The sequence below is a fragment of the Bufo bufo genome, chromosome 1, assembly GCF_905171765.1.
Source record: "Bufo bufo chromosome 1, aBufBuf1.1, whole genome shotgun sequence".
Taxonomy (NCBI): domain Eukaryota; kingdom Metazoa; phylum Chordata; class Amphibia; order Anura; family Bufonidae; genus Bufo; species Bufo bufo.
In genome coordinates, this window is record NC_053389.1 from 36,971,187 (window position 1) to 37,115,365 (window position 144,179).

The 144,179-nt window shown below is 44.4% G+C and overlaps 2 protein-coding genes across 3 annotated transcripts; both read right to left on the reverse strand.

Moving 5' to 3' along the window:
• Nucleotides 1–13,874: 13,874 nt before the first annotated feature.
• Nucleotides 13,875–43,846, reverse strand: LOC120993445. The gene is made up of 12 exons (XM_040421953.1): nt 43,790–43,846; nt 29,172–29,227; nt 27,943–27,996; nt 27,254–27,462; nt 26,507–26,560; nt 26,051–26,104; nt 25,322–25,561; nt 23,866–23,910; nt 22,007–22,264; nt 20,648–20,728; nt 20,323–20,402; nt 13,875–16,834 (listed from the first exon to the last, which is right to left on the reverse strand). Exons 2-12 carry the CDS (start codon nt 29,210–29,212, stop codon nt 16,832–16,834), a joined length of 1,119 nt encoding a protein of 372 aa, XP_040277887.1. The 5' UTR covers nt 29,213–29,227; nt 43,790–43,846; the 3' UTR covers nt 13,875–16,831.
• Nucleotides 43,847–65,568: 21,722 nt separating this feature from the next.
• LOC120993454 lies at nt 65,569–93,415 on the reverse strand. Of its 2 annotated transcripts, XM_040421961.1 has the most exons (8): nt 93,108–93,414; nt 88,404–88,454; nt 80,615–81,902; nt 78,746–79,031; nt 77,973–78,077; nt 67,818–68,105; nt 67,313–67,493; nt 65,569–66,315 (listed from the first exon to the last, which is right to left on the reverse strand). In XM_040421961.1, the coding sequence occupies exons 4-8, from the start codon at nt 78,828–78,830 to the stop codon at nt 66,090–66,092; spliced, it is 885 nt and encodes a 294-aa protein (XP_040277895.1). In that variant the 5' UTR covers nt 78,831–79,031; nt 80,615–81,902; nt 88,404–88,454; nt 93,108–93,414; the 3' UTR covers nt 65,569–66,089. The 2 variants fall into 2 exon arrangements, 1 of the variants encoding a protein (XP_040277895.1); XR_005777267.1 differs by lacking the exons at nt 65,569–66,315; nt 67,313–67,493; nt 67,818–68,105 and having other exon boundaries at nt 93,108–93,415.
• Between the last annotated feature and the right edge of the window lie 50,764 nt (nt 93,416–144,179).

Here is a 144,179-nt window from a genome sequence, read left to right on the forward strand (position 1 = left end):
TTTGCGGACGCCTAGCTGTCTTGTGTGAATAAGACACAAAATTCTGGTTAAGAAATGTTTTTGTTCTGCTGTACTGCGTCCGCTCACTCTGCCTACCAGAGCGAATCCCCCATTTTGACCCCCCTAATATTTTGTAGTTATGTCTAGAGAGCTGTCATATCTTGCAGGACGATTTGTGTGGGGGGGTTTACACCATTTTTGTATGTTTCTGACTTTTCGATCACTTTTTATTCAATTTTTGTTCGGAGATTGAAGCAATGAAATTGAATTGGCCATTTTGATTTTTTTTTCCCGTTACACCATTGGGTTAATTTTAATAGCCTGTAATGTTTATTTTTTTATTGTTTATTAATTTTTATTATAATTTGGGGGAAAGGTGGGTGATTAAAACATTTTTGGGATATATTTTAAAACTTTTTTTTTTACTTTTCTTAGGCCCCTAAGTGGCCCCAAACAAGCAATCATTAGATTGCAATTTGTGAAAGGTTATGGAATTGTATCTATCTCTATGTTCAATGATCGGTATATTACAATTCAGTGCTGCCACCCATAGATTAAGGTGTAGATATTGCAGCGTGACAGACAGGTACGGATAGGAATTATGGTCTCTACCTCTTTCTGAAGATTATTCCAGTAAAATCTATGGCAGGCAAATAGTACTCTTGTAAAATTGGCTGTAGTGTTCCCTGCTGGAAACATAGTTTTGAAGGCATGTCTGGCCAGGATGAGTCCAAGGGTGAACAGTGTCCCTCACTGCAGTAAAGTCTTAACAGCTTTTAGTAGCAGGTTACCTTACTGACTCTAATGCTCGGCCACGCAGGTTCTATGTTCTCTAGTACTCTCCTTTGTCTTTCTCATTCTCTCCTTTTGTAGATCTTGCAAGGATTGGTGAGTCTCTGCAGCTTTTTGGGCCAAAGAACAGGAAACACAAGTCACAGCTTCTTGTCTATTTGAAATTCTCCATATCATAGACTAGAACTAGCGGTGGAACCAGTCCACACCCGACCTCCTACAAGGAGGCTGAGCTAAGATTGTCAACTCTGGCTGTGCCATCCATACATGGTTACATATACTGGATGCAATACATAGCATGATATAACATTACATGAAAGAATTTACAGATACTCCCTTGCTCTGGGGTACTGCACATGCACCTTGCACTCTGTGGCAGTGTCCATCAGCTTGGCTCTCACAACTAACCTTCATTGACAATCCATGAACTGTGGTGGAGGGAAGTAGGAACTGGGGCGCCCTTTTAAAAGGACCCACGGCTTTTCTACAAGATGTCCATACAGTAGAAACGGGACCTCCTCCTTCAATACTGTCAAAATATGGCAATGTATAGAAGTGCCAGCAAGGTGAACAATAAATGTGGGGCATACAATATAAGAATCGCCCCCTAACAAGCTATGATGACTTACCTTCAAGGTAAATTGTGCCCTCTTTAAAAGAAGAGGGAGTCGCGCAGTATTCAGTATTCTGCATGGTATACATGTTCTCAGTTGCCTCCTTCAAGGGGTTATCCAAGACTATGAAAAGATCCAGTGTCAGGGGGAGCAACCAATGGCAGGCGGAGACAGGGACGCTATGGAGGCTGGTCCCCGTCCCCGCCTGCCATTGGCTGCTCCCCCCCCCACAAGATATTTTTATCCGCGCATGGGGAGAAGCAGCAGCGGCAGTGCGGGAACCACGAGCAGCGCGGGGAGCAAGGTAAGTAAATTTATTGTGAGGGGCCAGGGCATATGGGGGGAATTTAGTAGTCTTGGATAACCCCTTTAATACTTTAAATATCTCCTGCTTTTAATAATTAGCTCTTTGGAGACAAAAGTCATATTTTCCTAGTCTTAGGCTACTTTCACACTAGCGTCTTTACTGGATCCAACAGGGTTCAGGAAAAACGCTTCCGTTAAATACAACCATCTGCATCTGTTATGAACGGATCCGGTTATATTATCTTTAACATAGTCAAGACGGATCCGTCATGAACTCTACTGAAAGTCAATGGAGGGCGGATCCGTTTTCTATTGTGGCAGATTGTGGCAGAGAAAAAGGATCCATCCCCATTGACTTGCATTAGGGACGGATCTTGTTCCGCATCACAAGACGGAAAGCAAACTACAACATGTTGCAGTTTGCTCTCCGGTCTGAGAACGCAACAAAATGGAACTGAATGGATTTTTGAGCATTCTATTCTGTACAGTTCAGTTTTGTCCCCATTGACAATGAATGGGGACAAAACTGAAGCTTTTTTTCCTGTATTGAGCCCCTATGACAGATTTCAATACCGTAAAACTAAAACCCTAGTGTGAAAGTAGCCTTAGTGATGACTTACCTTCGAGGGGAACTTTGCCCTCTTTAAAAGAAGTAGGTGTCCCACAGTACTCAGGAAGGTATACATGTTCTCAGTTGCCTCCTTAATACCATAAATATCTCCTGCTTTTAATTATTAGCTCTTTGGAGTCAAGGGTGTAACTAAAGACTAAATTTTGCGTATGTATGTCGAAAATTGTTTTACTGCCTGAATATACGCTTTAAAGGAAATTTTATTTATCATATATTAAAATCGTGGCGAGCTTGCCACATGTAGGATTTATCAGGCTAAGCCTGGATGAGTGGCCCACTCCACAATTGTATGGGTACAGCCACTCACAACAGGCTTGTAAGACGTGCAGAGCTGGAATATCAGTATGGTCTGTTCAAGATATCTCTTCTGATAATTCACAGATGCACTCCCATATATTCACTAGTGGTGCTTGGATTCCCAAGGATGTGTCAAGGGTACCAGCAACAAAGTTTGCAGCTTCAATGGTCAGCTGCAACAATGTTTCCATGTAGTGGATATGGGTAGATAGAAGAAAGGATAGGTGAACTGTGGGTGAGAGCCGTTATGTACGAGCTCTACTTACAACCCAGCTGATAAGCATCCCTGTTATCCGATCACTATCTAATAGAGAACCGTCTCTGCAAATATAAGCGTCTGCTCGACGCGTTTCTATGTCACTCTATGTGTGGTGACATTTCTTCAGGAGCAGAAATAACAGCGGCATGTATTTAGATTATTATAGTCATGGACAATCCAAACTCTGCACACTGATGGAGAACGCTGCACGCTGCTATTTGCGCGCGTGCAGCTTCAAGAGATACAGCCTCCGGCGATATGTTAGCAGCCGTCTCGCGGCCGCTCAGCTGCCGATCTCATATTGAAGTCGCCACTCCCACTGGGCGGAGCTTCATCGGCAGGCGGTGACGTCACCCAGGAGGGGTAAGACGTTCTGTTTATCCGCTCTGCCTGATTTACTGTGCTAACCGCTGTTGTGGGTATTCTTTTAATGGGCAGAAAATTGCCTACCATCGTAGGGGGACACTGTGGGTTGGTAACCTTATCACAGGTGATACTTAGGACAGTAGTTGCCAACATATATGAACTTATACTTGTAAGTCCCATCTGGCAGTTAATGCGTGTGATATGCAGCAGGGCTTACACATACAGAGCGCAGAGATGGGATCCCAGCTGTTGTAGGGTATCCCATATATCTCGCTCTTTGTATCATACAATGATTGATGCATGGGTGGATATAAATCCCCATGTCTTATACATACAATAAGCCCCCTGTATACACATCCAGAGCTGAACACTGCTCATGGGATTTTCTGGGGTAGCTTATATATCTCATTTATGTATGATATGATGATTGGTTATTTGTATGTGTTATTCATGACACATTGTATATGTGGATAGAATACACTTCAAATAAAGCAAGTGTATGATATATGATCATTAAGACCAAAAGGTTTCACTGTACGTAGTGTGAAGGTCCATTGGGCCTCTTTTTTGAGTAATAGATTGTCAATATCTCCACCTCTTGGGGATGCTCTGACATGTTCTATACCCTGAAAAGAGATGCACTGTTGTACCCCTGGGTGGCATTCCGCAACGTGCTGGGCAATGGGTGTGTCATCTTCATTTGTGATATTTAACAGATGTTCCCCAATGCGCCTCCTGAACTCCCTCTTTGTCTTGCCTACATACTGTTTAAGGCAGATACATGTGGCCACATATACCACTCCTACTGTTTTACAGTTGATGAATGATCTGATAGTGAACTCACGTCCCGTGGTTGTGCATTTGACCACATTGCCCCTTTTGATGGTTTTGCAGGCAATGCATTTCCCACATTTGAAAGTGCCGGGTGGTCTATTCGGGAGCCATGTAGTTTGTACTGAGGGGCTGTATAGGCTATGCACCAGTTGGTCTCGTAGGTTACTACCTCTTCTGTAAGTGATTAATGGCGCATCACTTATGAGGTGTCCGACTACTGGGTCAGATTTGAGGATACTCCAGTTTTCTTTGAGGATGTTTCTTATCTCCTTGTTGGCTAGATCATAGGTGCCTATAATTCTTATTTTCTTATCTGTGGCTCTTGTTCTGGGGACCAGGAGGTCGTCTCTATTGCTAGCTGAGGCATGTTGATATGCCTTAGCGAGACAGGGGCCAGGATATCCTCTCTCCCTGAACCGTTGTTGTAGATCAGAGGATGCTCTCTTAAAATCAATCCATTCCGAGCAGTTCCGACGGGCCCTCAAGTATTGTCCCTTGGGTATCCCAGATTTTAGATTAGTGGGGTGTGCACTCTCCCATCTGAGTAGAGTGTTAGTAGATGTCGGTTTTCGAAACATTTTTGTATTGATCTTTCTAGATTTATCAATGCTAATGCATAGGTCCAGGAATGTTAGTTGCATATTGTTTATCTCGCTTGTGAAAAAAAGTCCCAGATCATTTAGGTTGAGTTCCTTAACGAAATTGTTGAAGGCCGTGCTAGTACCATTCCACAGAATGAACACGTCATCTATGTATCTTAGCCATAGGACAATAGATGACGTCCATTGTTCCATTGTTTCACTGAAGACGTATTCCCTCTCCCACCAGCCCAGGTAGAGGTTGGCATAAGTCGGGGCACATGGACTTCCCATGGCCACTCCCCTGAGCTGGTGGTAGAATTTGCGGTCAAAGGTGAATACGTTATGGTTCAAGATGAACTCAAGTAGCTCGATCACAAAGCCGTTATGGTTGGTCAGATGTGATCCTCTTTCAGTGAGGAAAGCACCTACTGCCTGGCAGCCCCTGTCATGGGGTATGGAGCTGTATAGTGCCTCTACATCGAGGCTCGCCAGTAGGGTGCCTGGGTCACAGTAGATGTCATTCAGGCGTCTCAGGACATCCATAGAGTCTCTAACATATGATGGAAGATTTGACACAAAGGTTCTCAGTACCTCATCTACATATAGGCTGATTTTTTCAGTTAAGCTATTAATGCCAGACACAATAGGTCTGCCCTTTAGCGGGCTCAGCCCCTTGTGGACCTTAGGCAAGCTGTAGAAAGCTGCTGTCACCGGATGTTCTGGTAACAAGAAGGCAAATTCGTTCTTGTCTATGAGGTGTTTCTGCATGCCTTTATTGAGGACGCCTCTGAGTTCATTTTTGAAAACTTCCATAGGGTTATGCTCTAAACGCCTGTAGCAGGATTTATCATCAAGGATCCGGGTGCACATTTCCACATATTTACAATCATCTAGAACCACCACATTGCCCCCTTTGTCCGAGGGCTTGATCACTATGGTGGTGTCCTTTTTTAGAGTATCTAGTGCATTTTTTTCTTCTATTGTCACATTGGATGTATGAGATCTGTGCACATTGAGTGTTCTTAATTTTTCTGTGGTTATGGTAAGGAATGCATCTAGAGGGGAATACTCATTTATGGGTGGAGGCTTCCGCGAGGGTAGGCGAAGGTTAGTGAATGGGCCCTCACCAATACCTCTTTCACCCTCCTCAAAAAGGCCTGCTAGGAATCTTACATCCTGTAGTTCTTCAGGATCAATGCCTAACTTATGGCATTGTACTTTGTCGTTGGTGAGGAAGAATTTTCGCCATTTCAGCTTGCGTATAAATAAATTCAGGTCCTTCACCCAGTTGAAGGGATTGTAGTGGCAGTCAGGGATAAAAGATAGGCCTTTACAGAGAACGTCCATTTCCACGTCAGATAAATGGCGTTTGGAGATGTTAATAACTTGTAATTTATCGGTGTCTTTCAGTTCTGATTGCCCCTTCTGTTCCTCAGTGGATACTCTGAGGTCATTGGCATCGATCCTAAAAAACCCCCTCTGTTTCCCCTATCACTGCCACCACGGCCACGGCTACGATTTCTATATCCACCTCTTTTTCTCCCTCTATTACCTGAGTTATTTTTAGATTGGCTGTCAGATTCAAAATCACAGTCAGAGGACGACTGTTCAGCTTCACTGTCACTTACAGTTTTTTTATCTGTTTTAATGAAGTCAAATATTTTTCCTTCTTTGAAGTCCTTGGTGTCCCTTATGAATTGGAAGTGTTTCTTTTCTTTCAGGAACCCAGTGAATCTTTCAACAGATTGCTGAAGTACCAGTTCTCGTTTTTCAAAGTCTGTAACAGCAGCCAATTTCTTTGCTGACTCAATACATTCCTGAAGTTCAGATGTATTTTTGGTTAATAGCTCCTTTTCTTCTTCTAGAAGTAATTTCATAAGTCTCAGAGATGACTCAATGGACTCTTTCTCCCATTTCTTCATGAATGATTCTGATCTAATTCTCCCATTCGGTAGAATCGGGTTTCTCAACCCCCGTGGGACTATTTTATTTTTTAGATAGGTCTCTAGGGTTTGGACCTCCCACCATGAGCGCACCTGATTTTTGTAGACTCTAGTGAGATTTTTGAACACAGAGTTGACACTTAGTGTTTTGGATTGTGCTGGCAATTCTTTGTCCGAGAACACCTCTTTAGGGTTTCCCAGCCATTTTTCAGTATTAAAGTCCCCCGATAGGAAGCCTGCCATATTACGTTGGAAGTACTCGTATAGGGTGTAACTAAAGACTAAATTTTGCGTATGTATGTCGAAAATCTGTTAAATATCACAAATGAAGATGACACACCCATTGCCCAGCACGTTGCGGAATGCCACCCAGGGGTACAACAGTGCATCTCTTTTCAGGGTATAGAACATGTCAGAGCATCCCCAAGAGGTGGAGATATTGACAATCTATTACTCAAAAAAGAGGCCCAATGGACCTTCACACTACGTACAGTGAAACCTTTTGGTCTTAATGATCATATATCATACACTTGCTTTAATTGAAGTGTATTCTATCCACATATACAATGTGTCATAAATAACACATACAAATAACCAATCATCATATCATACATAAATGAGATATATAAGCTACCCCAGAAAATCCCATGAGCAGTGTTCAGCTCTGGATGTGTATACAGGGGGCTTATTGTATGTATAAGACATGGGGATTTATATCCACCCATGCATCAATCATTGTATGATACAAAGAGCGAGATATATGGGATACCCTACAACAGCTGGGATCCCATCTCTGCGCTCTGTATGTGTAAGCCCTGCTGCATATCACACGCATTAACTGCCAGATGGGACTTACAAGTATAAGTTCATATATGTTGGCAACTACTGTCCTAAGTATCACCTGTGATAAGGTTACCAACCCACAGTGTCCCCCTACGATGGTAGGCAATTTTCTGCCCATTAAAAGAATACCCACAACAGCGGTTAGCACAGTAAATCAGGCAGAGCGGATAAACAGAACGTCTTACCCCTCCTGGGTGACGTCACCGCCTGCCGATGAAGCTCCGCCCAGTGGGAGTGGCGACTTCAATATGAGATCGGCAGCTGAGCGGCCGCGAGACGGCTGCTAACATATCGCCGGAGGCTGTATCTCTTGAAGCTGCACGCGCGCAAATAGCAGCGTGCAGCGTTCTCCATCAGTGTGCAGAGTTTGGATTGTCCATGACTATAATAATCTAAATACATGCCGCTGTTATTTCTGCTCCTGAAGAAATGTCACCACACATAGAGTGACATAGAAACGCGTCGAGCAGACGCTTATATTTGCAGAGACGGTTCTCTATTAGATAGTGATCGGATAACAGGGATGCTTATCAGCTGGGTTGTAAGTAGAGCTCGTACATAACGACTCTCACCCACAGTTCACCTATCCTTTCTTCTATCTACCCATATCCACTACATGGAAACATTGTTGCAGCTGACCATTGAAGCTGCAAACTTTGTTGCTGGTACCCTTGACACATCCTTGGGAATCCAAGCACCACTAGTGAATATATGGGAGTGCATCTGTGAATTATCAGAAGAGATATCTTGAACAGACCATACTGATATTCCAGCTCTGCACGTCTTACAAGCCTGTTGTGAGTGGCTGTACCCATACAATTGTGGAGTGGGCCACTCATCCAGGCTTAGCCTGATAAATCCTACATGTGGCAAGCTCGCCACGATTTTAATATATGATAAATAAAATTTCCTTTAAAGCGTATATTCAGGCAGTAAAACAACACTCTTTGGAGTCAAGTCACATTTTCCTAGTTTTAGTGGCCTGACATGCATCCGATCTGTGCTCTGTGACACCAAATAGCCTCACATGACTTCATTTATCCAATTTCCTTCAGCACAATAGTTTTTTCAAGTCTGCCGGATGACTACCCAAGGTGGGTATAGCAGTGTAGACCATTTTGAAACCTACTCCTGGTTCAGATTGTGCAATCTAGAGAAAAAATATGAGGACAATTATAATATGGCCACCATGCCAGTCATTGCAAGGCAAGTCGTTGTGGATCAGAAGATGGCCACTAATTGACCTTATGAGCCAAAACTGTTGGGTATATAGTTTTCCTTGTAACATTTGGCAAGCAATCAAGCTTCAGGTCTCATTTCCTTAACAGAATAACCTCAACTGCAATATTGCAGCTCTGAAGGATCAGAGAGCAGCACAGGACAATAGACTAGACATAGTCTATGTGTATATGGCCCTGTGGGTATCACTCACACTCCGGCCCTGACCACTAGACTCCCATTCTGGGATTGCAGGATTGTCTTGAGGTTGTGACTCGGGTTGGTTTTGGAGGTGTGCCTAAGATGATAATGTAACACCCCAGAGTGTTGTTTCCACTCTTGCACCCTGCTACTGTCTTTAATAGGCTAACACAGTGTCATCTTATGTATTTTGTTGCAGGTCCTCCACACCGTGTATTCCTAATATCTTTATGCAACTGTTATGTTCATGTAATATGCCTGGTTTACCAGAAGGTGGCAGCAAACACGGCAGAGCTATCATAGATAGAATGGAACTTACCATTCCATTCTAACCCCCCTCTGGAGAGAAGTGAGCTAGTCCTACTTCCTTTAGGAAGGGTGGGGACCAGTTAGTTCCAGTTTAATTTACCCCTTGCAAGAAGAAGGGTGTGCAGGGGCACGTCTCTGCTGGACATGCCCACGCCAGCCAGAAGACCTTAAGCTCCGCTGGCCAGGGAGGCTGAAGCATAGAAGCCTCAGGAGCCAGGAGATTAGTTCCTCGGCTGAAGATAAGTCCGACTAATGTGTGAAGTGCAGCATAAAGAAGAAGCCAAGTTACTAAGTCAGCTTGTCAGTACAGCAGAGTGAGAGAAGGATATAGCAGAGTCTCCCCCCATGCTTATTCTAGTAGTATCTATGGCAGTTAATAGTACTCTTGTAATGGTGGCTGTAGGGTCCACTGTGGGAAACAGGGTTTTGAAGACATGTCTGACCAGGATGTGTCCAAGGGTGAGCAGTGTCCCTCACTGCAGTAAAGTCTTAGCAGATTTTGGCAGGAGGTTACCTTATTGACACCAATGCTCGGCAATGCAGATTCTCAGTTCTATAGTAGGGATGAGCGAACCTTAACTGGAATGTTTGGTTTCATACCGAACATCGTGGACTCCGGGCACCTGAACCGAAACACGGACTATGCCGTGGAAGTCCGTGCTCAGATGTTAAATAAAGCTTGTTGACATACTGCAGCCAATCAACAAGCTTTTAAGCTGCAGGCACTTGGAAGCTATCAGTCCATTCAGACGTCTGTAATTGTTTTGCGGTCCACAAATTGCAGACCTGCAAACCACGGATACCGTCCGTGTGCGTTCCACATATATGGTGCCATATAGTGAGAATTATCACTTTCTGTGCTCCAGGAAACAACATGGCAGCCATAATGTACAGATATCACAGATTATGCAGCCAACATGGCCTCTAGAATACAGTGTCACAATATGAGGAGCATCACATGGAACATACATGTGCCAGTCACATGGCCTCCAGAATACAGTGATGTCAAAGTAATGCTGTGTTCCGATCCTTCATTGTGACATCATCATTTTGAAGGTGTTTATGCCCAGCTCAGGCTGATATCGTTGCCATTTTGAGTTGACGCGTCTGCTGACACTTTCATTGGCTCTGATACATTTTCGGATTCTCGGATCTACATTTTCTGATTTTCGATCAGCTTTCAGTCCTCAGGCACTTTACCACCTGTGCTTGGACTCCTTTTTTATTTGGGGGCTTCTTATTGTCCCATTTGCGTCCACCTCTTACTAGTTGACAGTGGACAATGAGTCACCTACTAAATCAAGGTAAGGTTCTACAAAGTGGGATGCGTTTCCATGAGGTGAATCTAATAACTGGGGGTTTCATCGTCTTGCACTTTGCCGCTTGTCGATGACAGTAATGGGACCTACAGCAGAAAATCACATTTAGGAACAGTTTTGGGTTTAGTTGAAGGTTTCTTTCTTTAACTCTTAGTAACTACTGCATCAATGGTTTTCTTTTAGACGATTACCTTATTCCTCTGAGATTAAGGTCTCGGACTATAGAAAGAGGAAGACGGTACCAAAGAGGGCAGAATGAAGAAGCCCGAGTGCCTCTCCAGGGAAGAAGAGGACGACGCCGACGCCAAGATCCTCCACGGCGTGGCAGAGTGGTGGAAACCAGGCAGCGGAGTCGATCGCCGTTATCGCGATTACCGGCTGGACCCCCCGGACCATCAGGAGTGGCCATTGCCGGGCCAAGCAGCAGGCCTACGGTTGGTGTAGCCTCCCAGACCACAACCAATCTATTGGAAGGGAGAGCTTCTGTTCCTGTGCCAGCTGCTCCTGAGCCTGGCCCTAGTCAGCCAGTGCCACAGCACCAACCACCACCACAAACAAGGGTGCCGAGCAGGGTACGCAGAATAGCAGACCTCCAGTCTCGCCCCTTTATCCAGGACGATGATATAACATCTTGTACCATCTGCATGGAGGAATTTACCATCAGAGAGCCAGTAACACCGCTTCCCTGCTCCCATCTATACCATCGTGACTGCATATCCCTTTGGCTCAGTTGCAACCCGAGATGCCCCTTATGTAGAAGCCATTGCTTCAGATAAAACAACAAGGATAACATCAAGTAGATTGGATTGCGGCCCAGGTAGGAGGTCCATACGTACAACACATTTATAGTAGTCATTAAATCAGTCTTTCTAGTAATTATTTCATGTTTTGCTTCACTTTTAACCCACTGAAGATTTATTTCTATATTTGTCTCCCTTCAGTTTACCACCACTGACCTGACACCATCAAGGAAGACCCTGCTCCCCGTTCCATCTACAACCTATGGTAAGAACACCTCTCTAGCATCTTCATCTGTCTCTGATGTTTTCTCACTCACTTTACTGATTATTGATGTGTTTCATATGTTGTATTTTAAATTCAGGGTCCAAGACTAGAACCATCTAAGGAGCCGCCAAAAATGTCCTGTTACCATCAGCAGGACATTCTCCACCAGAATAGACATCTGCAGTGCCTGCTCATGAGGCTGACCCTCCAGTGCTGCCGTCCATTTTCCATTTATATGTCTTCTTGGCCAAGATGGCAGTATCACTGGATTTACCATCGTTCCAGACTATCTGACCAATATTCTTCAGAGCAAATAAAACATTTCTGCTTTTACTTCATCCTTTCACTGACTAATAGTTTATATTTTATAGTTTAGTCACGGAAAACTGTATTCAAAATGTATTGTTAACCCGTTATTGACCACCGATATGCTATTTTAAGGCTGTCATTAATGGCCTTTATGCTAGGATGCTAGGCCACCACTTTTTTAGGCGGGCTAGAATCAGCATGGCGGCAGCAATTGAGGGTTTAAATGTTCTTGATGAATGTTATCTATCTTATCATAAGCCATCTTTAACCCCTTCCTGACATGGCAATTTTCCATTTTTGCGTTTCCACTTTTTACTTCCTGCTTTCCTAGAGCCATGACTTTTTAGTTTCTATGTTCACACAGCTGTATGAAGGCTTGTTTGTTGAAGGACCAGTTGTACTTTCTTATTCCACCATGTAATATTGCATAAAATGTAGCAGGAATCTGGAAACAAAAAGCAATTTCGCTACAGTTTTTGTTTTTTTACAGTGTTCGCTATGTTGTAAAACTGATCTTTTACCTTCTTTCTCTGCGTCAGTACGATTATAGCAATAAAACATTTGTATAGTTTTTCTTGTGTAAACACGGCAACTCCTCCTTCAATACTGTCAAAATATGGCAATGTATAGAAGTGCCAGCAAGGTCAAAAATAAATGTGGGGCATACAATATAAGAATCGCCCCCTAACAAGCTATGATGACTTACCTTCGAGGTAAATTGTGCCCTCTTTAAAAGAAGAGGGTGTCCCGCAGTATTCAGTATTCTGCATGGTATACATGTTCTCAGTTGCCTCCTTCAAGGGGTTTTCCAAGACTATTAAATGTCCCCCATATGCCCGGGCCCCTCACATTGAATATACTTACCTCACTCCCTGCCCTGCTCCTGGTTCCCCCACTGCCGCTGATGAAAACATCCAGTGTCGGGGGGAGCAACGTATGGCAGGCGGAGACAGGGGTGCTAGGGAGGCTGGTCCCCGTCCCTGCCTGCCATTGGCTGCTCCCCTCCGACACCGGATGTTTTCATCCGCGCACGGGGAGAAGCAGCAGCGCAGTGCGGGAACCAGGAGCAGCGCAGGGAGCAGAGAGCGAGGTAAGTAAATTCATTGTAAGGGGCCCGGGCATATGGGGGGAATTTATTAGTCTTGGATAACCTCTTTAATACTTTAAATATCTCCTGCTTTTAATAATTAGCTCTTTGGAGACAAAAGTCATATATTCCTAGCCTTAGTGATGACTTACCTTTGAGGGGAACTATGCCCTCTTTAAAAGAAGTAGGTGTCCCACAGTACTCAGGAAGGTATACATGTTCTCAGTTGCCTTCTTAATACCATAAATATCTCCTGCTTTTAATTATTAGCTCTTTGGAGTCAAGTCACATTTTCCTAGTCTTAATGGCCTGACATGCATCCGATCTGTGCTCTGTGACACCAAATAGCCTCACATGACTTCATTTCTCCAATTTCCTTCAGCACAATAGTTCTTTCAAGCCTGCCGGATGACTACCCAAGGTGGGTCTAGTAGTGTAGACCATTTTGAAACCTACTCCTGGTTCAGATTGTGCAATTTTGAAAAGAAACTGGAGAAAAATTATGAGGACAATCATATTATGGCCGCCATGCAAGTCATTGCAAGGCAAGTCGTTGTGGATCAGAAGATGGCCACCAATGGACCTTATGAGCCCAAACTGTTGGGTATGTAGTTTTCCTTGTAACCTTTGGCAAGCAATCAAGCTTCAGGCCTCATTTCCTAAACAGAATAACCTCAACTGCAATGTTGCAGCTCTGAAGGATCAGACAGCAGCTAAGGACAATAGACTAGACCTAGTCTACGTGTATATGGGCCTGTGGGTATCACACTCCGGCCCTGACCACTAGACTCCTAGTCTGAGATTGCAAGATTGTCTTGAGATTGTGACTCGGGTTGATTTTGGAGGTGTCTGTGCCTAAGATGATAAAGGGTGGGGTTAGTTTGGGGTATGAATCTGTGGCACATACTTCTAGGCGTCCATGACGGAGGACGGAAATAAAATCACACATAGCAGACATTATCATATAGAAATCCAATTTTAATCAACATTTTGATATATACTAAATCATCATACATATAAAATGCTAACTTTTATCAGATAAATTAAAGCTCAGCTTGCTGTCAGTGAACGGAAGCAATGTTTAAAATCAAAAGCTAAAAAGTCCATTGTGCCTCACAAGGCTGCAGTTTGTTACAATGTTTTCTTATTGTCTTTTATTCATTTTCAAATTCTATTGTAAGACAAAACACACTATATTATACATGATTACTTAATAAGCTTTCCCCATCCACACCCCAACCTGATTCCCCAGATGGCAGAAGAAGAGAAAATAGAATAAAAAGAATGTCTAATGTTGTATCTTCATTATTGCAAAACTTTGAACCCATTTTTTTTTATTTAAATAATCAATTTGGTTGGATTGAACTTGGATTGGTTGGAAGGTGTTGTCCTATAAAAAATCTACTGGACATTTCAAACCAACACCTGGATATGAATACTTTTGTATGAACATATTAAAAATGTATTTCATAAAATGTATCTGTTTGGCCCTACCTACTGTTACTTATTTTCCTTATTTCTCCGTTCACCTCAGTAACATCACTGAGGTGGACACACATGCTCAGTTCTGTCCTCCAACTACCACCATCAGGATCTCTAGATCCATGTGAGGCACAGGGCTACTTCTAGCTTTGTTAGAAAGAGAATCCCATGTATCTTTATGATGTCTTGATTTTGTTTTCTAACATTGCTTATGGGTAACCCCTTTAAGATTACTACCACCTCTATAAAAGCTGGGTTTAACTTAAGCCCTTGGTTAGAACTTGTCAATCTTAACTGTAAATGCTGGAAAAAATATTTTTTTAATTATTTAACTGGTCAAAGAACTTGAATTGTTTCTCAGCATAACATCTTCAAACCTAGTTTTTCCCACTTATCGAATCCCATCATCTTAGAACACTCTCCCGGTAATTGATTCCTCCTAACTGCAAAATCTTTCTGACCTGAGCATATTTATGAACACCTGACACATTTTATGGATCATTTGTATTGGCGGAAAAGAACTCCTTTTCTCTTCCCTAGATTCCAACAAATGTAATATACAGTATTTTGATCAATGCTTGTTGTCCCAAGGGGCCGAAGAGGTCCATCCAACTAATCTGAGATACCACAACATAAGAAAATGTAAATGGAACTGTCCAATCACCCTGATTGTTACTTTCTTGTAGATTGACTAGATTGACCTGCCAAATTAGATCTCTAATGAGATCTTAATGACTTAAATACAGATTTATTAAAACGACGAGAGAACTTAAATACACATACAATTAGTGCAGCAGCCAAAACATGTTAATCAGAGCCAGGCTATCTGCCAGTGTACAACTGGCCTTATACCAGGTTCTACACGTGTCTCTGAATGTATTCATAAAACATGTGCCAGAATTAAAAGATTTGTTAATATTTACAGGACCACATGTGGCTTTCCACAAACCACATGAAAAAGCTTAACTAAAACCTCAGAGTTGTCTAATTCTGTCTTTTTATGGTGTAAGCCTAACCTAGTTTCATGGAATCTGCCAATAATGTAGTGTCTACTTGAATGTCCTAAATTGATCTTGTCAGGGGTAGCCAGAATCAGACACTTTGTTTCCCCCAAGATGAGCAGAGGTACGGGTAGTTTGTCACTTCTGATACCACTTGCTCCATAGATATATCGCTCCTTTTTGGCCAAACTGAGAGTGTTAACTGATAATAAGTAAAGTCCAGCTCATGCAGTTTTTATTGGGCCCTTGAAGAGAGGGGGCCTTTTCCTGGCTGGTCTCATTCCCTTTACTATTGTGTGGCCAGAACATCCTCTCTCCAGGAAAAGGTGCAGAGATAACCCAAGGTTTATCAAGAGAGCATGAGCTGCTAAACATATACCAGGACCATCTGCCCTGGGTGACAGCGTATGGCCTCCTAAGACCAAGCCCATCTTTTCTATTAGGCCCCTCTGTGCTTATGTTGGGATCACACATTTGTATCTCTTTTTACTCTGTAATCTTTTTTGCTTTGCAACTGCTGTATGACATTGAGTACTGTTGCCTAGCTTGATTGTAACCAGAATACCCAAGTCCTTCTTTTATTCTTTAATTTCCAACTTTATTCAAACAACTTCCTTCATTTCTGTCGGCAACTATACAACTTGACTTATTCCTACATCTTTTACCCCTGTTTTTGGAGATTTGTACATATGGAAGACAGCAATTTCATTATTCCTACAGTTTAAAAGAAAGAACCTAAAACCAGTTTTTCAGCTTACAGAGGCAGTGTCTTCTGCAGCAGAGTGAATATCTCTTTAACCCCTTCCAGACATGGTGACTTTACATTTTTGTGGTTCCCAAAGCCATAACTATTTTATTTTTCCATTCACCTTAGGAGGGCTTGTTTTTTTGCAGGAAAAGTTGTTCTCTCTAATGCCACCATTTAATAATAGATAGGATGTTATGGGAAGCTGAAGGAAATTCCAAGTAGGGTGAAATGGGGGAAAAAAATTATGGAACGCCTTTCCCAATCTCAGCCAGGGGAAGACGTTCCTGCCCCGAAATTGCATGATTCAGTTTTTTTTTTACCTTTACCTTGAGCAGCTAAATGTCCACGAATGGCTTTACCGCCAATTGCAGACATTAGCTCTGGGTGTCGGCAGCTATGGCGCTCACTCCACTCCAGAGTGGGCGCCATCTTAAAAAACCTGACATCTGCTATAGATGTATGGCAGATGTCAGGAAGGGGTTAAATAGGGGACCTACAATACAGTAGAATAGTTTGCAAAATCTAAACAAGGAGACAAGAGTTAAAAAAAAATATAGGTTTTAAACAAAATATAAGATTTGCATAGGGACAATTTAGTACAGTAAGGACATTGTAGAGCTGACCAAAGCCAAAATGTGGATCTGGTGAAGATCCCTTCAAAATATGTTGAGAATCCTCCACATGGGTCACTACAAAATAAAAACATAAATAAAAATTAGTTTTTGTTCTTTAGTACAAGATGCAGCATGCAATATTCAGGAGGACTTACCATTTATGTTCATAAGTCGGCCATTTTGGAGACTCTACAACATGATGGTAACATTGGAGTCTTCTTACATTTTACAAATATTTGGAAATAATTGATTCGGATGATTCAACGAAGTTCGTTTCTTAATGGTTCCTTTTTTTATGGCCCATTATTTTCTGTCTCTACTTTTATGGTATCCTGCTAATTTGTGATTCTGACGGTATTGGTACTCCTCCACCTACAGATGTAGCAGGGTTAACACACAAACTCTTAACTCAAATTTCTTAACTCATCGTGTTATCTTAAAACAAAAGCCATTGAAAAGCAATTGTGTGTTAACTATACTACATCTGTACCCTATTTTATACTCTGACTTTACTGTCTAGTCTTATACAGACCTGAATGCGGTATTCAAACACCTGAACATTTTCCCTCTTTAGACTGAAAACTGGAATACTGTTTAGCGCCTATCCACCTTGCCAGTAATACCCAAAGTTACTCCTTTTGAAGTCCAGCATACCCCAAAGGTCCAAGAACAAATCGATCTCTCTGACTCCCAGTATATAATGTTTAACTCCGTATTAGCAGGGTTTTATGAGGGATCGGTACTGTCAAAGTGATCTGATCAGTTTCTATTACTGGACCAGGGCGGGTAGCTGGATATCAGATATTTTAATTTTTCTTAAGCATTTAGGCTGGGTTCACACTTGAGCGTTTTACAGCGCGTTCAAACGCGCTGTAAAACGCTCAACACATGAAAACCAATGCTTCCCTATGGCCCTGGTTCTCACTTGAGCGTTTTACAGCGTGTTTGAACGCGCTGAAAAACGCCCTACGCTCAAACAAGTTCTTGAGCTTCTTTGGGGCGTTTTGACGCGCGTTTGTGGCCATAGGACACTGCAGTCAATCACACAAACGCGCGTCAAACGCGCGTTTACTATTGCAAAAAACGCGCATAAAAACGCGCGACAAAAACGCGCGTTAAACGCGCATATCAAATACGCTCAGGTCTGAACCCAGCCTTAATACTGTGCCACATGAAAGGATAGTACATAAAATGAGAATGGTTTGCCTGGAGAAAATGAATATAAGTAACTGAGGGTGGTTATTATCAGTACATACTCTGATCACCATTACCAGTTGGGGTCCCACAGGGTCACTATTATAGAGGTCACAGTTGTCAGTGGGTTATTACAAGGGGAATTATTGGAGGGGGTCACCTAGCATTGGACTGGCCCACCAGAATACCAGAGGATCCTCCAGTAGGCCCAAGCGCTTACAATATTGGACCCCTCATACAACAAGGCCCTTAAGGTCCTATTTGTCACAGAGGTTGGGCCCACAATCATTTCCTCTGGTGGACCCAAGGGACTTCAGTCCAATGCTGGGGTCACTATTACTAGCAGAGTACCAAAGCGGTCAGTAAAATAGGGGCCATCATTAGCAGTGGGGCACATCAGGGGTGAATATTAAGCCTTATTCTCTTTAATATATTTATAATATGGGTGCACAATACAATCATTACTGATGATACTAAACTTTGTAAAGTAATTAACAAAAAAAAAAATGGTATATACTATATATATATATATATATATAAAACCAAATAACGGAACAGCACCTCCAGAGACAATCGCAGGTGCAAGCTACCAGGCAATAATACAGCAAAATAAAGTAGCAGCACACTACTAAATACACTACTAAATCAAAAATATGTCGGGCCCATCTACCAGACGACAAGGTAGCTTCTTATCAGATGGGACCTAATCTAACACGTTATTTGGTTATATGTATATTATAGAGGACTAGGCATCCTCTTTGGAACTTAGCACTCCCTGCCCATCCCCCACCCCTTGGTGCTTTCAATCAGAGTAACAATGGAGCTGGACACTCCGTGTTAGAGTAGGTCCCATCTGATAAGAAGCTACCTTGTCGTCTGGTAGATGGGCCCGACATATTTTTGATCAATAATATGCGCTAAGAGCTTCTTTACTGCTTATTAGTAAGTATTGGCGTCATGTATTTGACCCTGTTCACACATTCACCTGTTCACTCAGTCTTAGTGCATTTAGCAGTGTGCTGCTACTTTATTTTGTTTGATATATATATATATATATATATATATATATATATATTTATAGCTACAGAGGGATCTGGATAGATTGGAGGCTTGGGCAGATAAGTGGCAGATGAGGCTTAACACTGACAAATGTAAGGTTATGCACATGGGAAGGAATAATGCAAGTCACCCGTACATACTAAATGGTAAAACACTCGGTAGCACTGACATGGACCTAGGAATTTTAGTGAACAGCAAACTAAGCTGTAAAAACCAGTGTCAGGCAGCTGCTGCCAATGCCAATAAGATAATGGGTTGCATCAAAAGGGGCATAGATGCCCGTGATGAGAACATAGTCCTACCACTTTACAAATCGCTAGTCAGACCACACATGGAGTACTGTGTACAGTTCTGGGCTCCTGTGAACAAGGCAGACATAGCAGAGCTGGAGAGGGTTCAGAGGAGGGCAACTAAAGTAATAACTGGAATGGGACAATTACAGTACCCTGAAAGATTATCAACATTAGGGTTATTCACTTTAGAAAAAAGACGACTGAGGGGAGATCTAATAACTATGTATAAATATATCAGGGGTCAGTACAGAGATCTCTCCCATCATCTATTTATCCTCTGCGGCATGCTCAACCTGCGGCACTCCAGCTGTTGCATAATTTCAGCCTACATAAGGGCATGGTGGGAGTTGTAGTTTTAGAAAAGCTGGAGGGCCGCAGGTTGAGCATCCCTGGTCTAGAGGAAAGAAGGTTTCTACACAAACATAGAAGAGGATTCTTTACAGTAAGAGCAGTGAGACTATGGAACTCTCTGCCTGAGGAGGTGGTGATGGTGAGTTAACTAAAAGAGTTCAAGAGGGGCCTGGATGTATTTCTAGAGTGTAATAATATTACAGGCTATAGCTACTAGAGAGGGGTCGTTGATCAAGGAAGTTATTCTGATTGCCTGATTGGAGTCGGGAAGGAATTATTTTTTCTAAGATGAGTAAAATTGTCTTCCAAGTCATGAAGGTATTTACAGAACAAGAGACTGAACTGGATGGATGTCCTTTTTTGTGTATTATGTTACTACTTGCAGTCACTTTTCTGTATAAAATCCACATATGCAAAGCAACAAATTCCTGGTGCACATCTAATGATATTCCTGTTCTCGCTCATTCTTCATGGTGCTGATCTTGGTCTTATTATCCTATTCGGCCATGACACTGAACCATGTATGGGCTCCTAACAGAAGGAGGGCTAACGTGTGAGCTGTTACTGCAGGGACTGATCCCTACAGACTTTACAATGACTTCTATTAAGTTCCAGAAGTTCAGTCAGAATGCATCTGATTAGTAGCAGAAAAGAAGTATTACTTACCAAAAATCCCAAAATGGCAGGAAGAGCCATTATACATATTACAAGTAGACCCCCGTCTATTCGTGATATTCCTTCACTACCTGAAAAGAGATTTTGATGTTAGTACATACATTCAATTAAATGGACAAATTCTAAACATGTGTATAAATCAAGCATCTGGCAGCCACTTATCTGCATCTTTGGTTGACCATGAATTTTTATGGGTGGCTGTACACTTTGGTATTTCATTGATGGAACAACAATGTGAAATGATCAGTAAAATGGAGAACGCTGCTGTGCCAAGTCTGTAAACCCATCAAGCTATCCCATCTAGTTATGTCCTTACCTTCACTTTTTTCTGCAGAAGCCTTAGCATCGGACCGGTCACTTTGTCTTTCCCTCACACCAGTCTTGTTTTTTTTACACTCTGCAATGACAAAATAATTCTTATTCCAGATTTGGAACATATTCTTGAGACTTCTTGGCAGCAGGGGCATTAATGATTCCTAGAAACTCTCTAGACCCTGAGGACTCTAGACCCCTCGGCATTCTCACCTCTGCTAAGTTGGTATTGCCAAACTCTAGTGCCTTCATGCCGCCCTGGGCTTTATATGTTATCCTACCCCATGGACCTGGACCTGAGCAATATCCTCTTAGGGTCTTGTATTGTGCAAGGCATTCTGCTGTTCTTATGGATATGATATTAAAATGGCTTATTTTTAACCATGGGTTTTGCCTGCCCTGACCTCTGCCTTGTTACCAAACTGAAAGTACTCAACCTTCATGGAGCTCTGCATGTCATTGACTGCTGACCCTACATTACGCCTGATTATGACTTCTGCCTGCTGACGTGGTAATGTGTCTTGGGGTCATCGGATCAGTTTCAGGTCAGTTGTGGCTAAAGGTTGGGACCTGGGGCTTCCTTGCAGTCCAGATCTATGTTCAGGGATTAAAGGGTGAACACCAGGAAATGCCTTACATTCTGCTCAAAGGTTTAGCTGTAAATCAAATCCATTGCAACCAAGAGGCTCCACTCAATCTCCAGTAAGGTCTATGGCACATTGGATGAAATCCAAATTTTTGTACTGAAAGAGGAGAGTTATCTTTCAATTCTTTCTTTTTATTGATTTACAGGATAGCCGTCTAGATGGTTGGCACCCTTCCTTATGGAGGAGAGCTTTTTTGTAAATAATCCTTAGGTTGCGTTGCCTGAGTCTCACTACTTTTTGCTGGATCCTCACAGTGAGGCCATTGGACCAATGGGGCTTTTGTCTGGTTAATTGGTACAAGGATCTTGGATGGATATTGCAGAGGACTTTTCTCTGGGGTTTGTCACGTCCCTACAACCTCTTCTGGCAGTGCCCACTTGCTCAGGGCTTGTTAGATGCCATATAACATGAACTGCACTCAGGAATAGCCTTTTGTACCACTTGGTTATTGACTGTGTCCTGAAACTGGGAACTGTTAGGGCAATCCAGGAGGCCTGGTGCTCTAACAACTGTTTTATAATGACTAGCCAGGAATCACCACATCATGGGAGGGAAGAGTATTACTGTCCTGAACTGAGTATTAGCGCCCTTCTCTTTTTGGCTTCCCCCTGTGTCTGTTACGTAATAAATCTATGGGGCCATGAATTTCTCTCCCTGATGCATATTGAAGGACACCATTGTTATATGACCCTATATGATCTATGTCTACCTCATACCTTTAGAATTCAGTTCCACATAGTCAGTTATGCCTTGTCCTTTCCCATGCTCAACAAACAATTGTCTGTTTTCTTCATCCCCGTTTTTTCTGCAGGAAATTTCGAGCAATGACTTGTTCTCGAAGCAAGCAGAGCAGCTCTTCAGTATGCCCACTCTCTGTGGGCAAAATATAGCTTCATGTTCCTGAAAAGTTTTGATCTGGTCATATTGTTTAATAACGATTGGAAAATCTGTTACTGGAACACTGCCACAGATCTCTGTGAGGAGAAAAGAAGAAGAGCGGAGGCTAAAATTATATATATACAGTACAGACCAAAAGTTTGGACACACCTTCTCATTCAAAGAGTTTTCTTTATTTTCATGACTGTGAAATCATCAAAACTATGAATTAACACATGTGGAATTATATACATAACAAACAAGTGTGAAACAACTGAAAATATGTCATATTCTAGGTTCTTCAAAGTAGCCACCTTTTGCTTTAATTACTGCTTTGCACACTCTTGGCATTGTCTTGATGAGCTTCAAGAGGTAGTCTCCTGAAATGGTCTTCCAACAGTCTTGAAGGAGTTCCCAGAGATGCTTAGCACTTGTTGGCCCTTTTGCCTTCACTCTGCAGTCCAGCTCACCCCAAACCATCTCGATTGGGTTCAGGTCCGGTGACTGTGGAGGCCAGGTCATCTGGCGCAGCACCCCATCACTCTCCTTCATGGTCAAATAGCCCTTACTTTCAAAGTTTTCCCAATTTTTCGGCTGACTGACTGACCTTCATTTCTTAAAGGAATGATGGCCACTCGTTTTTCTTTACTTAGCTGCTTTTTTCTTGCCATAATACAAATTCTAACAGTCTATTCAGTAGGACTATCAGCTGTGTATCCACCTGGCTTCTCCTCAACGCCACTGATGGTCCCAACCCCATTTATAAGGCAAGAAATCTCACTTATTAAACCTGACAGGGCACACCTGTGAAGTGAAAACCATTTCAGGGGACTACCTCTTGAAGCTCATCAAGAGAATGCCAAGAGTGTGCAAAGCAGTAATCAAAGCAAAAGGTGGCTACTTTGAAGAACCTAGAATATGACATATTTTTAGTTGTTTCACACTTGTTTGTTATGTATATAATTCCACATGTGTTAATTCATAGTTTTGATGCCTTCAGTGTGAATCTACAATTTCATAGTCATGAAAATAAAGAAAACTCTTTGAATGAGAAGGTGTGTCCAAACTTTTGGTCTGTACTGTATATATATATATATATATATATATATAAAACATTTATGTTGTTATTCAAACATTCTCATAGCATTCTAATTATGAGGCAGACCTAAAATAGGTATTCTGGCCCTAGACAGTTGTGACATATACATAGCTATTTTCCTCTAGATTTCCATGGTGAAAATACCACTTAGCCTAAAGTCTTATCTATCTTTGCATATGAATATGAAGATGAATCTATTGACCACTGTTATCTGAAAAGTTGACCTCTGGAGAAGCCAATTATAGAGTTCTTCTATGAGGAGAGTGAAAAGAAGAACAGAAAAATCCCTACCACTATGTTTGTGTCTTCAGTACTGATCTAAAGATTTTGCATTATTATGTGTAAATTATATTGGTGTTGAATAGAGACAGATGTTTTGGCGTACTCGGCAGGATGTAGATTAAAGCAACCATTCTCCCTGTGTTTGCAGCAGAATATAATATATGGATATTTTATTGATAGATACTAGATAAATGGATATTATATAGATAGATTATTAGATAGATAGATAGATAGATAGATAGATAGATAGATAGATAGATAGATAGATAGATAGATATTAGGTTATGCAGCTATTTAGAAACATCAGACCCTCCTTACCGTCATCAACATCTTCATTTTTATCCTCCACGGATGTTTTACTTACTGGTCAATAGATGAAATATAAAATATTGCATTAGATAAGAAGCATCAAGCCCCATAAACAGTTCTAGAGCAGGGTGAATAGTGAAAATAAGTGTGCGCTTACGTTCACAATTGTAAAGGGATGTTCCATGTGCAATGTTACAGCAACTCACTAGGACATGCCATCACATAATGATCAGTTTGGGTCTGACCTCTGACACCCTGGGCAGTCCTGATAATGAAGAAACCAAGGTCATTCCAACAGTTCTCCAGCACATTGGTACTCTGAGCACCCACTGGGCAGGGAATTGCAAGACAACTCCATTCAACCTCTGGAGATTGTGCAACTTGTGGTGATGGAATGTCCTAGTGATAGGATCACGTAGGGTACAACCACATGTTCAGGATTCTGCATGCAGTTTTGGAAACTAAAATCAGGAGTGGATCTTAAAAAGATAGAACCTATACAGGATAAATACAAAGTCTCTCTGAATTTACTTCTGGTTTTGGCTTCTAAAACTGCATCCAAAAACCTAACCATGTGGCCATACCCTTTCTATGGTAGGCTTTACTTTTAGAAAAACAAGATGGGTCTTGTTCAAAAACAGCCCCACAGATGTCCACAGTTTGGGTGTGGCATTGCAGCTTACCCCAATCACTTCAATGGCACCAAACTGTAATATCAGAACACCTATGAACACATGACCCATGGACCACACTCATGGGTTTCTAATTCTGCACAACTTGTGTTTGAGCAGTTTCTAGAAGAAAGCAGCCATGGTATTGTAATCTTGGATAGTGATGGACGAACATCGTCCGGGATGGTTAGCGAACGTTCGCGAACCGCAAGTTCGCGGCGGGCCCCATTCACTTTAATGGCAGGTGAACCTGAAAAACTTTCAGCTCATATTTGCAGCCAGCAAACACTTACTAGAAGTACACAAATAGTCCCACAACATGGCGGAGAGGGGAGGCCGCCATGTACTGACAGAGCGCTAACTGGTCCTGGTGGTCAGGGATGAGGACTGTGTTTCCCAAGGATCATTTTCTACTGGGAAATACAGGGCACAGTATAATACACTAGAATCTATATAATATAAAGATATTAGCCCCCAACGATCAGATACTGATACTGATACTGATACCCCAAAGGATAGGTCATCGGTGTAAAACTCCCTGAAAACCCCCTTTAAGGAATCTCACAGTGGAGACAATGAATCATCACTAAAGTATATTCTGAAGCTTGGTGGTAACCAGAATGACCACCATTGCAGACAACAGGGGTTGTCAACCAAATTTCCTAGGTTTAGACCTAGACAAACTAGTTGCCATGTTGACTGACACCTGATTTTTTACAAATTTCACACAATGTACTTAATGGTTCTCTTACAGTATTTTACTTTCCATCATACCCACAAAATGAAAGTTTTACCTTTACAAATAATTGGGACGAGGGGGCCATCCAAATTTCCTTTTCCATATTTGACCTGAATATCCATAGCATTGGTGCAATTAATTTCCAGAGATGAACCTCTAAAACCAGCCAAGCAGGACCCAAATATAAAAACTCTTTCTGGACAGAATGTGGGCTCTTCAAAGGAAAAGTTCTGATCATTATTGCTGAGGGTTACCGGAAAATCTAATACTCGAACAGAATTTGCACACTGGAATCCTGATAGAGGGAATATGAACAGAAATAAAATAGTGATTTACTAAATTAGAACAATTAGAACAACCAGTTTGATAAAAGCCTAAAAAAAAACTATCTCGGTCAGTGCGTTTAGAGAGAAGGGAAGAGTAGGGGAGAGAAGTTGTTTGTGGAGGAGGAGCTGCTAGGAGAGAAGATGTTGCTGAGATTGTAGTCATACTTGTGGTATGAGTCCAATCTAATGCTTGAGAGATATAGTGGTTGAAATGAACCTGTACAAGTTCAAATCTTGAAGTACATATGAAAGGTGTCTTAAAATAAAGGGATGTTATTTAGTATATCACCTATAGAGCATGTATAGATTGACAGTACCCAAGACAAGCAAAGCGAAGAGGAATAGCCACCCAAATATGTTCTATTGGAGAATACCTAGATAGTGGATCTAGCAAAGTCATTGTAAAGATGACCACACTAGAACATCAGGTAGTATTCTACTTGCACACATACACCTACCAGAGTGAACCAGATGGCACTGGCAAAACAAGCAGAGGGCAATAAGGGGAAGGCCTGTAAATAAAGGATACTCTTTAGTAACCATGGCTGTAACCGATTAGGTCTTCATCAAGAACTGAGGTCACTCATTAAACACTCTAGCCACTGCACATATCAATGCATAGTAAAATCCTCCACCTTAACACTACCGATGGCTACTGAAGACAGAAGCTTATTGGCCTGGCTATAATGGTCAGCAGTAATGTGCCCAGGTGTTAGATGACAAAGAGGGGGGGGGGGGGGGGGTGACATGAAGTCATTCTGTCTTGACCAGGGCATTTAACTACAGGACTAGGACACTGAATGAAATAGTTTCCTTGGGTGACGAAAAACCTAGCTACAAATTTAGGTAAGCAATAAAAAAAATGGGAGCATATAGAACTTGGATCAAAAAGCAGAATTTTTCAGATGACTTACAATTTCCAGTAAATGTTTTAGGCAACTTCAGGCGGTATTTTCCAGACAAAATACCTAAAGTAAAGAAATATCAATTAGATGAACAAGCAAAATTCTGTGTAAGAAGAGAGGTAGTGGTAAAAGACTCATACATGCATATGATTTACAGTGTTGGGGTACCTTTTGAATGGGGTATCAGGAAGCGATCCATAGCTCATGCCATAAGTTCGCCAAATACAGGGTCTAACTGTCCAAGAGGCAAAAAAAGGGCAATTGTCTCAGAGCTCCAACTGTTTAGTTGTCTCCATTGTCCCAATTTTAACATAGGAGGGATCCACAGGCATCTAGATTCAGGGGTTCCTATAACTACAAAGGAACAAATCCAATGAACTGCACCTCTATCACCCAAAACCCTCTCCTGGCCCATATTTAACTCTAATAGGGACATACTGTTGAGCAGATAGAGAGGAGGACAACTTTGAAGTGATGGAGGAGAATGTGGGGTAAATTCAGCCATAGATAAGTTGGACATCATATGCCATTTGTTATTATTTGGCGCTATATGATGCTATAGAGATGGGCACTGGATTCTAGAATTGTGGTATATGGTGGTTGATGGGTTGGGGGCTGGAGGCTTTACATGGGCATCCATAGACATTTATGAATAAAGGTGTTAACCCTCTCAAGAATGTCTTCAACGTCCTCCAAGTTTTATCTACATTGACTTCTACACATTTTTTTAACATTAATTTGGCATCATAAACTTGCCAGGTTTAGTACGTCGCCCCTTGATGACTACCACTGCCTTTATCTTCTTTCTTTTACGTTTCCTCTGCCTTTTCTTCTTCTCCATTTTTTGAGCCGGTAGAGGAATGGGTGATTCTGTGGCAGTTTCTGGAGTTGGAGACTTCTCTTCCGAATCCTGGTCAATCTTGCAAGGTTGATGGAACTTTTTGCTTGTTTTGTCTATGGAAAATCTGAAGAAAAAAAACACATTCCAAACAGATTTATTGTTGTCTACATTATGTTTTTGGAAGAGGTCACCACCCCCTTATTGGATTTCATCAGTGTGAACGATTAAGCCAAGTATTTAATACTGACCCCCGATGCTACTCACTAGTAGTGATGATCCAATCTGTATATGTTCCATTAATTCTACGCCTCGTTTTTTTCTCCTGCACATGTATTGTCTTAGTCCCAGTTTCTTATGTTATGTTTCAACCAAGATCAAGATGATATGATACTCACAGCTCACCTAGGTTCAGTCAACAACTTACTTTCTCATAGAAACTTCTTTTTGATGGATGGGTCCCTAGATAATAAACTGATTCTGGGGAATCCCTGTGATCAACTGAAGTTAGGCAACCTAGCAGCATGTGTTCAAGGTGTAGACAGCCCTTAGAACATTATAGTGGACTTCATATGTTTAGGTAGTCTCTGACTTTTCTCTCACTTACCCCTCCTCCTCGATAGGTGTGCCATAGGCAATCAAATTGCTGTCTACAGGAGTTCTGTTGAGAAAAATTAATAGATGTAAGTACTGTATACAGATGTGTCCTTCCTTACAGTTTCTGTTGGCTTGAGAGCTTCTCAAGACGAATGGCTTGAATTCTCCAGCTTGAAAAATACAACTTTAGCATTACTCTGTTTTAGAGTAGCAGAAAATTTTTCTGGACATCTAATTTCTGGATATCTTGGACCAAGAGGAAAAGTAATGAATGACACATCTGTATGTACATGGTGGCATGGCTCCATATACAGCAATAGCCATTGTGACAATACCCTGAACCCCACCTACCATCACCCTCAAAGTAGAATATCAAAGTGGTTTCCGACCCTCGAAGCTGTTTTTCTTCTGCCCTCGAAAGTGCTTAGCTTCAAGATAAAAAAGTCACTTACCTGTTCACCAGTGCTCCATTATAGCACTGAAGGTCCTCTCTTTGTTGCTTCTGGTGACCTAAAGACCAGAAGTGTAGCATCCCATCCATCATCACCTCTGCAGCCATTCACTGACGTGAAGTGTATTTAAGAGACACAAAACCTCTGAGGCCAGTGAATAGACGCAGCAGTGCACATGATGACATCAGGGTGTAAACCTCTAGTCCACAGGGGACCAGAAGCATTGGAGATTGGACCCTCGGCGCTGGAATAGAGCATCGGTGAACAGATAAGTGGCTTTGTTTCTTTATGCTAAGCACATTGGGGAGCACATGTTAAACTGCTTTGTTGGTTGGACAACCACTTTTAAAAGGATATTACCAATTGGAACATTTATGGCAAATTGATAGAATATATCATAAGTCTCCCATAGGTGCAGGACAGGTCCCACTTCTGGAGAATGGAGCCCTGAAGCGAATGGAGAGGAAACTGCCACTGTCCATTCGCTTCTATGCACTTCAAAAATTAGCCGAGCCCCTGGGATCTGCTTCTATGTAAAAAATAGGGCCTTAAGTGAATGCACAGTAAGGTGCACATGTGTGGTGTGGTGGTAGCCTGTTTTTAAGATAGGAGCGCGTGCCAGAGGTGGACATTTATGGAACAACCCCTTTTAATGAGCAGCATGTGTGGGTGAAGGTGGGGGAAAGGTGTTATATGAAATTTTTATATGATTTCTATGTACATTCCAGTCCCATAGTGATCTCCACGGTCCACGAGTAGTTTTTCTTGCACCTTTATGATCACTTACGTTTTCTCGTGGGCAGGAGAATCATCTGGGATCACTGCCATGTCTACAGGATAACTCTAGAGATAAACAGAGAAATAAAAATATATAAATACCAAATCTATCAGAATCTAAGGCCTAGAACTGCCCAATCACCTACGTCCCTCACCTACCACCTGCCATGGGCTGCAGTAGAGTGCACTGCATCAAGCAGGGGGTCGGCGTATTGATGCCCTATGCTTAGGACAGGCCATTAAAGGGGTTGTCCAGGAGTAGAATATTGATGTCCCAGTAGAATAGGGCTGAACACTGTATGGAACTGTTAGTGGCGTAAGTAGAGAAGTAAGGGCCCCATAGCAAGGATCAAACCAGGCCCCCCACACAGGACAGAAGTGTTTCCGCCTAAATCCCTTTAGTTGACCCTTGGGCCATTTTTTCCACCGCCTCATTTGCTAAAAGTTGTTCCTTTAGAGGGTAGAGTCCTGACCAAGTTTTAACCCCCAGTTGAAGAGGGGATTATCCCTCTAGCCCTGGGCCCCATAGCAGTCGCATGGTCTGCCGCTATGGTAGTTACGAGTCCGACCAATCCTACCTCTGCACAACACAACTGATCGTCTCAGACACATGAAGGCAAGAAGTTCTACAAATTAACTCTCGACATACCTGTTAATTAAAAAAACATTCCAGGTGACTACCTCATGAAGCTAAAGGGGTTTGTCTCCTCTGAGACATTGGTGGTGAATTGATAGAAAATGCTACCAATGTTCAAAAGGTGAGGGTCCTGCCCCTGGGACCCACAGCTATCTCCAGAACAGGACCCCTGAAGTGAGAGGAGAGCAGCCAGGCCGCCCTCCATTCATTTCTATGGGACTGCCGAAAATAGCTCTCAGCTACCACCAGCATTCCCATAGAAGTTGATGGACCAGTGGCCGTGCTTGCGCAGCGTGCTCTTTATTCATTACTATGAGACTACTGAATATAGCCGAGCGCACTCACTCCAGGTATTTTCTGAACTACCATCAAAATTAACTGAGAGCAAGCTGTGCATGCGCGGTGCACTTTCCTTCACTTTCGGGGGCCGTTCTGGAAATAGGTGGGGATTCCAGAGGTGGGACTAGTGATGTGTCATCGAAATCCCAGATGTGCCAAGCCCTTTAATTAAGTGTTCTTGCATGGCAAGACCACTTACTGTTATCTCACCTATATATTCTTATTATTATAGCCAAATTTACCACCCTAACTCCTCCCACAAATTGACATAGACAGTAATATACCGAAACGTGCTGATTGTTCCTGATTGGTGTGCTATTTCTTTGTGGAACGTTTCGCCGAATTGTTTACGAAATATCGGCGTTTTTGTGATGAAATTGGTCCCATGGGAATGAATGACGGAATGTTCGAAACTAGAATGGGAGCTGAAAAATCAGGACATGATTTCTAAACTGCCACCACTCCCTTATTTCCAAGCCCATCTACACAAATCTTATATCAAAACGTTCAGCTATCCCTGCTGCCACTAAAATGTCCACTGCTAAGCCATAGTCCCGATAGTTTTAACAATATGACCATTTGTTTGTAACTCATGCTGCCCATTGACATTCATTGAAACTCCACTCTAGCCACTCCACTCAAATTTTGAAGGGCAATTTCTAAACTGCGACTGTGCCTTCATTTTTTATATTTCAGAGACATACTATGCATTAAAATGTAGGTCTGGGTCTTGTGATTCTCACAATATAAAGCTCTTCAGTGTAGGATTTATAATTTTTTTAACTACGACCGTTTGAAGAAGGCAACCGCCAGTGAAGTGAGCAAGTTAGAGCAATTTGTTTTTAACCGCTCTTCTCTGCCCTTGCTGTAGAGTGAGTTGCCATAGGAACCCAGGTGTGTGAGCAGCCAGCAGAGTGACAAAAGCTAGAGTGTGAGCTGAAAAATCAGGACATGATTTCTAAACTGCCACCACTCCCTCATTTTCAAGCCCATCTACACAAATTGGCTGCTAATGTTTTTATAAAAGTATGTTTTAATGTAACTGTGAAGCACTTTGGGCAACAACATTGCAATTAAATGTGCTATATAAATAAATAAAAAGTTGAAATGCATTTCTCACTCTATCAAGCTTGCCATGTGCACTTTTTAAATTTGATCAATCAATTGGTTAGTGTAATGTTTACTATCTTTACTCACTCCAAACACTCTACACAGTTACTCTGCCCACTCCATAAAGTTACTCTGCCCAGTCCAACCTTTTTTTTTTTAACCAAACTTTATTAAATTTCCAACAATAACAATTATATAAAGCATATCACTATTAACATTTTTTTTTATACCCCCCCCCAAATCCCGCACCCTTCACCACCACTCCTCTGTCCCAAGACCGAGGGGTAGTGGTGGAGGGTGGAAGAGCGGAGGAAGCTCTATGAATTCCAGTCTCCCCAGATTCCAATCCATCTTTTCTCAGTATTTCTCTGCTTATACAAAATAGATTCATATCTCTTAGTAATATTCACCAGATTTAACCATGTATTCACAGTGGGACTGTTTCGCGAAAACCAAGAACGTGCTATCAAAAGTCTTGCCAAAAACATTATCTTAAATAAAAGTTTTTTTTTATATTGCTGACAGCTCACCTTGGCAAGCTCACCCAATACCCAACATTCAGCAGAAAAAGGGATCCGCACCTTCAATTTTCCCTCAATATATTTATGAATAGCCCCCCAGTATTGTTTCTACTCTACACAGGACCAGAACATATGCAAATAATCCACTTCAGGAACAACGCACCTAGGACAGTTGGAATCATTCCTAATCCCACATCTACTAAGCCAAAGAGGTGTGACATAAAGTCTATGTAAAATATTAAACTGTACCAAAACGTGATTAAAATTATGTGAGACCAATTTTAAATTAAAAGTTACATTCTCCTGGTCATTCAGATGGATCATTGGACATTCATTTTGCCAAGTCCTCTGGCCAGAGGAAGAGACACCTCCAAATTGTGCTATAAGTAAATTTTTATAAAGTTGGGAAATCTTCATCTTCTGATCCAGGTTCCCTATCCACTTATTAAATTGTATTGAAGTGTGTATTTAAAGCCAAATTTTTTTTTTTGAACTCAAAAGTGCCGATCTTAGCTGTAAATACCGAAACCATAATAATTTCTGTGCTTTTTCTCTCTGTGATAAATCTGTAAATGAAATAATATCTCCATTACTTACTACCTGTGTCAAATATAAAATATTACTTTTTTGCCAATATTGATCCTTAGCTAATTCATCTAAAGTTTGTAAGTGCTGATTATACCTCAAATGAGTGCATCCCAGTGAACCTTTCACTCCACACCATAGTCTAATAGAGTACCATGACTTCATAAAGAGATTTCTGGCAGATCTAAATTCCCTATCTGGGTTGATCAATTGATCAGACTCCAATAGAGTGAAAAAATGATCATATGGAGATCTATTCACTAAATCCCTACAAAGTGGGCTATCATTCCATTCACGGAGAAAACAAAACTGTGCAGCTAAGAAATAGCCCCTGAAACAGGGGAGATTAACTCCTCCCCTCTCCAAAGGCTTATACCAATGCTCTAACTTAAGTCTTACATGTTTCCTCCCCCAAAGTAAATCGTTAATAATCCTTTAGATTACTTTGAAGAACCTATCCGGAATCCAAACTGGAGAATTCCTAAAGAGATAGAGTAACTGATGGAGAATCACCATCTTAACTAGAGATATTCTATCAGGTAGGCGAAGCCACGTTGTTATTTTTGACCTTAACTTATTTATCAATGGCGTCAAGTTAAGCGGAATAAAATCTTCCACCCTAGGGGAGACTGTAATACCAAGATACTCAAAGGATTCAGTGATTTTCAGGGTGTTCAAAGGGCTCTCATTGGGGAATGTAAATTTATCTAAGGGCATAGTTGTAGTATCTAGTGGCATAAGCGTGGTTTTATCCCAATTTACATCCAGAACTCCAAAAGAGTTTATCGTTTGCATGATAGTTAACAAAGTAGATTTTGTCTGTTGGACATAAAATAAAATATCATCTGCATATAAAGAAATGCAATCTTCCGTTCCCAATACTCCAAACCCTAGAATCCTAGGATCTTGTCTGACCCTGGCAGCCAGGGGTTCAATATAGATATCAAATAGAAGAGGAGAAAGTGGACATCCCTGGCGAGTGCCTCTAGTCATAGGGAAACTTCTTGTAAGATGACCATTTATATTGAGTCTTGCGGTAGGGGATCTATAATAGGTTTAACCATATTAATAAACCTAGGGCCAAAGCCCATCCTATGAAGCACTCTCCATAGAAATCCCTACTCAACTGTATCAAAAGCCTTAGATGCATCTATAGACAAAATAGATCGTGAAGACCCTCCAGACGTCTGTATATTAGAAAAAAGGCGATGTAAATTATAATGAGTCCCCTTATTAGGAATAAAGCCGTTTTGGTCTGGATGTATAATTGATGTCATATCACTAGATAGCCTCATAGCTAAAATTTTAGAATAGAGTTTAACATCTGTATTAAGGAGAGAAATAGGTCTATAAGATCCCAACTCATTAGGGTCTTCACCCTTCTTTAATATTACTGTTATGACGGCCTCTGTCATTGTTTCTGGGAGGACCCCCTCCTTTATTGAATCAGAGAGTGTTTTCCACAGATGGGGAAAAACAACCTCCCCGTATTTACGATAAAACTCATACGGGGGTTCATCCAATCCGGGGGAAGAATTACCTGAACAGGCCTTCATTGCATCCTCTATCTCTTGGGGACACAAGTCCATCTCCAAAAGTTATTTTTGCCCATCTGTAAGAACCGGAAGGGAGATAGAGTCCAAGTATGAGTCAATCGCAGCCTCTGAGAGGACACTCTCTGATTCATATAGTTCACAGAAATACTTTATAAATACTTCTATTATTCCTTCCTGATCTTCCACAATAGTACCATCAGGCATGCAGATACTACGGATCTCTTTCTCTGAATCCTGGCTTGCTATTACCCTAGCCAGCATCTTCCCAGGGCGACCTGCCTCTGAGAAATATTTTTGCCCTCTGAAGAATAGCCTCTGTTGGGCTTTATCCAGAAGAAAGTCAGAAAAAGCCTGGCTTGTCCTCTGCATAATCTCTCTACCTTCCTCTGTTTTTCCCTTGGCGTATCTAGCCATTCCTACAGCGGCTGCTTCCTCTAATTCTTTCTCCTTCATAGCATAGTGTTTGCTCAAATTTGCAATTGTACTGATAAAAATCCCTCTCATAAATGTTTTAAACACATCCCAGATATATTGAGATTTAGCTGAGGCATAATTCCTATCCCAAAAGGAAGTAATCTCATTTTCTATCTGATTATGATTATCAATTATTAATAGCCAATGGGGATTCAATCTAAATGGGGGTTTCACTCTAGACTCATTCCCAACCATACATAGCTCTATTAAGAAGGGAACATGATCTGAAACGTATCTGGCCTCGTATTTCATCAGTTTAACACAATTTAAATAACCTTTATTTATCAAGGTCAGATCAATTCTAGACATAGAGCTTCCAGATTTACTAACACAGGAGAAAGCTCTTTTTTCTTTAAATAGATATTCCCAAACATCCACGAGGCCCACCTCTTGGCAAAAACGAGCAGGGAGCACCCATTCCCTCCAGTAGAGGCCCTATCTACCTCTGGATTAATCACACAATTGAAATCCCCATTGACTATCACCAAGCAATCAGGCCACTGATCCACAAAGGCCATCAAACAATTCAGTACCTGCCTAGAAAACGGAGGGGGAATATAGATAAAAGCCAAGATACATAGCTTTCCATCAAGCCTACCATGAAGAAAAACATATCTCCCCTGTTTATCCATAGAGGATGCCAAACATAGAAAATTAATCTGTTTGTGAATCAATACAGTAACTCCTCTGGAATCGGTAGTATATGTAGAATTATAAACCTGTGTAGCCCACCTCCCCCCAAGTCGGGGGATCATCTCCTGTGAAAATCAGTTTCAACCAAACAAATAATAGCTGGCAGATGTATCCTTATCAAATCTAATACCGCCTGTCTTTTTACCTTCTCCCCAAGACCTCGAACATTCCATGTAAGTATTCTTATAATCATTAATTAATCCTAAAGTGCCCAGGTACCACTCTCATCAAGCCTCACTCCATTCCCCACCTCAACGTTGGACGCATCGCAGCCCACCCTTTCCTTTAATCCCCCACACCCTCGCCCTCCCCCCACCCAAACACTCCATATCCCCCTTGATCTGTAGATTGAAAAAACAGACCTCTTAACTAAGACCATCCCTCCCCTACTCCCCCATCCGGAATTCCATCAACCAAAAAAGAAAAAAAAAACAGAACAAGAAAGCACAAAGTATCAAGGGAAAAAAAAGCATATTTTAAACATTATTCATATCTAACCAATCGGTGGCCATATCTGGAGTGTCAAAAAAAGAGTACTGTTTCATTAAATACAACCCTTAACTTAGCTGGATACAAAAAAGAGTACTTAATGTCCTTGCCCTGAAGACGTTTTTTAACATCTAAAAAAGTACGTCTTTTATCTTGAACTTCTTTTGAAAAATCGGGAAAAAAATAAAGTTTACACCCATTATAAAAAATCAGAGGTGCATTCCGTGCGCGCCTCAGGATCATATCTCTATCACAAGCAGCTAACATCTTAATGATTACAGTCTTTGGCGGCCTCCCCGGAATCAATTTGCCCCCAGGGATTCGATGAAACAGTGCTGAAAAATGTTCCTTCCCAAAATTTTCAAAGATTATAGATTGTATCGTTCCTGCTAGATTTTTTTCATCAGGGGTTTCTATTAAGCCAATAATTCGTACATTACATCTTCTTGACCTATCCTCTAGGTCCACCGTTTTTTTTCCAGATAGTTATAGTCCTTTTTTACTGTACTATTCTCAGCCTTTAATACTTTTATTTCTTGCTCCAGATTGTTCACTGTGTTTTTCACTAGTTCCTTAATTCTGCCGTAAATCTTTATCAGATCGCCCTTTATAGTAAGTACGTCTGACTGGACTGACCCCAATTGAACAGCAATATCTTGTATCGCTTTTCCATTATTTTTAACAATCGATAAAATCTCTTCTAGTGGAGGGGAATTTTCCCCTTGCGTCTCCTCATCTCCATTATGAGGATCCCCCTCAGATGGTTCTTTCGCCCTAGATTCAGAAATGTTTTTTCTTATATTAATATCGTGCCTCCCTTTGTGTCCAGACCTGGTACTTAAATTGGGTGATCTCAAAAATTGGTCAATTTTAGCAGATTCTATTGGTTTCTGTCCTGCTTTGAGCAAAGTCAAATCCGTTGATCGTCTATTCTGTTTGGGGGCCATCTTATAGAGTCCTTTTTTTTTTTTTTTTTTTCCTCCTCTTTTCCTTCCTCCTCTTTTTCGATCAGATTATCCCCCTTTTTTTTTCACACTCCCAATCAGAAACGGTAAGGGGTTAATGGGTAGTTAGCAGAGAATAGGGGATGAGGATTAATTCTGGGGTTAGGTGAGGGAGCAAAAAAGGAAAAGAGCACCGACAACAAGGAGCAAAAAAGGGAAAATAAAACGTCCAAACAAGGGGGGAGGACAAGGATGGATCTCACCAGACCAGGATCTTCACGTTCTGGCTCCACAGCTTAAGTCCAAACCATCAATGCAGGGCAGCCATAGAAGTAGAGCCTCGAGACCACAAGAAGAAACACCCAGGGGGACAGGAAACCAGGAATCCAGACAGGGTCTGGGAGACAGCTGGACAACACAGCAGCAGGGAGACAACCGGACGACAGACAGCCAGGGATCAAGCCAGCCCAGTCAGGCCGGTCAACACATAGCAGGAGACACCACAGGAAACAAAACGGGGGAACAGCACCCTGGACCGAGCGTTCAGTCCCCAAAGCGGATATGGGAACCTCTATCCCCGATGTATCCCTGATGTAGCTCGGCATCTAGTAAAGGGGTCAGCGCTACTTCAAAACCGCGATCCAGCAGAAAATTCAGTGCGGTACATGATTCCGAGATGCGCCGGCGTTGAGGGAGGAGGGAGAGCGCAATGTTACCACTCACGTCATCACGTCCTCCACACCTGGATGCCAGTCCAACCTTTCCATGGTTACTCCAGCCACTCCAACCACACAACAGTTACTTAAGCCACTCCACTCCAGTTGTACCCTGCTTTCACACCTGAGCGTTTCTCAAACGTTTTTGTCGCGCGTTTTTATGCGCGTTTTTTGCAATAGTAAACGCGCGTTTGACGCGCGTTTGTGTGATTGACTGCAGTGTCCTATGGCCACAAACGCGCGTCAAAACGCCCCAAAGAAGCTCAAGAACTTGATTATGCGTCGGGCGTTTTACAGCGCGATCGTACGCGCTGTAAAACGCCCAGGTGAGAACCATTCCCATAGGGAAGCTTTGAATTTCATGTGTTGAGCGTTTTACAGCGCGTTTGAACGCGCTGTAAACCGCTCAGGTGTGAACTTAGGGTTAGACTACTGGTGGAGGCAAGAACACTTCACACAATTTCCCCAGAATTTGTAGTTTTTCTAGTTCCATATGTGTTCCTTCTTAGTTTTACTTCTAACCAGATAGATAATAGATAAATCTCATGCACACTTTGCTTTTTTCATAGGTGCGGAAGGTGTGGATTTTAAAATCCCCACCATGTTAATTGTTTGCACGGGCATCTGCACCAAAAAATGCACCACAACATAAAGATGCATAAAAACACACACCAAACCATAATAAATGTGGATTTAGGTGCATTTTTTGTGTTGTTTTAATGCAGATTTTATGTAGGTATACATATGGGTGGTTATTTAGTTAAAGGGGTTCTGCCGTTCTTTTTTTACTGGATACATCATTCACCACCGATCAGCTGTTTGAGAAGGCAACAGCGCTCCAGGAACACTGTGGACTTCTTGCTGTTTACCGCAGGCCCAGTGACGTCACGACTAGTATCACTGGCCTGGGCGCGGCTAAACTCCATTTAAGTGAATGAAGTGCCGCTGCCTTCTCAAATAGCTGATTGCAGGGGTCCCGGTGTCGGACCCCTGCCGATCAGATGCTGATGATCTATCCAAAGGGTAGATCATCAATAAAAAAGAACGGCAGAACCCCTTTACTTTAGGCTAATGAGGGTTATAGGTTGTAGTAACGCTTTTCATCCAGCAGTATGCAGCATTGCACCTTAGTATTTCATGACTCCTAGTCCCTTGCACCCAGGATCACATTTATGGTAAATAATTCATTCTTGCACACATCATCCTATAAATTTTGATTTTCATTAATGTATATATGTATTCACTTGGGCTATTGCACTCCATCCGTTATTATGCTCCGTGTTATATAAAGACACGTGGAGCATGCTCAGTCCTGTCTTCAGGATATGGAAATGTCAGGTTTAGGTCAGTTAGTAGATGGTGGAAACACAACAAGCTCAGAAAGATTCACTCCCTCATTTATCAAAATCTAGCTTGTGCTAAACTGGTCTTGATGGGCCCTGCGTTGCCGGAGGAGGAATCTAATTTGTGATTGTCATAAAATAAATGCCTCCTCCAGACTGAAATCTCGTAGCTGGTGTAGACTTTAGTCATCGTTTACAGTGGTTTCTGGCATAAAAGATTATAAATGGGCCGGGACCATCCACCAATGCATGGACCTTACCATGCCCCCTTTCCGGAAACTGGCAAGAGTGGAGTAAAAATGCCAGATTTAGTGGCAATGGTGTTTAAAAAGATGTAAATCTGGGCTTCGCAGCTTTGTTACGCCAATAACCAGGCATAGGGAGATGGTAAATTCGCTCCCAATGTCTCCAGTAGAGAGAGGCCATGGTGTTAAAGGAGACCTGTCAGGAGCTTCATATTGTCCAAGCCAGTGGCGGATCCACAGCCTGGTCTCGGGAGGGGCACTTCCAGATTGTTTTGTGGCGGCGGACAGAAAATAATGTGGTGCTTATAGAACAGACTATTTTATTTAACCTATCGTACAGCTCTAACACATATACCGTAATCTAATAGACTGTCTGAAGTACTGGTACGGTCTTCTATAAAGATGGCGGTGCGCCCTTGTGGATACAGAGTCCCTGGTAATAGTCTTTGACCACACGGGGCATGTTTTCATTGGGGCCCTCAGATCTGATCAGTTACACACACTGGTCTTCTGCAGGTCTTCCTGGGGGTCGGGCGGCTCAGGGCCAGTCTGATCACACTCTGCACTGAGGAGACAGATCGCAGCCCTCCCCCCGCACTGCGGAGACAACACAGGACCCCCACACCGCAGAGACAACACAGGACCCCCACACCTTACCGCAGAGACAACACAGGACCCCCACACCTTACCGCAGAGACAACACAGGACCCCCACACCTTACCGCAGAGACAACACAGGACCCCCACACCTTACCGCAGAGACAACACAGGACCCCCACACCTTACCGCAGAGACAACACAGGACCCCCACACCTTACCGCAGAGACAACACAGGACCCCCACACCTTACCGCAGACTCACACACACGCAGGCTCCCGAGGCACAAAGAGAGAGACAGGCAGCGATGTCCCTGTCAGGCTGTCAGTGACAGTGTGAGCAGAAGAAATGCTCTGTGTATAACTAAGGAGTATCAGGGTACATTATACAGGGGTAATATAACTAAGGAGTATCAGGGTATATTATGCAGGGGTAATATAACTGAGGAGGGCTATCAGGGTTCATTAAACAGGGGTAATATAAGTTTTATTACCACTATATAATGTCCTATGATAGCCCTCCTCAGTTATATTACCCCTGTATAATGTATAAACAAAAAAAAAAAAATCACTGAAAAAACTAAGATAAAAACATCCTGCACGGTATGATAAATAAATGTGCGGATGTCCCTGGCCATATTTATGAAGAAAAATCACAGAAATAAGTTAATAATGCACTTAATAAAATAGATGCAAGCATTAAAGTTGTGTTCAAAATAATAGCAGTCAGACATCACTAACCTGATCAATCACTGTTTTTGGTAGAAATGATATTTCTACCTGGCAAATAATTTACTAGCAGGTGTAGTAGAGTAATAGAAATCCATCAGACCAAACAGTCATCACATGCATGCTGCTGATTCTCTGTAATCCAATCACTTATTGAAAGGGGCATGTTCAAAATAATAGCAGTGTGGAGTTCAATGAGTGAGGTCATTAATTCTTTGAAAAACAGGTGGCAATTATTTCCCTTTATTTAAGGAAGGCAGCAAATGTAAGGAAGGCAGCAAATGTTGTACATGCTGGTTACAATGCATTTCTCTCTGAAATTCTGAGGAAAATGGTTCGTTCCAGACATTGTTCAGAAGAACAGCGTACCTTGATTAAAAAGTTGATTGGAGAGGGGAAAACATATAAAGAAGTGCAGAAAATGAGAGGCTGCTCAGCTAAAATGATTGCAAATCCTTTAAAATGGCAACCAAAACCAGAAAGACGTGGAAGAAAGCAGAAAAACTACCATTCGAATGGATAGAAGAATAGCCAAAATGGCAAGGATCAGCTCCAGGAAGATCAAAGAAGGTCTAAAGTTACCTGTGAGAACTGTTACAATTAGAAGACGACTATGTGAAGCCAAGCTATCTGCAAGAAGCCCCCGCAAAGTCCCACTGAAGAGGTTACAATTTGCCAAAGAGCACATTGACGGCCTAAAGAGAAATGGCGCAGCATTTTGTGGACTGAACTAAGTAAGATTGTTTTTTTTGGGTCTAGTGGCCGGAGACAGTTTGTCAGACGACCCCCAAACACTGAATTCCATCCACAGTGCACTGTGAAGACAGTGAAGCATGGTGGCGCAAGCATCATGATATGGGGATGATTCTCATACTAAGGTGTTGGGCCTATTTATCGCATACCAGGGATCAGTCTGAATCCATCAGAATACTTGAAGAGGTCATGCTGCCTTATGCTGAAGAGGAAATGCCCTTGAAATGGGTGTTCCAACAAGACAACGACCCCAAACACACCAGTAGACGTGCAACATCTTGGCTCCAGACCAACAAGATGGACGTTATGGAGTGGCCAGCCCAATCCCCGGATCTTAACCCAATAGAAAACTTGTGGGGTGACATCAAAAATGCAGTTTCTCAGGCAAAACCAAGAAATAGAGAAGAACTGTGGAATGTAGTCCAATCATCCTGAGCTGGAATACCTGTTCACATGGGCCAGAAGGTGGTCGACTCCGAGCAACACAGATGTACAGCAGTTCTCAGAAACAGCGGTTATACAACTAAATATTAGTGACGTGATTCAAAGGAAAGCAAAATCTTCAAACATTTTTCAGTTTATATAGTGAATGTTTGAGTTTGTAAAGAAGAATACAAACACTGCTAATTTTTTCAATATTCACTTTTCTTAAATTTCTTTAGAGGAACAACACAAATTTGATATATTTTTCTTCACGTTTTCTTCATGTTTTGATTTGGAATAGAATGTGTAGTGTTCCCAATGCATTTGTGTGTATGGAAATAGAAGCTATTAGAAGGATTTTGAGCTTTATTCACTTTTTTAAACACACTGCTATTATTTTGAACACAACTGTATATATGGACAAAGTCCTCACTCTGATGTGATAAAATCTGAGACACTTAGCCAATACATTTTGATCAAAACACATCTGTGCCCGCCTACCAAACGCCAAGGTGGTCTCAGGTCAGGCGGGTCCTACGCTAAACCTACCTAAGCCATTGGGCTTCTATGTTCAGAAGCGCAGACCAGAGTGAGGACTTTGTCCATCTATAATGCTTGCATCTAGATGATTAGGTGGTACATATAGGTGTGCCTACTCCTCCTCCCATTGATGCACATGGAGGTGACTAGGAGCAGCACTACCATATGTGCGGTGTCTGCGCTCCTGAACATAGAAGCCCAATGGCTTAGGTAGGTTTAGCGTAGGACCGGCCTGACCTGAGACCACCTTGGAGCTTGGTAGGCGGGCACAGATGTGTTTTGAACAAGATATATTGGCTAAGTGTCTCAGATTTTATCATATCAGAGTGAGGACTTTGTCCATATATAATGCTTGCATCTACTTTACTAAGTGCATTATTACCTTATTTCTGTGATTTATCTTCACTGTATAATGTACTCTGATACCCCTCAGTTATATAACTGAGGGGTATCTGACAGGGTACATTATATACAGGGGGTAATATAACTGAGGAGAGGTAGCAGGGTAGGGTACATACTTTATATGCGTTATATACTGTGTATATAGATATATATATAGTATATATATATGTATATAACTTAATTATACAGAGGTAGAGACGGGTCTCAGCCAGGACAGTGTTCTTGTATCCTGTAAGGGAGCAGCTGGGCACGAACACTATCACGCCACCGCCGCCCTCACCTCACTAGCAGGCGCGCGGGCTGGGCACGCAGTAGCTTCAGGCTCTTCCTTCCAACTTTGCTGCCCAGGTGGGACCACTCCCTCTCCTGGCTGCGTGCGCCTGCATGCAAGGCTTTGCCTCCGTCCCCCTATGTGAACTTAGCCGCCGCCCACCGGCAGCCCGCAGGACAGGTATTGTAATTACAGTGCGGCAATTGCCCCATTTCCCCCCCCCCCCCTCGCCAATGGTCCAAGCCAAAGTTCTTCATCAGCACAACTTGCAGCCACTAGCAGCTTTAAGGACTTATAAACATGAAAGCCTAGTACTTGAAAAAATGTATACACTAGCGGGCTGAGGTGGCTTCCCCCTCAAGTCACTCCAAAAATGCCTGGAGAAGTCATCCTGTCCATTTGCTTAGGCCACTCTCTCCATTGCCTCTTTCTTGCACATTTTTATGGCATTTCCTCTGTCTTTCAGGTCCACTAAGCTGCTGTGGCCCCTAGCACAGCCTATCCTGGCACTTTCTCTTTGGTGCTCTGAAGCAGTACCTTCATACGTGACCAGGTCAGCTCTTCACATACGGGTGACGCCTAGCAACCACTTGGCACCATAACACGCTTGCACTTTGTCTCCTTGAGCAGCAGAGAGTGGTGTCCCATACCTCAAGTAAAGCTAAAGATCTTTGATAAGGAGGAGAGGAGGTCCTTCCCCTCGGTAATGGCGCCTGAGGTCTATCTTTAATCATCGCCATTTTGAGATGGAACAGGAGGGCAATCAAAACACAGCCAAAACCGAGGAAACTACCGTGTGATAGCTAACATAATGTACAGCAAATATAGCAACAGCTCTGCGGGGAACAGTCAGATATATGTAATAAAATGGTCCTGGAACTGGTGGCCTTGTCTAGAAACCCAACATCCAACATAGGAAACATGACATAGAAACAGAGTCAAAGGCTATAAAACAACACATAGGGTGCAACGGTCCCACCCTGGGGGAGAAAGGAACTCCACCATCTTACAGTCAGACAACTACAATTTTACTTTTGAGTCAAAGGTGCAAGATTGTCTACCATGGCCTGGGTGTGAAGGCAACCTCCACCACAAAACATCAATACAACAAGCCCATACAACTATGCGCCATTTCACCACTGACAACACCTTTAAGCTCTTTAACACAAAAGTGACTTTTATGTTCGTATTAAATTTCTGCAGAAGTCAGAATCATCCTTGTCTTACAGATTAATCGAGATGTCAGGTGAGTCGTTGACTTACCCCCAGGAGCCGACTTCTACGACCTCCACTGTCACCGTCTCCTCTGCACAATGTGGTTTTCCCCTTTCTTATACATATTTTTCTTCCTGGTTCTTGTCACGCCTGTTTTTAAAGAAACAGTAGCCATATAAAAGAGATTTCAAGCTATTTTTACCGTAATTAAATCAAACATGTTTCTGATCCTGTCTTCAGGCAATCATTGAAATTTTCACACACAAAAGTCATTTTCAGGGCGCGTTAAGTAGTTGGAGGAACATGTTGCCACTGTATGAATGATTACATACATTACACAGAGTAATCAGGCAATAATCAGGTTTGAGCTGTGACAGTATATTTATTAGATTATATGGACCATGAGACTTGCCTAGTAGACCTCCAATGTAGGCAAACCCTTACATGCATCTCAAATTTGCTTCTCAATTATTTTCCGGAGGTCCAGTCCCATCATAGCTAACTTGTTCAGGAACTCGTTGTCACGAACCGTAGTGGAGATAATGTGAATCCCCTGGATAGCTACGGACTTGACATTAGGCTAAACCGAGAAGCGGAGTCTAAAGGATTGTGAATTCTTCACGCTAGAAGCACCGTGAGGAGGTATGCACTTACTTACAGGGAATCCTCAAGTTGCTACCAGTAGACCGATTTTCGAAAGCAATAGCTGAAGTTTACCGGGACTGAAGACATTGATCTGTTGCACCAAGACAACAAGTTGGAGCACGTGGCAAGCAATAGACATGGTCAGAAAAAATTCAGGTCAGAATCGGGTCATACAGAACACTTTTGTACAGTACATGACCTTAAAAGGACCTTATTGTTCAGGTCAATAGAAATGGGTAAGGGTCCCTTATAACATCCAGGGACAAGGGTGTAGCTATAGTGGAAGCAGAGGAAGAGGCTGCCATAGGGCCCAAACTCAGAAGGGGCCCGCTCTTGAGGAAGTCCCCTCAACAGTATTATACAATGACATTATATACAGTGACACTGTAGGAAATGGACGAAGCAGCTGCCAGGCCTTGTTTGAGAGAGCGATCTTCACTTTGCATAGGAGGAGAGGATTGCAAAAAAGTTGCTGTGGGGGCCCCATTCAAAAATTTGCTGTGGGGCCCAGTCATTTCTAGCTACGCCACTTATACAGTGTATACGTGTAGAATATGGATGGATTGGCTGCCTGGTCTGGTGCCAGGATGTGATCTTGATTTGCCAGAGAAGTGAGGGCTGCATTTAAAAATTTGCTGTGGTACCCAGTCAGTTCTGGTTTCGTCACTGCCCAGTGCAGTCAGTAACTAGGAAAAGACGCTGACATTTTCTAGTTCTGCCATTTTAAGGAGCACACATGCTTAGCCTAGCAGTGAAGACAACAGACTGAGGAGAGCAGTGGGGGATGGAAGGGTGAGGTTAGCATCCTTGATGGGAGTGCTGGGCAGAGGCAAAAAGTGAGTGTGGTTATACGTGGGTCTCCTTACAAAGGACCCTTTATGTTTGGTGGTAGATTAAGAAAGATGAGGACTGGAATAAGGAGTCAAATCAGTCCTCTGTTTAGATCACTGCATATTTTGTGGAAAGTTGGGTCAGTCAAATTGCATAGAGTGTGGTGATATTATTACCATAACTCATATATTTGTTATCTACCTCTAGAACCAAAAAAGTTCTGCTGCCCCTCAGACAATGGTTCACCAGAGACAAGATCCACAGTAGAAAAGCGTCAACATCTCCTTAGTACATTTGTGTTTGGTCTAGATCACTGAGATATTTGAATGCTGATTATGATCAGGTTGATGTCCTCATCAATGGCTCCTCATCTGCAGATTCAAGCCCAAATTTGAGAAGAAAAAAAAACATATTCCAAAGTCTACAGTGAATGAAATAGTGGGACAAGGTTTCACATTAACTAATCAGGAAAAATCAGTCAGATTATCTAATGGGCAATTCCACTTTTCCACCATTTACTATGTACTGACCTGTCTTTTTGCACTTGGCTGACCCAATGCCATGGAAGTCGCTGATACTCCCAAAAAGTTTCAGACATCAATGAGAGGGTTAGGATGTTTCACGTTCTTTCTAGGAATCAGTGAGGCACAAAGGTCCATGACCACGCTACTGGAATACCCCATTAGGCCTCTGCCTACTTGCAGATTGTCCAATAACCTTGTTATAAAACAAGTTGCCACCATACTAGTTTATAATCAAGGTTGTGGTCCTGGAGTCAGTTGCACTGACCTCAAATCCAGCTTCACAATAAAAACCTTACATGATGGTGGTGAAAACATTTGAAATGCCTGATTGTTTTTACTACAGTAAATGTATTTATAATTATTACACACAAGCCTTTTATGAAAGCACCAGAGCTGGAGAGTTGAAAAATAGAGGCGTCAAAGTTGGGTATTTTACTTACCGACTCCTCAAACCTGCTTGTAACAAGACTGGGCAAACGTAGTAAATATTAATTTATGTTATAGACGTGGAAATGGAGAAAGGGTTTTCTGTGGATTGTCACTTTAATAGTTGGATTTATGGGTTGACTGGTTCTATAGGAAGACTGGTGAAGCGGTGGTATGGTCCACAATCAAATAATGCCTAAAAGAATGTCTTAGTCCCCAAAAAACTATAAAGTTCAGAATTGACAGTGGTGATTTTAACAGACAGTCAGGAGCCCTGGGCAGTACAAAAAGAAAAAACCCTCACCATTTTTCAACAGTAATTCCAAAGTATGAAATACAGGAACATCTGCACTTTTTAATTTTAACATCCTATTTCATGCATCAATACTATTGAGGTTGTTGTATCCCTTGCACTTAATTGTGTTCTCCTTTATACCTGATATCTAGAGCAAAACAAAGGCCTACTGTAGAGGATCAACCACAAATATCAAATGTCAAGAATGTACTGTAGAGGTGGACGTGGTCCATATAGGATGGTCCCAATACTATAGTCTTCATTAACTTGCCATACCACGTACTGAATAGTAGGATTATCCTAACACCACTGAAGTCAATAGAGCAAAACCACCACTTTTATCTTAAACCTTGAACTGTAAAATCATAACTGGGAGCATATCATAATGAGAAAGTGAAAAAAATTCTATTTTCATTCACACGTGGCGCCAAGTTCTCATATGTAGAGGGCGATACCGAAATATAAAACCAAATGTTCTCACTGTACAACTGAGAGATGGAAAAGAAATCTGAATCGGTCATGGTACAGTAGGTTGACTTACCACATGTGAGAAGATTGTATAAAGACTGCGAAATCTCAGTGGCAATAAGACTGCTCGACACCAGTAAAGTCACACTTCTAGGATCTCACATTTCTGTATGAAAATGACAATGAGCGAGACACTAAACTCTCAGTTTCACTGACTGTAGAGTTCTTGACGATATATGTATTACAGAGGCAAGTCCATGTGGCGGCTATTGGATCGTTGAGAGGAGAGAAAAGGCCTTGTTGGCCCCATCGCCTTTGCTTATGAGTGGTGAACCTGTTCAGGACAACCCTCTAGAGGAAGTATGTTGCTAGGCAGTTGACCTGATGGTCACTGAAAGGGTTGGCCAGAACCATGGTCCACCAAGGGGAGCAATTTTGACTTTTGCTACAGTGCCTTCACATTGCTGTATACTGTTGCAAAAAGCCAACACGTTCCCTGCCCCCATGATCACTACTTGGAGTTACATATCTGTAGGCCCTCTAGGAACATTTACCTACACGAGTTTAAGGACTTTCTTTTCTGCCTATTTGACTTTTGGGTCTGAGGTCTTCAGGGTTGGTGCTGTAACAGGTACACATGACTATAAAGGTAGACAATTGTACAGCCTGGTTGGCCATAGGCTTGTAGGATGACATTAAGTGGCTTGACGTTCCTCAAGTTACTAAGGATTCTCATGAGCCTGTCGGAAACAAACCTTTCCATGTCGAGATGTCAAAACTGTAATAAATCAGATTTACTGAGAGAAATATGGTTAGAGATTTTAAACATGAGTATAATTCCGTAATTTTTAATATTAAAGGGAGTTTCTGAGTGTTAAATACTGAAGATCCTCAAGATAGGTATTCTGTGGGGGTCTGACTCCCGGCGATTAGCTGCTTGAGAAGGCACTGGCACTCTAGTGAACATTGCAGCTTCCTTGCAGCTTACTGAGCACAGCGCCATCCATTGTGTAGTGGTTGTGCTTGGTATTGCAGCTCAGCTCCATTCACTTGAAAGGGTCTAAGCTGCGCCTAAGCCACGTGAACTTGACAGCACTGTTCTAGGAAGTGTCCACGGTGCTCACAGAGTGCCTCTGTCTCTTCAAACAGCTAATTAGCGGGGATGCCCGGAGTTGGACGTCCATCATTTGGATACTGATGACCTATTCCGAGGATAGGTCAGGTATTAATCACATAGACAACCCCTTTAACGCAGTGTGTACATACTGTATGTTCATGCACATGGTGGTAAGTGTATGTGTGTATACAGTATATGCATCTGTATGGAGCAGAATAGGCTACAGTGTTGAAAGGGGTTAACAGGAGCAAGCCATGTTGGATTTTCCTTTCGGTACTCCATTAATGTGGTGAGGGCTTCCGTTGATGAGAAAGAGCCATGTTGCTTTGCAGATGGACGAGCGGTTGGAGCTAGATACAGATGTAGCATTGGTTAACTTGACACTCAGGGCACATTAAACTGTTGCAGCAGATGTTATCTTGACTTTCAATGGCTCTTGTTGTGTTAAGTGTCAATTTAAAGTTTGCTACAATTGGGTATTTAATGTGTTACTTATCAAATGAAAAAGTGCTACAGCTGTAGACATTGTTCTGATGATCAGTGGGGGGTCTTAGGGGTCTGAACCCCACAGATCTTCAGCATAGTACATCAATGTCAACACTCTAGAAGTGTGGCGCAACAGCCGTAACCCCGTCCAATAGCGACCAATGGGAAATGAAAGGTTAGCCCACAAATTCGTCAGGCCATCAGCTGCTGTGAGTCGGTGGGGGCTATGACCGCCATATCGTAACCCAGTCTAAAAGTACCTGTACGTGTGCCAGTTGACATTAAGGTTTTTATGAGGTTTGGTTGAGGTTTTTGAGGCTAACACTAGGAGTGGATTAAAAAAAAAAAGAGAGAAGAAGTAAAAGCAGTCTTCAAAATGAATATCAGTTAGGTGGGGGTCTTACCACCCGGCACCTGCACTGATGAGACGTTTCAGGTATACAGTGGACAGAACTTTCTGCTTCCAGCTCTGTCCACAGTATAGTTTCCGGCATGGGCAGCTGATCATAGGGATGTTGGGTGTCGGCAGGGGTGCACCACCAATGAGGCCAGGTGAGGTGATCGCCTCAGGCAGTACCAGGTATGGGCAAGAGAGGGGGGCAGCGGAAGGGCCATGGGTTGAAGGGAAGGGGTTAGGTTAAGAAATTGGCATTGGGGAAGGAGGGGCGCCGTTTCAGTTTTCACCTCAGGCAGCAGAAAGGTTAGGTGCACCCCTGGGAGTCGGACCCCTACAGATCTGATATTGATGAAATTATCTGAGGATAGGCTATCAATATCTCAATACTGGAAAACCCCTATAAAATGGCTTATCTGCAAGTTACTTATGTCTGGTTTAGGGCATCGTTGCTGTGCGGCCGTAGCTTAGATTGACAACGTGTGCTTAATTAGAGTAATAGGGTGTGATTGCTTGTGCAAGCAGGTTACGACAATTATGTCTGCCATTAACCAGTGCCCTAAGGCTGCTGACACACGTTCAGGCTTCCTGATGTAGCTGTTGAAGCCAAATCCAGGAGTGGATCATAACAGGAATGAAAGTATTAAGGGCAGATGTATCTTCACCACTCCTGGTTTTAGCTTCCAAAACTGAACGTCATGTTTTGGATGTGGTAAAAAAAAAAACAACGCATAAAAACATATGTGGTTTTTGCAACAATATACCTGCAATTATGGTGCTTTTTATTCCAGCAAAGGGTAAAAAGCAATTCCTGCACCGCAAAACTGAATTACCATATTTTTCGTTCTATAAGACGCACCTAGGTTTTAGAGGAGGAAAATCTGGGGGGAAAAATGACGTCAGACTGCAGATCAGACCCCCTAATCTTTTTTAGACCCCCCATTCTGCGTCAGACGTTATTGGGTAGCAGATTCCTGTTTAAACAGCACAATCTGCTGTCCAGAAGTAATGATTGAGATGAGATGACGGCCCAGGGATGTGGTGGCCTTCACCAGATGAATGAACTTCCCAGGAGCGCTCCTTCCAGATGATTGCCCTGATCATTGGCCCTTGTAAATAGGCCTTTAGGCTGGCGGGGTTGACACTGAGCTGCAGTCTGGAGTAGCTCAGGATGTAAATCTTCAGGACTGATGATGCCCTATACTGCCCCTTTAACCCAACATCCACCCCCCTTAATTCCCACATCAACCCCCCCCCCCCTCCACAATACCTATTATTTATTTTGCTTTGGCAATGCTAAATCTTTTACTTGGACGTGCCAACAAAGCGTATTTGAATTTAATGTGTAAATAATTACGGTGATAAACCTAATTGCCTGTGTCAACAAGTGCAGATCAGGAGATGATAGGGCACTCGGAGAGTCAATGGTGCGGTAAATCCAGCACCTGAACTATGATCCTGGAGCACAATCCACACGTTGTATGGGCCCTCAGCCAGTGGAGGGCCTTCTGTTGTAGTAGATCTGCGCCGGGTCAAGGGGCCTTTTATGAACAGGCCGATGCAAACTGTGGTGGCGAGATGTACCGTGGACAAGCAGAGGACGTACGTCTGCTATTAAAGAGGTTTTTACACTACTACTTTTTAGAAAGATCCCTTGACAATAAGTTGATTGCAAAATGTCCCCCTCTGACCCCCACAATCATCTGTGATCTGTACAGTAAGTGTTTAATTTCCCTGCAGCGCCACCACAGGGGAAATGAAGCATTGCACAGCGTCCGTCCACGTCAGTGGGTTGTCTGTGCAGTGCGGGTCAGGAGGACAGGTCCTCCAGAGCGAGAGACGTGCATTGGTCAAGAGATGGGGATCCTAAATAGAGGACTCCCCCCTATATGAACCCCCAGACTTACCTAATAGGGTGTACAAAAGGGGGTTTGTACACCCTATCCTATTAATATGCCGAACACTCACACAGGAGATGCCAGTTCTAAATCCAATCCTCCTGCAACATATAGAGACCTCCTGTCACCGCCATCTTGGATCTTTGGAAAATAAATAAAAATTGTGATGTGTGGAGACCACCTTAAAGGAATTTTCCAAAACACAACCATTCCCTACAAAAAAAAACAAAAAAAAAATCTTAAGCAGCTAAAGATAATAAAAACTATGATTTAGGGCTCAAGCACACAAATGTTTTTTTTTCCCCATGTCCGTACCCTTTTTTGTGGCCCCATTCACTTCAATCGGGCTGCAAAAAAACGGAAATGACTTCATGTGCATTCCTTATATCCGTATGTCTGTTCCTCCCAAAAAATAGAACATGTCCTATTGTTCCGCGCATTAACGACAAGGATAGGACTGTTCTATTAGGGGCCGGCAGTTCCGTTCCGCAAAATGTGGAATGCATGAGGCCGGTATCCGTGTTTTGCGGACCCGCAATCTGCAGACCGCAAAACATCCGACGGTCTTGTGCATGAGTCCATACCAGGGGCGTAGCTATAGGGGGTCCGAGGTAGGTGAAGTTACACCTCTGGCTGAAGGGAAGGGGTTAGGTCAAGAATTTAAGGGGGGCACAGGCTGAACTCTTGCACCAGGGCCCATGAGCCTTTATCTACGCCCCTGGTCCTTACCAATACATTCCCACGGAGATCGTGTCCTCATCTCTGCTGTTGATAAAGGGCTGATGACATGTGTCTCCTGATGATGTCACATTCAGCATCATGTGACTGCATGCATATGACGTCATTTCACCATTATCGTTATCATCCTGATGGGGGTTATAGTAGTAAGCTACTCATAATTTGTAGCTGTTATGAAAAAAAAAAACTCTTAGGATAAACCCTTTCATCATCTTGGGCCTCTACTTTCCATGGAGGTAAGTGCTTAAAGGGGTTCTGCCAAGATTAACGTAAAAATACCTCCCATGGGTCCAGAGATCTCGCCATGGCGGGAGTTGAAGATTTAGGGCTCTTGCGCACAAACGTGCTGTGTTTTGAGGTCCGCAAATTGCGGAACGGAACGGGCGGCACATTATAGGAATCCGCAAAACGGAGAAGGACATGACCTATAATTTTTGCAGGGCCACGGAACGGAGCAACGGATGCGGACACCGTGCGCGTGAATGCGCGTTCAACCAGCTCAGTGAGACGGACAAAAAAAGAAGAAAAAGAGCAAACAGCAGGTGGCGCTGTACAGATAGAACTTATGGCTATGCTAAGTTTTTAATGACCTGCAATTACAAAAGTCTTCAGATCTGCCGAGATCCACAATTGAACGGTTTCCGTCTAAAGTAATCCAAAATCCACCTTCTACAGTTGCAGAAAATACTCCTTCTAGCTTTTACAGTACTGTCTTCTGCAGTATCAGGTAGTCCGACATCCACTTCCTGCCTCCTCAGAGGCTCAATCCACTGCTCTATCCATCCCCCATGCTGATGTGTATGAGCGCAAATTCATTGGGAGAGCCGATTACATTAAAGGGGTTCTTCATAAAGCTGATGGTCGGGGGTGCGGGTAGTTATGCCCCTGCCGATCTGATAATGATGGTCTATATCCTGAGGATAAGCAGAGAATCCCTTTAAGTAGAGGGCAAAGTGATCAAAAACTGCATTAAAGTCACCAGTAAGAAAAATAAATCAGACTGCAATGCACTGCTAAACAGGTTCTAAAGAATTAGAAAAACATGGTGGCTTTCCTCCAGAAACAGCGCCACCCCTCTCCATGGGTTGTATCTGGTATTGCAGCTCAGTTCCATTGCAATGAATGCGGCTGACCTGTAATACCGCACACAACCTGTAAACAGGTGTGGCGCCGATTGCAGAAAAAAGTCGGACTTCCACTTTTTTTCAACGTCCAGCAGATCTTATCTGCTGCATTTCTGCCTCAGTTTTGCTCCACCGACCTTTAGAAGGCTACTATACGCTGTATACGGCTAGTAAAGGAAGGATATTGATACAATGTCAGATTAATGACCCTGATTTTCGGCGGCTCATGATATCTACTCATATCAACCTGTGGTCGGATGTTGCAGAGCTTTCTGATTGCATCATGCGGTTTGTAAAAGGCATTTTTATCTGACTACGGCCTTCATATATCCGACTGGACTGGTTGCATAGCAACAGCATGGCTGAGGCCTGGGTGACACAGCACTTCCTGTGTGATGGACTGTACCACACAGAGGAGGGGGTGAAGAAAGTCTGATTACAGTCACAGCCGAGGATTAGACCGCTCCTGTCACTCCGTTCTAATGAAGGAGATGACAGTCCGGCCTCCCAGCCTGTCTACTATGGTTTATTTAGGAGGATACGGAGGGAAGGAGGATTCGGCTGCCCTCCTAGCAGAGATGGTATGGCCCCCCTAACGTCCCAGGGTAGAGCTGTGGTTAGAATGTATGGCCTCCCAGGAGAATCCAGCCCTGCCACCCAAACCATCCTCAGAAATCATGATTTGATGTGTATTGTAAAATAAAAAATGCGAAAATCATATTTTTTCCACGTATAAAGACCGTTTTTTTCATACAGTTCACCTCATACGCTGAGCGCTGTAAAAAAAAAAAATATAAAAACATGGTAAAATAAAAATAGTGGTCAAAAAAGTCAGATCTACCCCGAAATGGCGCAGCTCCGGGGATAAAAAAGTAAACACCGTTATGGGTCTTTGAATGCAACGACACAAAAACTAAGCGCAAAAGAAGAAACACCTAAAGCAAACAATATAAATCTGATGTCTTCGTAATCGCACCGACCCCAAGAATAAAGTTATAGATGTACCCAAAATGGTGTCATTTAAAAATACAACTCATGCCACAAAAAACAAGCCACTGAGGGACATTTATTAAGGTCTATACGCCACAGTGGCACATTTTGGCGCGCGGCACGTGAGCACCATATTGTATGACATTTTGAGCTTCTCAGCACTTTTCAGAAGTGCAGATAAAAGGGGGGGTTAGAGGAAGGGCTGTGGCTTCGCATCAGCCGACGCATTTAAGGTCCATTCACACGTCCGCAAAATGGGTCCGCATCTGTTAGCGGAACAGGTGCGGACCCATTCATTTTTATTGGGGCCGGAATGTGCTGTCCGCATCCGCATTTGCGGGTCCGCACTTCAGTTTCGCAAAAAAATAGAACATGTCCTATTCCTGTCCGCAGTTGCAGAGAGTGCCGGCGATGTGCGGTCCGCAAAACACATATGGACATTGTTTTCTCGTCACATTGTACTTTACTTAGGTGGTAAAATGTTACCGATAAAATATGCGTATCTTTATTAAAAAACTTGAAAATCTATGAAAATTTGTAAAAATTGCCATATTTTCCTATTTTCAACTGCAATTTTTCACATACATACATAAATACTATTTAATATTTTTTTTTAGAAATATATTTCCACATCTTTATTTTGGCCGCACTTACAAAAAACTTTAACTTTTTTTTATTTATTTAGGAGACTTACCATTTTAACATTAATTAAAAATTTTTACGGTACATATTTTTTCCTGCAAGAAGACAGGTTTGCCGAGCCTAATAAGTGTCAGAATAATAGAACTCCCCCAAAAGTGACCCCATATTGAAAACTAGGAACCTTAACGTATTCATGTAGGGGTGTAATGAGTTTTTGGACCCCCTAGATCTTTTAAGAAATTAAGGAGAAAAAAATTTAATTGTAATTTTTTTTTACACAAAAATGTACCGTAAATTTAAAGACAGTTTTTTTTTTCTACAAAAGCACATGGAAATGAAGAAGTACACCCCGAAATGCATCACCCCATTTCTCCTGTCTTCAGAAATACCCCCATTGTGGCCCTAATCTTATGTCTTGACACACGGCAGGGCCCAAACATAAAGGAGCACCCAGTGGCTTTCAGAACACAAAATTTGCTTGAAAATGTTTTAGGCCCCATTGCACACTTGTAATGGCGTTGAGCTGCCAAACCAATAGAAACCCCTCATAAATGACCCCATTTTGAAAACTAGACCCCCTAAGGTATTCATCTAGGGGTGTAGTGAGCTTTAAGACCCCCTAGTTTTTTGCAGAAATTAATGCTAAGTAGGTGGAATTTCGTTTTTTTTCATTTTATACACAAAAATGTCAGATTTGTTTCTACAGAGCACATGAAAATGAAGAAGTACACCCCAAAATGTATCACGCCTTTTCTCCTGTCTTCTGAAACACCCCCATTGTGGCCCTAATCTTATGTCTTGACAAACAGCAGGGCCCAAACATAAAGGGGCACCCAGTGGTTTTCAGATAGTAAACTGAAAATGTTTTAGGCCCCGTTGCACACTTGTAATAGCGTTGAGCTGCGAAATGATAGAAAACCCCCATAAATGACCCTATTTTAAAAACTAGATCCCTTAAAGCAGCATCTAGTGGTGTAGTCAGCATGCCAAGCGCAAAATTATTATAGGATGAAATAATGAGTTTATATGGTTTTATTCAAATTGTTAATAACATTTTCACAGGAAATTGGAGAAAAACGATATTTAGATTGGTAGGCCTCATGCACACAACCGTTGTTTCATTCTGTGTCCGTTGTTCCATTTTTTTTTATTTTCTGCGGACCCATTGACTTTCAATGGGTCAGTTGAAAACTCGGCTAATGCACCGTTTGTCATCCGTGTCCGTGATCCGTGGTTCCAGTCTGTCAAAAAAATATAACCTGTCCTATTTTTTTCACGGAAAACGGTTCGCGGACCCATTCAAGTCAATGGGACCGTGAAAAAACGCGGAGGCACACAAGATTGTCATCCGCGTCTGCGCGGCCGCGTCCTATCATTTGCATGGCAAACTTGACTTAGACTTTTTTTTTACTTTCCTTCATGTCTGGAGATCCTCCAAAAATAAAGGAAGACACACGGAAACAAAAACGGATCACGGAACAACGGAACCCCATTCTGCGGAACGGAACACAACAACGGTCGTGTGCATGAGGCCTAACCCTGTTACTGTCTTAGAAATCTGCCACATTCTTATCTTTGTGGCGCATCCAGATGAGATGCGAAGCTGTGCACTTACAAGGGAGGCAGGTTTCTAAAAAGGCATAGGCCTGTACATGTGACTACGTCTCGCCAAACTGAAAAAAAAGGAAAAAAAACGGAACTGTAGTGAAAGGCGACAAGTCCAAGAAAACGGAGCAAAATGTCTCCAACTATGTTGCAAATTCCAGTTTGTTCACAAGATACCAGAAGACGGCTAGGGCTGTAATGACAAGCTGGCCTTCACGGACAGTGACTGGTCGGACAACGTCTCTTTAGCCCCATCAATCCCTACAGGAGAGAGGAACGTGCTAAGTGACGCGGTGAACCATAACAGGCCCCTGCCCGGGAAGGTGGAAGCCGCTGTGCACACAATCAGCCCGTCACCTACAGAATATAGAAAAGGACAGTGTCCAGGACCGTCTGTAGGAACAGTAATGGATCACTAATTCCTAAAATGATGTCAGGATTTCCCATAGTGTCTAAGCCCTTAGTGAACTGGTGAGGGACAACTCAATTATTAGAGATCCTCCAAATAAAAAAATATCATGATGCAGTAATGTGAACGGAACGAACAGTGTTGTGCGGCAGGACATTGTCATAAAAAGTGAAATTAGGAAAATTAAGGCAACAAATCAGAAAATTTAAAATTTGTTCCAATCCCAGAAGGATCCCTCCCTGGAAAGCCCACAAGCTAAACCGAAAATGAGAATAAATTGACTTCCTGAAAAGACCCTTTTTGGTATTAAATAAAATGTATAATTAGCAACTGTATGGTTTGTCTCATAACAGGGGTGACTGCAGAGGCCAGGTTGTGATGGGCAAATGGGGCAGTAAAATCGGGTGTCCCTCCTCCTTCCGTGTTTGCATACGGGGTAAAATAGTTGACTTCCACATTAGTTTGGGGAGTGGATAAAAATTGCGGTACTTGGGGGGGGGATGAAGTGGCAGAAACCCACGTAGCAGAAGGGACGGGACCGCTGGGTGGAGAATGAGAGGAGGTGGCGACTGCTACCACCATGGGGCTATGGGGTCTGGGGATGGAAGCGTCACCGCTATCCGAAGATGTTTCCGCCTCTGAAGCGGTGTCAGATTCAGAGCGGTCAGAGCAGAACAACTCATATGCCTGCTCCGCACTGAACAAGCTCTGAGACGTTTTTTTTAAAATAAAAAGCTCAGAAAGAAATTAAAATAACTGACGTCCCTAATAGACTAGTGACGGACGCCTAATGACGGACACCCACTGACAGACGGACACAGGGTCCCTAATGAAAATAATTGACCGTCACTTATAGACGACTAATAATGGACACCCACTGACCGCCAGTTACGGACGGACAGTTTATAATTAGATATTTTTCTTTTCACAGTATCGCACAAATCGCAGAGCCAGGACAGAAGTCTGATCTCTCTCCTCTACACTGAGGGCAGAGAGGGGCACGGCCCATGTAGACAGTGATGAGCAGCAGGGGCAATATTCGAATTCGCAATATTTTGCGAATATTTGGGTGAATATTCGTCATATATTCGCAAATTCGTGATCTCGTCATTATATTCTTGATTGCAAAAATCGGCAATCGGAAAATTTGCAATACGAAAATTCGCAATCAACACTACTCCTAACGTCAAAGATATTGCAGTCTTCTCCTTGGCCCACAAGCAAGAAGCAGTGAGGGATTATATGGGTACTGATGAAAAAAATCTAGAATATTTCGCGATTACGAAGATATAGCACTACATTCTAGATATTCGCAAATTCTCGAAGTGCCAATATTTGAGATAAAAATTTGGCATTAGAATATTTGCGATCGACACTATTAGTAAATATAATGGATGCGAGCTCCATGATAGGTTTATTGTGAGAGAAGGATTTATGATTTTATGAATATATAATGAGAGTATTCTGTAGTACACATTTCTGTCCACTAGATGGCTGCAAACCATATGTATGAGAAGGTCAATGAGGGAGGGGGAAAGAGGGGATTACATTACAGTCTTCAAATACACCTATAGACTCAGTGAAACCACTCCTATCAGGATAAGGAGCCAATAGTCTCTTCTTAAGGAACACCCCTTTTGTGATGTCATGTCTGCTATTTAAGTGAATGTACTGTGAATAAAAGGGCTCTCTGGCCTGCTCTTCTACCATGCTCAGGGAAGATGAGAAGATGCTTTCATGAAACCACCTAGCGTGTCTGGTCTCATTATAAATCTGTATGGCATGCACATACTTATTCTTCTAATTGATTTGGCACCACACAAAGAAGAAGGAGAAGCGCATGAATTGCGCTAACATTATGATCAGGGACCATTATTATTGGTCCTTGATGGTTACTGTGCTGAAGGCAGATCTTCAGCACAGTAACCAGTGCACATGTCTGCGCCATTTATTTATTATTAATGGTGAGGGGCTCCTGGCCTTTATTAAATTCATTGGGGGCCATATTGCCCTGATCGGGGTGCTGCGGGACCTGATCGGGGCCTAATTATTAGGCCTCTTTCACACAAGCGTGTCCGGATAAGGTCTGGATGCGTTGCGGCAAACCCGTGCAAGTAGGTACCCAATTGCAGTAAGGTTTATCACACGGGTGATGTGTTTTGCACGCACGTGATAAAAAACTGAATGTGGTACCCAGACCCGAACTTCTTCACAGAAGTTCGGGCTTGGGATCGGTGTTCTGTAAATAGTATTATTTTCCCTTATAACATGGTTATAAGGGAAAATAATAGCATTCTGAATACAGAATACATAGTACAATAGGGCTGGAGGGGTTAAAAAAAAATAAAAAAATATTTTAACTCACCTTAATCCACTTGTTCGCGCAGCCCGGCATCTCCTTCTGTCTTCTTCTTTGAGAAATAGGACCTTTGATGACTTCACTGCGCTCATCACATGGTCCATCACATGATCTTTTACCGTCGTGAAGGATCATGTGACAGACCATGTGATGAGCGTAGTGACGTCATCAAAGGTCCTATTCCTCAAAGAAGAAGACAGAAGAGATGCCGGCTGCGCGAACAAGTGGATTAAGGTGAGTTTAATTATTTTTATTTATTTTTTAACCCCTCCAGCCCTATTTTACTATGCATTCTGTATTCAGAATGCTATTATTTTCCCTTATAACCATGTTAGAAGGGGAAATAATACAATCTACAGAACACCTAATCCAAGCTTGAACTTCTGTGAAGAAGTTCGGGTTTGGGTACCAAACATGCCAATTTTTCTCACGCGCGTGCAAAACGCATTGCACCCGCGCGAAAACCTGACTGCAACCGTGCGTAAAAATTGCACCGCATCCGTACTTGCTTGCGGATGCTTGCGATTTTTTTAGCGCAGCCCCATTCACTTCTATGGGGTCTGCGTTGCGTGAAAAACGCACAATATAGAACATGCTGCGATTTTGACGTAACGCAAAAGTGATGCGTGAAAATCACCACTCATGTGAACAGCCCCATAGAAATGAATGGGTCCGGATTCGGTGCGGGTGCAATGCGTCCACCTCACGCATCGCACCCAAGCGGAAATCTCGCCCGTGTGAAAGGGGCCTTACTCTCTCTCTCATCTCCTGAGGAGAGCGAACCTAGTGCAGGGGCGGCGGTGGCCGGCTTAATAGTGTGTGCATGCACTGCCACCATCTTTATTGAGGGCAGGGGAGGGGGGAAAGCTGGGGAACCCAATCGCTGCATCGGAAACTTTACTGCCGGCATTTTCGGCGATCACGTGATGAGAGACATCTTGTCACGGTCTCTGATCGCTGCCTCGAGCCGTCAGCACGGAGCTCCAGCGCATGATTTTAGCGCTAATAAAAAAGGCGGCGCCTCTCCAGCCCAATTGCTCCTTACTAAACTATCTGTACGGTTTCTACCTGTATATTAGACCAGAACTTCATTATTTTGTGCCATTTGGACCTTAAAATATCTATAATCTGATGATTTATGTTCTAATATTTAAATGGATATTGAAGCGCAAGAAAATAAATCTTGTCCCGGGGGCTCCACGTGCTGTAAACCATGAAGGAACTGATACCTAACCGATCACCGGCTGCTGCGGTTGTGACGGAGTCAGTAATTATGCTTTGGGCGGAGTTAGAGGCGTGGCCTAGTGTGAAAAATACCGCCATGATGCGCGCCAGCATATATTGTCCCTCATTGCGATTTTTAAAAGTTGAGAAGTATGCAAGACCTTCAGACGCTTTATTTATGTTTTTTACTTGTTGGGTGTATTAGTTTATATCAAAGGAGTGAGTGCAAGAACCCCGAATCCTCTCCTCCCGCAGAGCCAGGATACCCAGAAGGGTTAATATACACTCCGCATCAACACAAAGCTACGGTGCAGCTCCTGGGCTGTATCTGACAACCGGCACTAGACCAGCGCCTCCTCCAGTGGCGACCACCAGCATGCAGGATTTATTATTTTTTATTTATTTTAGTTTTTTCCACACACAACCCCCTCGCCTCCCGAATGCATATTTTTGGCGGGAGCGGACGCACAACTGTCTGTCCACTAGGGGGGAGCAGTGAGCAGGCAGTGACACGTCTGAGCTGACTGGTGGAGAAGCAGTCAGCAGGAGGCACCGCTGAGGAAGGAGTAATGTCTGTGGTGTAGGGGGCGACGCTCTGTTCACTCCTCTGACGCCATGGCAGCCAGGAGTTGATTTGTGTGGGGTGGCGGCCCGCATTACATGTCGCCCTTCTGTGCCTGGTGTGGAAAGTGCCGGAGGGTCAGACGGGGATGTGGGGAGCTTTCTGTCTGAGGTAAATACAGCGGAGCGCACACCGGCTCCTCAGCACTGAGGGGTCTTCCTGTGGAGGCAACACCGCAGGTCACTAACGGGTTAACGCCCCTCCCCCTCCCTGTAACTTATGCACCTGCTACAGCTTGTTACTGCATGTCTGTAGTCGGGACAAATAAGGGTGCTGGCACACAGTGCAGAGCGTGCAGCGCGGGAGGGAGAGTCTGCAGAGCGTGCAGCATGGGAGAGAGAGTCTGCAGCTAGTGCAGCATGGGAGGGAGAGTCTGCAGCTAGTGCAGCATGGGAGGGAGAGTCTGCAGAGCGTGCAGCATGGGAGAGTCTGCAGAGCGTGCAGCATGGGAGAGAGAGTCTGCAGCTAGTGCAGCATGGGAGGGAGAGTCTGCAGCTAGTGCAGCATGGGAGGGAGAGTCTGCAGAGCGTGCAGCATGGGAGGGAGAGTCTGCAGAGCCGTGCAGCATGGGAGGGAGGAGTCTGCAGCTAGTGCAGCATGGGAGGGAGAGTCTGCAGAGAGTGCAGCATGGGAGGGAGAGTCTGCAGAGCGATGTGTCTACATTGAGGACCAGGTGCGCTTCCTCCCACCATGCAGCAGCCGCCTGTCACATTGGGAGTCTATAATGGCCTCCTCCGCCGTCTCCTGGCTTCACCAGCAATAAGGTATATAATTCTCTCTATGTGGATTTCCTCTATCTAGTAGTTGTATTGTATGTGGTGAGCAAGTTTAGAAGTGCAACCGTGTAAGTGCAACTATATCTCCCTTCCTGAGAGAGCCGAATCGGAGTGAGGAGGCCTAGAGGCCAGTGATGGCGAGCCTTTAGAGGCAGAGTGCACAAACTAACCATACATCCACATATTTATTGCAAAGTGCCAACACGGCAATCTACCCCTGAATACTACAGTCCAGTACAGTATATCTTCCATGTACATTTAGTTTATTATAGCCTGACTACATTTCAGTGCGCTTCCTGTGGCGTTTATAGCATCCCCTGCGCTGATGGATGGCAGGAAAAGTCTAAGACATATTGTACACCATAGACTTTTAACCAGGGTTCAGGTGCCCAAAGAGAGGGCCATAGGTTTGCCACCACTGCTTCAGGCCATACATGATCCTCTGGAATTCTGGGAAAAACGGGATGCAAATGAGCTCTTAACAAGCTCCGCCTCTAGTGCCACTAGATGTAAGGCAGCTCTCCTATATGTGTGGCCTATAAGACTCTTCACACCGCTTAGGTGCACTCCATGAGGAAATATAGTATCCTCCCTGTGTCCTCACCTAGGCCTCTCACCCATGTGAGCCCCTACGTGTCTGCGTTATTCACAGCGTGTCATATAGTTGTTCGATCATTTGTTCGGCAGATTCACAGAAATGGACATCGCAACGATGAGGATAAATTGATACTTTGTATTATATCCAGTGCAGGTTCTGCAGGGGCGGGGCATGTCGCATAGATTCAGCGAGCGCCAATACAATGTCAGGCCCCGCCCCTGCCCAAGATCAGCGCTTAGAACTTCTGTAAATACGTCTGCAAATAAATCAAATGCCATTTAATCCGGCATCTAATAGTCCAGAACCTTCATCAATGTGAGACTAGAGCGTTAAGGAGCAGGTTCTTACATGATGTACAGGTTTTATACTTTTCTACGACTGTCCAACAATTTATTAGATTTTATCATTTATTAGTTTCCAATAACAACAAAAAAATGATTATAATCGGATTACATTATTTATTTCCCAGGCAGATATATCTCTGACCTATTCCACAGCGATGTACACAGATTGTAATCACTCCCATTAGTCCCTGAGCCCCGGTCACATCACAGTGTAATCTCTACACACACAGTCGGGGCCCGTGGTCAGATTAGAATCTAAATAAAATTAAATAAAATTTAAATGTGTGTAATTTCTTTTCTCAGAAAGTCGCCGTTCCACATGACTTCTTAGGCTCTGTTCACACTGCTGTCTGGAGATTCCGTCACACATGAAGAATAGAATAGAGCTGCATGAAAACGTACCATAGAGGACAGAGTTTTTGAATCCCGTCTACCCCGTCAATGGGATCCTTCAGGTGCGTTGGTGTCATACTAGATATCCGCCATTGTTCTGCTCCTAAGGCTACTTTTCACACCTCGCGTTTGGTGCGGATCAGTCATGGATCTGCACAGACGGATCCGTTCAGATAATACAACTGTCTGCATCCATCTGTTTGTATTATCTTTACATAGCCAAGACGGATCCGTCATGAACTCCATTGATCCATGATCCGTTTGGCTCAGTTTCGTCAGACGGAGACCAAAACGCAGCAGGCAGTATTTTGGTGTCCGTCTCCGAAGCGGAATGGAGACGGAACGGAGGCGGAACTGATGCATTCTGAGCGAATCCTTTTCCATTCAGAATGCATTAGGGCAAAACTGACCCGTTTTGGACCGCTTGTGGGAGCCCTGAAAGGATCTCAGAAACGGAAAACGCCAGTGTGAAAGTAGCCTAACGTGGATTGCCAGAAGTGTGAACAGAACCTGTAGCTGGCAGTAGTCTGAGAAATATCTGCCTGACTCCAGTGACTGCTAGATTGTCCACAGACCCCCATCAATGAATCCGGGGTCTCTTCTTCCCTTCGTGGCTCCTGTATACAGCAGTATGGCAGCACACACAGTATAGACTTTCTATGACTTTGTGAAGCTTCCATATGTTTCTAGAGGTTTCAGTAAGGCTACGTTCACACTTGCGTTGTTGTTTTCCGCTTGCAGCTGTTTTGTGTCCGGTCATAAAAACGGATCCGTCAGTGAAAACAATGTATGGGTCCATTCACACGTCTGTAGAATGGGTCCATATCAATTCTCTATGGGGACTGAATGGATGCGGAGAGCACACTATGTGCTCTCCGCATTTCCCCGATCTTTCCGGTCCACAGCTCCGGAAAAAATAGAGCACGTCCTATCTTGTCCGCAAATGTGGACGAGAATAGGCATTTCTATGGGGGTGCCGGCCGGGTGTATTGCAGATCCGCAACTCACTACAGACGTGTGAATGGACCTTAGTCAATGGTGACTGATCCGTTTTCTTAGGAGCCTATTGAATTTTAATGTATTTAGTGACGGATCCGTTTTTTTCAATTTTGATTTTCCACAAACCAACCCTAACAGAACGGATGCATCCTGATGTGCAAAATTAAAAACTGATCCGTTTAATTCCGGTATCCTCTGCCGGATCTCAATATACCGGAATTAACAACAACGCAAGTGTGAAAGTAGCCTTACATGAGTTTACCATATTTCTCATGGATCCCGTGAGAACAATCCTTTATGTGCATCCATATAGAACCCTAAGACTGGAGGAGGTAGAGATGGGCCCACAGCCGTCTACAGCTACCGCATTGTGCGTCAGTGCAGCACAGATCCGTGATACAGCCATGTGCAAGAGTAAGAATTACAGGACGATTGTGCAACAGGATCGGGTCAGACACGACAGAATGAAACCGGGCCTTCACTAGAGATGAGCAAATTGGACCGGACCAGAATCGCAAGTTCTGTGATCGCCCTGTAAAGTTGTGTATGACACACTTTTTTTTTCCCAAAAGTCCGCTTACATTTTTGTTTCGAATGCACTGGATCATTTTGAGATCACTTTGGGCAAAGTAAAGCTGGCCATACACATTTGATAAGTGTCAGAAATGTTGGGAAAGGTGGATGGGAGGACAATCTGATGTTTGAGGTCTGATCCATGTCTAACACGGGGGGAATAAGCAGGTTATCCAACCTCTCCCTGTGTGATGTTCACGGTCAGCCGAATGTGAGTGGTTATGTACTGTAAGTGCTCGGAGAGGTAGGTATCATCCAACAGCTTGATGTGTATCGCCGGCTCATCTTCCCCAGACAACCCCTGTTCATATTCCCTGGACCATATTATTAGCCAGATTGGGCCCCAAATCCGTTTTCGCCAGGTCCACTTGTCATTTATTAGACTACTTTCACACTTGCGTTCGGGGTTCCGCTTGTGAGTTCCGTTTGAAGGCTCTCACAAGCGGAACCCCGAACGATCCGTACTGCCCCAATGCATTCTGAGTGGATGCGGATCTGCTCAGAATGCATCAGTTTGGCACCGTTTGGCTTCCGTTCCGCTCAGCAGGCGGACACCCGAACGCAGCTTGCCTCGTTTGGGTGTCCGCCTGGCCGTGCGGAGCCAAACGGATCCGTCCTGAATTACAATGCAAGTCAATGGGGACGGATCCGTTTGACGTTGACACAATATGGTGCAATTGCAAACGGATCCGTCCCCCATTGACTTTCAATGTAAAGTCAGGAGTCCTTATTAATATACCATCAGATCGGAGTTTTCTCCAATCCGATGGTATATTTTAACTTGAAGCGTCCCCATCACCATGGGAACGCCTCTATGTTAGAATATACCATCGGATTTGAGTTAGATCGTGAAAGTCAGATCCGACAGTATATTGGCCACCAATGAGTTAAATACAGGGGAGGGAGGGGGCCGCACTGGCCACCAATGAGTTAAATACAGGGGAGGGAGGGGGGGTCTGCCCCCTCCTGCCTGGCAACACCTGATCTCTTACAGGGGGCTATGATACGCACAATTAACCCCTCAGGTGCGGCACCTGAGGGGTTAATTGTGCGGATCACCGCCCCCTGTAAGAGATCGGGTGCTGCCAGGCAGCAGGGGGCAGTCATGTACACAGTTATTTTAGTATATTCTAACTTGAAGCGTCCCCATCACCATGGGAACGCCTCTGTGTTAGAATATACTGTCGGATCTGAGTTTTCACGAAGTGAAAAATCAGATCTGAAAAAAAACAGTTATGCAGAAGGATCCGTTCTGAACGGATGCAAGCGTTTGCATTATAGGAGCGGATCCGTCTGTGCAGACACCAGACGGATCCGCTCCTAACGCAGGTGTGAAAGTAGCCTTAGTTGGATGAATCACTCAGCTGGACGCAAGTACCAACTCATTTCTGCATTTACTGGGAGGGATTGTGGATGGACCCAAGAGACCGCCGAATGTCAGAAGCTCTAGAGAACAGGGGTTGTCCGGTTGGAATTAATTTTCCCTTTGTTTTAATTTCGTGTTTAGGGGCAATACAAAAAGTTAGTTAATGCTATATGATCTGCTAAAATACTGTGTACTATAGTAGGTTCCTCTTGGGAACGTAACTGGTGCTAATGTTACTAATCAATACATAGTTACGCAAGGTGGAAAAGAAGCAAAATGGCCAATGCCGAATGGTCGATGGCCAGAGACCAGTCCAAAGACTTCATGGGGGTTTTCTCATCTTCACATGGCATCATTGGGCATCCCTTGACACCAAAGTTCACAAGAACTTCACCCAACACAGCTCTGCTTACTAAAAGAAGATGGGCGCTTGCCTCAATAAAACATGATTAATTCAAGATGGTAATAGAGAAAGGAGTTATAGAATTCATCGAGGAGAAGACTACACAGAGTCTTCAGCTTGGGTTGTGGTATCTGTTTCCAGCAGCCCGACAGATAAGCTTTCTGATTTACTTTCCCCATTTTGAAGGCCTCCATTGGTGGTCCCATTTGTAGAATTCTTCAGAAGTAAAGGTATGACATTTGGGTTGGATTCCAGGTTAGCACCAGTTTGAGGGACATTGTTGGTATGACGTCTTCCACAACGACATACAACTTCATTGACCCAGCTGTGAAAGTAATGAAAAAGTTTATAAGGTCAAATGGTTCCAAGTTAGAAACATAACATGAAACAGTGCCCCAGTGACTCTGGTCCTGACTGTGATGTACTATATCATATACAGTGTCCCATGCTCATCCCCGTTGGGTTACCCCCTTATCTTATACATCTTGGATAGAGGAACACCATCACGCTGCGCCAGGGAATAATGCATTGGTGTACTGCGTACAGCGGTCCCTCACATTACAATATTAATTGCTTCCAGGACGACCGTTGTATGTTGAAACCATTGTAACTTGAATAATGTGTTCCAAAGCCCCAAAATGTCATCCAAGATGAGAGGAAATGAAGATTTAAGAAAAATAAGCAGATAACTAAGGCTACTTTTACATCTGCGTTTTTGCTGGATCCGTCAAAAACGCTTCCGTAATTATAATACAACCGTCTGCATCCGTTATCTCCAAAATGCCCATGACGGATCCGCTCAGCGGTGTATGGAGTGCACATTTTATGAATGGGCAGCAGCAGCGCGCATTGCTGCTGCTGCCCGTGCTCCTCGGACGATTACTTTCTCTTGGCATAGCACATGAGTACCCTGTTACCCTGTACTATGCCAGGATTAGCGGAGCGGAGCGGGCTCCTGCTTCTGCCGGCTCCGCTAAGAGAACTGCATGTCAACACGTGGCTTAGCGGATCAGGCAGGAGCAGGAGCTCGCTCCGCTCAGCTAATCCTGGCATAGTGCAGGGTAACAGGGCACTCATGTGCTATGCCAGGAGTAAGTAATTGTCCGAGGAGCTGCAATGTGCGCCCCTGCCCCATTCATAAAATGTACTCCGCCGAGCTGTCACAGTGAAGGGTGCACTTTAGGGATGTAAAAGTGGCATAAAAATAGAAAATGGAATAATAAAGTCTATTACAAATAGTTTATTAGGGACATCGTATTAAAAATTGTAACAAAGGTTTAGTTACTCTTTAAAGGTCATGAAATGTAAATTGAACACGTTACCTCCTAAATTTTTGGCAGAGTCCGTACAGTAATGATAGTGTAATAAGAAGAAGAAGAAGAGGAACTCCAACGCCTGCTGTAATCTTCGCGATGTCTTCAGCAGACCGCTCCTGTGCAGAGCCGTCAGCAGGTTTTGTGTATTCAGTGATTTTCTCCAGCACTGATTTTTCACTCAGCGTTTCTGGAAAAAAACAAAAAAACTAGAATTTTATCTCGTGATAACAGTGAGCACAAATTACAGTAAATTTACAAGAGACTTGAGAAGTCACGTCCCCGGTGACGGGTCATTCTCCCCCCCAAAGGATCAGCGCATACATAGATTGCAGTACTGTGTGTATATGGCAGTACTATGTGCTCTCATTCAGAAAATACTATTTGGATATTGCATACTGTATTATTGAAGCACTGGTATGTGGTCTGCATACGGCAGTATTATATGGGCACCATTTCCTTTCAGGAAAGTCTTGGGCAGATTTTGACTGTTCCCACTAAAAAAACTTCTAACCTCCACGAGCTGCTGAAAGACCCTCTCCATTCCGGGTATGTCCGCACTCCATTCTCCAGTCCTCTTTAGTCGGGTCCTCCACCAGTATTTCTCCATACGTTTTATTATTCGCAAAGAACAAGAATCCTGACTGAGAACAGTTCTGGAAGGATGGGACTGCCTGGATGGTGAAGGAACAGCCCTCTGATCTGCGGTCTTTCATGTCTTTTATGGTCACGAATTGATCGATCAGGGATCCGTTCTTCATTTGGAACCAGAACTGCCGCCAAAGTTTCTGCCTTCGGGAATCTGCAGAAAAACATGGATGGACAATAAATGAGTTTGCTACAATGTATCAGTGTAGGTAAATACAGCAGCCTGGAGTCCACATCACCGTTTAGCTTTAGGTAATTCTTATCCGTCAGAAGAGAGAGAAATAAAAACAGATCCTGTTGCATCAGTTGTCATCCGTTTGAGCCATTTCTGTTTTTTAGACGGAGGGGGGGTGGATCTCAGACAGAAATGGCTCAAACGGTTGACAACTGATGCAACAGGATCCGTTTTTTATTTTTTTGCAGGATCCAGTTATTTTTTTCTCGCTCTTCTTCTGACCAGAAGAACGGAAAACTAAACGGTGATATGAACTCAGCCTTAGGCCTCATGCACACGACCGTTGTGGCGGCTCGGATGCGACCCATTCATTTCAATGGAGCCGCAAAAGATGCGGACAGCACACGGAGTGTGGCTCCATTCCGCGGCCCCGGAAAAAAAAAAATAACATGTCCTATTCTTGTCCGCGATTTGCGGACAAGAATAGGCATTTATATTGCCGGCGCCCGTTCCATTCCGCAAATTGCAAAAAACGGCACTGTCGTGTGCATGAGGCCTTATTCCTGGGCAGAGATATAAAAGCCTACGGACATCTTCAACATGAAAAGGATTGTCACATCTGTTAGTGGTCACAGAGTTCCAGGAGTTGCTCTAAGATTCATTCTGCAATCTTTGCTCCTTCATTCATTTGAAGAGGCCATGATATGCAGCTTAGGCTACTTTCACATCTGCGTTTTTGCTGGATCCTTCATGGATCAGCAAAAACGCTTCCGTCACGATAATACAACCGCCTGCATCCAGTTGTATTATTTCTAAAATAGCCAAGGCTATTTTCTTTTGAGTCAGAGAAACGGATCCGTCTCCATTGACTTACATTGTGAGTCATGACGTATCCGTCTTTCTCCGCACCACATTGTTGACAGAAAAAAAACACTGCTTGCAGAGGTTTTCTGTCCATCATGGGATACTGGTAGTCAGTCAACCAAAATCCTGACTGACTACCAGTATGACCAGACCCCAAAGGTAGGTGAGTTCATACACAGGAATACCTAGAGTCCTATCAAGCCCTATAGGACCCTGGTACTAATGGCAGGGAAGAGACTATCTGTTCCTCCAAAAGGAAGGACGAACAGGAGTCTACTTCAGGCCTAAGGCTCCATCACATGTCCGCAATTCCGTTCCACAAAATTGCGGACCCATCCATTTCTATGGGGCTGCACAATGTGCAGCCTGGATCCGGAAATGCGGACCCGCACTTCCGGGTCCGCAGTTCCGATTCCGAAAAAAATAGAACATGTCCTATTCTTGTCTGCAATTGCGGACAAGAATAGGCATTTTCTATTAAGTGCCGGCAATGTTATGTGCAAAATGTTCCACCCCTGAGAGCGCACATATCAGAGCTGAGTGCAGGATATTGGGGTCACCACATAGCAGAGCTGAGTGCAGGATATTGGGGTCACCGCATAGCAGAGCTGAGTGCAGGATATTGGGGTCACCGCAGAGCTGATTACGGGATATGGGGGTCACCCACAGTCACATGGCAAGAGGCTGGTATACACAGGCCTCTACAACTCCCAGTGACGAAGATGCTTTTATCACACAAAGTCTCCCCTCAAAGTTCTGCACAGCCCCCAATATAATGATGCAAAGTCTCCCCCCCCAAACATCTGCATAGCTCTCCAATATAATGATACAAAGTCGTAGCCCCCCTCCCCAGTACTGTACTCAGGGGGGCGGACATACCGCCTGTGCAGCCGGTTGCACAGGGGACCACTGTGCTAGGGGGCCCGTGAGAGGATCCTGGGCAGGGAGAGATGATCTCTATATTTTTCTGTATCGCCGTTCTCAGGACAGCGATACAGATGGATGCTGCAGCGGGGCAGGGGAGAGGTGTTTCCCTTACCCATTCCTCTGATAGACTGCAGGCACTAGGCTTGCAGCCTATCAGAGGCCAGTGCAGGCAGCACGATGACATCATCGCGCCGCCTGAGCCGTACAGCGCGGGACACAGGCCGGAAGAGGCCTTCACTGAGAGTGTCATCGAGGTAAGTATGTGAGTACATTTTTTTACACTATGCTGTTGCCCAGAATGGGGAAGGGGGGAGAGGAGCACTATGGAGGCATCTTCTAGTGGGCATTATACTGACACACATGGGAGAGGAGCACTATGGAGGCATCTTCTAGTGGGCATTATACTGACACACATGGGAGAGGAGCACTATGGAGGCATCTACTAGTGGGCATTATACTGGCACAATGGGGGAGAGGAGCACTATGGAGGCATCTAATAGGGGGCATTATTTACTAGCACAATGGGGGAGAGGAGCACTATGGAGGCATCTAATAGGGGGCATTATTTACTAGCACACATGGGAGGGAGGAGCACTATGGGGGCATTTACTGGGAGCCCTATATATTAGAATACTGTCACACATGGAGGGCACTATGAAGAAGTGGGGGAGAGGAGCACTATGGGGGCATCTGCTGGGGGGCATTATATAGGGGCATTTTATACTGGCACAAACTATATGTACAATATGGGGGTGAGGATGAGTACTATAGTGGCATTTTATACTGGCATACATTATATGGGCACTATGGGAAAGGAGGGAGAGGAACATTATCGGGGCACTCTATAGGGGCATTTTATACTGGCCCATTATGTCAGGCACCATGGAACGGGGAGGAGCACTATATAGGAGTATTTTATACTGGTGCAAAATTATGGGGCACTATGGGGACATTAGCTCAACTAGGGTCACAGAGTTTTTTTTGGGGGGCATACAGTAGGGGGCATTGGCACACATTATGAGGGCACCATAGGGACACTGGCTCTACTAGGGGCACTAAGAGGAGTTTAATTTTTTACTGCCACACAACGGATTTTTTTGTATCATTTTTGGGGGACATTATGTTTATTAGTGTCGGGCAATATTTGCTGGGCGCAGTTATTTTTTAGGGCACTGTGTGCCAATAATTATTGAAGGGACACTATCTGGTACTAGTATTTTCAGAGGGTTTATCTGTTTCTGCAGTATAGTATTGGGGAGCACAGCAGGCACAGGATGGGGTGTTCAGAAGGCTGAAGGGAGGTTGGAAAAGTAGGAAACTAAGATGTCTGTCAAACTCTGCAGAGAGAAGAAACGGCTGAAAGGAATCATCATGGCGGTCTGGTCTGAAAGGAGAAGATGAGGAAAGAGAACATCTACATCACAGGAGACATCACTGGCTGTACAAGGCAGGTGTCTCTGTATTAGGCTACTTTCACATCTGCGTTAGTGATTCTGGCAGGCTGTTCCAGCAGAGAATTCACTGGATCCGGCACTGCTGTTTGCAGACAGAATGCCCGCCGGCCCCACTGACTATAATGGGGTACGGCAGAGATCCGGCCACAATCTGGGAAAAATGCAGAGAATCAGTGGGACTGCATGCTGTGGTTTGTGTCCAGACGGATCGTAGTGCCGCGGGTGTGAAAGTAGCCTTACCTTGTATGCTTTGTATTAATTTTTATATTAGGAGGGAATAGGTTGAGAATTTGGCATGGGGGGGTAGAAGGGCCTAGGCACATTCTTTGCACAGGGGCCCTCTGCTGTCTGTGTCCTCCCCTGACTGTACTATAAGAAAATTTAGACTAGAATCACAGGTGCATGTATAATGGTGTGCAGCCATTTTTTATCAACCATGTTTGCTTGATGGATATGTATCTGTGATTCTGAAGGTTCTAGTCTAAATTTTCTTGTAGTATATATTGAGGGTAGCGGCCTCTTTTAGGCTAGGTCTACATGACGACATTTGTCGCGTGACAGATAGGGCACAACTACACTGTAACATTTGTCGCGCAACAAATGTCGTCGTGTAGACCTAGCCTTAGACTGAACAACACCCATCTACCTGGGGCTTCTGATCAGAGTACTAATGTACCTGGTTCCTACACTACCCTGAATAATGTAGGCGTAGGTAAGTCCGAAAGAGGCTGTATATTAGTGTTAGGGACCCATCTGCGGAAGCCACCTTGACGCTTGGTAGATGGGCCCGACTTGTTAAAGAACTTCCATTAACTTATTTATAGTAGGTATAATAATACCACTTTGATTTAGAATGATCCTTATTTCTTAGCTCTAGTGTTTGCATGTGTAATGGTGTGCAGCCACTCCCCCAGGACTGCACAGCCACCCAATTTAATGCAAAGTTTCCCCCCTTCCAAGTACTTAACAGCTCTTCTATGTGGTGACCCCAATATCCCGCACTCAGCTCTGCTATGTGGTGACCCCAATATCCCGCACTCAGCTCTGCTATGTGGTGACCCCAATATCCCGCACTCAGCTCTGCTATGTGGTGACCCCAATATCCTGCACTCAGCTCTGATATGTGCGCACTCAGGGGTAGGGAGATCTGATGGAACATTTTGTACTTGAAAATCTACCTACCCCCGAGTGTGCACGTGCGGTGTACGGTTTTGCGCATGCAAAAATGGTCAAAAATCTGGCAACTAAAATATTATGTTGATAAGTGCAAGATAATGCCCCTGGGGCGTAAAAACCCAAGAGCAGAATATAAAATCAGTGATACAGTCCTAACCTCAGTATCTGAGGAAAGGGATTTAGGGGTCATTATTTCAGAAGACTTAAAGGTAGGCAAACAATGTCATAGAGCAGCAGGAAATGCTAGCAGAATGCTTGGGTGTATAGGGAGAGGCATTACTAGTAGAAAGAGGGAGATGCTAATGCCGCTCTACAGATCACTAGTGAGACCTCATCTGGAGTATTGTGCTCAGTACTGGAGACCATATCTCCAGAAGGATATTGATACTTTGGAGAGAGTTCAGAGAAGAGCTACTAAACTGGTACATGGATTGCAGGATAAAACTTACCAGGAAAGATTAAAGGACCTTAACTTGTATAGCTTGGAAGAAAGACGAGACAGAGGGGATATGATAGAAACTGCTAAATACATAAAGGGAATCAACAAGGTAAAAGAGGAGAGAATATTTAAAAGAAGAAAAACTGCTACAAGAGGACATAGTTTTTTAATTAGAGGGGCAAAGGTTTAAAAGTAATATCAGGAAGTATTACTTTACTGAGAGAGTAGTGGATGCATGGAATAGCCTTCCTGCAGAAGTGGTAGCTGCAAATACAGTGAAGGGGTTTAAGCATGCATGGGATAGGCATAAGGCCATCCTTCATATAAGATAGGGCCAGGGGCTATCCATGGTACTCAGTATATTGGGCAGACTAGATGGGCCAAATGGTTCTTATCTGCCGACATATTCTATGTTTCTAAATGAAGTAGGTGCTTCTCCCGCGGCCGTGCAATTATTTTTACGAATCCAGACACACATACACCCTCCTCCAGCTGATTCCTGTGTGTCCGCATCACTTTCGGGTATAGCATCCTGCCGGGTATAGGAATCTGGCAGAACACCGGAAAGGGAAAGCACAAGTGTGAAAGTGGCAGTACATCCTGCTCCTAGCTTCAGACTATTCTTACGTGGTCATATCACTCCCATTAATAAATGCAAGTTAACGCTAAAACCATCCAGTATAAGGTCTCTTTCACACGAGCGGATGCCATGCGTGGAATCCGCTGCGTGAAGGAGAGCCAAGCCGCGCTCCGGACAGCAGAGACACGGAGCATTAACATGATTGACCTTTTTACTACAAAATCACAGTGAGATAAAGTTGTCACCATGATTTTGTAGCAAAAAAGTCACAGAGATTGATAATGCTCCGTGTCTCTGCTGTCCGCAACAGAGCTTTGCACTCCCTCGCGCAGCGGATTACACGCATGGCATCCGCTCGTGTGAAAGAGTCCTAAGGCTCACATCGGGTCCCAAAGGTGGGACCTGCACCTCTCAGACAATGGGGGCATATCCTATCGATATGACCCCACTGTATGTGATGGGAATACCCCTTTAATTAGAAGTATATGGTGGTATCATTTGGGGACTTAAGTTGCAGTACTGTGTGGGAACTGTACGGCCATAAAATGTGGTCTCTTATTTGGATAATGCAGATTATTTAAGCACTCTATGTTGGTATGTGGGCTGCCTACATCAGTATTATATGGGCTGCGGACATTGCACTAAATGGTGGTGCACATAAATAATTGCCGTTTATAGGAAGTACATCTAGATAAGTAGAAGTATTTTCTATAAAAGCAGCCCTACGGTGTCATCTCCTGACAAACAATCAGAGCACTTTTCAATTCTGTTAGGGAAATTATAGCTGGATTCTTACAGAATGCTATAAGGCCTTAAAAGGCCAGTTCTCTGGAAATTAACAAAATGAAAATGCTTAAAGAGGACCTTTCACTAGAATAAAAAATCTAAACTAAGTATACAGACATGTAGAGCGGTGCCCAGGGATCTCCCTGCACTTACTGTTATCCCCGGGCGCCGCTCCGTTCTCCCGGTTATAGCCTCCGGTATCTTCATAGTTATGCCCCACCCAGGGGAACCTGCCGGCGTCTCCTTCTCCCAGGCTGTAGCGTTGGCCAATCACAGCGCTCAGCTCATAGCCTGATAGAAAAAAAAGCCTCTCAGGCTATGAGCTGAGCACTGCAATTGGCCAGCGCTACAACATGGGAGAATGAGACGCCGGCAGGTTCCCCTGGGTGGAGCCTAACTATGAAGATACCGGAGGCTATAACCAGGAGAACGAGCGGCGCCCTGGGGGATAACAGTAAGTGCAGGGAGATCCCTGGGCGCCGCTCTCCATGTCTGTAATATTAGTTAAGATTTTTTATTCTAGCGAAAGGTCCTCTTTAAATTATTACTTTATTATAAATATATTCCCAAATACCTTTCATCAGTTATACATGCTCTTTTGTCTGGGGAGCAATCAGTGGGAGAAATAAAATGTCCGCTGTCCTAATTGGTGCACACCGAACCTGTCCTAATCACAAAGGAGGACAAGTTACTTCACAAACACTGACCTAAAAAAGCTGCTCCATCCTCCTCTCTCTCTACTTGTCAGGGATTAATGATCCTGAATACAGCTGATAAGATCTTCATCTGAACCTCTGTGGGAATGGAGCTCATGAGAAGACATGAAGTATACAAGAGCTGCTGCTCATCAGCCTCACCTCCTCTCTGCACTTCATGTCTCCTTATGATTTTCATTCCCAAAGATATAATCTGTATTCAGGATCATAATCCCTGACAAGTAGAGCAGAGAGGAGGATGGAGCGTTTTTTTTTTAGCACAGTGTTGTGAAGTAACTTGTCCTCCTTTGTGATTAGGACAGGTTCTATGTGTACTAATAGGACGGGGCGGGCCATTTTACCTCCCTTGAAGATTGCTCCCCAGAAATAATGAGCCATTATAACTAATGAAAGGTATTTGGGAATAGAGATGGCCTTGCGGTTCACCCGCGGTCGTTTCGCGGCAAACTTTGCGGTTCGAGATTCGCTGAACATGCAAACATATGGAGAAATTTGCGTCCGCCATATTCTTTACATTGTGAAGAACTTTGACCCATGACACATCCATCAGGTGGTACAGGACAGACAATTGAGACGTTTCAGCACATGGACATACCCCCTACCTTATAAATAGACCTGATCTGGCCGCCATTTTACATTCAGTGTTTTGCCAGTGTAGGGAGAGGTTTGCTGTGTGGAGCAGGGACAGGCTGTTAGGGACACCAAACGCTAGCTAATAGGGCCACAAAAGTCCTTTTAAGGACTAGTATAGGTGTGCTATCGATAGTGTGATACACAGAGGGGTGCGATATACTTCTACTTTTATAACAAGTCAAAAACACATAGATCTATATAGTGATCACCTGGAAGTCTATGACCTAGGGGCTAGGGCTTACTAGGGCCATTTTTATATAGGGTAAGGTTCTGGACGGGGTCGCTCTTATCAGGGCGTGTGGTCTGTGGTTAGGCTATCAGGGCCAGAATAGCACCCCCTGTAGGGCAATATCAGGGACAGTTCTTTGCCCACCCTGTCCTTCAATACCACATCATCATCTAGCTCAGGGATAGATGGTTTTTGCTTTCCCTCCGGGATTCATGGATGTGCACTGGAAACCCCCGATCGTGGTAGGACATATGGTTTCTGATTTGGTTGCCGCCGAGCACTTGTTATTGCCGACCACATCTATGCTTTTTGGTTAACTTTAATAATTTAATTTATTTTTCATTTTGAGGAATATCTTTTCCATTCACACGTCCGCAAAATGAGTCCGCATCTGTTCCACACTTTTGCGGAACGGGTGCAGACCCATTCATTTTCAATGTGGCCGGAATGTGTTGTCCGCCTTTGCGGATCCACATCTGCATTTGCGGATCCGCACTTCCGCATCTGTGCTTCCGTTTCCGAAAAAAAATGCAAATGCAATTGCAGAAAAGATTAGGCATTTTCTATTATAGTGCCGGCGATGTGCGGTCCACAAATTGCGGAATGCACATTGCCAGTGTCCGTGTTTTGTGGATCTGCAAAACACTTACGGACGTGTGAATGGACCCTCATAGTAACTTTATTAAAGGTTAGTTTTATCTTTATGTATATTCTAATGGATTGCCTTCCTTCTACAATGTTATAATATACTTTCTATGTTAGACAGTATATTATAGTGCATTTGTATTGTGCGGCAGTTGTGTGCGGTTCTGCTGCGATACTGCAGGTATATAGAGGGGCAAGCGTTATTGGAACAAATAATTTCTACTGGTGTGATATACCTGTCGCCCCCCCAAAAAACTGATTGTAGCAGGGTGTTATATACCAATATACTTTCTTTATAGTGCATTTCGGTACTGTATAGTGCATTTGCGCGTACGTGAAAATTGAATTGCTGATATTTCGCATTGAAAAAAAATAATAAATGGAGATCGCAAATTCGAATAATACATCTGGTATGTCACTGTCCATGTTGTGGGACTATTTGTGCACTTCTAGTAATTATTTCTTGGCTGCAAATATGAGCTGAAGGTTTTTCAGGTTCGCCTGCCATTAAAATGAATGGGACCCGCCGTGAACTTGCGGTTCGCGAACATTTGATCGTGTTCGCAAACCTTTCCGGCAGATGTTCGTCCATCACTATTTGGGAATATTTTTATAGTAAAGTAATATTAAGTATTTTCTGTCATTTTATTTTCTTAATTCCTGGAGAGCCCCTTTAAAGCGAACCTGTCACCAGGATTTTGCGCATAGAGCTGGGGACATGGGCTGCTAGATGGCCGCTAGCTCAGTACCCAGGTCCCACAGCTCTCTGCGCTTTTATTGTGTTAAAAAAACGTTTTGAGTGATATGCAAATTACCTGATATGAGTCCTGTAGCCGGAGATGAGTCAAGCGTCAAGGAGCCCAGCACCGCCCCACGTCCTCCTCACAGAGCTGGAGCGCCGAAATCTCGCGATGCGCGAGCTAGCGCATGCGCAGTGTCGGCATCATGTTCATTCCCTGTGCTGGCATCAGCACAGGGAACGAACTACGCATGCGCTAGCTCGCGCATCGCGAGATTTCGGCGCTCCAGCTCTGTGACGTCAGCCGGCAAGGAGGAGATTCGGAGGACGCGGGGCGGTGCTGGGCTCCTTGACGCTTGACTCATCTCCGCTACAGGACTCATATCAATTAATTTGCATATCACTCAAAACGGTTTTTTTTAACACACTAAAAGCGCGGAGAGCTGTGGAACCTGGGTACTGCAGATGAGCTAGCGGCCATCTAGCAGCCCATGTCCTCAGCTCTGTGCGCAAAATCCTGGTGACAGGTTCGCTTTAATGCCCTTGGAAATGAGGTGGGATGAATAGCGGGCAGGAGGTATTGTCTTGGTGTCACTGTCATACTTCTTCAGTCCATAATGCCTAATTATGTGACATATAATAAAAATATTTAACATACCGTCAGTACGGGTGTTGTCCTCAGCAGATAGTCGCTGTGCGGAGCCGTCAACAGTTTCCATGTATTTAGCGAGTTTTTCCAGCACTGATTTTTCATTCACCTTCCCTGGAAAAAAAATAAAATTGGCTTTAACTGTGAGATAACAGTGGCCAAATATTACATCAAAGTTACCAGAGACTATAGAAGCCCAGTCCTCACCAATACGAGTGGGCAGGCCACTGTGTCCCAGGCAGAGGCGGATTGGCCATAGACCTTACTGGGAAATTTCCAATGGGCTGATGCCCAGGGGGCCACCTGAGCCCCCCTCATGGTCGACCAGTGGAAGTTTTTAGGGAAGTATTTTATGTTGGACTGTGGTATTTGGCTCTGTTGTAGTGGTATAATGTGCCACAATATGGTATTGCCAGTCCTGCCTTCCATCAATCTGGACCTGATAACAAACTGAGGCCACTTTTAGTATTTTTTCCAGGGCCACTTTAATTTCCCAGTCAGCCCCTGGTCCCAGGGTCACCACATGCCTCTCCTAAAATACTCTGTGCTGCTGGGGACTGCACGTTCCACAATGTAACGGCCCCACAAAACCAGCACACTCCTGTCCCGAGATACTTTTCACTACTTTGGAGACCTTCTCTTTTCTATATGTATCTCTTCATTTCTTATCTTCTACCTGTAACATATGCTTAAATACTCTGTGCCACTTCCATACAGGGAATTGACAGTGCAGAGTTAAGTTTGTCAGGTTTTGACCGTTCCCATAGATAAAAGCCTCTTACCTCCACGGGCTGCTGGAAGTCCTTCGATGTTAAGGTTGCTATACTCCATCTCCAGTGCTCTGTACTCAGGTCCTCTGAACAACATATCCACACACTTTGTGTTTTCCACAAAAAACAAAGATCTTGATTCTGAACAATTTTTGAAGAATGGAACTGAGGTGAAGATGAAGCTACAATCCTCTGACCTGGCGGTCTTCCATGTTTCTTATGGTCAGTAACTGATCATTCAGGGGTCCATCCTTACTACAGAACTGAAACTGCTGCCATTGTTTCTGCACCGGGAAAGCTACAGAAAAAAAACATGGATGGACAGTAAATACGTTTTCTACAATGTATCAGCCTGGAGTCCTGTGAGCAGAGTTATTAAAGACTGTAGACACTTCGGCATAAAATAATTATTATTTCTAGGCTTGAGCGAAACCAGCTTCGGATCATAGATCCGAAGTCGATAAGTTAAAAAACTTTGTTTGTAATTCTGTTTCCGTACAGCATTAAAATGTATGGGCTCCGTGTAGCAAAACTTCGTCTCGGCCAAAGTTGGACAAATATTTAAAAATAGGAATTCAAAGTCGGCTTTGGTATCAAAGGTACCAGTCAGTACCAAAGTCCACTTCTGATTCCTATTTAAAAATGTTTTTAAATATGCAGATAGGAATCCCGAAGTCATTCGTTGAAGTCTCGCACAACTTCGACCGAGAAGAAGTTTGCATTTTAATGCTGTACGGAAACAGAATTAGAAACAACGTTTTTTAACAAACCGAATTCAGATCTATGATCCAAAGTGTGATTTGCTCAAGCCTAATTATTACATACAGGTGAAACTCGAAAAGTTAGAATATCGTGCAAAAGTCCATTTATTTCAGTAATGCAAATGAAAAGGAATTGCATTAATGCAGCTTAAAATTAGAATTTTGTGAAAAGGTTCAATATTCTAGGCTCAAAGTGTCACACTCTAGTCAGATAATTAATCCATACCCCCTGAGCAAAGGGGACCTCAAAATTGTGACTTTGGGGTTTCATAAACTGTAAGCCATAATCATCCAAATTATAACAAATAAAGGCCTGAAATATCTCGCTTTGCATGTAATGAGTCTCATATGTTAGTTTCAACTTTTAAGTTGCATTGCTGAAATAAATGAACTTTGCACGATATTCTAATTTTTCGAGTTTCACCTGTATGTTGTTACACTGAGTCTTAAAAGTTCCCAATTTCAGACTGAAACCTTCATTCATTTTCAGTTTAAATCCTACTCCTATTTTCCAACTATTCTCAGGTGGATGTATCCCTTCAGGATGCTGCTGTCTTCACTAGCTCTCATTTATTTATCGGCGCAGCTTCATTCCTAGACTGATTTCCCCATCTACAGACCATGAATGATCTCCTCTTCCTTGTGCTGACACACACACATAATCACACTAAGTTCTATCTTCTTTTTGTACATTTATACACAGTCTGTTTGATATCCCCTGTGCTGGGATACAGTGCAGCCATTGTGATACCTCCTCCCTGAAGACTTAGATGCCCCCTTCACTCTCTGACTGGGCATGTACAACATCTGCCACATCCCTGCTGCTATGGTGAGAGCAGAGAGACTTAGAAATAAGATCAATGTGCTCTCAGAGCTATGTCATAAACAGGGGATCTGCTATGTAAAGGATTTACACAAACTCTACAACAGCAGGAAAATGTAAATGAAGATTATGAAGGAAGTTGTGTCATTCGACATTTAAGAAAAAAGTGTCCATAGCCTCTAAATCATTTGACCAGCATTTTAATATTGAGGACCTATCTTGAGGATAGGTCATCAATACTATTGTTGGTTGTCTGACACTCTTGGATCATTGTAAAATTGTATTATTTGCATTTACCTTGAGCCATCATTGGAACCACTACTATCAGAACCACAATGCTCCAAAAGAGCATCCGAAAGATATTTGATGCTTTCTTTGAAACCGTGCTCCCACTCAAGGACTTGCACGCTCTTGAAGGTCCTTCTCCCTTTATTTGGCTCCCTGAAGAGATGTGAATTTCAGATGCACAGCGCAAAGAAGTATGGTGAGCAGGTTTAGTGATGCCTGAAACGTTGCCATCTTGTTGAAAGCTGGTGTTACTTGTGGTAGCCAATGCATTAGGACTTTTTTCAATGACCGGAGCTTGATTTTGGCTGTTGGGGCCAATTTTATTTCTTTCCTGACATGAGGAAATGTTATCTTCTGGATTACGGTCTTTGGAAAGATTGTCAACTCTGCATTTGTTCCTTCTTCTCTTCTTACTTTTTCTCCCTGTATCATAAGGATCTGTACTGGTACTAACATCAATTTTTAAGATGTTAGTGCTCTGGTTGCAGTCTGAAGAGGTATGTCTACCAGTCTGACAGACTAGAGGAGAACATATGTTACCCTCATGATGGGCAAGTACATCATCACTGGAACTGCAACCCACATCGCCATTCTGTCCTGATTCAAAATGGTTGGAGGTACTGTCATTTGATCTATTACCTTGCTGTGTAAGCGTTTTCTCTTCAAGGACTGCTGTAGTATTGTCCTCCAACTTCAGGGTCATGGTTGCATGCCCATCTAGCCTAATGTCTTTGGTGACATCTTGTTGAAGGCCCTTGGAAGCATTGGCCATTGGAAGAGTGCCATCACTTTTTTCTTCTTTTACATCAGTTACTTTGATGTTTGATCTGCTGCATAAAGAGTCATTGTTATCTCTTCCATGGTCAGTTGAGGTTTCATTCTCTAGGTCTATGGCACTTTTGTTTTCCATGTCACCTCCACCTTGCAGCTGGCCACCTGTAATGGTAGTGTCCTCATATATATTGTTAATATCAGCAGTTTTAAAGTTGGAGGCATTTTGACCAGTCTTAGAGGCTCCAGGAATAGCACGTTTTTCATCATTGGGTCTGTAGCCCACTTCGACATTGTGTTCTGTTTCAGAGAACTGTGCGGTACTCTTGTTCAAACTATGACCTTCAGGTGCCAGTTGTTCTCTTTAAAAGGGACTTTCAAGGCATTATTCTCATGTGCACAAGACATGGTGTTGCTGCCATCTTGTTGAAAAGCTGTGGAGACATTGTCCTTGACACTGGTGTCAAAGGTTTTGCTTATGGACAGAGTCTCTTCAATGCTTAGATGTGGCTCCTTAGAATAATGTCTAGAAAACAAATGTGAAATTGCTATAAAATATAATACCAAAAGTTTTTGTTTTTGTTTTTTAATCAGAAAGTCTAATGTTTAGAGTTGGATAGTAAAACTGAAACTTTGTGGGTGATTGATTAAAGTGTGTTAACTGTCGTTTCTTTTTTTAACTTTTTAAATGTTTAGGGCAAGTGATACTGGTAATTTTTGCATATTTTATTTCTTGATTTTTTCCCCCTTTTTATTACATACCTGCCGCTATTTACCTAATTAGTCTTCTCAGTGCAGTGAAGATGCTTCTTGCTAGTGCTGACCGTGTAAGTGCAATCTGTATGCCTGGCATGCTTGCTTACTTACTAGCCGCCTGGAGATGCAGGAGATCACTGCGGGCTCTCCTGCATCTCCTGATGGCTCGTTAGTCAGCGCACTAGGCATGAAGATCGCACGTACACCGTCAGCTCTCACCTCTGACAACGTACCACTGTCAGCTGGGCAGTATATATACATATAGGGGGTCATTTATTAACCCCTTAAGGACGCAGGGCGTACCGGTACGCCCTATTTCCCGAGTCCTTAAGGACCAAGGGCGTACAGGTACGTCCTGACTTAAATTCGGCATTCCGGCGCCGCAGGGGTTAATCGGAACGGGACGCCGGCTGAAATCATTCAGCCGGCATCCCGTAACAACGCAGGGGGGGGGGTGATGTGACCCCCCCGTGTCGGCGATCGCAGCAAACCGCAGGTCAATTCAGACCTGCGGTTTGCTGCGCTTTTTGCAGTTTCTGATGCCCGCGGTCCCTGACCGTGGGGATCAGAAACTTTTGAGTGCCTATAATCTTTATTTTTCACCCCCCCCTGCACCCCTGCATGATTTGATGCCGGCGGGTGGTGCGGGGGGGGTGTCGCAGGCGGTGGGGGCGTTGCGGGAGGCGGGCGGTGCGGCAGGCGGGATCGCGATCCCCCGCCCGCCTCCCCATGAATGATCGTTGGTGTCTAGTGGTTGTACCAGGGTGCCAGCACATTGCTGGCACCCTGGTATAAACGGCTGACATCTGTGAAGATGTCAGCCGTTTAACCCTTTCCATACCGCGGTCCGTACGGACCGCTGTATGGAAAAAGTTATCTGTCATCGGTCAGGGAGCTCCCTCCCTCTCCATCGGGGGGCTGCTGTGCCTTTGCAGCCCCCCGATGGAGAGGGAGAGAGCCCCCAGAGAGCCCCCCTTAGCCCCGTGCTTACCCTTCCCCGTCTGCGAAGTTCTGAGCAGACGGGGAGGGTTCCCATGGCAACAGGACGCCTGCTCAGGCGTCCTGCTGTCCATGGTGCTGAACAGATCTATGCTGAAAGCATAGATCTGTTCAGTGTAAGTAAAATACAGTACAGAACAATATATATTGTTCTGTACTGTATTATACAGACATCAGACCCACTGGATCTTCAAGAACCAAGTGGGTCTGGGTCAAAAAAATGTAAAAAAAAAAGTGAAAAAAGTTAAGATAAAAAAAAAACATTTATCACTGAATAAAAATTAAAAAAATAAAATAAACTACACATATTAGGTATCGCCGCGTCCGTAACGACCTGATCTATAAAATGGTCATGTTACTTTCCCCGCACGGTGAACGCCATAAAAATAAAAAAATAAAAACTATGAGAAAATTGAAATTTTGCCCACCTTACTTCCCAAAAAAGGTAATAAAAGTGATCAAAAAAGTCGCATGTACGCCAAAATAGTACCAATCAAACCGTCATCTCATCCCGCAAAAAATGAGACCCTACTCAAGATAATAGCCCAAAAGCTGAAAAAACTATGGCTCTTAGACTATGGAAACACTAAAACATGATTTTTTTTTGTTTCAAAAATGAAATCATTGTGTAAAACTTACATAAATAAAAAAAAGTATACATATTAGGTATCGCCGCGTCCGTATCGACCGGCTCTATAAAAATATCACATGACCTAACCCCTCAGATGACCACCGTAAAAAAATAAAAATAAAAACTGTGTAAAAAAAGCCATTTTTTGCCATCTTACGTCACAAAAAGTGTAATAGCAAGCGATCAAAAAGTCATATGCACCCCAAAATAGTGCCAATCAAACAGTCATCTCATCCCGCAAAAAATGAGACCCTACTCAAGATAATCGCCCAAAAACTGAAAAAACTATGGCTCTTAGACTATGGAGACAAAAAACATTTTTTTGGTTTTAAAAATGAAATCATTGTATAAAACTTACATAAATAAAAAAAAATGTATACATATTAGGTATCGCCGCGTCCGTGACAACCTGCTCTATAAAATTACCCCATGATCTAACCTGTCAGATGAATGTTGTAAATAACAAAAAAAAAAACGTGCCAAAAAAGCTATTTCTTGTTACCTTGCTGCACAAAAAGTGTAATATAGAGCAACCAAAAATCATATGTACCCTAAACTAGTACCAACAAAACTGCCACCCTATCCGTAGTTTCTAAAATGGAGTCACTTTTTTGGAGTTTCCACTCTAGGGGTGCATCAGGGGGGCTTCAAATGGACATGGTGTCAAAAAAACCAGTCCAGCAAAATCTGCCTTCCAAAAAACCGTATGGCATTCCTTTCCTTCTGCGCCCTGCCGTGTGCCCGTACAGCGGTTTACGACCACATATGGGGTGTTTCTGTAAACTACAGAATCAGGGCCATAAATAATGAGTTTTGTTTGGCTGTTAACCCTTGCTTTGTAACTGGAAAAAAAATATTAAAATGGAAAATCTGCCAAAATTTGAAATTTTGAAATTGTGTCTCTATTTTCCATTAAATCTTGTGCAACACCTAAAGGGTTAACAACGTTTGTAAAATCAGTTTTGAATACCTTGAGGGGTGTAGTTTCTTAGATGGGGTCACTTTTATGAGTTTATAATCTAGGGGTGCATCAGGGGGGCTTCAAATGGGACATGGTGTCAAAAAAACAGTCCAGCAAAATCAGCCTTCCAAAAACCAAACGGCGCACCTTTCACTCTACGCCCTACTGTGTGCCCGTACAGTAGTTTACGGCCACATATGGGGTGTTTCTGTAAACAGCAGAGTCAGGGCAATAAAGATACAGTCTTGTTTGGCTGTTAACCCTTGCTTTGTTAGTGGAAAAAATGGGTTAAAATTGAAAATTAGGCAAAAAAATGAAATTCTCAAATTTCATCCCTATTTGCCAATAACTCTTATGCAACACCTAAGGGTTAACGACGTATGTGAAATCAGTTTTGAATACCTTGAGGGGTGTAGTTTCTTAGATGGGGTCACTTTTAGGGAGTTTCTCCTCTAGGGTGCATCAGGGGGCTTCAAATGGGACATGGTGTCAAAAAACCAGTCCATAAAAATCAGCCTTCCAAAAACCATACGGCGCATCTTTCACTCTGCGCCCCGCTGTGTGGCCGTACAGTAGTTACGGCCACATATTGGGTGTTTCTGTAAACGGCAGAGTCAGGGCAATAAAGATACAGTCTTGTTTGGCTGTTAACCCTTGCTTTGTTAGTGAAAAAAATGGGTTAAAATGAAAAATTAGACAAAAAAATTAAATTCTCAAATTTCCTCCCCATTTGCCAATAACTCTTGTGCAACACCTAAAGGGTTAATAATGTATGCAAAATCAGTTTTGAATACCTTGAGGGGTGTAGTTTCTTAGATGGGGTCATTTTTTGGGTGGTTTCTATTATGTAAGCCTCGCAAATCGACTTCAGACCTGAACTGGTCCCTAAAAATTTAGTTTTTGTAAATTTCTGAAAAATTTCAAGATTTGCTTCTAAACTTCTAAGCCTTATAACATCCCCAAAAAATAAAATATCATTCCCAAAACAATTCACACATGAAGTAGACATATGGGGAATGTAAAGTCATCACAATTTTTTGGGGTATTACTATGTATTACAGAAGTAGAGAAACTGAAACTTTGAAATTTGCAAATTTTTCCAAATTTTTGGTAAATTAGGTATTTTTTTGTGGAAAAAAAATAATTTTTTTTGACTTCATTTTACCAGTGTCATGAAGTACAATATGTGACGAAAAAACAATCTCAGAATGGCCTGGATCAGTCAAAGCGTTTTAAAGTTATTAGCACTTAAAGTGACACTGGCAGATTTCCAAAAATGGCCTGTCCTTAAGGTGAAAATGAGCCCGGTCCTTAAGGGGTTAAACAGAAATACGCCGAAATTTTGAGTATTTCTGGAGCAGATTGCAGCGCAAAGATCCTTTACGCTGCAATCTGCAACTTCTCTCCGCGCACGCCAAGTCTAAAAAAGTGGTTTATGCATTAAAAATGGTCTAAATGTAAGACAGCAAGGAAGTTGTCTTACATTTAGAAGCGGCGATGGATCCACCAGAGTTATGTAGAGGTTGGCGCCTTTTCATAACTTCATTGATCCACCACCAGTGCAGGGCCTTATTAAGACCGGTGTCTTATAGCTATTTATGGGGAAGTCAGTGAGGGCAGCAGCAGTGAGCGAGGAACATCTTCACTGTTCAGTACTGCGCTGTGCTAAACAGTAAAGATTGGTTTTCCATGGCAACTCACTGCCAAAAGTCAACTTCAGGGGCAGTTTTGTCAAGAAAAAGTGCAAAATAAATGAAGTATATGGCAAAAAAAGTCACTTGCCCTACACAATTAACAAAAAAATTAAACCAATTACACTTTAGGCTACATTCACACGACCGTATGTGTTTTGCGATCCGCCAAAAATACGGATGACGTCCATTTGGCATCCAATTGCATCCGTTTTTTGGAGATCCATTGTAATAACTCCTATCCTTGTCAGCAAAACAGACAAGAATAGGACATGCTCTATATTTTTTGCAGGGTCGCAGAACGGACATACGGAGAACGGACAGACTGTGTGCTGTCCGCATTTTTTGCCGGACCCTTTTAAATGAATGGGTCTTCATCCAAAAAAACTGAACGGACTTGGAAACAAAATACGTTCATGTGAATGTAGCCTAAAGGGGTTGTTCAGGAAGAGCAGAGAGTCTCCTCTCTGCTCTGCTTGTCAGGGATTATGATCCTGAATACAGCTGATAAGATCTTCATCTTGATCTCTGTAGGAATGGAGTTCATGAGGAGACATGAAGTACAGAGAGGAGGTGGGGATGTGGATAATGAGTAGCAGCTCTTGTATGCAGTCTCCATTACCACAGTTTGTCCTGTCCGTCCTCTCTGTACTTCATGTCTCCTTGATGAAATGAAGTATACAAGAGCTGCTGCTCATCAGCCTCACCTCCTCTCTGCACTTCATGTCTCCTTATGATTTCCATTCCCAAAGAGATTCAGATGAAGATCTTATTATCTGTATTCAGGATTATAATCCCTGACAAGCAGAGCAGAGAGGAGGATGAGGCAGGTCTTTAGCTCAGTGTTGTGAAGTAACTTGTCCTGCTGTGTGATTAGGACAGGTTTTGTGTGAACTAATAGGACGGTGGCCATTTTATTTCTTCTAATGATTGCTCCCTAGACAAAACAAGCCATTATAACTGATGAAAGGTATTTGGGAATATATTTGTAATAAAATAATATATACAAATTTGCATTTTTTTTCAATCCCCAGAGAACCCCTTTAAGCTAAATGTAAAATTCAGCCTCAAACTGTCCTGCAAATACCGTGTGCCACATTTATTACGTGTGCTGTCCACATTTTCCACGAACAGCACACTTATCCATTGATTTAAATGTGTCTGTTCACATTACAGTATTTTTTACTGACCGCGATGCGGACCAAGCACGCCCATAGATGTCTATGGGTCCGTGAAAATCACTAGGAGATTCGTTGGAAATTAATTTTCAGCTGAGCAACGTCAGACACATGGACCAACCACGGATTGTTCACGGACATCTTCACGGAAATGTGGACAAGGCCTAAGGGTATATTTTAGAGTAAGGCTTGACTTTTCTAGAATGACCCTGGCGTGGACACAAGCCCAAAATTCCACCTAAATTTTTTTCTCAAAGTATGCAAACCAGTGAGTCGTATAAGGTAGGTGAAGGTATCTGACCATGCCCAGAGTTATCACCCAGCGTGAGCCACTGGGATAAAATTCGGAGCATCTTTAGATCGCCTGTCTAAATGTGCGCTGTCTATATTTTAGATGGGATTACTACACTTGCCACATTGTATTCTTATCCTCGATTCTGGTGATACAAATGACAGACCAACAAAACAAACTGAAGAATACCGCTCAAACAGAAGAAGTACAAATTACTAGAAATGATGGACGGACTCTTCATGCATCTGCCGATCCTCGTGTAGATGCAAAAATAGTCGGAAAAATGTAAATGTCACCTGCAGCAACCACATGATTTCCATGATTACATCGGCTACTTCATCAGTAACCGTTAACGTGGTTTGTGGTTTCTTTTATGTGTTTTGTATGTCATTTGTAGCACCAGGATGAATAAGAATGCTGGTTTCTCTGGCTGCTTGAGATAAGCGGGGATTTTTTTGGTAGCTTTTTTCGTGTTCTGATCCCGTTAACCACATATATTTGAACATCGTCATGAATTACCCTGTGTCCTGTACAGGGGTTCTGGCATCGCCCTCTGTCGTCATCTTTCACCTGTAAATAAAACATGATGAGAGTTATTTAGCAAGATTCCAAAGAAAACTGCCATTTAGGTTAAAAAAAAATGGTGACTTTTTAAGTTCTGTGCTGTTCTTGCCACTTTGTTGGCTCATGTAGATTGCTGCATGTAAATTGGCCCTTAAAGGGGTTGTCCCATCTTGGATATTTGGGGTGTGTCCCTAGCATAGGCCCCTAATGTCTGATAAGAACGGTGACGACGGGGGCACTATGCATGTGCGGCCACCCTCCATTCATTTCTATGGGAGTGCTGAAAATAGCCGAGCGCCGGCTCCGCTATTTCGTAAGCCCCATAGATGTGAATGGAGCGATGGCCGCTCTTGCGCGTTGTGCATCCTATTCACTTCAATGGGACTGCCGAAAATAATGAGCGTGCCCCTCGGGCATATCCTAGCGCAGGGGTGGGTAACCTGCAGCACTCCAGCTGTTGTGAAACTACAATTCCCAGCATGCTCCATTTATTTATTGAGAGTTCTCAGAAGAGCAGAGCAAGTATGCACGCTGGGAGTTGTAGTTTCACAACAGCTGGAGTGCCGCAGGTTGCATAGTATATGCCCCCAATGTCTAAGATGGGGCAACCCCTTTAAGCAACATAATTGCTATGATGGCAGTGTGGGTGTCACGCCCTCAATTGACAGTGTGATTGGTCTCACTCTATCAAGCCTCGCGCTTAGGGAGCGGCGTGGAGCGCGTGTTCAGGCCAGTGTGGATGCATTGGCTGCTGAGCATGCAATCCACCGGAGCTGGGATAAAGAGAGAGCTGCAGCAGAAAGGACATGTCCCCAGAAAGGAGAGCAATTGGAGCAAAGAATGCAGAGTTCTCAGTTTTTTTACATTAACCTTGGGATCACCCCTTTAAGTAAGTAGACTTTTGTTAACCAGCCATTGTCATCTCCAGAGGGTGAGGCCGCGCTTATGTCTCTCCACTTGCTCCAGACGTCAGATAAAGAGCTGCAGAAAATACACCATCACTCAGGCTGGGTTCAGACCTGAGCGTTTTACAGTTGTAAAACGCTCAACAGGCAAGAACCAATGATTCCCTATGGGAATGGTTCTCACCTGAGCGTTTTACAGCGCGTACGATCGCGCTGTAAAACGCCCGACGCCCCAAGAAGTACATGAGCTTCTTTGGGGCGTCTTGTCGCGTGTTCCCGTACATAGACTTCAGCGGGAACGCGCGACAATAGGCGTTCGCGTTGTTTTCCAGGGCCCGCGTATGTCAGATGCCCGTAGAATCGCGCATACAGAGCGCGACATCCCGAACGCTCAGGTCTGAACCCAGCGTTTAGGCCTAGTTCACACTTCAGCGTTTGGTCAGTGATTTCCATCCGTGATTTGAGTCGAAACCAGTTTTGGATCTAAACACAGAACAGGTGCAGATCTTTCCCGTATACCTGATCTCTGTGGAGGCTCCGATCCTGGTTTTGACTCGCAATCCCTGATGGAAATCACTGACCGAACACTGAAGTGTGAACTACGCCTCAGTCCTTCAGGCTTTACAAATCTTATTCTGTAAATCTACTGCGATTCTCCAGTCGTGTTGCCCACATTATTACTGTGCCATGTGCATGTTGTTAAATCTCCCCTGGCGGCGCAGTTAGGCCTCGTTCACACGTCAGTGTTTGGTCAGTGATTTCCATCAGTGATTTGTGAGCCAAAACCAGGTGCAACTTTAAACACAGAACAGGAGCAGATCTTTCCCTTCTACCTCATGTCTGTGGAGGCTCCACTTCTGGTTTTGGCTCACAAATCACTGATGGAAATCACTGACCAAACACTGAAGTGTGAACGAGGCCTTAGCACGCTCCTGAATGTTGAACCTTTGCCTCCGGCTATATAATGTACGTATCTAAGTATTCCTGGAATTTGCGCCTCAAACCAGAAAGACCAGTGTCAAAGGAATGCTTGTACAGCCATGATGACTAATTTCATAAGACTTGTGTGTTATGGTAAGGGATCATGCACACGACCGTATGTATTTTGCGGTCTGCAACAAACGGATCCGCAAAAAATACGGATGACATCAGTGTGCATTCCGTATTTTGCTGAACGGAACAGCTGTCCCCTAATAGAACAGTCCTGTCATTGTCTGTAATGCGGAAAATCCAGCCTATACGCAGGGAAAGCTCCATCATTAGGGCTCATGCACACAAACGCAAATTGCAGTCCCCAATGCACGGGCAATATCCGTGCAGATTCCGCAGACTGATGCAGACACATTCAACTTCCGTGATCCATCCGCACCGCAAAAAAATTGAACAAGTTCTATTTTTTTTGTGCAGAGCAGAGTCCGATTTCTGAATCTGATATTTCACTTTCATGGTCTCGGCCTCCTACACACAGAGGATGGGACGTCTTCCAAGCAGGTAGACGTGATCAGCTGCAGAGGACTTTTACCACAAGCCATGCGAATATTTGGGTGGGGTCCTCCTAACCCCATAACTTCCTGTAAGGTCTCCTTCCCCCGTGCTGACTTCAATAAAATATGTAGAAAACAAATCATTTTTTAAGCCCCCTCTTGATGCAGCCATTTTACATTTTCTCATTTCTTACTCCCTGTCTTTCAGAAGCCATAACGCTTTTGTTTTTCTGTTCTGTTAGACGTACGAGGGATTGTCTTTTGCCATACAGAGCTGTACTTTCTAATCGAATGCTGCATACAATGTAGTAGGAAGCTGAAAAAATAATAATTATACCACGTTTTAATACAGATTTTTTTTCTTCTTCTTTTTATCACCATATTCTGACCTCCATTATTTGAAGGAGAAATTTTTATTCAATCTGTAGTTTTTATTGAAACCGTTTTGGGGGGTATGAATTTTTGATCACGTTTTATTCCATTTTATTTGGGAGGTGAAGCGATAAAAAAAATAGCAATTTAGCCTTTTTTTTACGCTATGCTAATATGGGATACAGTACAGGAGGAATACTTTTATATTTTAATAATCTGGGGATTTAGTAATGCTAATGATGTATTTTTATTTACTTTTATTTTTAAAATAAGGAAAGGTGGTTGATTTGAATTGTTCTTTTATTAATTTTTTTCTACATTTATTTTTTTAACTTTATTTTTAGTTTCCCTAAGAGGAACTAAATATCAGGGCTCATGCACACGGTCTTGCTGTCCGTGGCTGTATTGCGGGCCACATACGGCGGGTCCACAATACACGGGGCACCGGCCGTGTGCAGCCCGCATCACGGATGCGGACACATTCACTTGAATGGGTTCACAATCTGGGAGATGCGGAACAGAAGCACGGATCGGAACCCCATGGAAGCACCACGGAGTGCTTTCGTGGTGTTTCTGGCCGTGTCTCCGCACCGCAGAAAAGTATTGCATGCACTACTTTTTTGCGGTGCGGACGTTGGATGCTGATCGCGGACCCCATTCAAGTGAAAGGGTCCGTGATCCGCATGCGGCTGACCCACGGTTGGTGCCTGTCCATTGCGGACCGCAATTTGAGGCTGCAGCACAGGAAGCATACGGTCGTGTGCATGAGCCATAAATCAAAGTGGAGAGGGCGCGGCAGTTGCAGAGAGAGCAGAACCTCTAGGAGTAACGGCAACGCCCCTGTTGCTCCCAGAGGCTCATTTGCATATATTAAAACTAAATTTTTCTCAGTAATGAAGAGGCAGCGGTACACCTAGACAAGCTTAGGAACCCCTTCCCATAGGAGAAGGTCCATATATACCCTATGGAACACAGTCATTGCCTGTGGACAGATGAGCCGACGCATGCAGTGGTCCTATAAGAGCTATGGAGGTGGCGTGCAAGCCCAACGAGCAAGAGCAGGAGAACGGAGGCTCCAAGTGGCATAGACGGCGTATCAACAGCAATAAAAAAAGAGACAATTGAATACAAACGACCATGGGGCTCATTTATTATCCGATGTGGACCTGGTTCTGCGTCAGTTTGCACCTAATTTATGATCTGAAGCACGCGAGTCATAAATAAGGTGCATATGTGGCTAGTGAATGACTACACCAGACTCCTACAGATAGACCTAATTTGAGAGCATCTAAAAAGTTGTCTACTTAAAAACAAGATTTGAGGTGGCTTAAAATGCGCCACTTTTGCACCAGAATTAGTCAGTAGCATATAGTAACTCCTGTCTAATCCGAGTCTAATATTAAATATACACCTGCTTGATTTTTGGTCTAAAGTCTCAAAAAACAAATGCATTCGTATGTCTTCCGTATTTTTGCGGAACCATCTATTAATAATGTTATGCCCAGCCCAATTTTTTTCCATGTAATTACTGTATACTGTATATGCCATACAGAAAAACGGAAAAAAAAAAACAGAACAACAGATCCGTGAAAAACTGACCGCAAAACACTGAAAAAGCCATACAGTCGTGTGAAAGAGGCGGAGGTCCGACACCCAGCACCCCTACTGATCAGCTGTATGACGGGAAGGCGCGCGCAGTGTGCACATGCCTTCTCCCGTCTCTCTTCCTGCCCGGCAGCGAGCAGAAAGGGAGACGGCACGTGATCACTGTGCGCACCTTGTCCGACACCTGGCACCCCCCGCCGATCTGATTTTGATGACCTATCCTGATGATCGGTCATCAATATTAAAAGCCCAGAGAATCCCTTCAAAGATATTTTAAAAAATCCACCTCTTACCACTTTGTCTTCTTCGTCACTTAGTAGTGGGTAACGTGGGGTCCAGGGGGCGCAGCATGCCCCCACAAGTGGGACGACACGAGGAGAGCTCACTGTCCACGTCCTTCTTTTGCAGTCAGCCCTGAAGTGTGTTTCAGTTGAAAAAGGCTTTGGCTGGCCCCAAAACACTTCCTGTACCTTATCTTTGCCCTAAACCAATAAAGAAAAATCTTCAAGAATTCAAGCGACCGCTGGGACTTCTTGTACTCCAATTTTTACTCCGTTCCCGCTGCAAGGAGCGAGTGCTAGACGTGCTTGGAGAGTGTGTGCGAGATAGAAAATCTCCAAGGTTCATAGTGCTTTATCCCTCAGCAACGCCCACAGAAAGGCAGAACTACAGTCACTCCCAACATTGCATCAGACAGCTATACAGTCAGGGCTGCAGAAATCTAGTAAGGCTACTTTCACACTAGCGTTCAGGTGTCCGCTCGTGCGCTCCGTTTGAAGGGGCTCACGAGCGGCCCCGAACGCATCCGTCTGGCCCTAATGCATTCTCAATGGAGGTGGATCCACTGAGAATGCATCCGCCTGCCAGCGCTCAGCCTCCGCTCCGCTCAGTGAGCGGACACCTGAATGCTGCTTGCAGAGTTCGGGTGTCCGCCTGGCCGTGCGGAGGCGAGCGGATCCGTCCAGACTTACAATGTAAGTCAATGGGGACGGATCCGCTTGAAGATGACACTATATGGCTCAATCTTCAAACGGATCTGTCCCCCATTGACTTTCAATGTAAAGTCTGAACGGATCCGCTCAGGCTACTTTCACACTTAGAAAATTTTCTAAGTTTTAATGCAGACGGATCCGTTCTGAACGGATGCAAACGTCTGCATTATAGGAGCGGATCCGTCTGATGAAACATCAGACGGATCCGCTCCGAACGCTAGTGTGAAAGTAGCCTAACTCTTACAAGACCAAAGCCTTCCCATTTCTGAGTGTCCTCTGAGTAGCGACACAAACATCGGGGCTCTGCTTCTACTGGAACAGAGACTGTGCAAGCGCTGCTACACTTGTAGAAGCCGAGCCTCCACTCTTGTGCTATTATTCGGATCAGCGGCGCAGGCACAAGACCGTCAGGGCTGGCAGAGATGCCCGGCTCGCTCAATCAAGGGACAGGGGGAGCATCCTCAGCTTCGGGGACGCCATGTCGCTTGCTGAGCCGAATCAGTTCATACAAATCAATCGCTAGTGGGCCCCTCAAAAATCTCAACACCCTGGGTGCTTACCATGCGTCGAACAAGCGCAATACATAGATCACACGTGTGAATGGAGCACACCTGAAATATAAATATCCGAAAATTTGTCTTTTTATTGGTACCACAAAATTCATGGCACAAACAACAGTTGTCACAGAGTTCCTGTGCGAGGCGCCATACATTATTAAGGCGTTTTCTGACTCCTGGGACCCCCCGCTGATCAGCTGTTTGAGAAGGCACCAGCACTCCTATGAGCGTTGCGGCCTTCTCTCTGCTTTTCCTTGGCCAAGCGACGCCACGTTCATATGTTACGTGGCCGAGGAGCAGCTCAGCCCTATAGAAGTGAATGGGACTGAGCTGCAATTCCAGGCACAACCACTATACAATGTATGGCGCTGTGCTCGGTGAGCTGGGAGAAGGTCGCGGCGCTCATGGGAGTGACACTGTCTTCTCAAAACAGCTGATCGGCGAGGGTCCCAGGTTTCGGACCTCCACCGTTTAGATATTGATGACTTAAGCCTCATTCACATGTCAGTGTTCCACGGACGTGTGCTGTACGTGTTCTCCATGGACAGCACACGTCCCCATTCATTTTAATGTGTGTATTCGCACATTAATGTTTTAGCACGGTCCGTGGGTCCGTGTTTTTCGCACAGATTCATGCTCTATTTTGGCCAGGTTAACGGATCCATCAAGTCCATTATAGTCTATGGGTCCGTGAAAAACACTGATGCCATACCATGTTTCATCTGTGTTTCACGGATCATTAGGAAGAGATTCTTTGAAAATTATTTTTCAGCTCATTCAGTGTCAGCGAAACACGGATGACACACAGACAGCAAAAAAAGGACACACGGACCCAACATGGATCCATCACTGACATCTTCATGGAGGCATCACTGACCACTTTTTCCAGGATTTAAGCACGGACACGGACGTGTGTATCAGGCTTTATCCTGAAGATAGGTCATCAGTAAAAAAAAAAATAATTACTGGAAAACCCTTTTAAATACCAAGGCAAGCCACCCTCTCTACTACCACAAGACCGAAACCCTGATAGGGTTAACGATAACACACAAGCCACATATAGTTATAATGAAAACAAGACTGCAATAATAGGAAGGAAGGAAGGAAAGCATCAGTAGAACTGTTTCTAAGGTTCAACTGGATCGACACAGCCTGTTATCAACAGGAATGTACCACTTAAATATATATCAACCAAAGGAGAATCGGTACTATATAATATCCATTAAAATAGTTTTTTATTAAATGACATAAAAGACATATACAACAACATGAATGCAGAGACCATACAGAGTGCCATAAAAGACAGTCCACATAAACATCACTTTTAACCAGTGAATAATCTCTATATAATTAGCTATCTTTCTCTAGGAGGGCTGTGTGAAGACGCCCAGGTCAGCATGTAATATAAAAGCTGGCTCTGGCTGTGCTCACAGCTATCTAAGCCTAAAGTGCATCTAGCATAAATATAGTCAGGGTATGGGTGACATTCTTATATTATGGCCGACACCATACAACCTATAGGGTGCATCATCTGATGCTACAATATATATAAGCAGGCCGGTCAAAGTCTCTTTTTCCTACCCTGTATTCAGTGCTGTATAAGTGTGGGCTGGCTCTGTTTGGCGTGCTCCTTGACTCAAGGAGCACGCCAAACAGAGCCAGCCCACACTTATACAGCACTGAATACAGGGTAGGAAAAAGAGACTTTGACCGGCCTGCTTATATATATTGTAGCATCAGATGATGCACCCTATAGGTTGTATGGTGTCGGCCATAATATAAGAATGTCACCCATACCCTGACTATATTTATGCTAGATGCACTTTAGGCTTAGATAGCTGTGAGCACAGCCAGAGCCAGCTTTTATATTACATGCTGACCTGGGCGTCTTCACACAGCCCTCCTAGAGAAAGATAGCTAATTATATAGAGATTATTCACTGGTTAAAAGTGATGTTTATGTGGACTGTCTTTTATGGCACTCTGTATGGTCTCTGCATTCATGTTGTTGTATATGTCTTTTATGTCATTTAATAAAAAACTATTTTAATGGATATTATATAGTACCGATTCTCCTTTGGTTGATATAACTGTTTCTAAGGTCTGATATACATGAAAGTATTTTGTTTTGTGTCCGTTCCTTTTTTTTTTTTTTGGCTGACAATGCAGACTCATTCATTTCAACGGGTCCACCAAAAACGTGGGCAGCACAAAAAACCGCACTCAGATATAGCCAAACATTGATGGCCCACAGGGATCCTTTTTTGGTCAAATAAATCCTACTGTAGAAGCCAAAAATTGCGCAAATAGTGAAGAACCACCAACAGAAGTAAAGTAAATAGATGATTTATTACACTCACAAAGGTAGTAAGCATGTCACAAAGTTAAAACAGCCCTCGTGTCTCTGCCCGACCTAAGTTTTGCTTTCGTTATGGTCCGTGGTAACGGAATCCATAACGCAATTCACCTTTCACCAGTGAACGAATTTCAAAATATGAAATTCGCTCATCTCTAGTCACGATCCCTTTAAAAATAACAACATGTGGAGCTCACGCATGTATTATCCGCGATAACGGTCCGCGATAACTGTGTGCCCTTAGAAGCCATCACAGCCATGTCTACTAATGGCATGGCTGTGATTGGCCAGTGCAGCATGTGACCCAGCCTCTATATAAGCTGGAGTCACGTAGTGCTGCACGTCACTCTGCTGTTACTAGTGTAGGGAGAGGATACTGCTGCTGTGAGGGAAAGAATAGGAGAGAATCTTTGCTCAAAATCTGAATCTAAATCAGCGATCTACATACATTGGGCCAGATTTATCATGACTCTGACAGCTCACTCCACTTTCACATATGGCTAAAGTCAGTTTTAGCCAAGTCAGATTTATGATCGGCCCTTTAAGACTGTAATAAATGTGGTTTGACGGTAGCAGTTTATCCGTCAGTAAGCAGCTTTACAAAAGTCGCACATCTTTACGAAACAGTCGCACGTTTTTATGAAAAAGTCGCATGTTCTATTAAAAAGCCTCATAAGATAAGCATGGTCCTCACTGGAGTGAAATTGCGACTTTTTAAATAGTCCCAATAGTAAATCTGTCTAGAAATTCATTTACATAAGAAAACACGCCCACTTTCAGAAAACTGGTGAGCATAGTGCAGAGCCGATAAAAGTCGCAAATTTGTGCGCAGTTTTAGCGTTTGGGACTTTTTTGGGGGACTTTTTCACTCCATTATTCTGACCTGAGCTAATGATAAATCTGGCCCATTGTGTTTTGTGGGTGCAAGGCACAATTTTTTTTTACTGCCCTGAGCCCATTTACCGAAAAAAAATAACTTTTTTTTTTTATCAGATTCTTTTTATTAAAGATTTTCCATTTTAACAACAAAAGACAGAACATTGTCCCCCCCCCCTCCATTCCCTCCCCCCACCACATCCCATGGGACAAGAGCAATTGTACAACATCTCGATGTAATATGCTACACATTATTGTCGTAATTGTACCTATCACAATACTTTAACTCATATTCGTGCAGCTGTGCAGAGTGTGTTATCATCTAGATGAGTATGTGGATATGTATAAGTATTCATAAGATCCTTCTTTATCCTGAGATCCTCAAAATAAATTATTCCACGTCCTTTCTATGAATTCTCTCTGCCTCCCCATTCCATTCTTTACTAAACTTCCCTCATTCACTCCCTCTCTCCTTCCTTTACATCTGTATGTTGTAGTGTTGAATCCATAGTGACCATATCCTTTCAAACTTCTTTAAGCAGTTCCTTTTTTGGTACACATAGTTCTCCAAACTAATCAGCACGTGTATTCTTTTTTCCAATTCTTCCACTGATGGCGGTTGTCTGCTTAACCAGTGAAATGCTATTACTTTTCTAGCCTGATACAATACTCTAATTATAGCTAATCTTTTCTCCGGCATTGAATTTGGAATATTCACACATCCTAACATACATTCCGTCACTTTCATACTAAGTTCAACATCAAAAACAGTTTTCTTTAATAAGTCAGTTAGTTGGGCAGCAGCGGCGGCCATTTTATTCAAGCTCAGTGCACCAGCACTGCATCTGAGCTTTTGGGACATTTAAAATCCCATTTTGTTTGGCAATGTACAACATCTGAATTAGTCAGTGTGCAATTTAAGCTAGAAGTACAGCCATCATTTTCTAGGGTTTTAAAAACACAAATTTTTTGCCAAAAAACACTATTTTCCTGATTTGAAAGTGTTAAATTCACTGTTTAATATATACAGCTTTCATATTCCGTTACCAATTTTTTGCCAAAAAACACTATTTTCAGGCCTTGCAGCATCAGCACGTGTGAAATTACAGGCTTATATACTGCTGTCAAATTCAGTTGTTAAACAAACACTCGTTTGGGCAAAAAAAATGTAGTTGGCAGCCTTTGATGCAGATGTCATTGTGAGATACACCCTTAATGCATTTGGGTTACATTCTGAGATTTGAAATACCGCCTTTTGGTGCACCAATATTTAATTCAGGCCTACTGTGGGTCAGGGCGTATGAGATACATTCTTTATCTACAGGGGTTTTTATTCAGGTATTTGAAATACAGCCATTTTGGGCAAATAAATATTTAATTGAAACCTACAGTGGGTCAGGCCGTGTGAGATACACCCTCTACATACAGGGGTTTGATTCAGGCATTTGAAATACAGCCATTTTGGGCAAAGAAATCTTTAATTGAGGCCTAGTCTGGTTCAGGCCGTGTGATATACACCCTTTACATACTGTCGTTCTATTCTGCTATTAATGAAACACCCATTTAGGGCAAGATCCTAAATTCGATAAATATGAGGAGAGCGTCAAATAAGGGACGGGGCCCAGGTCGTGATGCTGCTGGTGGAGCTCCTGTTGCAGGGAGAGGACGTGGTCGATCTGTGCCAGCTACACGCACAAGTGAAACCCCTTCCTCAGGTGCGAGTAGGCGACAAAACCTGCAGCTGTATTTGGTCGGGCCTAATGCTGCTCTACGAATGGGGAGGCCTGAACAAGTACAGGCGATAGTAGATTGGGTTGCTGACAGTGGATCCAGTTCCTTCACATTGTCTCCCACCAAGTCTGCTGAAAGACCACAGTTGGCACCTGCAACCGATGTCCATCAGTCTTTCACCTCACCCCCTTGCAAATCAGCCAAGCAGTCTGAGCCCCAAGTCATGCAGCAGTATCTTCTGCTTTTTGATGACTCTGTTAGCAGGGTTTCCCAGGGCCATCCACCTAGCCCTGCCCCAGAAGTGGAAGAGATTAAGTACACCGATGCCCAACCACTTATCTTTCAAGATGAGTACATGGGAGGACCATCGCAGCACGTCTCGGATGATGACGAAACACAGGTGCCAACTGCTGGGGCTTTCGAAAGTGTGCAGACCGACAAGGAAGGCAGGGGTGAAGACTGGGTGGAAGATGATGTGGAGGACGATGAGGTCCTTGGCCCAACATGGAATCAAGGTCATGCGAGTGACCTATTTAGTTCGGAGGAAAAGGCGGTGGTCGTACAGAGCCACCAGCACAGCAGAAGAGGGAGCAGGGTGCAAAAGTGGAGCGGTCGTCCTCTAGACAGTACGCCTGCTACTGCCCACCGCAGCAAGGGACCGAGCACACCAAAGCCAGCTCCAAGGAGTTCCCTGGCGTGGCAGTTCTTCAGACAATGTGCTGACGACAAGACACAAGTGGTTTGCACGCTGTGCAATCAGAGCCTGAAACGAGGCATAAACATTCTCAACCTGAGCACAGCCTGCATGACCAGGCATTTAAGTGCAAAGCTGCAGTGGAGTAGACACCTCAAAAACCAAGAAAGGTCTCCGGCTCCTGCTTCCTCTTCTGCTGCACTCTCGGCCTCTTCATCGACCTCTGTAGTGACAGTGCCACCTGCCACCCTGCAAACAGAGGATCTTCCAGCAACACCACCACCTAGGTCACCAAGCATCTCCACAATGTCCCACGGAAGCGTTCAGCTCTCCATCTCCCAAACGCTGGAGAGGAAGAGGAAGTACCCCCCTACCCACCCACGATCCCTAGCCTTGAATGCCAGCATTTCTAAATTACTGGCCTTTGAAATGCTGTCATTCCGTCTGGTGGAGAAGGATAGTTTTAAAGGCCTTATGTCGGTGGCTGTCCCACAGTACGTCGTGCCCAGCCGCCACTACTTTTCCAGGAGAGCCATCCCTGCGCAACGCCATCTGTGGCAAGGTGCACCTCTCTACAGATACGTGGACCAGTAAGCACGGTCAGGGACGTTATATCTCCATAACAGCACACTGGGTAAATGCAGTGGCGGCTGGGCCTGATACTCTGCTTCCTCATCCTCTACCAACTCCTCATCCGGTGAGCGTAACCCCTTCACCACCAACTTCAGCACAGCCAGGGGTAAACGACAGCAGGCAGTTTTAAAACGTACCTGTTTGGGGGACAAACCCCACACCACGCAGGAGCTGTGGACGGGCCTTGAACAACAGACCGATGTGTGGTTTGTGCCAGTGAGCCTCAAGCCCGGCCTGGTGGTGTGCCATAATGGGCGAAATCTCGTAGCAGCTCTGGGACTAGCCGGTTTGACGCACATCCCGTGCCTGGCACATGTGCTGAATTTGGTGGTGCAGAGATTCCTTAAAAATTACCCCGATATCTCAGAGCTGCTGCATAAAGTGCGGGCCGTCTGTGCGCGCTTTCGGCATTCTCACCCTGCTGCTGCTCGCCTGTCTGCGCTGCAGCGTAACTTCGGCCTTCCCGCTCACCGCCTCATATGCGACGTGCCCACAAGGTGGAACTCCACCTTGCACATGCTGGCCAGACTGTGCGAGCAGCAGCAGGCAATAGTGGAGTTTCAGCTGCAGCACGCACGGGTGAGTCGCTCGGCGGAACAGCACCACTTCACCACCAATGACTGGGCCTCCATGCGAGACCTTATGGCACGGTGCTCCATCGTGCTGGAAAATGCATTGTTCTTCACCAAACTGTTGTTGGATTGTTGGAAGAAGTTGCTGTTGGAGGGTGTTTTGGTACCATTCTTTATTCATGGCTGTGTTTTTGGGCAAAATTGTGAGTGAGCCCACTCCCTTGGATGAGAAGCAACCCCACACATGAATGGTCTCAGGATGCTTTACTGTTGGCATGACACAGGACTGGTGGTAGCGCTCACCTTTTCTTCTCCGGACAAGCCTTTTTCCTGATGCCCCAAACAATCGGTGACAGGGAATAATATTTCTGAAATGCTTCTTTAATTGATGCGCGCCACCTCCTAAACTTAAACAAGTTGTACCACATTTGCACTTCAATAATTTGTCCCATATTTGCGCCTCAATAGCTTTTCCCACATTTCCGCTTGACTCTTCTGGCCCACATTTGGGCTTCTGTAATTTATACCACATTTGCGCCTCAATAGCTTTTCCCACATTTCTGCTCGATCCCAATTTTTTTAAATAAATTTATCTCCCTTAAATTTGGTCTCTTTTTCTCACGCCCTCCTCCGGCCTGGAACCCTGATTCCCCGCCACCCGTGATCACCATAGTAGGCGCATAAAAGAACATCGAAAGTTGATAGAGCAGATATCAAATTGGATCGTGAACATCACGGGGACATGCGACATGGTGGGGCAGTAAGTGTGCACACGCCTACACGAACTGACTGACAGGGCTCATCCTCTGTAACTTCTGGGTCTCCAAATTGGGCACATGGCCTGAGCTTGCTCTTTACCCCTTGGAGGTGCTGGCCTGCCCTGCAGCCAGTGTACTGTCTGAACGTGTGTTTAGCATGACTGGAGGGTTATATTTCTCAATGTTTTGGGGTGTACCCTAATTTAAAAAATATATATTTTTAAACCAAAAGGCTGTGTAGGCTACCTCCTCCTCCTCCACCGCCACTTCCACCTACACCGCTTCCTCAACCTCCTACTCCATATGGACCTGGTCCTTCTAGATCAAGATTATTATTTTATATTTTTACGTATTTTATGTTATTTTAAGTCATTTCCCTATCCACATTTGTTTGCAGAGCACTTGTCATGCTCTTAACCACATTTTGACGACATTTGCAGCCCTGTAGCCCTTTCCATGACATTTTTACAGCCATTTTAGTGCTCAAAAGTTCAGGTCCCTATTGACTTCAATAGGGTTCGGGGTCAAGTTCGGGTCCCGAACTTGAACTTTTTTCCGAAGTTCGGTCGAACCCGAACTTCCAGTGGTCCGCTCAACTCTACATACAAACTCCATGCAGATTTTGTTTTTGGTCAGATTTGAACCTAGGACCCCAGTGCCTCAAGGCACCAGTACTAACCACTGAGCCACCGTGCTGCCCACATGTTACTATGTTACCAGCTCACGGCAGGATCTCGCTGCTGGGCTGCAGACTTCAGGAGGAGACAGATCACAAGACCTTCTGCAGGGCAAGTGAAGACAAGGGGTGGACCCAGCCAGCACGCTAGGGACAGCAGTGTGCAGGTTATTCTGTCCCTATTAAAGGGAATCTGTCACCCCTGCTTTGAACTGTTATCCACAGTGATACATGAGTAGCGCTGCAGACAAGGAGTCCGGATCACTAGTTTTTATTTACCTACTGCCCCCTGTTCCCCCGCTGTCAGCGCTCAGAACTGCACTGAAAACAGTCAGGACTGCTGTGCTGTTCTAAGATAATAGAGAGGACTCTTGTGCTCATGCACAGCAGTCCTGACAATGTACTTTGGCTCTGGGCACTGACACTGGGGGAACCGGGACAATAGAAAAATAAAAAATGTGTTCTGGAGTTCAGGTTTAGATTCTGAATGCTAGTCCATAAGTGTAGAGAGTAGGTGGAGTAGAGGAGAGGTCAGAATACACAGTTCATACCTATGGGATGATAGTCACCTGGATGGATAAGACAGTAAGTCAGAGTGTGTTCAGTGAAACTCGCACCATTTTGCAAGCAAGTTCAGTCAGTTTTGTCTGCGATTGCGTTCTGTTGCGGGTGCAATGCGTTTTGATGCGTTTTTCATGCACGTGATAAAAAACTGAAGGTTTACAAACAACATCTCCTAGCAACCTTCCAGGGCCGGATTTTGTCCCGTCTGTAGCAGCTGGCTTCTCCTCTGTGTGGTCCTGGTATCTTCTCTCTGCTTCAGACAATCGTTGATTTGAAGACCGTATTTTTCGCTCCCTATAAGACGGACCAGCCCATAAGACCTAGGTTTTAGCAATCAGACCCCCAATGTTAATCAGACCTCAGATCAGACCCCCATGTCAGCCATCAGCACCCAATGTGAGCCATCATGCCCTGATGTCAGCCATCATGCCCCCATGTCAGCCATCATGCCCTGATGTCAGCCATCATGCCCCCATGTCAGCCATCATGCCCCCATGTCAGCCATCATGCCATGTCAACTATCATGCCCCCATGTCAGCCATCATGCCCCCATGTCAGCCATCATGCCCCCATGTCAACTATCATGCCCCCATGTCAGCCATTAGCCCCCCCATGTCAGCCATCATGCCCCCCATGTCAGCCATCAGCGCAAATAAAATAAATAACTATCCTCTCCTGCTCCTGGACGCTGCCGCTCCTCAACACCAGCGCTCTCTCTCTTCTTCCTGGTTTTCGGCTGTCGGCGCGCAGCCCTTTACAGCAGACAGCTGAGCAGAGGGCCAGGAAGCGGTGAGTACAGATCCTTCACCACTTCCCGGTCCTCCGGTACTAATGAAGCGCTTCAGTAGTATTCGCCCCATAAGACCCAGGGGCGAAAAATACGGGGTATTTAAAAAAAAAAAAAGCTTCATTTTTCCGGCCCCCTTCTCTGCGCCCTAAGGCTGGTTTCACACAGGCGTTGCGGATTGGGGCCGGATGCGTTCAGTGAAACTCGCACTATTTTGCAAGCAAGTTCAGTCAGTTTTGTCTGCGATTGGGTTCAGTTGTTCCGTTTTTTCCGCGCGGGTGCAATGCGTTTTGATGCGTTTTTCACGCGTGTGATAAAAAACTGAATGTTTACAAACAACATCTCTTAGCAACCATCAGTGAAAAACGCATCGCATCCGCACTTGCTTGCGGATGCAATGCGTTTTTCACGCAGCCCCATTCACTTCTATGGGGCCAGGGCTGCGTGAAAAACGCAGAATATAGAACATGCTGTGATTTTCACGCAACGCAGACCTGATGCGTGAAAAACAACGCTCATGTACACAGACCCATTGAAATGAATGGGTCAGGATTTAGTGCGGGTGCTATGCGTTCACATCACGCATTGCACCCGCGCGGAAAACTCGCTCGTGTGAAAGGGACCTAAGGCAGCCGCTTGGTCTGCCTTATTATAGCGCCGGGCCTGCAACTCCTGCAACTATCAGTGAAAAACGCACTGTATCCGCACTTGCTTCCAGATGCAATGCATTTTTCACTGAAGCCCCATTCTCTTCTATGGGGCCAGGGCTGCGTTAAAAACCCAGAATATAGAACATGCTGCGTTTTTCACGCAACGCAGAACTGATGCGTGAAAAAAAACGCTCATGTGCACAGACCCATTGAAATGAATGGGTAAGGATTCAGTGCTGGTGCTATGCGTTCACTTCATGCATTGCACCCGCGCGGAAAACTTAGCATTAAAAAACGCTAAGGCCCCATGCACACAACCATATTTGTGGTCTGCATTTTTTGCGGGTCGGATGCGGACCCATTCATCTCACATCTGTGTACTGTCCGCATCTATATGTCCATTCCGTGGCTCTGCAAAAAAAATACAACATGTCCAGTTCTTGTCCGTTTGGTGGACTAGGGTAGGACATTTCCACAGGAGCTGGCGGCATGCACACGGCTGGGATCTGTGCTTTGCGGACTGCAGTTCACTTACTGTACATGAGGCCTAAGGGTGAGTTGGAAGAGATCCGCTGCATGCCTGACCTCATTGTATTATATATAAACTTCAAGGTGTGCGAATGCCAAAAGTACTGGACAGAGAGCAACACTGGGCATGGTATCCCCGAGGCATCATGGTATCCCCGAGGCATCATGGTATCCCCGAGGCATCATGGTATCCCCGAGGCATCAGAAAATGTAGAATAGCTGCTGCATATGAAGATGCACAGTGTGTATTTTACAGATAATACACGACAGGGCCTGACATGGTAGTACTGTACATACTGTTACACCAGCCTCTGTACAGATCTTACACAGTACTAGCGCTCACCTAATGCAGTATAGGGTCGGTAAAATACAAGGTGTGACATAATGCACAGGACTAGTATACATAGATAAGAAAGCACTGACCTGTGTATGAAGTAGTTCTGTGCACACTCTGCCGCTCAGTCCAGAATCAAACAAATAAATATGCCTCCCCTCCCCCCTCGTCCTGTTACGGGAAGCACACAATCAGTGTATTGCACCACACATTACCCGTGTACTGCTTATTATGCAGGCACCGACCTCGTGAGTCATCCGCTGTGTCCGGTTGCTTCACCCACCGCCTTGCAGGATAACAGGCTGAACTGCCTTATAAACTACATTACTATTTATTTATTTTATGCACTTATATAGCGCTACTATATTCCGCAGCGCTTTACAGACATTAGCAACCAACTGTCCCCAATGGGGCTCACAATCTACGTTCCCTATCAGTATGTCTTTGGAGTGTGGGAGGAAACCAGAAACCAGAGGAAACCCACACAAACATACAAACTCTGTGCAGATGTCGTTTTTGGTCAGATTTGAACCTACGACCCCAGCGCTGCAAGGCACCAGTGCTAACCACTGAGCCACCATGCTGCCCACATGTTACTATGTTACCAGCTCACGGCAGGATCTCGCTGCTGGGCTGCAGACTTCAGGAGGAGACAGATCACAAGATCTTCTGCTGGGCAAGTGAAGACAAGGGGTGGACCCAGCCAGCACGCTAGGGACAGCAGTGTGCAGGTTATTCTGTCCCTATTAAAGGGAATCTGTCACCCCTGCTTTGAACTGTTATCCACAGTGATACATGAGTAGCGCTGCAGACAAGGAGTCCAGATCACTAGTTTTTATTTACCTACTGCCCCCTGTTCCCCCGCTGTCAGCGCTCAGAACTGCACTGAAAACAGTCAGGACTGCTGTGCTGTTCTAAGATTATGGAGAGGACTCTTGTGCTCATGCACAGCCGTCCTGACATTGTATTTCAGCTCTGGGCGCTGACACTGGGGGAACCGGGGACAATAGAAAAATAAAAAATGTGTTCTGGACTCCATGTCTGCGGGAGATGTATTTCTGTAGATAATGGTCCAAAATCAGAGAGACAGATTCCCTTTTAATATAGCACTGCACGTTATTATAACCTGAGAACCCATATTTTTTTTTCAGTTATGCATATCAGGCCTATAATACATAGATATTAGCTGATGACCATGAATTTGAGTTACAGTTTGTCATGTAAAAATTAAGCATCATTATCAATGAATTTAATGTATATTAGATTTATTGTGCCGCTATTATCACTATATATGAATGACATTATTTACTATTTAAGAATATACAGTATGCTGTCTCTTCTGACATTGTTTTTATTTTTGTGAGATTTATTATTAAAGAATATAACTAGTTTGGTTATTATTTTGAATAATATGAAATATATTGTGTTCACTTTTCCACTGCTTGTTCCTGAAAAACTATTCCCCCCCCCCTTCATAACATAGTTAGTGTTTAAGCACAATTTTTGGAATGTTTCTAATAATAAAAGGCATAACACTACATCTATTACACCTACACAGTTTACCCATTCCACATTCACACTGTACTGTTGCTTCCAAAAAAAGCGAGAATTTGTAGAAGCTTGTTCATAACAAGCCACTGTTTCAGTTATGTGTATAAATACAGGCAGACATCTGGCCCCATTAAAGTATTATTTTTTTATGCTTCTTTAGAACAAAAATAATTCAAAACACAAATCAAATTTTGGGACAGAATCTGCCTCCAAACAAATTTCAAAAAAATAGTTTATCCTTTAGGTACATTGACATGACGATGTGCGTTTTGTGGAGTACACACTGAAGATCCATAAAACACGGGCACCAGCTGTATGCATCCTGCATTTTCCCCTTCCACAGGTCCCACACTATACAACAAATGCCTATTGTCCTCAACATGGACAAGAATAGGACATGTTCTGTGAACAGAAATACTAGTGTGGACAGCCTAGTTTGCAGTCTGCCTCTTTTGGGGAACCATTTAAATGAATTGGTGTGAACAGTCTCATCTGTTAGTTCCCTCTGTATGCTTTCGTTCTTCTCTCCCTGTCACACTCTCTTCTCCGCTTTCTCCTCTCTATATCTTCCTCCTCTTCTTCCTTCTTTCTCACTTTCCCTTCTTTCTCTCTATCCTTCTCTTGTTCTCGGTGCCCCTCTCTGCCTTCCTCTTTCTTCTCTGTCATCCTCTGTGCCTCTCTTCTTCTCCCCCCCTGTACACTGTTCCCTCTTTCCTACTCGATCTGTCTCACCACCACGCAAACACAATTTTCCTCTTCAACAGGCCTGACGTGTGAAATATACAGTAGCCTAGAACAAGGAGTACTTGTACATCGTTTTGTTCATTTATGCGATGTCATTTTATGCTTTGTGTCCCCAATATGGTAATGTATGGGACTCGCCAATAACGGCCGAAAAAACAGAGTCAGTAAGGTGCACTGCTATCAAAAGTTATAGACATTACTGCAGTGAGGGGAATACTGTTAAGACACCATCCAAACTTAGACATGACCTGGTTGGTTATTTCCGTAAATCTGTAATGAAACACTAGGAGCGAAGGCCCTGCTCGCAAGAGCTTACAATCTATGAGGAAATAGGGGTGACACAAAAGGTAAAACTGATTACTTTATAAAGTGGTCCTGCCATTTATATACTAAATAGAGCGGTGCATATGGCGCTGCCACAAAATAAAATATGCTTACAGTGTGTATATTATACTACCGTATTGTAGCCATATAACAAGCCATACATTACCATCAAGATGCTGCCTAAATAATTTGTCCATACATTGCCCAAAGAATACCACCATATAGTGCTCACATATCACTGCCACATATGCTAAATAATACTCCATCCAGCCAAATAATACCGCAGTGCAATGCCTAAATAATATATTCTTAAAGTATCCATATACACTCACCTAAAGAATTATTAGGAACACCTGTTCCATTTCTCATTAATGCAATTATCTAGTCAACCAATCACATGGCAGTTGCTTCAATGCATTTAGGGTTGTGGTCCTGGTCAAGACAATCTCCTGAACTCCAAACTGAATGTCAGAATGGGAAAGAAAGGTGATTTAAGCAATTTTGAGCGTGGCATGGTTGTTGGTGCCAGACGGGCCGGTCTGAGTATTTCACAATCTGCTCAGTTACTGGGATTTTCACGCACAACCATTTCTAGGGTTTACAAAGAATGGTGTGAAAAGGGAAAAACATCCAGTATGCGGCAGTCCTGTGGGCGAAAATGCCTTGTGGATGCTAGAGGTCAGAGGAGAATGGGCCGACTGATTCAAGCTGATAGAAGAGCAACGTTGACTGAAATAACCACTCGTTACAACTAGGGATGTCCCGATACCAGTATCGGTATCGGGACCGATACCGGGCATTTGCACGAGTACATGTACTCGTGCAAATGTCCCCGATACCACTGCCGATACCTGTGCGCCGCTTCTATGTGTCTGTGTCCGTCCGCGGCCCCTGCACCTCGCACAGCTAACAGCTTCAGAGGCAGCAGCAGGCAGTGTAATAGGAGCCGACAGTGGAAGCTAGCTCCGCCCAGCCCCGCCCTCCAACCAATCAGAGACTCACAGCACAGGGAGCGTAGTGCAGGGACTCAGAGAATCGTCTGACAGTTTATTAGTTAAAAGAATCTAATGAGTCAGAGACCGTGTCACCGAGTCCCTGCCAGACGTCCTGCTCTGCGGCTCCCTGTAAGTCCGTCCGGGGGAGGGGGGGGCATTATTAGCATAGCATGTAGTGGTGCTGTGTGTGTATAGGGTGCATGTAGCAGAGCAGGAAGCCTGGCAGGGACTCGGTGACACAGTCTCTGACTCATTAGATTCTTTTAACTAATAAACTGTCAGACGATTCTCTGAGTCCCTGCAATTACATCACAGTCTGCTCCACTGCATTCACTGCAGCAGAGCTGTGTTTGCCAGGAGCGAGTCCCTCCAAAGGTGATAGTGTCTGTCTTCTATGGCCCTGGTCCTTCCCTTCCTGCCTGCAAGCTGCACATTGATCTCTAAAAGCAGGCATTAGGGCAAGAAGAAATATACATCACTGTATGATGGCCACAAGACTATTATACTGAGGAGGGGGGGCTTCAAAAATTGTCCTGACTCCTTACAGTAGCGTCTCCTTGTGGCTGCCCCCCATACAGTATAACGTCTCCTTGTGGCTGCCCCCCATACAGTATAACGTCTCCTTGTGGCTGCCCCCCATACAGTATAACGTCTCCTTGTGGTTGCCCCCATACAGTATAACGTCTCCTTGTGGCTGCCCCCATACAGTATAACGTCTCCTTGTGGCTGCCCTCCATACAGTATAACATCTCCTTGTGGCCGCCTCCATACAGTATAACTTCTCCTTGTGGCTGCCCTCCATACAGTATAATGTCTCCTTGTGGCTGCCCCCATACAGTATAACGTCTCCTTGTGGCTGCCCCCATACAGTATAACGTCTCCTTGTGGCTGCCCCCATACAGTGTAACGTCTCCTTGTGGCTGCCCCCATACAGTATAACGTCTCCTTGTGGCCGCCCCATACAGTGTAAAGTCTCCTTGTGGCTGCCCCCATACAGTATATAACGTCTCCTTGTGGCTGCCCTCCATAGAGTATAACGTCTCCTTGTGGCTGGCCCCATACAGTATAACGTCTCCTTGTGGTTGCCCCCCATACAGTATATAATGTCTCCTTGTGGCTGCCCCCATACAGTGTAACGTCTCCTTGTGGCTGCCCCCATACAGTATAACGTCTCCTTGTGGCTGCCCTCCATACAGTATAACGTCTCCTTGTGGCTGCCCCCATACAGTATAATGTCTCCTTGTGGCTGCCCCCATACAGTATAACGTCTCCTTGTGGCCCCCATACAGTGTAACGTCTCCTTGTGGCTGCCCCCATACAGTATAAAGTCTCCTTGTGGCCCCCATACAGTGTAACGTCTCCTTGTGGCTGCCCTCCATACAGTATAACGTCTCCTTGTGGCTGCCCCCATACAGTATAACATCTCCTTATGGCTGCCCCCATACAGTATAACGTCTCCTTGTGGCTGCCCCATACAGTATAACGTCTCCTTGTGGCTGCCCCCATACAGTATAACGTCTCCTTGTGGCTGCCCCCATACAGTATAACGTCTCCTTGTGGCCCCCCCATACAGTGTAACGTCTCCTTGTGGCTGCCCCCATACAGTATAAAGTCTCCTTGTGGCCCCCATACAGTGTAACGTCTCCTTGTGGCTGCCCTCCATACAGTATAACGTCTCCTTGTGGCTGCCCCCATACAGTGTAACGTCTCCTTGTAGCTGCCCCATACAGTGTAACGTCTCCTTGTGGCTGCCCCCATACAGTATAACGTCTCCTTGTGGCTGCCCCATACAGTGTAACGTCTCCTTGTGGCTGCCCCATACAGTATAACGTCTCCTTGTGGCTGCCCCCATACAGTATAACGTCTCCTTGTGGTTGCCCCCCATACAGTATAACGTCTCCTTGTGGCTGCCCCCATACAGTATAACGTCTCCTTGTGGCTGCCCTCCATACAGTATAACTTCTCCTTGTGGCTGCCCTCCATACAGTATAACGTCTCCTTGTGGCTGCCCCCATACAGTATAACGTCTCCTTGTGGCTGCCCCCATACAGTATAACGTCTCCTTGTGGCTGCCCCCATACAGTATAACGTCTCCTTGTAGCTTCCCCATACAGTGTAACGTCTCCTTGTGGCTGCCCCCATACAGTATAACGTCTCCTTGTGGCTGCCCTCCATACAGTATATAATGTCTCCTTGTGGCTGCCCCCATACAGTATAACGTCTCCTTGTGGCTGCCCTCCATACAGTATAACGTCTCCTTGTTGCTGCCCTCCATACAGTATAACGTCTCCTTGCGGCTGGCCCCATACAGTATAACGTCTCCTTGTGGCTGCCCCCATACAGTATAATGTCTCCTTGTGGCTGCCCCCATACAGTATAACGTCTCCTTGTGGCTGCCCCCATACAGTATAACGTCTCCTTGTGGCTGCCCCCATACAGTATAACGTCTCCTTGTGGCCCCCATACAGTGTAACGTCTCCTTGTGGCTGCCCCCATACAGTATAAAGTCTCCTTGTGGCCCCCATACAGTGTAACGTCTCCTTGTGGCTGCCCCCATACAGTATAAAGTCTCCTTGTGGCCCCCATACAGTATAACGTCTCCTTGTGGCTGCCCCCATACAGTATAACGTCTCCTTGTGGCTGCCCCCATACAGTATAACGTCTCCTTGTGGCTGCCCCATACAGTATAACGTCTCCTTGTGGCTGCCCCATACAGTGTAACGTCTCCTTGTAGCTGCCCCCCATACAGTATAACATCTCCTTGTGGCTGCCCCCATACAGTATAACGTCTCCTTGTGGCTGCCCCCATACAGTATAACGTCTCCTTGTGGCTGCCCCCATACAGTATAACGTCTCCTTGTGGCTGCCCCCATACAGTATAACGTCTCCTTGTGGCTGCCCCCATACAGTATAACGTCTCCTTGTAGCTGCCCCCATACAGTATAACGTCTCCTTGTGGCTGCCCCCATACAGTATAACGTCTCCTTGTGGCTGCCCCCATACAGTGTAACGTCTCCTTGTGGCTGCCCCCATACAGTATAACGTCTCCTTGTGGCTGCCCCCATACAGTATATAATGTCTCCTTGTGGCTGCCCCCATACAGTGTAACGTTACTTGTGGCTGCCCCCATACAGTATATAACGTCTCCTTGTGGCTGCCCCCATACAGTATAACGTCTCCTTGTGGCTGCCCCCCATACAGTATAACGTCTCCTTGTGGCTCCCCCCATACAGTATAACATCTCCTTGTGGCTGCCCCCCATACAGTATAACGTCTCTTTGTGGCTGCCCCCATACAGTATAATGTCTCCTTGGAATGTTATAGTTCTGTTTTTGGGCCTTTTGGTTGGTCAGTGGTCAGAAAATACATGTGTGTGTATTTTATTGTTAAAATTAGTATCGGTAATTGGTATCGGTGAGTACTTAAATAAAAGTATCGGTACTCGTACTCAGTCTTAAAAAAATGGTATCGGGACATCCCTAGTTACAACCGAGGTATGCAGCAAAGCATTTGTGAAGCCACAACACGCACAACCTTGAGGCGGATGGGCTACAACAGCAGAAGACCCCACCGGGTACCACTCATCTCCACTACAAATAGGAAAAAGAGGCTACAATTTGCACGAGCTCACCAAAATTGGACTGTTGAAGACTGGAAAAATGTTGCCTGGGCTGATGAGTCTCGATTTCTGTTGAGACATTCTAATGGTAAAGTCCGAATTTGGCGTAAACAGAATGAGAACATGTATCCATCCTCTGATGGCTACTTCCAGCAGGATAATGCACCATGTCACAAAGCTCGAATCATTTCAAATTGGTTTCTTGAACATGACAATGAGTTCACTGTACTAAAATGGCCCCACAGTCACCAGATCTCAACCCAATAGAGCATCTTTGGGATGTGGTGGAACGGGAGCTTCGTGCCCTGGATGTGCATCCCTCAAATCTCCATCAACTGCAAGATGCTATCCTATCAATATGGGCCAACATTTCTAAAGAATGCTATCAGCACCTTGTGGAATCAATGCCACGTAGAATTAAGGCAGTTCTGAAGGCAAAAGGGGGTCCAACATCGTATTAGTATGGGGGCACTAATAATTCTTTAGGTGAGTGTATATTACCATATAATGGGTGTCATAACTATGATGTGGGGGTACATACTTGTAGTAACCATTATAGAATTAGATGTGCTGTGGGGTGTTGGGTCTGCGTGTGTTTGGGGGTGATCTCTGCTCACTGTGGCGTGTGCGGAGTGAGAGCTTGGAGGTAGTCTAGCCCCTGGCAGGGGTGTACCACCAATGAGGCCAGTTAAAGCGATCACCTAAGGAAGCACCAGGTGGGGACAAGAGGGGGGCAGTGGAAGGGCAATGGGGTTAGGTTAAGAAATTGCCATGGGGGGGGGGAGGGGGGTCAGTTTTCCGCTCAGGCAGCAGAAAGGCTAGGTTAACCCCTGATCCCTGGCTGCGAGACGCGGGTTCGTACGTGACAGTGGGCACATAACATTGTCATATATTTCCCACAAAAAACTGCCATACATTGCTAATTAATACTTCTACACAGTGGTCATACAATACAGGCATTCTCTGTCCAAAAAATACCACCATACTATGCCCAACTAGTGAAGAGGTTAATGGTAAAGTCTCTTGTGGTCTAGAGCAGGGTTCCTCAACTCCGGTCCTCAGGGCCCACCTACCGGTCATGTTTTCAGGATTTCCTTAGTACTGAGCAGGTGATATAATTAGCGTCAGTGCATTAGGACTTACCGCAGGTGTTCATTCTGTGGGATATTCTCAAATCATGATCGTTAGGTGGGCCCTGAGGACTGGAGTTGGGGAACACTGGTCTAGAGCAATGAAGGATTACATAATGAACTCTCATGCCGCTCCCATTGATTGCGGCCTTTCAAGCTTCATTGGGAATGAGGCCCTGAGCAAATACCCAATTTGCCACCTAGCTCCTCAAAATGTCTTTCATTGTCTTCCTCTGCTCTGTATATTTTTTATTCATCACTCATATAATGCAAAAATGGAAAATACATAAGCAAATATAAATTTTCCTTTTTTTTCACCTCCTTCGCCACATTATTATTCTACCTCCTAATCTCTCTCTAACAGTATTTTTTTAGCGCCATGCTGTACGAATTAATTATCCCACCAAAAACATACATGAATAAATGAAGACTGCACAGTCATCATTCTGGGAGCAGCGCCATACCAACAGCCGGAAACCACTTCATGTTTCTGAGTAACTTCTTACAGCTGCTCCTTATTAAAATCACACTGCGAGAACCTCAAAACCAAACCTCAAAACCCTAAGGCTCCATTCACACGTCCGCAATTTCGTTCCGCTTTTTGCAGAACGGAATTGCGGACCCATTCATTCCTATGGTGCTGCCCGGACACGGAATTGCGGATCTGCACTTCCGTTCCGCTAAAAAATTGCGGACAAGAACAGGCATATTCTATTAGTGCCGGCAATCTGCGGTCCGCAAAATGCGGGACGCACATTGCCGCTTTCCGTGTTTTGCGGATCCGCGGCTACGTTGCGGTCGTGTGAAATGGAGCCTAAGACAGTAGTTCCTGCAACTTAAAAAGAAAACCGTTTTTCATATCTTACTCAAATGCTGAGATGATCCCATGGAGTTACAGGCCCAAAGCCTGAGGCTGCACTACATAGACACTCTAATTAGAGATGATCGAACCGATTGTAAATGAATCGGATTCTTTACGAATGAATGTCATACAAATTTACCAAACCAATCCGAACTTTCACGAATCGTGTACATACGGCACCCAGCTCCATTTTACAGTAAAAAATTGTCGGGGAAAACGATGGAAGGAAGAAGATGAAGGATCATATGACACCAGGAGGAAGGTGGGACAGGGCTTGATAGCCTGTCAGCCAATAAGAGGGCAGGATTCTGTAGGTCCTTTTGCCGTTACACTCCATTCTGTGTGCCGCTTTTAATATTACAGCATGTGTTGTGGCTGCTTCTGCCAACAAGCAATCACCAGTAATCTAGCTGTAGCAGACAGCTTTTTTTTTTTTTTTTAAACTCAAAAACCTTTCTAAAGTTCATAGGCTTATTGCCAGCCAGCACTTCCAGGATCAGAATAGCATATATTCTGCTGCAAATGCTGATCCCCTTTTGTTTCTAAAAATCATCCAGTTTCAATGTATAGTGTGTAACTGGGCATTTTTCAGCAAGTATCAGTGCTTCTATAGAGCCGTGTTTTTGAACGCATTGTACTTTTGCAAGATACTGTTCAGTTACAGTAAACGCATTTTACTGTAATGACACCATTAGTATAACTGTGTAAATGAACGCATTGTTTAACTGCAAAAACTGCATTATAACCATTTCAGGGGGTATTGGGGGACCTCATACATACTGTAGCTGTGGTGGTGCTGGTCAGTGCAGTTTCTAGGTAAAATTTATCTCAGGGCGAGTGTCAAAAAAACTCCCCCACCCCCCCCGTCAAACTCCCCCCCCCCCCCCTCAAAACCGCTCGATGAAATAAGTGTCTCCCCATTGTAAAAAATGTGTAACCACATTGCACGGACGGTCACGGTGACGCACCCAGTGACCCACTGTCCCACAGACTCAGGCTGTCACTCACAGCAGGCTTCTTTCTCAGCACTGCTCCGGGCGGTAACAGGCAGGCAGTGCGGGCGGCGGTGCTCACCTCACTCACTGTACGTCACGCGGCGCGTGACGTACAGTGAGTGAGCGCCGCCGCCCGCAGAGCCTGCCTGTGGGGGGACATTATTTTTAATAAGGAATCACTATGGACATTATTTAGAATGGAGGCTGCTGTGGGTGTCATTATAACTGTATAATGTCTGACAGGCCTAGTCCTGAGTTATATATTACCCTGCCCTGTATAATAATGTACCCTGATACCCCTTAGTTATATTACTCCAGCGGGGTAATATAACTAAGGGGTATCAGGGATGGGTACACTATTATACAGGGCAGGGTAATATAACTCAGCTCAGGACTAGGCCTGTCAGACATTATACCATTATAATGACACCCACAGCAGCCTCCATTCTAAATAATGTCCATAGTGATCCTTATTAAACTTAATGTCCCCCACAGTGACAGTGGCCCCCATTTTCATGTCTCCCACAGTGGCCCCCCATTGTAATTAATGCCCCCCCCCATTGTAGTTAATGCCCCCCCCATTGTAATTAATGCCCCCCCCCCATTGTAATTAATGCCCCCCCAGACCATCACTCACCTCACAGCAGGCATCAGCACTGCTCAGGGGCTCAGGGCGGGCGGTAACAGGCAGGCAGTGCGGGCGCTCACTCACTGTACGTCACGCGCCTGCGCCGCCTAGTGGGAGGAGCAGGCGCGTGACGTCAGTAAGTGCCACCCGCACTGTCTGAAGCGTGAGAGGACTCGGGCTGGCACTCGGGCGCAGGGCAGGCGAGATGTCAGAGGGAGGGAGGCAGGGCGCACGGCAGAGAAACGACAAGAGGGCGCCCCTGCTGGCGCCCCCCTTCTGACAGCGCCCCGGGCGGCCGCCCGTCCCGCCCGCCCCTAGAAACGGCACTGGTGCTGGTAATAGTGGCACTTGGAGCCACAGTGGCGGGGATAGAAGCAGTGGTAGCGACAGTGACACTTGGGGCACATGCAGAACAGGCAAATCGGGAGGGGGAGATCAAGGAGTCAACAATGACATATTGCAGTTTGATAAAAGTGCGGTAAATGTGTCGGTACAATAATTGTGCATTGGATAGGACCTGGGAGCTGGATCGGGATGCTGAGAAGGGCCATCCTGAAGCTGTTGGGGATCCACATAGACAAAGTCCCATGAAGGAGGATGAAGATGAGGAGCTACCAATGGAGGAGGAGTCATGGTGGAGGAGCATGAGGCTGATGATGTTACGGCATTGGCCATGATGACCAATCATCCAAGTGGGGAGGGGTCAAAGCCAGAAAGTATGGCAAGGTGTATGTCTGTTTGCTCACGTAGTAGCAGTCTGAGGATTACTGGATAGCCATGCTATTAGACCCTCGCTATCAAGGCAAAATGGGGGAATGTTTTCCTGTTGCCGAAAGAAAGACCAAATTGCTGCATTACCAGGATACACTGTGTACACAGCTTGCTGCAGGACCACCCACCACCGTGTCACCCACCTCCCGTTGCCTCTGCTACCACAAGTAGCAGAAGCCACAGCAGCAGTAAGTTCAGTATTATGAATATGATGGAGCATTTTTTATTTTTATTTTTATGTGCCACGCAAATCAGCAAATGAGGATGTACCATCTGAACAACCAGGTTTCGCCTCACCTGGAGCATACCGTGTTCTGTGAACCATGTATTTCTTGGCTAGCAGACTGGAAGAGTGGCCAGAACCGGTCCAGTCTGCTCTCTCTGTTCTGTTTTGTCTAGCCTCCAGTGTAAACGCAGCACAGCAGGTGTGTCATCACAAAATATTATCTTCTACCAGCAGCCAAAACTTTTGCTGAAATGAATGAGTCAGGGATCCGTAAGGATGTTCACACAACTCTGTCTGAGACCGATGAATAAATCTGCCCCTGCTAACAGTGCCCCATCATGCCACTGTCTGCCTGCCTACCATCGTGCTGCATACCATATGGCTGCTACTTCCCACTGTTTATCCCCCTACTGCCACTACCATTACCCCTGCACAACTCTCAGTACTATTACTACTACCCCAACACAGCCACATACACGCACACACGCACATCTACTGCCTTGACTGCTCTATGCTGTGCTGTGCTGCTACTGCTGCCACAACTATTGCTGCCGCTATTACCCCTACACACCTTACTCTTTCCACAACCACACTGTACTACTACTGCTCCTAATTAAAAGGGAGAATTTCTCCAGGCTTGTTCAGAACAAGCCACTCTTCCTTCTGACATTAATGCGTGTGTATAAACGGGGCCAAGGATCTGCCCACATTAAGGGCTCCTGCCGTTCCATGCATTAGGGACCGCAATTTGCGGTCCCCAATGCAAGGGTACCATCAGTGCGGCTGCCTCAGATGGATGCAGACCTGTTCAACTTGAATTGGTCCATGATCCGTCCGCACTGCAAAAAATAGAACATTTTCTTTTTTTTTGCGGTGCAGAGGCACGGAGAGAAACCCCACGGAAGCAGTCCGTAGTGCTTCCATGGGGTTCCGTGCTTCCGTCCCGCACCGCTCCTTCCGGACTGCGGACCCATTCAAGTGAAGTGTAACTTAATTTACAATATCTCCTCCGTAGCGCGCTAAAATGTATGCTGAGGCCTTGAAAATCTCGCAGCAAATAACGGGAGACTTGCTTCTCGCGTCTATGACGTTACACTTCGGTTATGCGCATAACTTACCGTTTCAAAATCCAGAGCTGAACTTGGCTTCGTTAATAAGATTTTGAAACGGTAACTTATAGAAGTTATATGCGCACAACCGAAGTGGAACGTCATAGACGTGAGAAGAAGCAAGTCTCGTGTTATTTGCAGCAAGATTTTCAAGGCCTCAGCGGAGCCCATACATTTTAGCGCGTTACGGAAGAGATATTGTAAACAAAGTTTTCAAACGAATTGGGTTCGGATAGAACAATCTGAACCCGATTTGCTCAAGCCTATTTATATTATGAAAAAAACATAACACACGTGCCGGCGCGGTGCTTTTTTTTAAACACGCTTTATGCTAACGCCGTCAAACATCACTCAGACATCATTTACTATTACTGTCATTGGGTTCCAGAGCCTGGGGCGGGGAAGGAGAGCAAAAAGATGTAAAAAAGAGAAAACAAACGATATACAAATATGAGTCCTAGGAGACCTCAGAGTGTTATATAAAGATTTTCAGGTTAATACAAGTCGTGTAGAATCCATTTGGCCCTGAACAAAATTCTTTGAAAAATGTGACGAATTGGAACCAAAACAAATTTCAAGGAGTTCTGGTCTCCTCCCCTGTGCCTCAGGCTCTCTCTTCCTTTGTAGGCCTGCTCTCATGACAGAGCTGTCAGGAATGTGTGCTGTCTTCCTCATGACATCAGCATCTGGTGATCGGACCCTCCCTCCTCTAGACCAATCAGCGCTTTATGACGGCATCATACATGACACACGGCATGCACCGCTCTGGAGTACATTTATAATCTCACTTACTGTGCAGTTTTTAACGTCAGTTATTTCATGTCAGTTTCTAAATAACTAAATACTGCCATAGATTGCTAAGTACGGTAATGCCTCCATACAATACACATGCAGTACGGCTATTCAGTGCACAAATAATACTGCTAAACAATGCTTATCCATGCAGTAGTCATATTATACAACTATATAGGGGCCACAAGTGACTGCTGAATATTTCCACCACAATACAATGCCTAAATAAGACCTCTGTGCTTCAAAATAATGCTTCCATATATTGCCCTCATATCACTGCCATATATTACACACACAATACTGGCATACAATGCTAAAGAATATTTTTAATTAGTCCCCACAGAATGCAGTCATTCAGTGCCCAAATAATACCACCACATAATGCCTAAATAATGTCTTCCTATAGTATCCATATTATATTACCACATAACATTGTCATATATGCTAAATAATACTTCCATATAATGCACTCGCAATATGGCCATTCAGTGCCCAAATGATGCTGCCACAAAATGCCTTAGAGGGAACCTGTCACCGGGATTGTGTATAGAGCTGAGGACATGGGTTGCTAGATGGCCGCTAGCACATCCGCAATACCCAGTCCCCATAGCTCTGTGTAATTTTATTGTGTCAAAAATAACGATTTGATACATATGCAAATTAACCTGAGATGAGTCCTGTCCCTGACTCTTCTCACGTACAGGACTCATCTCAGGTTAATTTGCATATGGATCAAATAGTTTTATTTTACACAATAAAAGCACACAGAGCTATGGGGACTGGGTATTGCGGATGTGCTAGCGGCGATCTAGCAACCCATGTCCTCAGCTCTATACACAAAGTCCCGGTGACAGGTTCCCTTTAAGTCTGTTTAATATATATATATACACACACACAAAATACAGCAGCACAAGCCAAAAGTCAATCCCTCCTCTATATATATAGTAGAGAAATGAGGCGGTACTCCGCATGTGGTGAAAGGATGGTGGACCCGCTTTATTCACCCAAACGCAACATTACAGCCCAACACAATGAGGCTGGGCACGGTGATGCCATCAGTGATGATGTCATCATGCCCAGCCAGCGTGATGACATCATCACCAGTGTCTTCAATCAAGATGGTCGCGTTGGCCTCTACATGAGTAAATGGATAAGGTGAGTGAGTATTTATGGTATCTGTCTCTCCTCTGAAGTCATCTTTGTCACCAAAATATGGAATTAAAAAAGAGCATCCAGAGGTAGAACATTTCTGTAAGAAAATAAAGTCTCCATAATATGATGATATGTACCTGAGTGAGAGGATCTGCTGGATGTGATGGTGCACCCTTGGATTACACTATTTATGTTCTCATCTTCGGCATGAATAACAATCTCGTGCTCCTAATTAATTGACCAACATAATGAAATGATGACCTACATAATTATACCCGTCATTGCAGTGACTTGCTCTCTAGCCTGAGGAATTTCATTCATTTATGTGTCAGTGGTTCAGTCCAAGAGTGACATGTGACAATACAGCCATGAAAAAGATCTCCCATGATGGAATGAACAAGGTAACGTGATGTCAACACAGGCCACGTGCCATGAATCCAAGGGCAATGTATGAGATAGTAATCAGCCTCATGTATCCAATCTCTTGAAAGTTTGTTGGAGAAGGTTTGTTTGTCGCTAATGGTAAAAATTACTAAGGAAAATATATGAGACCCTTACGGCTCTTTAACACGAGCGGATCCCGTGCGTGGAATCCGCTGCGTGAAAGAGAGCCAAGCCCCGCTCCGGACAGCAGAGACACGGAGAATTAACATGATTGATAATGTTCCGTGCCTCTCTGTGATCCTTTTACTTCAAAATCAGAGTGAGATAAAGTTGTCACTGTGATTTTGCAGCAAAAAGATCACAGAGGGGCACGGAGCATTATCAATCATGTTAATGCTCTGTGTCTCCGCTGTCCGGAGCGGGGCTTGGCTCTCTTTCACGCCGCGGATTCCACGCACGGGATCCGTTCGTGTAAAAGAGCCCTTACTGTTTCGTATTTAAAAAAGATGAACAAGTGTTTTGTTTTTTTATTCATCCTCATTCATCTAAATACCGCCATAATGAGTGGGCTGCTGCTGATATGGAGTTTGGCTGGTTAGGTGGGGGCACAATATTCAAATTACAGTCCTGATCAAAAGTTTAAGACCACTTGAAAAATGGCAAAAAATCATATTTTACATTGTTGGATCTTAACAAGGTTCCAAGTAGAGCTTCAACATGCAACAAGAAGAAATGGGAGTGAGACAAAACATTTTTTGAGCATTCAATTTAATGAAAACAACGATTAAACTGAAACAGGCTGTTTTTCAGCTGATCCAAATTTTAGGACCACATGCCTTTAAAAGGCCAAATCTGTGCAAAGATGTGGATCCATTGTCATTCTCTGTCAGGTAGTCACACGTTGTGATGGCAAAGGCAAAAAAACTCTCCTTTTTTGAACGTGGTCGGGTTGTTAAACTGCATAAGCAGGGTCTCTCACAGCGCGCCATCGCTGCTGAGGTGGGACGCAGTAAGACAGTGATTTGGAATTTTTTAAATGATCCTGAGGGTTGCAAAACGCTGGCAGTGGAATAAAAAGAAGTGTCTATCTAATTGGTGTTGAATTACATTTATGGCTGATGTAGGAATGAGTAAATGTAGTAATAAATAAATAAAACTGTTTCCCTGCACTCCCTAAAGTCTCCCTGCACTTTCCCCATGATTTCCCTGCACTCTCCCTCTCCAATATTCTTCAATTATATGTTTTTAGCAACAGTGTCCGTAGCACATGAGTGCTTGCCATGTCTTTCCATCTACTCCTCTCACAGGACAATGGTGAAGATAGCACAAAATGATGGCTTTATAGGGCTGTGATATCAAAGAGAGTGACTATCTGTGAAATGGCTGGCTGCACAGCATTATGAGTGATATTGCATTTCCTGGCTTTTGTCCTCCACACTTCGGACCAAATTCCATTTAGGGTGCTTTGCTTCACTCTACCTGTAATATAATACTGCCTCCTATGTACAAGAATATAACTACTATAATACTGCTCCTATGTAAAAGAATATAACTACTATAATACTGCTCCTATGTACAATAATATAACTACTATAATACTGCCTCCTATGTACAAGGATATAACTACTATAATACTGCTCCTATGTACAAGAATACAACTACTATAATACTGCCTCCTATGTACAATAATATAACTACTATAATACTGCTCCTATGTAAAAGAATATAACTACTATAATACTGCTCCTATGTACAATAATATAACTACTATAATACTGCTCCTATGTAAAAGAATATAACTACTATAATACTGCTCCTATGTACAATAATATAACTACTATAATACTGCTCCTATGTACAAGAATATAACTACTATAATACTGCTCTTATGTACAAGAATATAACTACTATAATACTGCCTCCTATGTACAGGAATATAACTACTATAATACTGCTCCTATGTACAAGAATATAACTACTATAATACTGCTCCTATGTACAAGAATATAACTACTATAATACTGCTCCTATGTACAAGACTATAACTACTATAATACTGCCTCCTATGTACAAGAATATAACTACTATAATACTGCTCCTATGTACAAGAATATAACTACTATAATACTGCTCCTATGTACAAGAATATAACTACTATAATACTGCCTCCTATGTACAAGAATATAACTACTATAATACTGCCTCCTATGTACAAGAATATAACTACTATAACACTGCCTCCTATGTACAAGAATATAACTACTATAATACTGCTCCTATGTACAGGAATATACCTACTATAATACTGCCTCCTATGTACAAGAATATAACTACTATAATACTGCTCCTATGTACAAGAATATAACTACTATAATACTGCTCCTATGTGCAAGAATATAACTACTATAATACTGCTCCTATGTACAAGAATATAACTACTATAATACTGCTCCTATGTACAAGAATATAACTACTATAATACTGCTCCTATGTACAAGACTATAACTACTATAATACTGCCTCCTATGTACAAGAATATAACTACTATAATACTGCTCCTATGTACAAGAATATAACTACTATAATACTGCTCCTATGTACAAGAATATAACTACTATAATACTGCCTCCTATGTATAAGACTATAACTACTATAATACTGCCTCCTATGTATAAGACTATAACTACTATAATACTGCTCCTATGTACAAGAATATAACTACTATAATACTGCTCCTATGTGCAAGAATATAACTACTATAATACTGCTCCTATGTACAAGAATATAACTACTATAATACTGCCTCCTATGTACAAGAATATAACTACTATAATACTGCTCCTATGTACAAGAATATAACTACTGTAATACTGCTCATATGTACAAGAATATATCTACTATAATACTGCTCCTATGTACAAGAATATAACTACTATAATACTGCCTCCTATGTACAAGAATATAACTACTATAATACTGCCTCCTATGTACAAGAATATAACTACTATAATACTGCCTCCTATGTATAAGACTATAACTACTATAATACTGCTCCTATGTACAAGAATATAACTACTATAATACTGCTCCTATGTGCAAGAATATAACTACCATAATACTGCTCCTATGTACAAGAATATAACTACTATAATACTGCTCCTATGTACAAGAATATAACTACTATAATACTGTGTCACGGATGGTGTACAGGAAACAAGATGATACAAATACAAACGATGACACACTGGATCCACAACTAAGGAACAAAAGGGAGACCCCTGCAATCGACCTGCCGCTCTCCCTTATTGCTCAGCCTATGCGACCACTCCAAAGGTGAATGGGCGCATATCCACGTACCTCGGCTATCTTAACCTGAAGGCCCTACAATAGTGAGGGGACACGACCACCGGCTCCCTACACAGACACGGAGGGAGTCAGGGTCACCTGAATCCAGACAACAGAAAATCATAAATACTTAAACAGAACTTATCTGCAGACGACTGTGGAGTGGGAACTGGTAGCTGGGAGCTGAGGACAGCATGCACACACATTCCAGGAAGTTGTATCAGCCGCACCCTACTACCTTATGGGGAAGAATTTAAAGGGAGGTAATGAGTCTGACTGCATGACAGCTGAGATAGCCTAACGAGGTGAGGAACAGAAACCAAAACAAAGAAACTCAAGGGGGAGGATCTGAACGGCTCCTGTCAGAGCTTCTCAACTGTCTGGTTGTGACATACTGCCTCCTATGTACAAGAATATAACTACTATAATACTGCCTCCTATGTACAAGAATATAACTACTATAATACTGCCTCCTATGTATAAGACTATAACTACTATAATACTGCTCCTATGTACAAGAATATAACTACTATAATACTGCTCCTATGTGCAAGAATATAACTACTATAATACTGCCTCCTATGTACAGGAATATAACTACTATAATACTGCCTCTGTACAAGAATATAACTACTATAATACTGCTCCTATGTACAAGAATATAACTACTATAATACTGTCTCCTATGTATAAGACTATAACTACTATAATACTGCTCCTATGTACAAGAATATAACTACTATAATACTGCTCCTATGTGCAAGAATATAACTACTATAATACTGCCTCCTATGTACAAGAATATAACTACTATAATACTGCTCCTATGTACAAGAATATAACTACTATACTACTGCCTCCTATGTACAACAATATAACTGCTATAATACTATTCCCTATGAAAAGAACTGTATTACGGGGCCAAAACTGACCAACTCAAGTGTGAATTCAGCCTTACAGGTCGATGTTAGCGCCAAGTATAAAGAACCGTGTAGAGGCCCAAGATCCTACTGTAGCGTAAAAGAGCGCACTCCTTTTACACCATCGTCAGCTGATTCCACGTAGATGTCTACAGAACCTGTTCTATTAAACGCTTATAGAAGTAGAGCCCCCCGACAGAGTGGAGAGAGTGAGAGAGTGTCACTAGTAAGTTTTTGTTGACGTCACTGATTATTTTGCCCATCCTCTGATCCGTCAGAACAATAACCCTCAAAAAAACGGATCCTGTCTGTGAAGCATCCGCCTTCACTCGGTCAGCATTCGGTCAGTAATCCATCAGTATTGCTAATGCCAAAAAAAAACAGGAGTGGATTAAATTCAGAGATGACACGTGAATGGAATATTTGCATGTCTTCTGTGTTTTGTACCCAGTCCTGCTTTTGGCTACCAAATCATAAGCCAATTCCGATGGAACCATACTGGCCTTACAGCTGCTACACAGACAGGATCCTTTGTGCGTCTCATTTTTCCTTCCTTCTGACAGATCAGAAGAAGGGTCAAATAAATGATGATGTCAACCATGCCAAAAAGGCAAAATAGTGGCCCAGTCATGGAGTGGGGACGGTGGGAGAACAGCTTGAGAAGTCCCCAGAGTGGCCCAATGACTTAGTGTTGAGGTAGCAGCAGCATGAGACCACAGAGTAGCCCAGTGACATAGTGGGGAGGTAGCAGCAGCATGAGGAGACCACAGAGTGGCCCTTTTACATAGTGTTGAGATAGCAGCAGCATTAGGAGGCCACAGAGTGGCCCAGTGACATAGTGTTGATTTAGCAGCAGCATGAGGAGGCCACAAAGTGGCAAGGTGACATAGTGTGGAGGTGGCAGCAGCAACATGAGGAGGCCAGAGTGGCCCAGTGACATAGTGTTGATTTAGCACCAGCGTGAGGAGACCACAGAGTGGCAAGGTGACATACGTAGTGTGGAGGTGGCAGCAGCAGCAGCATGAGGAGGCCACAGAGTGGCACAATGACAGAGTGTGGAGGTGGCAGCAGCATCAGGAGACCACAGAGTGGGGAGGTGGGTGGAAATAACAGTACCTGCTGACGATGGTGGGTATAAGAAGGAGTACTTGGCATCAGATGTGTGGCATCAGGCGGGTGGCAGGATCAGAATAGTAGCTGAGGCAGATAGCCAGAAGAAACCAGTCTTTTTTGTCAAGGTTTGGGTGAGGCAGCATGGATGATCTAATCAGATACATCAGGAATTGGTGGGTGAAAATCCTGGCCCCCGCTGCACTAAACACCCGCTCTGATGTCACATTACTGGCTGGACAGGACAGCCTTTCCATGGCAAACTCGGCCAGTTGCGGCCACAAATCCAGTTTGGCTGCCCAGTAGTCCAGCGGATCTTCAATGTGGGGTGACAGGGTGCTGTCCAAGTATGTCACCACCTGCTGGTTCAGGTTCTGCTCCAGGTCTAGCTGCTGCTGCTGGTGAGTGGTTTCTTCACTAGGCGGGTTAAGAAAGCTGCTCTTCATCGACTCTAGTCTTAAGCTGCTACTGATGGAGCTGGTACTGCTCCTACCCCGCCAAAGCAGCCATGGCAGTGGAACGAGAGTGCAAAGGGCCCCCCTGGTCATACCTGGCGCAGATAGGCAGTGGCCAACTGACTACACAGAATGTCTCTATGTCACGGCGGACGTGCACAGTTAAACAGATAACACACCAACCAGGCTCTGGACGAGAGACGGGGGAAGGGTCACCTCCTAATTAATCCCTGACCTCTTTCCCTACAATGCTCAGCCCACAGATCAAATCTTGATGGTAGATTTGCTGTGTCCACCAGCCTATGCTAACAGAACCCTGAACTCCCTGAGATGGTGAAGTGGGGAGAAAGGAGCTGCCAGCTCGCACAGAACCTGGATGGGATAGATGACATAAACAACCAAAGACACTTATCTGCTGAGAGCAGGAACAAACAGCCAACCTTCCTTTCTAGCTTCCAAGACCACAATGAAGAGTATAATCCGCTCAGAGCACCTTAGCTGGAGACTATTTAAACTAATGACTCCACCCAGTGCACCTGATGCGAGGCGGATCCAGCACAGCATCAAAACAAATACTAGACTTGTGCTGCAATCCTGGCTGACCTCCGCACATTGTCAGAGTGGGGCATGACAGTACCCCCCCTTCTACGGGTGACCTCCGGACACCCTGGACCAACCTTATCCGGATGGGACCTATGAAAGGCCCTCACCAGACGGCTGGCGTTGACATCTGACGCCGAAACCCACATCCTCTCCTCAGGACCGTATCCCCTCCAGTGAACCAGGTACTGGAGGGAACCCCGCAGAACTCTTGAGTCGAGAATCCTGGAGTCTTGAGTCGAACTCCAAGTTTCCCTCGACCAGAACAGGAGGAGGAGGCAATGGCGATGGTACCACCGGTTTAACATATTTTTTTAGTAAAGACTTGTGGAAGACATCGTGGATCCTCCAAGTCTGCGGTAGATCAAGTCGAAATGCCACAGGATTGATCACAGCAGAAATCTTATATGGACCAACAAATCTTGGACCCAGTTTCCAAGATGGCATTCTCAACTTGATATTCCTAGTGGACAACCACACCAAATCACCCACACACAGGTCCGGACCAGTCACACGTCTCCTGTCAGCCATTCGTTTATACCTCTCACCCATCCTCTCCAAATTCCCTTGAATCCCCCGCCAGATAGAGGATAAGGCAGAAGAGAATCTCTCCTCCTCTGGCATCCCGGAGGAACCAGACCCAGAAAAGGTACCAAACTGAGGATGGAAACCGTATGCGCCAAAAAATGGCGACTTACCCGTGGACTCCTGCCTACGGTTATTCAATGCAAATTCTGCTAAGGGCAAGAATGAGGACCAGTCCTCCTGATTCTCAGCCACAAAGCACCTCAAGTAGGTCTCCAGGTTTTGATTAGTACGCTCCGTCTGACCATTCGACTGTGGATGAAAAGCCGACGAGAAAGAAAGTTGAATGCCAAGTCGAGAGCAGAACGCCCTCCAAAACCTGGAGACAAACTGCGTGCCCCTATCAGAGACAATATCCGAAGGAATACCGTGCAATTTAACGATATTATCCACAAAAATCTGCGCAAGAGTCTTAGCGTTAGGCAGACTTGTTAGTGGTATAAAGTGAGCCATTTTACTGAAACGATCGACTACCACCAAAATCACTGTTCTCCCGGAGGAACTCGGTAGGTCCGTAATAAAGTCCATGGACAAATGTGTCCAAGGACGAGATGGAATAGACAATGGAAGAAGTGAACCAGGCGGTCGAGTATGAGCAACCTTAGACCGAGCGCAGGTTTCACAAGCTGCCACGTAATTCTCAATACTCTTACGCAAACCTGGCCACCAGAACCTCCGGGACACCAGATCACAGGTGGACTTACCACCAGGATGTCCAGCGAGAACAGTATCGTGATGTTCCTTGAACACCTTGTATCGTAGGCCCTCAGGAACAAACAACCTCCCTGGGGGACACGAACCAGGAGCCCCCTCCTGAGCTCCCAACACCTCCATCTCCAATTCAGGGTACAGAGCGGAGACCACCACTCCATCCGCCAAAATCGGCGCTGGATCTTCTGAATCACCTCCCCCAGGGAAGTTTCGAGACAAGGCATCTGCCTTGACATTCTTGACCCCTGGGCGAAAGGTAACCACGAAATTGAACCTGGTAAAAAACAATGACCATCTGGCCTGTCTAGGGTTCAGACGCTTGGCAGATTGCAGGTAAGCCAAATTCTTATGGTCTGTATACACAGTAACGGGGTGAGAAGCCCCCTCTAACCAGTGACGCCATTCTTCAAAGGCCAACTTGATTGCCAACAACTCCCTATCTCCAACATCATAATTCCTCTCAGCGACCGAGAGCTTCCTGGAGAAGAAGGCACACGGGACCCACTTGCCAGGAGAAGGACCCTGCGAAAGCACCGCCCCAACGCCCACCTCTGATGCATCAACCTCGACCACGAATGGCTGAGAAACATCCGGCTGCACCAGAATGGGAGCAGACGCAAAACGCTCCTTAATAGCCGAAAAGGCCTGCAATGCCTCATCCGACCAGACAGAGACATCAGCGCCCTTCTTGGTCATATCAGTAAGAGGTTTGACTAGCGTGGAATAATTCAAAATAAATTTTCTATAATAATTCGTAAACCCCAAAAATCGCATCAAAGCTTTCTGATTCTCCGGTCGGTCCCACTCCAGAACCGCCCGGACCTTTTCGGGGTCCATACGAAAACCACAATCAGAAAGCATGTATCCCAAAAATGGAAGCTCTTGCACCGCAAACAAACATTTCTCCAATTTGGCGTATAACTTATTCTCCCGCAGGATCGTCAAAACCTGTCTCACATGATCCTGATGGGTCTTCAGATCAGGAGAATAAATTAAAATGTCATCAAGGTAGACTACTACGAACCTCCCCACCAAATGATGAAAAATATCATTGACGAATCGCTGAAATACCGCTGGCGCATTCGTCAACCCAAAAGGCATTACCAGGTTCTCAAAATGACCCTCGTGCGTATTGAAGGCCGTTTTCCACTCATCCCCCTCCTTGATCCTGATCAGATTGTATGCTCCTCTCAAATCCAACTTGGAGAACACCTTGGCTCCAACAATCTGATCAAAAAGATCAGAGATCAAAGGCAGGGGATATGGATCCCGGACTGTAATACGATTCAGCTCCCGGAAATCCAAACACGGTCTCAGTGATCCATCTTTCTTCTTCACGAAGAACAAACCTACAGCCACTGGAGACTTAGATGGTCTAATATGACCCTTTGCCAAACTCTCGGCGACATACCTTCGCATGACCTCTCTCTCGGGTTGAGAGAGGTTGTAGAGCCGAGACTTAGGCAACTTAGCCCCCGGAATGAGATTCACAGGACAATCATAGTCACGATGAGGGGGCAATTCCTGAGCCCCACCCTCCGCAAACACGTCCGAAAAATCTGAGAGATACTGAGGCAAGGCCGTAACGGACACTTCAGAAATAGATGTGACAAGACAATTATCCGAACAAAACTTGCTCCAACCAATGCTTTGTCTCGCCTGCCAGTCTATAGTTGGGTTATGTTTAGACAACCATGGCAACCCCAAAACTATTGGAGCTGGCAAATCCTTCATGACGAAACAGGAAATAATCTCAGCATGTGAATCACCCACCCTTAAATGAATATCATGAACAACGTGAGTAAGGCTCCCTTGAGAAAGAGGGGAAGAATCAATGTCAAAAACACGAATCTCGTTCTCTAACGTGCAAATACTTAGTCCCAAACTCTGAAGAAACAGAAAGTCAATTAAATTTACCCCAGCACCACAATCAAGAAAAACATCAACAAACACATTTCGAGACTCTAGCGCCACCATAGCTGAAAGGAGAATACGGGAACTGCAGGGAACTTGCACACCAGTCTGCTCCACCACACCATTCATACCACCAAGTGTGAGGGAGGTTTTTTTTTCTTTTTCTTTTTTCTTTATCACTCTCCCCTGTGGTTCAACATACGGACAAGAAAAAACAAAATGACCCCTCTTTCCACAAAAGAAACATAAATTGTGCGCTTTACGAAAGTCTCTACTATCCGAATGGAAAGATATCTGACCTAACTGCATGGGTTCCTCTCCTAGGCCAGAATAACAAGCAATATCTCCCTGGGCAGCTGGTGGAACAAAACTACACGCGGGAGGAATCCCCTGCACAGAGGGACCCTTACCCCTCTCTCTGATACGTCTATCCAAACGTATCGCCAAAGACATTGCATTTTCCAAAGTATCTGGGTATTCATGAAAAGCCAGAGCATCCTTCAACCTTTCAGATAACCCCTGACAAAACTGGCTACGTAACGCGGGGTAGTTCCACCCCGACTCAGTAGCCCACCTCCTAAACTCTGTGCAGTAAACCTCAGCAGTATGTTTACCCTGTAGTAAGTTACGTAATTTTGACTCTGCCATTGAAACTCGATCTGGGTCATCGTAAATCAATCCCAGGGCTTTAAAAAATTCCTCCAGCGACCGGAGAGCCAGAGAACCGGGCGGCAGGGAAAAAGCCCAGGATTGCGCGTCCCCTTTCAGCAAAGACATGACGATACCCACCCTCTGATCCTCATTACCTGATGAAAATGGGCACAAACGAAAGTACAATTTACATGATTCCTTGAAACGGAAAAAATCATCAGTACCCCCTGCAAATTTCTCCGGAAGAGCGACTTTAGGCTCCCCAACAATTTCACCTGTACCTGAAGCCAACACCCTCTGACACTGTGTGACCGTACTACGTAGATCCGCAACCTCCAGGGACAAACCCTGCATGCGGTCAACCAGTGCTTCAATTGACGCCATCCCATAAACACTGAGAAATGGCGGTCACAGTATGGCGGATTATAATGTCACGGCGGACGTGCACAGTTAAACAGATAACACACCAACCAGGCTCTGGATGAGAGACGGGGGAAGGGTCACCTCCTAATTAATCCCTGACCTCTTTCCCTACAATGCTCAGCCCACAGATCAAATCTTGATGGTAGATTTGCTGTGTCCACAAGCCTATGCTAACAGAACCCTGAACTCCCTGAGATGGTGAAGTGGGGAGAAAGGAGCTGCCAGCTCGCACAGAACCTGGATGGGATAGATGACATAAACAACCAAAGACACTTATCTGCTGAGAGCAGGAACAAACAGCCAACCTTCCTTTCTAGCTTCCAAGACCACAATGAAGAGTATAATCCGCTCAGAGCACCTTAGCTGGAGACTATTTAAACTAATGACTCCACCCAGTGCACCTGATGCGAGGCGGATCCAGCACAGCATCAAAACAAATACTAGACTTGTGCTGCAATCCTGGCTGACCTCCGCACATCGTCAGAGTGGGGCATGACACTCTAGTAGTTTAGTTTGTCCCCCATTTTAGACCGGTAGCGAGGGTCCAACAAGGTGGAGAGCCAGAAGTCCTCCCTCTGCCGAATGGTGACAATTCGGCTGTCCCTACGCAAGCAAGTGAGCATGCTTTGGGCCCATTTGCGCAAGTGACTCAGAGGGACTCCCTACCTCCATCTCCACTGCATACTGCCACGGTGTGCCTGGGTCATCTGCCTCATCCTCCTCATCTCTGTTTTGGTATGCTGGAGGAGCACTGTGATTTGTCCCTGCAGTGGAGGCTGAGGACACGCTGAAGGATGAGGAGGCAGAGGCGGACGTTGTCGCAGGAACAACAGCGTGAGAATGTGGAGGCGGAAGCGGCATCACCTGGCCAAGTTGCTGGTTTGGCTGGGCAGGAACCACATTTACCCAGTGGGCTGTAAAGAACATATATTGTCCTTGACCGTAGTTACAGCTCCACACGTCGGCGCTGCCGTGCACTTTGGCAGACACCGACAGGCTCAAGGACTGGCCCACCTTCTGTTCTACATATTTGTGCAGGGCTGGTACTGCCATTTTGGCAAAGAAATTACGGCTTGGGACTCCCCAGATCGGCTCGGCACAAGCCATCAGTTCTCTGAAAGGTGCAGAGTCTACCACTTGGAAAGGGAGGGACTGCAGCACCAGCAACTTGGCAAGGAGCACATTCAGCTTCTGCACCGTTGGATGAGTGCAAGCATACTGTTGTCTCTTGGAAATCGCTTCGGTGATCGATTGCTGATGGAATGACTGACGAGGAGTAGAAGGGCAAGAAGCAGGAGCATCAGGAATGGTAGATGATGGGAAGGACAGACAGCTCCCTTCGGCTGAGGTGGTGGAGCCTTGACTGCTTGAAATCAGGTGCGTGCCACTGGGTGATGCAGCAGTTTCTGCAGCAAGCTGGACCACCACATTAGAGCCACGGTTCTCCCAGGACACTTTATGGTGACGCTGCTTATGTTGACGAAGGGCCGTGGTGCCAACATTGGCACCCTGGCCACGCTTCACCTTCTGCCCACAGATTCGGCAAATGGCCATGTTCACCTCCTCCGGCGGCTTAACAAAAAACTGCCACACCGCCAAGTAGGTGATTTTACCCCCAACACTCTGCAATGACTGCTACCGCAGCTGCCTCCGTGAACCCCTGCAAAACTGCTTTCCGGGCAGGTAGGCTCCTGCAAAGGGGGTGGTCTACCCCTGGCATGTTTGGCTCCCGACCTCCCAATGCTGCCACCATGCTGACTCTTGGCAACGCTACTGACTTGCTGGCTCACTGACAAGCTGCCACCCTCTTCTCCCAATGATGATGAAGACCCTTTGTCACCCGTTTCCCAAGTGCGATCAGCTACATCATCATCGAGTAATGTCTGCACGTTACTGATGTCCTCCTCAACAGTGTCCGAGCCAGGAGCCTGACTGCTCGCAACACTATCTCCCACGCCACTCTCCTCATTACTACTTGCCTGCCTCCCGGGGGAAGCGGCGGATGTCTCCTCCACATCTTGGCTGGCCAGTAGCTGCTGACTGTCCTCTAGTTGCTTGTCCTCGTTGTATAGTGGAGCTGAGCCCACAGCATATAATACTTCTCTGGTTGAGGGAACAGAAAAGGACAGAGTCAGGTTGAGGACAGGTGAGGGCACAGGGCCTGCTCCCGGGCCATGCCAACCAAGGGTTGTGTCTGACGAACCCAACGACTCTTGGCTGAGGGTGTCTGATGTCACTTGGGACTAAGTGGATGACCGAGTCAACCATTCAAGCACCGCTCAGACCTCTTGCTGTGACTCCTGCTGCCACGCCCCCTTACTCTGCTGCGACCTGTGCCTGCGCCAGAAACATTTAGGCCCCTGCCACTCCCCTGTGCAGGGCCTGGCACTTCTCTGTCTGACATACTGTTAGATCAAATAAGTAAATAAAAAGGAAATTAATAGACCCAAAAAAGGCTGTAATTTTGTCACTTCACCAAACAACGGCAAATACTTTTTTTTGCCACTAATACATGCCAAAAAAGCTTTAGAACATATAACTGCAATGCTGAACGGCAAATAATACCTCTTTTTGCCAATAATACATGACAAAAAAGGCTTTAGAACATATAACTGCACAGCTGTCACAATGTAGGGGGAGGGGAGGTACATAGAATGACAACAGGAGGAAAATGACCAGAAACTAGGTCTCAAGGCTAGGGAAAGGGTAACCACCTAAGAAACCCTAAACCTACCCCCAACTCCTATCAGTATGAATAGACCCTGAAGGTGGGAATATTCTTACACCGTAAACCTAGGATCTAGTAACCCTGAATAGCCCTAGGATTAGTGACAGTGTCTGAGACCACTTGTTCCTTCCCAGATGAACGAACCAGCATCTCCCTGAGGCCTAGTAAACAACAAGCAAATGGGAACAACAAAATTCAAAGGGAAGTACATTTATCTTCAATAGAAAATGGATGAGCAGGAACTCAGATGAGGACCACACACCAGCTCTTCCAACTCCAGGCAGATAATATCAACCACATGGTATGAAGTGTGAGTCCAGACTAAATAGAGGAGCAGTAATGACCACAAGCTACACCTGAAACAAGAGGTGTGGTCATTACCAACAACAACACTGCAACAAGTGAAAACAGAGACTGTCAGATAACCTAACGTGCAGCCAGTCTCTCAGATCTTCTAACTTCAGTCACATGAGGGACCATGACAACAGCTGAACCGCAAATAATACTTTTCTTTTTGCCACTAATACACGCCAAAAAGAGCTGCAATTTTCTCACCTCACCACACAACGGTTAATAAGCCCTTTTTGTCCCTATTTACACACGCCAAAAAGGCTTTAGAACATATAACTGTACAGCTGAACAGCAAATAATACTTTTTTTTGCCTTTAATACATGCCAAAAAATGCTTTAGAACATATAACTGCACCGCACAAGGGCAAATAAGATATAGAAATATTTCCTAGTAATAAACCCTGTTAATGCCTGTATCAAACAGCACTTACATCCTCTGCGTCTGGAGGAAAGAAGGTTTGTACACAAACATAGAAGAGGATTCTTTACGGTAAGAGCAGTGAGACTATGGAGCTCTCTGCCTGAGGAGGTGGTGATGGTGAGTACAATAAAGGAATTCAAGAGGGGTCTGGATGTATTTCTGGAGTGTAATAATATTACAGGCTATAGCTACTAGGGAGGGGTCGGTGATCCAGGGAGTTATTCTGATTGCCTGATTGGAGTCGGGAAGGAATTTTTTATTCCCCTAAAGTGGGGAAAATTGGCTTCTACTTCACAGTTTTTTTTTGCCTTCCTCTGGATCAACTTGCAGGATGTACAAATGTCTTTTTTCGGCCTTATGTACTATGTTACTATGTTACACCCCAATAACAAGAATGGTTTGCTGGAATAACAGAGCTGTATAATGGCAATTTGGATCCCCAGTCAGTTCTGCAAGGTGTAATATGATGGCTCCTATTACCCAGGCTGTAACCTCTCCCATTGGACCCTGTTCTCCTTTTATAGTGTGGAATAATTCCTCCCTATCTGTTCCCTACACTTCTAATGCTCTTTCCCTGACATCTATTCAGCAAAATATAAGTTCAAGTCTTTCCTAGCACTGTCCCTAGCGCCTGCTGACGTCTCTCCCTGCACTAAGTACACTGGAAAATGGCTGAATCCAAGATGGTTGAGGCTATTTTTTAGGGCTGTGACATCACAGGGCTGGCTGGCTGCTGATTGGCTGCATGCATGGCATTGTGGGTGTTCCCGCGTTCCCAGAGTTCCTTGCTCCATGTCCTCACATGTGCAGTAGCCATTTTAGGAAAAAATTAGATCCGTTACCACGAAGCATGAGGAAATTCAGATTCGGTGCAAATTGAATTTCTCCTGAAATTCTGATCAAATTCCACTTCGTCAACTTCGATTCACTCAACTCTATTCATTAGTATCCAACACTCTGAACACCCCTTTAACCTCTTCAGTATACAGTGGAAGGATAGGGTTTAAATTTGGTGCCCGCTCATGAGCGCAGCAGGTTTTAAACAGCAGAGGCCCGGGACTAAAGTTAAACAGCAGAGGCCCGGGACTAAAGTTAAACAGCAGAGGCCCGGGACTAAAGTTAAACAGCAGAGGCCCGGGACTAAAGTTAAACAGCAGAGGCCCGGGGCTAAATACTGAAAACCCAAAAGTGCTCAGTTCGGGCCAAGAAAGGCTACTCCAGGCAGCGATTGGGGGACCAGTTCCTTCGTCTTGATGAGCTGGGTCTCTCTGAAATGGCCAAGTCGTAATTTTTTCATCGCTTTACTTACCAACCAAAAAAAATGAATAACATGTGATCAAAAAGTCACATACACTCTAAAATGGCATCAATAAAACTTACAAATTGTCCCTCAAGGACAAGCCCTCATAAGGCTATGTGAATAGAAAAATAAAAAAGTTATGGCTCCTGGAATGCATGGAGGAAATATGAAAACACAGAAACAAACAAAAAAAATCATCCAGGACTCAAGGGGTTAAAGTTTTTTCCCTTTTGTATTAGTATTTGAATCCAATGAAGGATTATCTGGTCTTACCCTAATGTGAGAAGCACAGACGCGGGAGGGCACTGAAACTGAGAATCTGGTGGAGAGACCCAACTGAGATTCAATGCACTAATTATGACGTAGAGAGACTACTCATGAACGTGCCCAAAAAGAAAGCAATTGTGAATTTCATGGGACTGCTGGAAGTGGATGACTGGGATCTGAGTATACATTAGTCACCTTTTCCATCCTTGTTTTACCTTAGATAAGCAGGGCCAAGTGGGATGCCATCTATTTTCTGTAATGCACTTGTTTGACAAAGCCGATTGGTCATGTTGATAGGGAGCCAGCTCAATAATGTCTATGGCCGCCATTAGAGAAAAAAGGTCAGAATCAATTGTTATAAAACTGCTGATTGGCTAGTGAAAAACAGCGCCCCCTTAGGGCAGTTCCTATACTGTATAACACACATTTTTTATTGTCCACCTGCACATATGCATAAATTTAAGAACAGTTCAGTAACTTATAACGACTTACCTAACAAAAGCGTAGAAACCACAGCTCGCCTGCACATCGTCTTGATACCAATCTGAAAACTAAGAAAAAATTGTTTTTGTTTTAGTGCTTAAGTTATTAAAGTATCTTTAAAGGTGCAGTGATGTTCACCTAAAAATATCGTCTACCTGAAAACGGGAGCAGCATCTAATAATAAGCCGATATCCATTTGCAAGAACTTGTTATGATTTTGTATAGATTATAGGGAAGAAGAATGCGGCACATGATTTGAGGCCTTCAACCTTCCTGATGTTTATGGTGTGTTGACCTTCATGTTAAACTTTCTTAGCCCATGTCTGGGAAAATGGCTTAATCAGTCAATATCCTATTCGCTAATAGTGATGAGCAGCATAGGCAATATTCAAATTTGCGATATTCCTCAAATTTTTGGCCGAATATTCGCCATAAATTAGCAAATTTGAGAATTCGTGATCTCCAGTCAGTATTTTCTTGATTGTGAAAATCGGCAATGTAATATATTTGAAATAAAAATTCGCGATTAGAATATTCGCACTCAACACTATTCGCAAATTTTATCGAATAACTCCATTGACATGCCTGTTTTGGTCTTCTAGATCAGTGGTCCCCAACCTTTTTTGCACCAAGGACCGGTTTCATGTAAGACAATTTTCCCAGGGACCGGGTGGGGGGGGGGGGGAGGGGGCGGAGGGAAGGGGGGGGTGCTTAGGTGGTGGACGGGGCTGACTGATTCACGTGCATAACAAAACACAAGGTGCATATTAAAATATATAACACTATATAATGACTATTTAAACTGACTATGGTCTCTGCTGCACTGGTCTCTGCTGCACTGGTCTCTGCTGCACTGTACCGTATTTTTCGCCCTATAAGATGCACCTAGTTTTAGAGGAGAACAATAAGAAAAACATATTTTTCATTACACCTCAGGTCAGACCAGCAATCAGACCCCCAATGTTAATCAGACCTCAGATCAGACCCCCAATGGCTCAGATCAACCCCCAAACCTTTAGCCATCTATCAGCCCCCAATGTCAGCCATAAACCCCCCAATGTCAGCCATAAACCCCCCCAATGTCAGCCATAAGCCCCCCAATGTCAGCCATAAGCCCCCAATGTCAGCCATAAGCCCCCCATTAGCCCCTCATGTCAGCCATAAGCCCCCCATTAGCCCCTCATGTCAGCCATAAGCCCCCATTAGCCCCTCATGTTAGCCATAAGCCCCCCATTAGCCCCTCATGTCAGCCATAAGCCCCCCATTAGCCCCTCATGTCAGCCATAAGCCCCCCATTAGCCCCTCATGTCAGCCATAAACCACCCATTAGCCCCTCATGTCAGCCATAAGCCCCCCATTAGCCCCTCATGTCAGCCATTAGCCCCTCATGTCAGCCATTAGCCCCTCAGGTCAGCCCCATGTCCCTCAGGTCAGCCCCATGTCCCCCAGCTCAGCCCCATGTCCCCCAGGTCAGCCCCATGTCCCCCAGGTCAGCCCCATGTCCCCCAGATCAGCCATCAGCCCCCAGTGCAAATAAAAATAAAATAAAAAAAACACTTACCTCTCCTGCTCCTGGTCACCATCGCGATCCTCTTCATTCTGCTGTCGGCTGGCTGTGTATAGCGGCGCACAGTGTGAGGTCACAGAGAGACCTCACGCTGTGCGCAGCCATGCACAGCCGATAGCCGAGCCGAGGACCAGGAAGTGGTGAGTACAGATCCTTCACCGCTCCCTGGTCCTTCTGTACTAATGAAGCGCTTCCATAATGGAAGCGCTTCATTAGTACAGCGTTAAAGACTGCCCTGATCGCCGCGGCCCGGCTAACAATCCTCCACGGCCCTGTCCCGGGCCGCGGCCCGGCGGTTGGGGACCGCTGTTCTAGATAACTCTAGATCAGGGACAAAAATGATATCGACATCTTATATGGATTAACTTTGGGTCATGTAGGAACCTCAGAAATTACTGCATTTTTTTTTTTTACCCTAATTATCCCCTGAAAGGCCAAAATTGTAGCATCAGATGCCGCGATCAGCAATGAACGGAGCATCTGAGGGGTTCAATGACGGGTGGTGGCGCCATTGCCGTTCCCCGTCATTGCGCCTGCTACATACAAGGGAATGCAATTTGTGAAAAATTTGTTTGTTAATCCATTCTTTTCAGGGGAGTTGCATGGGGTCCCCCTTCTTGGGAATGGTGGGGGTCCCAGCAGTAGGACCCCTGACATTCTGATATCTGTGAATACCAACCGGAATACACCCTTAAAGTAACAGTACTAAGAATACCGGCAAACAAATCACGGTATCAGAAAATTGATGGCGATATCAAACTGAACCCAATTTATATGTGGAGACTTCCTTATAGTAATGGTCAGTGGTGGATTATAATAAGGACGTTCCTGCCCCACCGCCTATCACCACCATAGGCTTCAGGCCTAGTAGGCCTGAAGCCTATGTGGTAGTAAAAGCCCAGCGCAGGCGTGTGTGATGACGTCATCACGTACGATGATGTCATCGAGCTCCTGTGGCGGGCTGCAGGGCTTTGATGTACGCACGCCTGCCTCACCATCACGGACACAGGAAAGGCCTCCTGCACACGACCGTATGGCTTTTTCAGTGTTTTGCGGTCCGTTTTTCACGGATCCGTTGTTCCGTTTTTTGTTTATGTTGTGTTTCCGTTTCTGTTCCGTTTTTCTGTATGGCATATACAGTATACAGTAATTACATAGATAAAATTGGGCTGGGCATAACATTTTCAATAGATGGTTCCGCAAGAAACGTAACGGAAACGGAAGACATACGGATGCATTTCCGTATGTGTTCCGTTTTTTTTTTTGCGGACCCATTGACTTGAATGGAGCCATGGAACGTGATTTGCGGGCAATAATAGGACATGTTCTATCTTTAAACGGAACGGAAATACGGAAACGGAATGCATACGGAGTACATTCCGGTTTTTTTTGCGGAACTATTGAAATGAATGGTTCCGTATACGGAACGCAAAAAACGGCCAGTAAACGGGGGGAAAAAACGGTTGTGTGCAGGAGGCCTAAGTATGAGCCTTTAGGTTTTTTTTTATGTGTGCCAACTTTGGGGGGCAGAAAAGGTCATATCACTGCAGGGACAGTGGGGGGGAAATGATTACATGGGGGCAAATTACTTAATGGAGGCAGTGTGGGAGCAAATTAATTAGTGAGGCAGTGTGGGGGTAATTGTTACTATATGGGGCAGTGTGAGGGAAATTACTATATGGGGGCAGTGTGGGGGTAATTGTTACTATATGGGGCAGTGTGAGGGAAATTACTATATGGGGCAGTGTGAGGGAAATTACTATATGGGGCAGTGTGAGGGAAATTACTATATGGGGCAGTGTGGGGGAAATTACTATATGGGGCAGTGTGGGGGAAATTACTATATGGGGCAGTGTGGGGGAAATTACTATATGGGGCAGTGTGGGGGAAATTACTATATGGAGCAGTGTGGGGGAAATTACTATATGGGAGCAGTGTGGGAGAAATTACTATATGAGGCAGTGTGGGAGAAATTACTATATGGGGCAGTGTGGGGGAAATTACTATATGGGGGCACTGTGGGGGAAATTACTATATGGGGCAGTGTGGGGGAAATTACTGTATGGAGGCAGTGTGGGAGAAATTACTATATGGGAGCAGTGTGGGAGAAATTACTATATGAGGCAGTGTGGGGGAAATTACTATATGGGGCAGTGTGGGGGAAATTACTATATGGAGCAGTGTGGGGGAAATTACTATATGGAGCAGTGTGGGGGAAATTACTATATGGAGCAGTGTGGGGGAAATTACTATATGGGGCAGTGTGGGGGAAATTACTATATGGGGCAGTGTGGGAGAAATTACTATATGGGGCAGTGTGGGGGAAATTACTATATGGGGGCAGTGTGGGGGAAATTACTATATGAGGCAGTGTGAAAGAAATTACTATATGGGGCAGTGTGGGGGAAATTACTATATGGGGGCAGTGTGGGGGAAATTACTATATGGAGCAGTGTGGGGGAAATTACTATATGGGGCAGTGTGGGGGAAATTACTATATGGGGGCAGTGTGAAAGAAATTACTATATGGGGCAGTGTGGGGGAAATTACTATATGGGGCAGTGTGGGGGAAATTACTATATGGAGCAGTGTGGGAGAAATTACTATATGAGGCAGTGTGGGAGAAATTACTATATGGGGGCAGTGTGGGGGAAATTACTATATGGGGCAGTGTGGGGGAAATTACTATATGGGGGCAGTGTGGGGGAAATTACTATATGAGGCAGTGTGAAAGAAATTACTATATGGGGCAGTGTGAGGGAAATTACTATATGGGGTCAGTGTGAGGGAAATTACTATATGGAGCAGTGTGGGGGAAATTACTATATGGAGCAGTGTGGGGGAAATTACTATATGGAGCAGTGTGGGGGAAATTACTATATGGGGCAGTGTGGGGGAAATTACTATATGGGGGCAGTGTGGGGGAAATTACTATATGGGGGCAGTGTGGGGGAAATTACTATATGGGGCAGTGTGGGGGAAATTACTATATGGGGCAGTGTGGGGGAAATTACTATATGGAGCAGTGTGGGGGAAATTACTATATGGGGGCACTGTGGGGGAAATTACTATATGGGGCAGTGTGAAAGAAATTACTATATGGGGCAGTGTGAAAGAAATTACTATATGGGGCAGTGTGGGGGAAATTACTATATGGGGCAGTGTGGGGGAAATTACTATATGGGGCAGTGTGGGGGAAATTACTATATGGAGCAGTGTGGGGGAAATTACTATATGGGGGCACTGTGGGGGAAATTACTATATGGGGCAGTGTGGGGGAAATTACTATATGGGGCAGTGTGAAAGAAATTACTATATGGGGCAGTGTGGGGGAAATTACTATATGGGGCAGTGTGGGGGAAATTACTATATGGGGCAGTGTGGGGGAAATTACTATATGGGGCAGTGTGGGGGAAATTACTATATGGGGCAGTGTGGGGGAAATTACTATATGGGGCAGTGTGGGGGAAATTACTATATGGGGCAGTGTGGGGGAAATTACTATATGGGGCAGTGTGTGGGAAATTACTATATGGGGCAGTGTGAGGGAAATTACTATATGGGGCAGTGTGGGGGAAATTACTATATGGGGCAGTGTGGGGGAAATTACTATATGGGGCAGTGTGGGGGAGATTACTATATGGGGGCAGTGTGGGGGAAATTACTATATGGGGCAGTGTGGGGGAAATTACTATATAGGGCAGTGTGGGGGAAATTACTATATGGGGCAGTGTGGGGGAAATTACTATATGGGGCAGTGTGGGGGAAATTACTATATGGGGCACTGTGGGGGAAATTACTATATGGGGCAGTGTGGGGGAAATTACTATATGGGGCAGTGTGGGGGAAATTACTATATGGAGCAGTGTGGGGGTAATTGTTACTATATGGGGCAGTGTGAGGGAAATTACTATATGGGGCAGTGTGGGGGAAATTACTATATGGAGCAGTGTGGGGGTAATTGTTACTATATGGGGCAGTGTGAGGGAAATTACTATATGGGGCAGTGTGGGGGAAATTACTATATGGGGCAGTGTGAGGGAAATTACTATATGGGGCAGTGTGAGGGAAATTACTATATGGGGGCAGTGTGGGGGTAATTGTTACTATATGGGGCAGTGTGAGGGAAATTACTATATGGGGCAGTGTGAGGGAAATTACTATATGGGGCAGTGTGGGGGAAATTACTATATGGGGCAGTGTGTGGGAAATTACTATATGGAGCAGTGTGGGGGAAATTACTATATGGGGCAGTGTGAGGGAAATTACTATATGAGGCAGTGTGGGGGAAATTACTATATGGGGCAGTGTGGGGGAAATTACTATATGGGGCAGTGTGGGGGAAATTACTATATGGGGCAGTGTGGGGGAAATTACTATATGGAGCAGTGTGGGGGAAATTACTATATGGGAGCAGTGTGGGAGAAATTACTATATGAGGCAGTGTGGGAGAAATTACTATATGGGGCAGTGTGGGGGAAATTACTGTATGGAGGCAGTGTGGGAGAAATTACTATATGGGAGCAGTGTGGGGGAGATTACTATATGGGGCAGTGTGGGAGAAATTACTATATGAGGCAGTGTGGGGGAAATTACTATATGGGGCAGTGTGGGGGAAATTACTATATGGGGCAGTGTGGGGGAAATTACTATATGGGGCAGTGTGGGGGGAATTACTATATGGAGCAGTGTGGGGGAAATTACTATATGGGGCAGTGTGGGAGAAATTACTATATGGGGGCAGTGTGGGGGAAATTACTATATGGGGCAGTGTGGGGGAAATTACTATATGGGGGCAGTGTGGGGGAAATTACTATATGAGGCAGTGTGAAAGAAATTACTATATGGGGCAGTGTGGGGGAAATTACTATATGGGGGCAGTGTGGGGGAAATTACTATATGGAGCAGTGTGAGGGAAATTACTATATGGGGGCAGTGTGGGGGAAATTACTATATGAGGCAGTGTGGGGGAAATTACTATATGGGGCAGTGTGGGGGAAATTACTATATGGGGCAGTGTGAAAGAAATTACTATATGGGGCAGTGTGGGGGAAATTACTATATGGGGCAGTGTGGGGGAAATTACTATATGGAGCAGTGTGGGAGAAATTACTATATGAGGCAGTGTGGGGGAAATTACTATATGGGGCAGTGTGGGGGAAATTACTATATGGGGGCAGTGTGGGGGAAATTACTATATGAGGCAGTGTGAAAGAAATTACTATATGGGGCAGTGTGAGGGAAATTACTATATGGGGGCAGTGTGGGGGAAATTACTATATGGGGCAGTGTGGGGGAAATTACTATATGGAGCAGTGTGGGGGAAATTACTATATGGGGGCAGTGTGGGGGAAATTACTATATGGGGCAGTGTGGGGGAAATTACTATATGGAGCAGTGTGGGGGAAATTACTATATGGGGGCACTGTGGGGGAAATTACTATATGGGGCAGTGTGGGGGAAATTACTATATGGGGCAGTGTGAAAGAAATTACTATATGGGGCAGTGTGGGGGAAATTACTATATGGGGCAGTGTGGGGGAAA

Coding starts and splice junctions, on each gene's coding strand:
- LOC120993454 (XM_040421961.1), bottom strand. CDS start 78,830: ATGTTGTTCAGAGGACCTGAGTACAGAGCACTGGAGATGGAGTATAGC. Junction 78,078..78,745: donor ACTTCCAGCAGCCCGTGGAG/GTAAGAGGCTTT, acceptor TTTTTTTTCCAG/GGAAGGTGAATGAAAAATCA. Junction 67,494..67,817: donor TCTTTCAGCAGCTCGTGGAG/GTTAGAAGTTTT, acceptor GTTTTTTTCCAG/AAACGCTGAGTGAAAAATCA.
- LOC120993445 (XM_040421953.1), bottom strand. CDS start 29,212: ATGGCAGTGATCCCAGATGATTCTCCTGCCCACGAGAAAAC. Junction 26,105..26,506: donor TAAAACATTTACTGGAAATT/GTAAGTCATCTG, acceptor CTTTATTTACAG/GCCTTCCCCTTATTGCCCTC. Junction 20,729..22,006: donor TGTGGAACTGAATTCTAAAG/GTATGAGGTAGA, acceptor TTGTCATTGCAG/AGTGTAAAAAAAACAAGACT.